The sequence below is a fragment of the Colossoma macropomum genome, unplaced genomic scaffold (assembly GCF_904425465.1).
Source record: "Colossoma macropomum unplaced genomic scaffold, Colossoma_macropomum, whole genome shotgun sequence".
Classification (NCBI taxonomy): domain Eukaryota; kingdom Metazoa; phylum Chordata; class Actinopteri; order Characiformes; family Serrasalmidae; genus Colossoma; species Colossoma macropomum.
Genome location: NW_023494798.1, coordinates 9,570,059 through 9,714,237, shown reverse-complemented (window position 1 = coordinate 9,714,237; position 144,179 = coordinate 9,570,059). Strand labels below are relative to the sequence as shown.

General features: G+C 39.7%; 3 protein-coding genes across 3 annotated transcripts; 1 reads left to right on the top strand and 2 right to left on the bottom strand.

Moving 5' to 3' along the window:
• Positions 1 to 49,064: 49,064 nt before the first annotated feature.
• On the bottom strand, positions 49,065 to 63,222 carry grk7b (G protein-coupled receptor kinase 7b). Its single transcript, XM_036585145.1, has 4 exons — positions 62,623 to 63,222; positions 58,845 to 59,282; positions 54,280 to 54,551; positions 49,065 to 49,398 (listed from the first exon to the last, which is right to left on the bottom strand). The coding sequence occupies exons 1-4, from the start codon at positions 63,220 to 63,222 to the stop codon at positions 49,065 to 49,067; spliced, it is 1,644 nt and encodes a 547-aa protein (XP_036441038.1).
• A 4,097-nt stretch (positions 63,223 to 67,319) lies between these two features.
• On the bottom strand, positions 67,320 to 71,357 carry rnf7 (ring finger protein 7). Its single transcript, XM_036585493.1, has 3 exons — positions 71,158 to 71,357; positions 68,471 to 68,518; positions 67,320 to 67,772 (listed from the first exon to the last, which is right to left on the bottom strand). Exons 1-3 carry the CDS (start codon positions 71,345 to 71,347, stop codon positions 67,654 to 67,656), a joined length of 357 nt encoding a protein of 118 aa, XP_036441386.1. The 5' UTR covers positions 71,348 to 71,357; the 3' UTR covers positions 67,320 to 67,653.
• Positions 71,358 to 80,147: 8,790 nt separating this feature from the next.
• On the top strand, positions 80,148 to 117,137 carry trpc6b (transient receptor potential cation channel, subfamily C, member 6b). The gene is made up of 12 exons (XM_036585007.1): positions 80,148 to 80,326; positions 89,487 to 90,252; positions 96,310 to 96,495; positions 96,696 to 96,860; positions 100,175 to 100,391; positions 102,406 to 102,633; positions 104,474 to 104,738; positions 107,324 to 107,519; positions 109,235 to 109,438; positions 112,712 to 112,768; positions 112,877 to 112,952; positions 116,328 to 117,137. The coding sequence occupies exons 1-12, from the start codon at positions 80,193 to 80,195 to the stop codon at positions 116,462 to 116,464; spliced, it is 2,631 nt and encodes an 876-aa protein (XP_036440900.1). The 5' UTR covers positions 80,148 to 80,192; the 3' UTR covers positions 116,465 to 117,137.
• Positions 117,138 to 144,179: the final 27,042 nt, after the last annotated feature.

Sequence of the window (144,179 nt, the reverse complement as noted above, 5' to 3'; positions counted from 1 at the left end):
ATAGTAAGTGGAGCTGATAAAATGGACAAAGAGCGTAGAAACAAGGAGGTGGTCATAATGTTATGCCTGATTGGTGTATGCAGAAGTGGGGATCTTTTATCATGATTTGAATTGGATGGAAAGTTATCACTGTGCATTCAGCAGAAAGAAACATCATCCTTTATATTTTTGCCATGTTCCTGCCATTTTTTGAGATCTAAACAAACAGAAAATGTCTGTTTGACTGTAATATAATTGATTGTGTGAATCACTATGTAATTAAATTGATTGAATAGTACAGCAAAATGAAAGTAATAACACTCAATTTCTTAAACAACTTGTTCCTTCCCCTACAAAGTTACCATTTTGTAGATGAGGGTTTTTCTTGTGATAAAGATGATAAACAGATGGGTGACGTGGGAGAAATAGCATGTTAAGCCATTATGAGCCACAAGAACAGCTTTAGTCCATCTTTGGAATAGGCTTGAACTTTACTAGAGGAATGAAAGGCTTCTTCCAGAAGATATTCCCTTGTGTTGGACCGAGATCAGCTAACTGTGAAGGCTATAGCATTTGATTTACATCATTTTTACTCTCATCAAACCATTCAGTGACCACTTGTGCCCTGCGGAAGGGCACTGACATCTTAAAAGAGACCACTCCCATCAGGACAGAAAAGTAAAAGACAAAGGTGATCAGTTAGAATAAATGTGCATTGATTTGCAGTCTTTCTAAGGGTACAAGTTGATCCAAACCATGCCAGAAGAAAGCCCCCCACAGCATATCAGAGCCATTAGACCCCGTCACTGTTGGGGTCAAGACTTCAGCTCCGTACGATTCTATTGGTTCTTATGGTGAACAGTCACTCATCAGACCATCTAGGCCTATGGTTTTTAACCATTTGTCCTTGTAATGAGGGGTTTATGCACTGCAACCACACTAAAACATCCCTCTCTGTGGAGTTGTGGATGGACTGTTCTTGCTAATATAGTCTGAGGAACCTGAGGAACTGTCGATGTTCTGTTTTTCCTTGCTTATTGCACTAATACATGAGCGTCATGGTCACTGAATGGCCACTTTTGACCACAACTTTTCCCATAGATCTAAATGCAGATGTCAGTTTAGCCACTGTTCATATTGAAACAGTGGTCAGTTGAGCAATCCTGGTGACTGAAGCTCCTGCCATCGGTGCTCCAATAATGAAGCCTCTTCCAAAGTCACTTAAAGCTTTTCCTCTTGCTATCTTGCTCTTAAATCAAAGTAAAATGGGTCTGCTTGGTATTTTTATTCATGCCACAGAGCATGGTAGAATACTAATTGTGTGATTATCTATCTTGAAGCATCTGTATGCCTTTTGTTTCTCCACCCAGTCTTTTCATTTTTTACCAGCCATCCAAGAAGTTCATGAGTGGTAAATAAGGACAGTCAAGAAAAAGCAGTGTTATCTGTAAGCTGAGGCCATCTTCTAGTCACCCCACTTGTTGTGTCATTATTTGACTGGAGTGATGGGGGAGGCTTATCTAGTGCCTGAGGTTCTGTTTTTAATCCTTCCTTTTTAGGGTAGTCTAAAACAAGAGAGCTCTGAGACCAGAGGAACCTCGCCGTCAGAACAAGCAGAGACAATGCAGACACTTTTGTTATCTAATCACTATGGAGATCTTGGAGTGTGTTGTGCTGGATTGGTTTACTGGTTTGTTTCAAGGTTGAGAGGGTGGCTCAAAAGAAACGGGACATGGAGAGAGATGAAGTGATGCAAATTATCCAGTGGCCAGATTTACGAAAGACTTCCAGAGGAAAAACTTACGAAGGCTCTTAAGTTCGTAAGATGCCATTTTTGTCAATACCTCAGAGTCCTAGGATTTAAATAGCCAAAGATCAATATATAAACCAGCATCATTCAGCATAAAGCTTGAACAAAAAACACTTACGATGTATTTAATAAAATGTTTACTTCTTTTTAACTCTCAGTTGCTGTCATATTACATAATGCTGTGTGTTACAACTCACCGTAATCCACACAGTAATTTGCAACGTTATTACAGAATGCATCGGTTGATTTCACAATAAAATGACGAATACAGTATTTTACTGTGAACAATTAGTGCTACATATTGTGACATCCTGGCAATAATTCACAGAGTGACTGATCACAGTCAGCAGAATGGATTTACAGACAAAAACAATAAAGAAATAAACTAAGAAACATTTTATTCTGCAGTTTCTGCCTGAGGGAGTCGGCCATGTTTGACAGGCCGTAAAGCCCCTGTCAACGTGGCTTCAAATGTTTACATGTTTTGATAGTAATGATATGACTCAAATAAAGAGTTAACAAGTGTTGCGCTCCAGAAATGCATATGAATTAATACAATTTAATAGTAGATAAATCCTCCAAAAGTTCCAAGCTGTGGGTGTGCCAGAAAGCATAATGACTGACAGCAGCATCTCCCTGGCAAGGTAAACAGCCCAGCGCCAGTGGAACAAGAACCCCCACACCCCCCACAGAATGCAAAATGGAGAACAAGTTGTCTGATGGTCATTTTAGAGATCTAATTACATTTTGCAGCTGATGTTGGAGAACTCAGGCTATCATCTTATGACGACTTGATCACAGACATATTGTGTCTGATATTTGAATGTTCAGCACTAACGTTATACACCGATCAGCCATAACATTATGACCACCTCCTTGTTTCTACACTCACTGTCCATTTTATCAGCTCCACTTACTATATAGGTGCACTTTGTAGTTCTACAGTTACAGACTGTAGTCCATCTGTTTCTCTGATACTTTGTTAGCCCCCTTTTACCCTGTTCTTCAGTGGTCAGGACCCCCATGGACCCTCACAGAGCAGGTACTATTTGGGTGGTGGATCATTCTCAGCACTGCAGTAACACTGACGTGGTGGTGGTGTGTTAGTGTGTGTTGCGCTGGTACGAGTGGATCAGACACAGCAGTGATACTGGAGTTTTTAAACACCTCAGTGTCACTGCTGGACTGAGAATAGTCCACCAACCAAAAATATCCAGCCAACAGCGTCCTGTGGGCAGCGTCCTGTGACCACTGATGAAGGACTAGAGGATGACCAACACAAACTGTGCAGCAGCAGATGAGCTATCGTCTCTGACTTTACATCTACAAGGTGGACCGACAAGGTAGGAGTGTCTAATAGAGTGGACAGTGAGTGGACACAGTGTTTAAAAACTCCAGCAGCACTGCTGTGTCTGATCCACTCGTACCAGCGCAATACACACTAACACACCACCACCATGTCAGTGTTACTGAGAATGATCCACCACCTCGAATAGTACCTGCTCTGTGAGGGTCCATGGGGGTCCTGACCACTGAAGAACAGGGTAAAAGTGGGCTAACAAAGTATACAGAGAAACAGATGGACTGTAGATGTAACTGTAGAACTATAAAGTGCACCTATATAGTAAGTGGAGCTGATAAAATGGACAACTAGTGTAGAAACAAGGAGGTTGTCATGATGTAATACCTGATCGGTGTACCTGTGCGGACTTTATGGAGAAATTTCTCATGTGCTTTATTGTGCACCATATTTATAGAGTACACTGGTGGGGGGAACCCTGTGAGACCTGATGTTGGGTGGCAAGGGTAGCTAATGTAACACCCTGCAAACACATCATTTCATTCCTACAGTTAAGGGGGACCATTAGCTAACGTGCTCTTGTAAAGTCAACCACTCATAATAGGATCTTTAAACAGGTGGCTGGTGCAAGTAGGAAGCAGCGTCTAGCTGCTCTTCCAACAACAGTGTAATAAACCTTCATAACAAGCACCACAAACACATTTAGAAAAGTTTTATTAACCTACTTCCTGGGAGTTTTGTCTGGGATTTGGTACTTTGGCAGATCCGACATCACCTATGCCAAATTTAGTCCCACCCAACTCAAATCAATCAGCAGAGAAAAGTGATGTCAAACATCCCTCAACACAATAGACCATCAGCATTCTTTCTCTGCCAGTTCACAGTAAAAACATCACGAAAACTATAGATAATAATTAGAAGACAGTCATTAAAAAGAGTCGACAGGGGCTTGAAAGACAGCAGTGGAGCCTGATCTAAGTCTGTCCGTGCTGAGATATGACTGGATTAGATAACAGAGGCAAGGGAGATAAATAGCACAGTGAGAGGAAACAGGTAGGACTGCCAGCGCTCCAGGAAGGAGGAGATTTACTGGAATGGATTGTTCTCGGCAATGGCTTACCACTTCCTTATAGCCAAAAAACAATCTCAGAGTCTGACAACAGTCAGCTTTTAGTGGGACGGAGCAATGAGTGGTGAGAGCTCTGTGTTAATATTGTGCCAGATCTGCTATAGAGCTGTCAAATGAACACGTCGCAGTGTTCTTTTCATTTAACCCCTTAAAATCCCAGGCTTAGCACATACTAAGGCTTATTACTCAGTTACTATAAGGACTTAAGTACAAACTGATTGAGCTATTCTTAGGTTATAGAAGCGTTTAATAAACCTTTGGGCCTGTCGGTGGACCCTGGCTTAACCCCTTCAGCTCCAGGCTTATAAGAGAGTCACTAACCTTCTGGGTCATTCTGCCATACTGTGGCAAACAAGGTATGAACGTGGATGTAACTCGTGTACAATGTTGTCTGTCACATTGTAACACCGCTGACCACTGACTGTCACGCGATTGACAAAAACTAAAGTCGGAGCTTTTTAAAAAAAGTCCACTGCCACGTTAGATTCAAAAATGACAAAAATTGCATTCATTTTGTTATTTTATTTCAATAAATATGAAAAATAAAATCCAATAATGTTAGATGGGTTACACCACTGACATTTCTTGTGATATGCCTGTATTTTAAATTTGTCAGAAAGATGAAAGGAGGTTTCTCTAACTATGGACTTCTCTGAAGAGTAAGTCTCTCGTCCTTTGAGGTAGTCATACAAGAAATAATTCAGACCCTCTTTTTTATGTTTGACAAAAAATCTTGGGACAAGATTATCAAAGTAAAATTGTATTTATATACTTATTCAATTCAATTTATACTTTAAATTTAACATAAAACAGACAATTTGAGTGCATTTTTACGATTCAGACTGGAAAACAAGCATCAAAAAAGTTGTTTCACATAAAACAGCTTGTCACACCAGTGTGATGTCACTGGTGCGACATGCTGTTTTTCTCATGCACGACTCAAAATGACTAAATTAAAATTCAAAATAAGAATTTTCAGTTTTTTATTGGTTATTTTAGGCAAAGACTAAATTATACACAAAGCTCTGTGGTTTGTTCATATTTTGAGCTCATTTTCATGGCTTGTGGGAAACCATTTGCTACCGCTATTGTAGAACGACATTCGGTAAATACTATAGAACTAACATATAGTTATGAGAGTGAATTGAAGTGTGGGCCCACATATGGACCCTTAAGGTTAAAGTCATTTTGGCTTTCATTCGTTTTGTCTGACAAGCTTATTAACACTTGTAAACAGTTTAATGAAACGTTGGCCAACACTAATCATGCTAAGCCCCCCTGGAATGACGAACCGCAGCAGCTCCACATGACGCGCTCAATCTGAGTCTGCACAGAACAATAACGTGTCAGATTCACGGCCAGAGACGAGATGTGACACAGTCCAGCTCCCTGAAGACCCACAACCCCCTGCTCTGTCAACACCCTGATCCCAACTCAATTTACAGCTTCACATCACGAATTACCAGGAACTCCCGTTTCCAACAAGGTGCTCCCAGACGAATGATTGGCGACAAGCATTAATCAACTCCTCGTGTGCCGGTTCCTGAGAGCGGACACCTCCGCAATAAAGCTCTTCGTTATGTGAGGTGTGGGGACACAAAGCAGGCATTCAGCTCAGGCCAACAGACACAGGACCTGAAGGGGAGGTAGAGGGGTGATGGTGGGTGGATGGGGGGGGTGATGTGAGGGATGCAGGAGCCACAGGCTGTTTCTTTTGTAATTGTCCCAAAGGCTGCTGCTAGTTTTCACTCAGTCCCACAGCCAAACACCCCCCTGCATCTCGTCCCAAACCACTGGAAAAAGAAGCCCGTGCTTCGACAGACCAGCCACGGCAATCATGTTTTTTTTCATCCCTTTGTTCGTTGTTTGTAAATCTGTGGCCTGAGCGCTTATCAACACGCTAATCCGAACAAAATTTCCCACCGTTTCACGGCAGAGTTGTTTTAACCCAAATATTTTTCTATAGAAGGCCTGTTTGTTTAAAGACGCATTAGTACGACTGACGCCGCACATGAAAGAAAACACTGATAAATAGCTAATTCCATCAGAGGGCCCTCTGGAGCGGCGGTGGAGATAGCAGTGCCAAACCAGACCTGCGAAACTGAACAAGTCCTTGTGCATTTTTAACAGAAACAGCTTGTTCACGGGCCAAGAATCTGAAATCTAGCGTGGACAATGGCAATTTCAATCCAGACTGAAAACCCTCTGTGTTTCTTATTTATACAGAAGCCGATTGGTCCGTTTGGCCTGGCCTTCCAGAGTTCATACACAGTGTACATAAACAGACGCAAGCCCAGGGTCCGTGATCAAAGCGCCATATTCGCACACACGAGATCAAGAAGTTGTAGCAAACGCTCTCACATTCCATGCTCCTGTGCTCTCACATACAGTCTTGTTGATTTGTTGACTTTTGCTGATTTTGTAAAGTGAAAATAGGGGTGCCATAACTTTTGCACAGGCAACATTTTTTGTTTCTTTCTTCTCCAATATGTCAGATAAACAGCAAACAAACAGCAAGTTTGCTTTGAAATGTGCTGAAGTGTGTTGTTGCTATGGAGCACTGGTTCCTGGAGGACCCCCTGTCCTGCACATTTTTGTGCTTTCCCACCAAAACACACCCACTTAAACTCAGGAAGGGCTTTTAATTAGCTCATTAGTTGGATCAGGTGTGTTGGGAGCAGGGGAAACAATAAACTTTTTTAGGGCCTGGGGTCCTACAGGACCAGGGCTGGGAACCACTGCTGTAGATCATGTGTACTTATTTTTACAAAACATCTGATTTGACCAGGGCTGCCGAAAATTTTGCATACATGCTATCAAGTTTCAGGTGCAAGTCGAAGTCAAAGTCTGATTCATCGGCGTTCAAGTCCAAGTCGAGTTGAGTCTCAGTTCATCAGATTTGTCAGTTGAGTGGTACTGTGTATAGATCATTCTACCAAACTGGTTCAAATTCAGTTCAGTTGAAAACACATTTTGGCCTTTTGGACTTAGACTTTAGACTAAAATCCTTTTGCTTTGAGTGACCCTATTCCTTAATTATGTTTATTTCATTAAAACAAATGATTCAACATTCCATTTCATCACTACCGAAACTTCACCAAATGCAATTTTCCAAGGCAATTTTCAGTAATTTTGAGCAGAACTCAAAAGCTCTAGCCAGCATGACCAGCAAACACAGCTTTGAACAGCTGTTCACACATAAATCATAATATTTTTCACTGAAACACAAAACTTGTACTTAATTGCAGAAAAATATGTTTCAGCAGTGAAGATTCTTAATGTTCCACACTGATTTTCAGATTTTGGGACACATTTACTTCAAAACAAAGGGATCTAACTGCTGACCATGTGGCCATGAGGGACAGGGATGCAGCCTCACTTCCTGCTCTAATATGCAGGGGTGTGGCTAAAATAAGGCTCCGCCCACAGACTAAAACTCTTTGTCTTTTAGTAGTGACATGAAAATGTGAGACAGGTTTAAATTAAGCTCATGATAAATGTGAATCTATCAGCTTCACTATAAATATTTAAAACAGACACCCCTTCCAATAGAAAGTTCCTTATAAATGATGATTTTGTATAAATTTAGCTTATTACTCTCTCAATTAATGCCTTGGTTTTAAATAGGTTGTGACATAATCCTTGTAAATATCTGAAGTCTGAGCACTACATTGTTTTTTTTTGGGGTCGCTGTTTGAGCTAATTTGGATGATCCATGTCCAAAAATCCACACAACTATGTAATTAATCACGCAATTGTGTAATTTCATTTAAACATTATACTAGTCTATAACAGTACATAGGAATAGTAAGCAATACTGTTAAACTATTGAGGGTTAATACCAGCGTGTGTTTCCCTGCCACTGGACCAGCATCTCATCAAATGGGGGAAAAAACGCAACACCACGAGACGGACAGTGAGAGAGTACCCACATCCCCTTACAGAATCCCCCTTCTTTAAACAAATCCATCAAATGAAACCTAAATACAAAAGTCTCTTTTATTCGGCCCAAAACCCCGATGGTGACCCCCTCTGATAGCCGGCTGGGTGCCGTCGCGGGAAATCTGTTTGTAATTACGTCCTGGCTCTGGAAAGAACAGGCCGTTTTTATGCCTCGTGTGCATGAAAGAGTTCAGGCGTGCAAAGCGCGGCCGTTTCAGGCCTGCCGCCGTTCACAAGCGCGCTCACCTCACCACAAACAGAGGGGCTGCAGAGCAACAGTGGGCGGAGGAGGGTTTGGAGAGCCCTCATCCTCTGTTCAGGAAGCAGATGGAGGAGATAGAGATTTGATAAAGGGGGTCTTTGAGAAGAATGAACATCACCCCCCCTATGTCATAGCAAGCTTTACAGGAACTAGCGCAGACCAGCTTAGCAAAATGTAACAACAGGAAAAGGGGGAGACAATAAAAGACTATGTTGAGAGAGAGGGGAGAGAGAGAGGGTCGTAGGGTATCTGACTAAACCGGAAAGGAAGTGGTGAGCAGGGAACATGCGTGCGTTACTCTGAGAGCGCAGGATAATCATCTTAACGTGTCGCATCACTGCACTTCTGAAGAGCAGCTCGGGCCGCATGCACTTCCTGCTACTCCTGTCCTTCAGATGCTAATCAGACTTCCAAATGATTCTCCCACTACAGATCAGACATACCGGCGACCTTTTCTTTGTCACCTAATTATTTATTAATAATTTCTCATTTGTGTCTCATTGAAGCTGAGAAATTCTGTTGAAAGTGCTTGTTCTAAACCTGCAGTCGATATGTCCAGTGTACATGGATAATTCTACAGAACTTCAGTAACACTTTATTTGGATGGTCCACTGTAGATTCTTTGTAAATGCTCAGTATATATTTAAGTAACATTCAACTGAAAAGTCATTAAATGCCACTGAATTTGAAGTTGAACGTTACTTAGATGGGTCACTAAAGATGCTTTGTAAATGCTCAGTCTGCCTTTCAATAACATTCAACCAAATATCCATTTAATTCAACTGAGCTTGAAGTTCAGTGTGGAAGAGTTTATTAAATCTATCCCAAACCCTAAAACCTAACCCTAAACCTAACCCTCACCTTAACCTTAAGGCAAAACCCACACCTACTCCTAACCCCAACCCTAACCATAACATTGTTGATAATCAACTGAGGATCACCAGAAAGTTTGTTAGTGATTTAAGTAGCTGTAGAGCATCTATCGGGGACCATCCAAATAAAGTGTGACCAGAACTTCTACAGACTTCAGATTAAAATCCCTCAGCTTTGAATGACCCTACCTTAATCATGTTTATTTTATTAAAACAATTGATTGAACATTCTTTTTTGTCTCTACCAAAACAATCATAGCACTACTGAAACTTGACTAAATGTTTCGGTAGTGACTGATTTGTTAGTTAACTCAAACTCTGGCCGGTAAACGACTAGCAAGCACAGCTTTAGACATACGTAAAATCATAATATTTTTCATAAACACATTTACTTCATTGCAGAAAATGTGTGATTTGTAAAGTTACACACTGACTTTCATACTTTGGGCCACATTTGCTTCAAAACAGTGGGATCTAACTGCTCACCATGTGGCCACGAGGGTGTTGCAGCCTTACTTCCTGCTCTAAAGCTGTGTTCACATATCTGTGTTGTAAAAAACAACGTCATTCCATGCTTTATAGCCCTATGTGGCGGGTGGTGGCATGAGGCCTGGTGACCACAGTGCCGGCAGCAATGGATGATTATCAGAGAAGAACTTTAGCAAAGTAGACTGTTTATTTAAGGTGGAGAGGATGTGCTATACTCATTTGTGTTTGGTGTACAATACTGACTTTGTCTGGAATCCAGCAATGTGATATTTGGTGTCCATGGCTCCCAATAAATCAACATTGGTTAATTCCACTGCTGCGGTTGATGGAAAAAGTCTGGAAGACTTGTGATGGTTCTGTTCCTTTCCATTCAGTGCTACAGTCTCCACTGCCACTTGCAGAATATGTGGTTTGCCGTTGTCTGTATACAGTAAACATGTGAACGTGGCAGGGGTGTGGCTGAAATGAGGCTCCACCTATGGACTAAAACTCTGTGTTTCGGTAGTGACATGGCAATGTGGAACAGCAAGTTTTTTTAATTAAAATCTCAAGTCGTGGTAAATATCTGAGTTTGAACCTCAGCCACCCTGCTGCTGTCCATATCTGGAAGCCCAAGAGAAGAAAAAGTCCTGGTGGGACTGCAGGATGGAAAGAGTCCCAGCAAGCAGGGGAAATGAGTAAATACGGTGTTGTTTTACTTACATGAGAAACTAGAAATGAGAGTTGACCAAGACTTTAGACTTGACTAAGAAGGTTAAGTTGGGTGAACTCTGGTTGAATTAACTCAAGAAAAGCTGTGTAATCAGTAACCACTTAAGTTAAATTAAGCTACAGTACAGTATACACATTTGTTGGGTTGGATTAATGACAGAGAAAAATGAAAACCAACAGCAGTGCAGTTTCTTTTTTTTCGAATGTGGTGGTTTCATGGTTGCCAATGACAACGAGCTGAAATCAATTCCCTTAATTTAAAATTATTTAGTAATGTTTTAGAATTTAAGTTTTAATATAGTCAGTTTTATGTGTAACAGAGTTCAGTTATATGGGTGAAAACAAAATATGGGATTGCAGAACTTAAAACATATAAATATGATTTATTAATATGTAATAACTAGGTAATTAAGCTATACTTTTGTAATTATATATATAAGATATATATATATATATATATATATATATATATATATACACACAAGAAAAGCAACAGCATAAAAAGAGAATCACATTTATATATATATATATATATATATATATATATATATATATATATATATATATATATGTATATAGAAATGTGATTCTCTTTTTATGCTGTTGCTTTTCTTGTGTTTTGAGGGACTGATATCCTACATTTTTCTTGATTTCCCCCAGCTGAGGTACACTGTTAGAAATAAAAGTTCTGTGCAGGTACATTTTTCGTTTATCAAGGTACAAACAATGTCAACCCTCCAAAGGTACAACAGTGGTTTTGGGGTCCAATTGGGTGCCTTAAATAAGTGTTTGCCAGTGCTAACCTAATGTTTTAAACAGAACCATATAAAAAACAAATACAAAGCCTGGAGATGAGACGGGGTGTGTGGAGTCAGTACAACTTAGAAAATATCATTTCAGTGGATTATGGTCCAGTTATGTTCCCTGACTAAAGGTACTGAGATGTACCTTTGAGGGTTCCACCCCAGTGACATGATGAGCACTGCCCCAGTGAGAGTTTAGTACCTTTATTTCTGAACGTGTACCAAAAACAGTTGCAGTTAACTTTTACATGACCATTTTCAAACCTCCCTTAGACATAAACAGGCCACTGTGCCTTTAAGACTGATACTTGAAAATGATCTCTGATTGGCTTCTGTATCTTGCCTTATTCTAAAACCAGTCCAAAGCTAATAACTTCACCATGAAACTATACTATACAGTCTTAGCAAGGAGGGAGCACTAAAAAGTCTCTTTGACTTGTACCAATAGTGGAACCCTTTTTGTTACTACATAGAACTGTTTTTTTTTAAATGTTGTTACAGAACCATATATAGTCAAATGCAAAAGTTTGTGCACCCCTGTATAATTACATTTTGTTGATGCACAATTACTGTTTATTTGCTGACTGTAAAAATAAAACGCAAAATGCGGCAAATGTGCAAAAGTTACAGCTCTTTATTTTTAGGTTTTCTTTTTTTCTAATGTTTTAAACCGAGGACATTAATAGAAATTATGCACTAAAATTTGCAGGAAAATATTTGTTTATAGAGGACATCACTTAGCAAATCAACAAGGTGTGTAATTGCACCAGGTGTTCAAACTTTTGCATGCAACTTTGCAACAGGTTTTCAATCATAAAGGTACTGAACTGTCACTGGGGCAGTACCCCTCTTGTCACTGGGGTGGGACCCTCAAAGGTCCATCTCAGTACCTTTAGTCAGGGAACATAACTGAACCATAATCCACTGAAATGATATGTTCTGAGCTGTACTGACTCCACACACCCCGTCTCGTCTCCAGGACTTTATTTTACAGTTCTGTTTTAAAACATTCGGTTATGAAAAGGTACAAATACGAACTTTTCACCTGGAAACACTTATTTAAGGTTCACAATCAGACCCTAAAACCACTGTTGTACTTTTGATGAATGAAAAATGTACCTGCACAGAACCTTTATTTCTGACAGTGTAGAGAAGAAGAGTTTAAAGAGAAATCAACCCACTCTTTTGTTCGATGACTGACTGGGGATACAATTTTCATGAAGATGTCGTCCATGGTTTCAGAAATAGCTCCTATCATCTATTTCAAATCAACTAATTCAGCCAGACTGTTCTGGTGGATAACCTTGTGACATGAGGCCTTGACTTGTGGGAGTCGTGGTAGAGTCAGTGACAAACTGGCAACCACAAAATTACAACGTGTAGAGCCCAACATCTAATTACCAAATTACCAAAGATTATTTTGGAAGGGCCCTGTCATTTTTCACTGAGGCCCACATTTAGATTCAGCCGACTACAAAACGAAGATGCGTATTTCTGTCAGTGTGCACTTGCGCTCTGCCTTTGTTGGACTGTGGAGTTCCAGATAAATTATGCTGCACGTAAATATTTTATGCTAACACTTCTTCTCATTTTGTGTTCCAAAATAAAAACAGCTCCGGTCAGCTGCTGTTCCTCGAGCTTAACGACCACTGATTCGGAGAAATGTGAAATAACTTCCCTTCTGAGATTTTTATTGCTTTGGCTCACAGCTACAAATTTTCTCTTATAAATCTCATCACTTTCAGACTGGATGCTCTGTCCAAGCTGTGTAGCGTAAGAGAACTCTCAGAGTAACTCCTGCAGCTGTGTGCGTGTAGAAGTCTCAGTCTAAATGAGTGCTGAGTTATGGGTCTGATTCTCAGGGCTGAGTTTTACTGTGCTATAAGGCCTCTCTCACTTCCCCGACTATTTGGGCTTCTTGCCTGGAGTGTGTGATTTACAGCCTCGCTTGGATCTGCTTCCTCGGCTCGGGAGCTGCTCCTGCCTACAGTCTGGACTGCTTCAGCCAATCGTTGTCCAGGCTGGTGCATGGCATGCTGGGAAACACAGTTCCTTGAGGGAACTTTAACCCCTTAAACTCTAAGGAGCTGTTTAAGTGCTCACGATTCAACTCTTCTCAGAACTGCATTACTCACTTATTAGTTACATAGTAATTACTGAATATTATAGCGAAAGATGATAATATGACAAAGGTGTTGACTTTCCATGGATCATAAACCTGCTTTCAGAAGACACATGCAAGCATATGTAGATAACAAGTAATGGAAGCTTAAAGTCATTGATTAGCATTGTGCAAACTGCATGCCTAAATAATCACTTGCGTGAAGCAATATCAGTTTAGCTATGTTCACATTACAAGCCTCGTTGCTCAAATCCAATTTTTTGCTCAAATCCGAGCTCTCTGACACGATGGTTCACACTCGTTTAGGTAAGTGATTCAAATCCGTCATTAATGCGATGAACCGGCGTCCTGAAACGACCCACGTGAGCTCATCCTACTCAGTAACGTCACGTGAATGAATCACGTTCATCATCAGCACAAACTAACAAGCAGAACGAGCTTCACTGAGAAGATAATTAACTCTGATCAGCTCTCAGCTTCATTATTAGAGCGAGACGAAGGAGAAAAAGGTGAGATGAGCTGCTTTTCCACCGTTTACATGCTTTAACTTCTGTTCAGCGCTGCTGCCATGGTAACGCTGAATGATGGCACAGTGGAAAAGAAAGCACATGAATTCCGATCTGAGGGTCACATTAAGGTCACATGTCCACGAATTGGATACGTATCTGATCTGGGACCACATATGAAAGTGACTCAGGCCAAATTTGAAAAGATCAGATTTGTGTCCACACAGCTCTGAAAACATCAGATCTGAGTCACATTAGGGCAAAAAATCTGATTTCTGGTAATGTGAACGCAGCCTTTGTTGCATAGTCTCAAAGTTGCTTGTGCAGTTTCTGACGCCGTGTCAATTTTGACATGAGTCAATTCATGTGAGTCAAGTCTCAAGTTTTTGCGGTGTGAGTCTTTAGTCTTTTGCAGAGACTTTAGTCTCATTATTAGCTGCAGGCATTGCACCGTACAAAAGTCAACCTGTTAGCTTCAACAGCTTCAAATAATGAGACTTTTATTATGGAAAAACCTTCGAAAAGAAAGAGGCCAAACAACTTGAAACAGGTGGTTAGTCTGTAGTTTGTATAACATGTATGCTAGCTAGCTAGCCTAATAGCTAGCCAGTTGAAGGTTTGGAAGTTTTAAAGTAATGTGATATTGAATTTTTTAAATTTAATTTTTATTTCACACTGATTTTGCAGAAAACAAAACTGAATTGAATGAGTATTACAATGCTCACTTACACATTTCTAAAAGGAAAGAAAAAATAATAAAATAAATAAATAAATAAATAAATAGACGATGTACGCCTCATAAAATGCAAACCATTCTATAAATCTTCATTTAATATTCTTGTAAAAAAAGGAAAGGATGACTTTCAGAACCTATCAGTTCTCATTTTTGGAATCTGTAGTTTGTTACTGTCTCTGACATGTAATTTACTAAAATTTCAACCAGATTAACAACTTCAACGTCAACAACTTCAGCTAAATTAGCTGCTGTGTTTCATTCTGTCCATCCAAATGAAGGGTTTTCAAAGCCATACTGAACTGTAAAGGAAATGAAAAGTTTAATTGGCTAATCTTGGTCCTAATTTAATCAGTTTTGGTTGTTTTTCTTTTCTCAGGCTTTTGCATGCCTTAAGTTTCGAGCCAAGTATCTATTGAAAGAAGCAAATTACCAAACTCTTAAGGGAAAAGTGTTCCATTGCTGTAAGAGTGATAACTGAATAACAAGCCTGCAGTAAGCCAGTAGCCCAGAAGGGGAAGTTGGATCTGTCAGACTCCATTCTGACGAGGATGGTGGTATGAAGACTAAAGTGCTCACTTGGGCTGCATTAGTTAAAGAGCAGAGAGGCATGCCTCATGTTCCTTGAGGGTTTATAAGTCAAACTGAGCTATGGAGCGTGCTCCTGTGCTCGCTACTGCATGAGTAATTTCACCTCAGCCATGAAAGATGAAATAAATAAAGATACAGATGTGCAGAGCCCTTTGGTCCATTCAGCAGTGCTGTGGTGGGACTGACCTTTGGTATGGCTAAATGCTACTTCTGCAGACGTAGATGCACTGTGCACTTGGGTTCTCCACTGTTAGCTCCTTGTCTTTAAGGCAAGAGAGGGGTTCTTAGCTGCAGTCCTGGGGACCAAATGCCTTGGTCAGTATTTATTGCCCCAACCAGTGGTGGATAGAAGTACTATGAAGCAGAAAAACATTGTTACTGCACCTTTGTGGAATATTATTTTAGGTAAATATACACTGACTGCCCACTTAATTAAGTGCATTTCCTTGTATCTACACTCTTATATATCATTCAGCATTAATGGTGCCTTCACAGATTTGCACGTCACCCATACCACTAATGACCCCCTATACCATCGTGAATACTGGATTTTGAACTGTGCACTGATAACAAGCTGAGTGGTCTTTAGCCCGGAGGACACAGTGTCCATGATTTTCAAAAAGAATTTCAAATGTTGATTTGTTGGACCACAGGACACTTTTCCACTTCCTCTCAGTCCATTTTAAATGAGCTCAGGCCCAGAGAAGGTGGCAGCATTTCTGGATCCTGTTTATATATGATTTCTTCTTTGCGTTTTAGAGCTTTAACTTCCATTTGTGGATGCAGTGATGAACTGTGTTCACAGACAGTGGTTTTCAGAAGTGTTTCTGAGCCCATGCAGTGATTTCCACTACAGAATCATGTCTGTTTTTAATGCAGTGCTGTCTGAGGGCCCAAAGATCACAGCCAGCAAATACTGGTTTTTGGCCTTGTCCCTTACATACAGAGATTTCTCCAGATTCTCTGAATCTTTTAATGATATTATGTACTGTAGATGATGAAAAGCAAAAGTTCTTTGCTGTTTTATGTTGAGAAACGTTATTCTTGAATTGTTGCACTATTTGATTGTGCAGTCTCACACAGAGTGGTGAACCGCTCCTCATCTTTACTTCTGAAAGACTCAGCCTCTCTGAGATGCTCTTTTATACCCAATCATGTTTCTGACCTGTTGCCAATCAACCACCAGGTGTTTTTAGCATTACACAACTTCACCAGCCTTTTGTTGCCCCGTCCCAACTTTTTTGGAAAGCGTTGCAGGCATCAAATTCAAAATGGGCAAATATTTTTCAAAAAACAATAAAATTTATCAGTTTCAACATTTGATATGTTGTCTTTGTACTATTTTCAAGGAAATATAGGGTTTACATGATTTGCACATCATTGCATTTTGTGTTTATTTACATTTTGCACAGTGTCTCAACTTTTTTGGAAATGGGGTTGTATATAGCAGCAAAAAGGTTTCTGCTATTGTTACAGTGTCAAGCTTGTAGCAAAAGAAGAACGCTTTTTGGTGCTATGTAGAACCATGGTCCTGGTAGTTCAGCTAGATTAGCTAGATGGTAGTTTCATAATTGGGGTGGCCTTGGCCATAAAGAAATCAGATTCGGCCATAGAAATTCATGATGGTGCACCTAGTGTTCATCACAACAGTATATGTACATGTTTCTGATAAATAACTTTAAAACATTAATAAAAACTGCACCACAGCTTATAAAAGCATTGTTGCCTGTCCCCACCGTAACTACACTTTACCCTGAATTAAAATTATTAAAATGTTTAAAAAGTCATATTATGTTTGGATAAATGTGTGAATTTATTTAACAACTTGCACCTGAAATATTTAGAATATTCCACAAGTCATATGTTCAACAGTAGATGGCATTTGGTTGGTATAGTGTAGTGTAGTGGGTAACACCTCTGCCTTCTACGCTGCAGACTGGGGTTCAGTGCCCCTGCCTGGGTAAACACCCTACACTACACCAATAAGAGTCCTTGGACAAGACTCCTAACACTACCTTCACCTCCCTGTGTGTGATAGATGTGGTTGCCACTTTGATGGTGCTGTGGTAAGTAAGTGGTCAGGAGACTCCCCATTCAACACACTTAGACGTCAGGACTCTATTCCACAGTGCTCTGAAGTTGCACACAGTTCTGATAGTTGCTTTGCACTATTAGATCTAAGCCTGTGAAGCCGCACAGACCTTCCCCAAGCATACCTGCCTTCCTCCATTGTCCCCCTTCCCTCTTAACCTGGTAGCCCCTCCCACATTAGCTCTGGGTCATACCATTATTCACAGCCTAGGGGTGACAAGAACAAACAATACACACATACATCTCATATATACCTCACCTGGATCCCCCTGGACCTCAGGTAAGTAGAAGTTTAGATTGATACAATTAAATGCCTGTCATAATAAAAGTCACCTTAGTGTCGATGGAGGAAAGAGGTGAATTGCAGTCCTGACGATGTGTAAGGGTGACCTAACATCATCACACTGTGTAAAATGATCAAATTGTAAGTCGCTCTGGATAAGAGCGTCTGCTAAATGCCATAAATGTAAATCATGCAATTTCCTGAAGATCAAGGGATGAAGTTCTCTGATTTTGTTGTTGTTGTTTATTTTCAATTACATTGTGATACTGGCCTACAAATAAGGTTCAAACCTATAACTCAATTATAGACTGAAAGTAAGTCATTAATTAAAAAATAATTATAAGTAAATTATTAGAATGTCCTTACTATCCTCTTGCCATTAGCATGGATGCTAGTTGCTAATTTGCTAATTCCGTGTTATTCAATTAAACCATAATCAGCAAAGAAACCCTGTAAAAAGAAGACGGGTTAACACATTTCTGAATGGTTAAGTCTGTGTTTTTAAAGGAAAATACTACAAGGACAACATATCAAATGTTGAAACTGAGAAATTCTATTGTTTTTTATTTATTGTTCCAAAAAAGTTGGGACAGGGGTCTGTTTACCACTGTGTTTCATCAGCTCTTCTTTTAACAACACTCTGTAAGCATTTGGGAACTGAGGGGACACTGCTGTAGTTTAGAAAGTGAAATATTTTCCCATTCTTGTTTGATACAGGATTTCAGCTACTTTGATATAGTTCAGAGACTCATTTGATGTATTTTTAATTTCATAATGCACCAAATGTTTTCACTGGTGACAGGTCTGGACTGCAGGCAGGTCAGTTTAGCACCCAGACTCAGCAAAGAAACACTATAAAAATGAGATGGGTTAACACATTTCTGAATGGTCTGTGTTTACAATGTTGAAAAATGAAAAAAAAACAATTTTTAAGAATTACATGGATTAAATGCTTCCCAAAACATAGAATCATCCAGAAAAACGAACTAGAAGTATAGCCCACACAGTTGATCCAGCTACTCCACCTCATTTCCACCTCAACTATGTTAACATGACTGTAACCGGCTCATGTGCCTTGCATGGACATCACCAGTACACCCTGCATTTCAGCCCTGGCTATCCAGCTAGGTTAGCTAGCTAATCCAGTCCACGGACGCATTGCCGTTTAGCTGTGTTAGCTGGTTCATGAGGCTAATTTAGCTAAAGGTGGTAGCTAACTAAAATGATATACACCACACTGTGTTATCATTTATATACCTACCTTTAACAAGTTTGCTCAATCACTACTGGCTGCACATGAGATGTTGCTTCTTTGTTAGCAAGCAAGCTAAGCTGATCCAGCACTTTGTGAGGCGGATCAGGTGCGTTGGCACAGGGAGTGTGTGAATCTCTGCTTTATAACTCAGGGCAGGGTGAGCTCAGGGCACTTTCTGAGGGAGCTCAGTGGTGTGAAATGTATCCATCCTTGAGTAGAAAAGAGAGATAAGGATCTAGAATGGGGAGTTTTCCGCTTCTGAAACTAAATATTCCTGCAAGCCGGAGTGAAACAGCACAGTTTTCTAACCCCAACTAGTTCCATATATATATGCTAATATATATATATATATATATATATATATATATATATATCGCTGCTGTCAGAAGAAAACCTTGTATCTCCAAAATGGTAACTTTACAGGAGAAGGGAAAAATGTACTTTAATTTTCATGTAAGTCAATGGAACCAGACTTTTTTCCAAGTCGTTTTGGGTCATTTCCTTTGGTCCATTCTTCATCAAATTTACACACAATGTAAAGGGAAAGAGGCGCCTTCACATTATGTCAAAAATTGAAAAATGGTTTGGTTTTCTTCTGACAGCAGCTATATATATACATATGAGAAGGAAAAAAAAACATAATGTACTTTTAATGTAAGTCGATGGAACCAGAATTTTTTCCAAATAATTTTGGGCCGTTTCTTTTGGTCCATTCATCATGAAATTTACATACAATGTAAAGGGCAAAAGGTATTTTCAAATTATGTCAAAAACTGAAAAACATGATATGGGTGACGTGCACATCTGTGAAGGTGCCATTAATGCTGAACAATATATACATGTTTTGGCAACATATGCTGCCATCCAGACGACATCTTTTTCAGGGAAGGCCTTGATTATTTCAGCAAGACAATGTAAAACCACATTCAGCACGTATTACAGCAGCATTGCTCGGTAATAAAAGAGTCCGGGTGCGAAACTGATCTGCCTGCAGTCCAGACCTGTCACCACTGCTAACCTTTGGCGCATTATGAAATTTAAAATACAACAAAGGAGCCCCTGAACTGATGATCAGCTGAAATCCTGTATCAAACAAGGACAGGAAAACATTCAACTTTCTAAACTACAGCCGTGTCTCCTCAGTTCCCAAACGCTTACAGAGTGTTGTTAAAGAAGAGGTGATGAAACACAGTGGTAAACAGGCCCCCGTCCCAACTTTTTTGGAACATGTTGTTGGCATCAAATTTAAAAAGGGCATATATTTAAAAAAAAAACAATAAAATTTCTCAGTTTCAACATTTGTTATGTTGTCTTTGTAGTATTTTCCTTTTAAAATATGGTTTACATGATTTGCACATCATTGCATCCTATTTTTATTTACATTCTGCACAGCGTCCCAACTTTTTTGGAAATGGGGTTGTACCTTCAAGATACATAATCAGTGAGTTTTTGTAACCCTCAAACCAAGAAATCACACTCTAGAGATGACTTTGCCACCACCGGAGGAGGCGAGTGGGTGTTTTTACAATAGATGTGGCAATTTTTGTTGGAATGTCCCTTTAATAAAATATTATTATGTGTCTTGAAAAAAATCATGTTAGTTATTACAAAGTTAGTGTTACTTTCAAACTTATCTCTTGTGGTGTGAGTAATTCAGATACCGATGCTGTCACAATATTTATTTTTACTGACAAAAAGTTTTTCACTGAAAAAACATAGTGTTACATTTAAAAATACCTCCAAAAACTATGAATCTAGTTATTTGAAAATGGCTCTAAATAGAATTAAAAAGGACCAGTTAGACTCACTTTGCAATCAAACATACAGTTGAAAAGTGTTCCTGACGATACCAACGATACAATCAGAAAAGCATATCGTGACGTAATTAACCATGATACTGATAAATATCCTCGTATTGCCCAGCCCTAATTAGAGTAACATTAGAGGAAAAACACTTAGGGTATTTTCTCAGTGCAGTCTATGGCTCTCGCTCTCCGACCTACTGCGCTAATTCATTTAGTAAATCACCTCATAGTACAGCGTTTCTCCTCATGCATTCCTAGCCTTGCTGTTGTATATCTAAGATTGAAAGAGGGTTCTGTTCCACAGTCTTCTGGGTTTTGGTGAGCACTGCCTTCTTCCCACTCCCTTCATAAAGACTATATTATATCATCAGGAGTACATGACCCCTTCCACGGGAAATACTAGTAGTGCGTGTGTGTTTATGTGTGTAAGTGTGTGCGTATGTTTAAGAAAGCCCCCTCTCATACTCCCTGACCCTCTGCGGAGTTGAGGGCACTCAGGACCAGGCTAATGAAGGGAAATATGCGCAGCAGGGCCGAGCTCCAGGACGCATAAATGCGAAATCCACCCTGAGCATCAGGAGGAACGTGGCACAAAGCTGCGTACGTTTAGGAGCAAAAGTTCAGTTAGACGGAAAGACGCTTCTAAATTTAGGAAGAGAGCCTTTCCCACCCTTTTATGCCTTCTGTGAGGCTGTTTTGCACCAATTTCAAATCCATTTCCTTGTTTAATGACTTTGCAAGACATTCTACCAATAGGGTATCCAGAGTAGTGTAGTGCCAAAGAGTACATGTACAGAATGTTTATATATTTATACATATATTAGGGCTGTCACATGATTCAGTACTGATGACCTTTTTTCATTTAGTGGTTTACATATGACTCCATTTCAAACTCATTTGACTTTGATATCACTTATGCACATGTGTATTTAACAGAAAATTATATAGAAATCTCAACAATTAAATATGATTTCTTTGTTTTTTCAGGATTTAGTGTCCATCCTTACCTTCATCACAGCTTCCATTCTTTTCAGGACACTTGCTTTCAGTTTTACAAAGAAATCTTCAGGGATGTTTTACATCACAATTATATTACGGAAAAAAATGAAATCCTGATCGTTGGTACAAAAATTCAGAGAAAGCTGCTTCATGAGAAACTTGGTGCTTCGTATGCCAAACCTGCAGTAGGTAATCTGGGTGTGATCTTAGACTCTGAGCTGTGGTTTATCTGTATGTAAACACAGTCACTAAAACAGCTTTTTATCATGTGAGAAAATCACTAAAGTTCGGCCTTTTCTCTCTCAGAGCGACGCAGAGAATCTTGTTCATGCATTTGTTCAGCAGAGTTGATCACTGTAATGATCTTCTTACTGAACTTCCTAAGAAAACTATACATCCTTTACAACTCGGACAAAATGCAGCAGCATCCTAACAAAAACTAAACACCTGCCTGTATCGTTCAGGATAGATTTTAAAGTTCTGCTACTAGTTTTTAAGGCTCTAAATGACCTTAAAGCTCTGCTGACATCACAGAGTGTCTGTCTGTTTATGATCTTAGATCTGCAGATACTGACCTACAAACACCTTCAGTTAAATACAGAAACGTGGAGAGACTCGTTCAGTTATTCTGCATCTAAACTATGGAGCTCAGTTCAGCTTTTATTAGACAGTCAAGTTCAGAGGTCACTTTTAATAAACATCTAAAAACGTGTTTCTTTAACTTAGCATTTAATTAAAACTCTACGCCTCGTGGTGTTTATCTTCTATCTTATATGATTCTTAATCAATACTTACTTGTATTACTGTTTAACTTTATTGTCTGTCTGTAAAGCGCTTTGAGCTGCCACCGGCATGAACAGTGATATATAAATAACATTTATTATTATTATTATTATTATTATTATTATTATTATGTTTTCCCACACCTCCAAAGTTTGGTCGTAGAAGTTGCATTTCTGCTTCTCACAATCCAAATAATCTCAAATACAAATGTAGAGTCTGTCCATAAAAACCTCAACCAGTTTCATTTTCTAGAGCAAATTTTCTTTGTTTTTGTCTGTATTTTTCTCAGTACTGGCTTCTTGACAGCTACACATGCTTTCAGACCCATAGAGTTGAGTTTTCTTCTCATGGATGGATGGTGATTTTTCCAGATCTGCAACAAGAAAGCTTAATTTTCTCCTAATTTTCATTCATTTTCCTTAGACTTTCCCCTTCTTTATGCAAATGAATTATATCTAATCTACTCCGAAATCTATTTTAGCCATTTTACATGCAGAGGTAATGTATATTTAAGTGGAATACAATGTAAATGAGAAATTTTTGGAAAAAGCTTTTGTTAGGAGCAACTGTAACTGGTTGCTTTTAAGATTGGAAGGATGGAAGAGTTAAAGCAGCAGTAGGTGCACAAAAGTAAAGAGTGAACAAATTAAATACTCATATGTTACATAAATATTGTCGCTGTCCAATTAAAAACATGTATCTCCATTTTTTGCGATTTTTACTTTTCTGCATCGTTTGAGCTCAGCAGCTGTGCTTTACATTGTGTGAAATTTCATGATGATTGGACCAAAAGAAATGCTCCAAAATTGCTTAGAATAGAATCTCTTTCCATTAACTTACATTGAAAGTAAAGAATGTTTTCGCCCTCTCCTGTAAAGTTACTATTTTGGAGATACTTGTTTTTCTTTGGACAGCGACGATATGTTTCCTGCTTTTTTTTGATACTGAAAACGGAAAAACTTGTATTCAATGACTAATTTGACTGGAAATTAAATAAAAGAAAAGGGTGGTCTCACATTTTTGCAGTACTGTCATTTGACGATGAAAACATAATTTTGCCTCATTCATTTATTTTAAAAGGACACTCAAACCAGACTAGGAAACCCCCCATCTGATGTTGTGTCTTGAGGAACTTGAAAAGAACTACGACTCCTTTGTAGGAAGTGCTGCAGGTCTGCGTGTGCATGCATTCACTTGTATTGCCAGATGGCTAATGTAACTGCTATGAAAGCTAGAAAGCATCCACAGATTTGTACAACCTCCCCCCAAAAACCCACCCCAAAGCAGTTGTAGTTTTTAAATAGTTCCGCCCACCTTCAAGATATGTCATCAGAAGGGCAGGTTTCCTCATCTGGCCAGAGTGTCCTTTTAAGTAACAACGATTAGACACTTAAGCTATGTCCCCATCTGTTTGCAGCTCTCGTACCAAGACACGATTACCCTACTTACCCTTATGGACACTCACGGACAGTAGACACCCACACATCTCAGTTACATGGGCAACAAGGGAGGACAGTGTAAAATGACCGTTGGAGAGGGAAATCAATAGAGCACAGAAAGAGATGTCAGGACAGGACAGATGGACAGAGAGAGATAGAAAGAAAGAGATAGCACAAGAAAGAAGAAAACGAAGGTGGTAAGGCGTTGAGCTGTTGAGCATGAAAGGATAAAATTAATGGGCGAGAGAGTAAAAGAGAGTACGGGAGAGTGGGAGAAAGAGCAGTGAGGAGAGAAACAAAGCATGCATTGTGGGCCGCGGGCGCTAATTGTTGGGCCGGACGCTGCCAGAGGCGACAGGTGAGAGCAGTTTGAGCCCTTCAGGCCTCATTAAGCCTGAACTGGGGGGTTCCAGCAGGCACATGAAACCCCCTGGGCGGGATAGACAGGCTCCAATGCACTGCCAACACAAATGCCAGAGAGAGAAAGAGAGAGTGAGAGAGAGAGGCTCAAAGTATGTGTTGAGAGTCCTTATAGGAATAGCAGCCGGGACAGTGTGGGTGTGTTTTGGGGGCTTGATGTCAAATGGACTTAATTATATGGTGTCTGACATTGTGTAACATACTGTTATCTATAAAAATGCACAAAAGCACCAACAAAATTGAGGCTATGGAAAATATTTTTGTCCATTTCTTTAGATAACAGTGTATCATATAGTGTCTGAAACCACAAAAGCACCAGGATTGGCAGTTCATACTTTGGTCTTTATGTCGTACCCGAGCCCTTGTTTGGAAAAGAAACCCACTCTTTAAGCTACACTCATGGGAATGAGTTCTTAGCTGAGCAAGCTGTTCAGTTTTGCCCAATATGAGCCTATTGGTCATAGCTGTTCTCCCAATAAACAATAGCATAAGAAACCGTGGAAGAAAAGTTAAATTTATCCATCAGTATCAGTGAACATCAATGCCATAGTTAACAAGTTGTTTGTCTGTTTCACATTTTATAGCAAAAGTCAAAGATCCGCCTTCAAAATGGTCAAAATTTCCAGTCAAACTGCCCATTAAGTGCATGTTATTCATTATCAAGGATTTCTAAGGAGTTCAAAATATTATTTAACCATATAACAGCTTCCACCCACAAGCTCTAAGGGTGTGATTCTTGCTTAGGGTGCGAGAGGTCCTGGGTTCAAATCCCAAACAAGCACTGGCATTCAATAGCATGTAGAGTGTCAGCTACGGTGGTGTGTTTCATTCTCCATTTTGGGGGCAGTCGTGGGCTGGAGGTTAGGGAATCAGCCTTGGGTCCGGAAGGTTGCTGGTTCGATCCCCTGAGCTGACAGTACGTGACGGAAGTGCCCTTGAGCAAGGCACCTATCCCCCAACTGCTCCCCGTGCGCCATGGATAGGGCTGCCCACCACTCAGGGCAAGTGTCCTCACTGCCCCCTAGTGTGTGTGTTCACTGGTGTGTATGTGGTGTTTGCACAGGTGGGTTAGAATGCGGGTTAGAATTTCCCTGTTGTGGGATTAATTAATAAGTCAGTTAACTAACTGACTAAAAAAATAGAGCTCCAAACAACCATCCAAGTCCTGGTAGACCACCAAAACGACCTCCATCATATAGACTTTCATCTTTGAGAGAGAGGAGAAATTAAGCTCTGGCTTCAAATCTAAAACATCCACCGGTGTTTCTGTCCATCCTTCCACTGTGAGAAGACGACTCAGCGCTATGGGTCTGAAAGGACGTGTAGCTGTAAAGAAGCCGTTACTGAAAAAAGGAGACTTACTGAAAAAAAAGAACATTTGCAGATCAAGCAAAGAAGCTGCTGGTGCTCTCAGAACAATGAACTGACCACCCCAGACCTCAACATCACTGAATATCTTCTATTTGAAATTTTATTTTCTTGGTCTTCCAGATCAAGCTGTCCACAGTTCCCCTTAACTGCCATTTCTTAACGACATTTTAGAAATTTTTACATATTATTTTTCCTATTTTGTGTGTGTGTTTGTATATCATTGCTGTCCAAAGAAAGATTTGTATCTCCAGAATAGTAACTTTACAGGAGAAGGCAAAAAATGTTAATGTGAAAAAATTGTATTACTAAAGTAGAGAAGTAATTTCGGAGCATTTCTAATGGTCCATTCATCATGATATTTTCATATAATATGGAGGACTGCTGTGTTTAAATGATGTAGAGAACTAAAAAATCGGAGGTAGGCTTTTTATTTGGGGGGGGGGTGCAGCGACGATATGGAGACGTGTCTGGAAAAGCTGTACAGTGGAAAAGTGGGCACAGCGGCCGTCTGTTCAGCAGAACAGGGAACACCAACCAGGCATGAACAGATAAATACACTACCGTCTCACAGAGACAAGCCAACATCTGGGTACAGTTTGTATGAGAGCATATTTGAAAATGTTATTTGCCTATAAGGCTACATTCGCATTACCAGGCTTGTAACCCAACACACACTTAACAAAATAGTGCATTGAATTTACTTGCTACAAATATGTGCATCATTTCCACACTCACTTTTGGCAATAATGATGATGATGTATTTTATACATGTGGAAATGATGTAAACACTGGATCATGTAAATCCAATGCATTACTGTTTTTCAGTTTGTAAATGCATGAATGCATGTTATAGCAGAGGAAAGACATTCGCTCATATATTTAAAACGTATAGCAGTGCTGGTTAATACAGTTGTTGCTCTGTGAGTCTGACCTTATTAAACACTTAAATGAAGCCTGACCACAATATTTTACTGTCCCCCATGAATGCTGTGTAAAAACTGGATGGATTCCATCACATTCCCCAAGGTTAGAAAGGCATGAATGGGAATATCATCATAAACTGATGTCTTTTTCTGTATGTTTAACATGACTAAAAAAAACAAACTGTAATTTCACCCTGGTGGTTCTGGAACCTTAAGGTCATTCTACAGCCAGAGACGTGGGCCAAAGCAATGTCACCACAAGCTTCAGGATGACACATATAGTAGAGAAAGCTAAAAATATGACAAACATATTGACTTTCCAAGGATTCTAAACATAGACCCCTCTCCTGGTGGCCACACGCAAGCGCAGGCATTGATAAAGAGCAGAAGGATCGGGTCTTATGATATTGGACCAGTGTGACAAAAACAAATCCAAATGTTACAAATGTTAAAGCAATATTTCAACCAAAAAATTCTAATTTACACAAGTTTTCCTTGCCACAAATGTAGTTGATCAGCCAAGACATGCTTGCTCCTCTGGTTTAGTACTGGAGCCAGGGATATAGCCAAGGGGTGGCCATAGGTGGCCAGGGCCACCATAGCATAAAGGCCTTTGGCCACCCCAGTTATGCAAAGTGAGATGGTCAGCCATCATCAATAAAGTAGTCACTAGAGAAAAGATGTCCTACCTACTCTGTGTAAACAGTTTTACGGTGAAAAGCTGGCAGTTACCATCAATCAGCAATAAAGCTGCATTTATACCACAGAGCGTATTTCGCCCAAAATGGCAATATATCCTATGGGAGGACACAGATTCTGCAGTTTCTGCTCATTCCACTGTAGAATGCATTTTCCCCATCGCAGATCGAAGGTTTTCCCGCTGTGGATTAAAGCTGAAAAATGTTGAACTTCAGCAGAAAAGCTCTGCTCAACATGGGTAACTTTTCAAGAGGTAACCAATCAAAAAAGAGGGTAAAACTGAACCAGAGAGTGAATTCAGGGCTGTAGAACAGGACTGTTTTCAATGCATTTGTGGTATAAAAACTATTGGTCACTGGCATATTTACCATCCTCTACATTATCAATGACGCTAAAAACAAAAAAATATAAACTTGATAAACAGATTATGTTCACCCCTCACTACTGCAGCTTGGTGAGTAGTTTACTTTAAAAAGTGCTTTTTCTGTCCTTTTTCTGTAATGCATGATGAATTGTTGAAGTTCCCACCTATAAGACCAAGATTAAAAATTTAATTTGCTTGTTTCTTATGTAGATAATTTCTTAAGGAATGGATAAAATACATCAACTCAGAAAAAATACATCAAATTCTTTCAGCAATAATTGTGTAGAGTAAATTTAAAGCTATTTTATTTTAATAATGTAGCACCAATATATGCACAGAAGAACGATATGAACCACTCTTTATTTCCTTTGCCACTCCAGTAAATTCACTGGGTCTAACCTGGCCACCTCATGGTGAAAGTTCTAGCTACATCCCCGACTGCAGCTAAGAGCTAACAAGAACTACAAGCTACATTGCATTTGCTTAATTGGTTTCTGACAGTGTATGACTTTTTCTAGCCATTTTATAGCTGACAATATGGCATAGAGTGTCAGTGGCGAGGAACTCTCATGATCATTATTCTGGCAACTGAAAAGTACATATCTTTTTTGGTTTACTTTTATTGAATTGAATTTAAAGTTTGCAAACATTGTAACAATTTTGGGTGGAAAACAAATAGGTTAAAATCTTGAAATGCTTAATGAAAAATTGTCCACTCAGAATTTTTTTCATCATGGTATCTAGGTAGATACAGCCAAGCTAGATGTCCCATTGGTTTGGCCTTCAGGAGCTGAACAGAAGGCCTTATACATTAAATTAACTACCAGCATAATTAGGAATGGACAGTGGAATCAACCAATCAAGTGGGACTAATTTCATAAGAACTCACTACAGGGCCCGTGAAGTTTCTCAAAGCAGGAGTGCCATCAAGGATCTGTTCCTGCCAGTATTAAAGTCACAGTAAATAAAAGAGGAATCTGAAACTAGATCAGTCCTACCCTGAGCTCTGTGAATGTGGGCCCAGGCCTTCTGGAAGTCATAGATGCATCTCTGATTGTGAACATGAGCCATAGTCTAATAAGGTTTCAGTCAGTTGTTAGAAGTGGAAACCAGCCAGGGCTCACCATAAAACATTCAGAGCAGAATGTATGTTAATATCTATTACAAGCTTTAAATAAACATGGAATGTCTTTTACAAGTTTCAAATGTCAGTGTTTAGTGTGGAACAGACAAATAATGTTAATGTTAGGCATTCGCTTAGTGCTGATATACTATTAGATATCCCATAGGGGAGCTAGCAGAAACTTGGATTGTCATAAAAGTGTTTCTTTCTTGTTTTTTGAGTTGTTTTTTAACCTTTATGGCCTGAGCCAAATGACTAGCCCTAACAGTTATGGTTTGCAACAGCTAATTCTTTGGTAGCTACACAGCTTTGCAAAACTTTGGGTATTGGCATTATGGCCACTTACATGCAACGTGACCTTTTCACAGTTTTAATATTTACACTTTTACACTAAAATATACATTTACTTTACGTTCACAGTTACAGTGTACTAAATACTAAACACAGAAGGCACTAAGAAATACTTTACCTAAGGCAGAGATACTGCAGATAACACTTCCCACATACTGGAGAAAGCAGAAGTAAAGAAAAAGGAAGGCCTGTAATTACTCTCAGTAGGTCCAATAACACTGTAAATCATCAATACCCTGTTATTACTTCCAGAAAGTGTTGAGTAAATCTTAACAGTGAGAGAAAGCAGCAGATGAAGGTGGTGTTGCTAATGGGTTTGGAAAACCTCCAGCTCCTTCTGCCATGCCAACTGTCCATCACATGACGCCACGATGTAAGAATGCTATAAGTGCTCTGTGATTAGATTATAACTTGATATACTCTATTCCACACCTGACACACTGCATTACCGGCTGTTTTGGGTGAAAATGAGACGCATGTGACAATGGGAGATGTGACGGGACCTGCTGGTGCATTTTCTTGATGTCTTTGTAGCTTTTGTCTCAGTATTTCATCATGACTTATTGGTCTATTCGACTCTTGCCAGACTGTCTGTATTTGCTAACACTTCAGTTCATCACTTTTCACTCGCTTTCTGAGATACATATGCAACAAATCCCGCAGCCAAGCCTCAAGACCACATAAGCAGAGAATTACAGTTTGCTTAAGCACATTTGCACATGAAATAATATCTTCGTGTTAGGGTTTTGGGGCTACGCTGTGTAATTATTATGTATAAAGTCCTCCAAGTATTATCATTTGTCTTTCTTTGTCCTTGGCAGAGTGGTGGAGAGATACTTTACATTGTAAAAATTGATATAACAAATGCTTTTTTCTTAATCATCTATGTGGCATTGAAGTGAGTCCAGTGTAAGAGAATCCAGTTGGTTCTTCATTGGTTCTCCATTGCGCCAGGGGAGAGTGGGGAACACATTTTGGATTTGCTTAGTAAATTTAGAAGTATTTGAGCAAGAGTAATAATTTTAACACAAGCAACCTACACATCTGTGCTACAAATGAAAATGTAAACTTTCAAGCTCATTTTGTAGACAATTCATTCAAAAGTAGAATGAGTGCAAATGTTACAACTTGCCCCATAGGAGGGGTTCATTGTAACAGTTGCTAAAAAGTCTAGTAAAATGTCCAATGGAAAATTATCCAGGTAGATAGATAATCAATCTGCCTCACCCATTGGTTAGGACTTCAGGAGCTGAAGTGAAGGCCTGATGTGTCAGATTCACCTCCAGTGTAATTAGGAAGTGACAGTGGAATCAACAATGTTTGGGTTTCCAATTCCACAATTTCCATGTTTTGATTTCCAGAAAAAATTATCACTCAATGCCTTCTGGAATTTCTACATACTTTCTCCTGATTTCTTCTCTTTTTTGCATATTTGTCACGCTTTAATGTTTCAGATCATCAAACAACATTTAATATTAGACAAAGATAACCCAATTAAACACAAAATGCTGTTTTTTAATTATGATTTCATTTATTGAAGGAAAAATGTTGTTAGCCCTACATGTTCATATGTGAAATAGTAATTGCCCCCTTAGCTACTAAATCAACCAGTTAACCAAATTCAAATTAGTTTCACCAGCGACACCCAGACATGATCACTGCCAGACCTGTTGAATCTAAACATCACTTAAATAGAACCTGTCCGGCGATGTGAAGCAGCTAGAAGGTCTCAAGAAGCAACACAGATTCCACGTTCTAAAGAGATTCAAATACAGATGTGAGACAAAGTCTTTGAAATCTACCAATCTGGATTTTTCAAAGGGTTACAAAGCCGTTGCTGAGGCTCTGGAACTCCAGCGAACCACAGTGAGAGCCGTTATCCACAAATGGCGAAAACTTAGAACAGTGGTGAACCTTCCCAGGAGTGGCTGGCTTACCAAAATTTCATCAAGACTGCATCAATGACTCATCCGGGAGGACACAAAAGAACCCAGATGGACATGGAATTGCAGACCTCACTTGCCTGTTAAGGTCAATGTACACGATTCCACAATAAGAAAGACACTGCTCTCTTATCAGAAAATCCTGAAGGAGAATATCTGCCCGTCAGTTTGTGACCTAAAGCTCAAGTGCAGTGGGGTTATACAGCAGGACAATGATCCAAACCACACAAGTAAGTCCACCTCTGAATGGCTCAAATGAAACAAAATGAAGGTTTTAGAGTGGCTGAGTCAAAGTCCTGACTTAAAATCCCATTGAGATGCTGTGACAAGACCTTCAATGGGCAGTTTCGCTCGAAAACCCTCTGATGTAGCCAAATTAAAACAATTCTGCAAAGAAGAGCGAGCCAAAATTCTTCCACAACGACATAAAAGACTCAAGTTACTGCAAATATTTGATTGCAGTTGTTACTGCCAATGGTGGCGCAACCAGTTATAAGGTTTAAGGTGGCAATTACTTTTTCACATGGGTGATATAGGTTTTGAATAAATCCTTATTGTCAATAGATGAATTGATCATTTAAAAACTATATTTTTGTTTACTCGTGTGGGATGGAAGGATGATTTGAAACATTTAAATGTGACAAATTAGCAAAAATACTTGTTTACAGCACTGTATAAGCTGCAAATGTCTATGTTTTATCTAGAATGGCCAATAAATGTTCATATGAATCACTGTTAGCTAACAACTAACATACTACTAGAATCCTGTAGGGGTGCTAGTAGAAATTACCATTACCCAGAGCAGGGAGCCCAATCTTGGTCCTAGAGATTTACAACCCTGAGTTTAGCTCCAACCCTAACCTAACACACCTGATCCAGGTATTGAAGGCTGCCAGGGGTGTCTGACTATTCGAGGCAGGTTTGTTGGATTTGGATTCTTCAGGGAGGTAGATCTCCAGGATCCTCTTACAGGCCTCTTACAGTTCATGAATCAATACAATACAGTTCTATGTTGATTAAACCAGGCAAGCATTCCAACCTAAACACATCAAAAGTATGTGCATGAGAATGAATTCGATTAGCAAAAAAAGGCTGTGACAAATTGACATATAGACAAATTTATTTTTAACCACAAAGTAGAAGAGCAAACATGAATATAATAAAACTGAAAAGATAACTGAATTTTAACTTAGTTTCTTTATGTTCTTGGAAATACTTTACTTAAAATTCCTAGTACATTTTTGATAAATCTGTGCATTAAAAATACAAAACATGATCTGTTTTGAATTTATTTGGGTGTATATGGACTTCCCTCATTGTTTACTTTGGGATGCTTTGTTATAACAGCATGTTAAAACTGACCCTGTCGTGTGGAAGCAGGACTTTAGCCTGGCTATCTCTTAGTATGAGTTATTTACATGCTTTGTAATGTGGCTATGTTACTGTCACCAAGAGGGTGGTCAAAATAATACAGCTGTGAATTCTGTAACTTATGTAAAAAAACATTCAGGAATTAAAAACTTGATAGAGAAACGTTTTCAGAGAGAGAGAGAGAGAGAGAGAGAGAGAGAGAGAGAGAGAGAGAGAGAGAGATGCGTCTTAGTCACCAAAAAACTTGAAACAGCCTTATAATGTTTAAGGTATCCATGTTTTATCACCAATGGATACGACCACAGCTCAACACACTGTGAAACCCAATGTTTAGGAAACAGAATGATTTAAGCACTGTAAAACTATAAAACCCAGAAATATAAATGATTTTGAAAATTGAGTGGAAAGGTCACATACGGTAACTGTACAGATGATGGAATTAGCAAGCTGGAGATCAGATGAACCTCAGAGTAAAAAACGTGCAAAACTGGCTGTTCAGTTTGATCGTGTAAGCGACTATTATGATAGTCTGAATGAATGCACAAATGTACGAGTGAGAGAGAGAGAGGGAGAGAGAGAGAGAGAGAGAGAGAGAGAGAGAGAGAGTCCTGCGAGAGGCACATGAGGTTAGACGTTTGTGTTTCTCTTGGACTTGGGTATGGAATTCACTTATTTGTGGAAATGTCAAGAATTCAAGCAATGGGCCCCACAAAACTGAACGTAAAAGTAAAAATAAACGCAGCGCTCAGCGGCAGAGTAAACTGATGAACACGGCTGAGCAGGAGTCACAGCAACCAGGCCTACAAATAGTGCTACTGACTCAGGACTTCAGCTTCTGTTTCTGCTCGACAGAGACTCCATCGCTCTTCTCTTCTACTGTATTCTCCTCTTCTCTTCTCTTCTGTTCTCTTCTTCTACATTCTTCTCTTCACTTCTCTTCTCTTCTTCTACATTCTTCTCTTCTCTTTTCTTCTATTCTCTTCTATTCTTCTACATTCTTCTCTTCTCTTCCCTTCTCTTCTCTTCTCTTCTACTACATTCTCCTTTTCTCTTTGCTTCTCTTCTCTTCTACTGCATTCTTCTCTTCTCTTCTACTACATTCTCCTCTTCTCTTTACTTCTCTTCTCTTCTACTGCATTCTTCTCTTCTCTTCTACTACATTCTCCTCTTCTCTTTGCTTCTCTTCTCTTCTCTTCTCTTCTACTGCATTCTTCTCTTCTCTTCTACTATATTCACCTCTTCTCTTTGTTTCTCTTCTTTTCTCTTCTCTTCTACTGCATTCTTCTCTTCTCTTCTACTACATTCTCCTCTTCTCTTCTCTTCTACTACATTCTTCTCTTCTCTTCTCTTCTACTACATTCTCCTCTTCTCTTTACTTCTCTTCTCTTCTACTGCATTCTTCTCTTCTCTTCTCTTCTATACATTCTTCTCTTCTCTTCTCTTCTACTGTATTCTTCTCTTCTCTTCTCTTCTACTACATTCTCCTCTTCTTTTCTCTTCTCTTCTACTTCTGTTCTTCTACATTCTCTTCTCTTCTCTTCTCTTCTCTTCTCTTCTCTTCTCTTCTCTTCTCTTCTCTCCCCACTACTACTCACATTTTTCTTGTGTTCTCTCCCCAGACTTCTCTTCTCTAGTTTTTTCCCTTCTCTTCTTGTCTTCTAAATTCTCCTTTTCCGTCCTCTTCTTGCCCACTTCCTCTCGTTTTCTCCTTTTTTCCTCTTCTCTGTTATCCTCTTTACTCATCTCCTCTCCTCTCTCAGTGCTGCAGACTGTGCTGATCTCCAGCCTGCAGTTAAGTAAAGCTTCTCTAAGCCCTTTAGTCACGTCTGAACACTTGCCTTTGACGTGACCTCTCATCTAAGGTAACACGGAGAGTAATTTGGGGAAACTATGGTGTTAATCTGCATGTGTCCTGAGCAGAGGGTTATTCAAAGCCCAGCTGATATTGAGGAATCCTTGTGTGACCCACCACAGGCCCTTTGGTATGACCATTAGCACGTCCAGCACATAGAGATGCAACCAAACACAACCACAAACACTGACATGCACCACATATTAACACATAAACACTCCGAGGTATATGTTCCCTCAGATTTTCTTCAATGGTTAACTGTAACTGCACAGCACTGAGACCTCAGTGTCACTGCTGGACTGAGAACAGTCCACCAACCAAAAATATCCAGCTAGCAGCGTCCTGTGGGCAGCGTCCTGTGACCACTGATGAAGGACTAGAGGATGACCAACACAAACTGTGCAGCAGCAGATGAGCTATCGTCTCTGACTTTACATCTACAAGGTAGGAGTGTCTAATAGAGTGGACAGTGAGTGGACACAGTGTTCAAAAACTCCAGCAGCACTGCTGTGTCTGATCCACTCAGACCAGCACAACACACACTAACACACCACCACCACGTCAGTGTTACTGCAGTGCTGAGAATGACCCACCACCCAAATAGTACCTGCTCTGTGAGGGTCCATGGGGTCCTGACCACTGAAGAACAGGGTAAAAGGGGGCTAACAAAGTATGCAGAGAAATAGATGGACTACAGTCTGTAACTGTAGAACTACAAAGTGCACCTATGTAGTAAGTGGAGCTGATAAAATGGACAATGAGCGTAGAAACAAGGAGGTGGTCATAATGTTATGCCTGATCAGCGTAGATGTTTAGGCTATAACAGCCTCCACTCTTCTGAGAAGGCTTTCCACAATATTTTGGAGTATTTCTGTAGGAATTTGTGCCCATTCAGTCAAAAGAGTCATTTGTGAGGTCAGGCACTGATGTTGGCTGAGAAGGTCTGGCTCACAATCAGTGTTTCAGTTCATCCCAAAGGTGTTGAAGGGGGTTGAGGTCAGAGCTTTGTACAGACCACTGGAGTTCCTCCACTCCAAACCCATCAAACTTTGTGCACAGGGGGCTCAGTCATGCTGGAACAGGAAAGGCTCTTCCCCAAACTGTTGCTACAACGTTGGAAGCATAATTGTCTAAGATGTCCTTGTATCCTGTAGCTTTAAGATTACCCTTCACTGGAACTGAGGGGCTCAAATCCCCCCTCTACCAAACCTTACTGTTGGCACTAGGCATTCCGTCAGGAGCGTTCTCCTGGCATCCGCCAAACTCAGATTCATCCATCAGACTGACAGAAGCGTGATTCATCACTCCAGAGAACACATTTCCACTGCTCCAAAGTCCAGTGGATGAGAGTGGATTTTTAATAAATGTAGCAACAACTTTCTCAACTTTTAGACTTTCTGACTTTTAGTCAACTTTATATTCATTTTACTCAATCATAACCTTAGAACTCTTCAAAACTGTGTTGTGATTTATTAATGTTGATGTACATCAATGCTAAATGATCTTATGCATGTCCTTCGGAGTTGATAAGGGTGTGGTATGGGCCCCTGAATGCCTTAACACAGCCCTGAGTGCAAGCCTGGAAATGCTGTGATACAAACACATGTTGAAAGCATGTGCAGATATGTATAACTACAAAGACGATCCAAAAGAGGAGTCTGGCTGTAAGGATCGCTGGGTGATAACATCCTGAAGATGCCCGAGCAAGATTTTTTAGTGCTGCACCGCTCTTTGAAGTGGAACCAGATCGTGTCACTCCTAAAAACACTCCTAAATTACTCTCAGCGTTGCTTTGATCTTTCAACCAACTGCCATCACTTAGAGGTAATAGTGTGTGTGTGTAAATGAGAAGTGTCCAGAGTTTTGGTGCACATGTCAGTGGATGTTTTACTTTTTTACTACCATAAATTTGTGTGTTTGGTTAATACATTTTTAAAACAAAATAAACCTGACATTGTGCAAAAAACTGAGAAAATAGGGCTAAAATAAATGGCCCTTACTTTGTGAAATGCTTTTTAAAAAGCTTTTTCTTTTGTTCTTAGAAAACTGAAAGAGGAAACATTTCTTTTTGATTGAAACTGCTGAAAAAATTCAGGTCATAGACGAAATTAATTTACTTAATCTTCCCTAAATGTCAGGCATGTGCACAGATAGACCCTGTGGGACTGTGCCCCTTTGCCCTCAGACTGTACAAGGGCCCTCTTGATTGGTGTGTATCATAATTGTATTTAATACTGCCTCCGCCATGCTTCAAGATCCGTTTCCGTTTTCAGCCTTGGGATTGGAGCTTGTGGGTTGGCTTGGATTCATTGCTCATGGGCACCCCCTCTGGTGCAGTACTGACTGCCTGGGGTTCTGCTTAGTAACTCCTACCTTTAATGCATCACTGCAGCCCTTCATATCCAAACGCTGATAAATTAGAAAGTGTCACATTTCATAATGTAGTTATTTTAAACAACAAACAAATATAGTAGTGACAAAAACCTGCTACTCTGAGTTTTCATTATTATAAAGAACAGATTAATATAAGACTCTGAGGGCTTTATAAATAGAGTTGTAACTAAATGCTATGTTGTGATGAAATTATAAAGTGTATAGTGTATAAATTAGTGAATAGTGCATAGTGTATAGATTAAGTAGTGTAGTGTATAACACCACAGCATTGCACGCTGGGGGTCAAATTCCTGCATAAGTAACAACGTAAAACTTTTAAAGCACAAAGGAATCTAAAACCATATTTTCTTTCTAATTAGTTTAGACTTGTGGGCAAGTAATATACAAGTACAATGCATGTCCATAGAATAACTTTCAAGTGTTCAATGTATTTGACCAGAATTCTCCTCTTTCAATGTAAACTAGGTGGTCCTAATGTTGGGTAGTGCTCACTTAAGAAAGTGCCCTCATTGGTCACAAGGTTTGTGTGGCTTGTCCCACCCACACAGCTTTATAAGACTGAATTAAATCACGTTTGTTGCCCTTTTCGCCCCTTGAGCCCCTACCCCCAAAATGTGTGTGCATGGGCCTGCCAAATATCCAAATTCCCTGCCTTTGTTTACAGTGTTTATACTTGAATCCCTTTTTTAATGTTTTACTTCTGTGACACCACAGAAATCACATGGCTCTAAAAGTTTCTGATAGGTCAGCGATGACTGATTATATGGAATACATGTATGACCCCACATCCTGACAGTAGAAAATGTTTAAAAACAAGCCAGAGTTTCATTGGAAGCCTTTTTCTTTTTCGTTTGAGAGCTTCGAAGGAAGGCCTGAACTGCCCGTATCATCTCCTTCTCTCTCTCTCTCCCACACACACACTCACACGTCTGGAAAAAACATGTTCGGAGACATCGTGGTGGGAGTTTAGCTGTCGTCACGTCAGCCGCAGATGTCTCCCTGGTTGTGTATTCTCCTTACCGCCCTGAGCCTCTAAGACTGAGGCTTAGGTTTCCATTAGAGCTGCTTCTCTAAGTGCTGACTCTGGTGTGAACCCCAAACTCCTGCTGTCCTTCATATACTCACAAAGATCTCTCACAGGAACTAACACACTGCAGGGCCATTCACCACTATTAACATTTCATTAACATTATCAACATTAACATTTACCGCTATTAACAGTTCATTAACAATATTAACATTAACATTTACCACTATTAACATTTCATTAACATTATCAACATTAACATTTACCGCTATTAACATTTCATTAACAATATTAACATTAACATTTACCACTATTAACATTTCATTAACATTATCAACATTAACATTCACCGCTATTAACATTTCATTAACATTATCAACATTAACATTTACCGCTATTAACATTTCATTAACATTATTAACATTAACATTCACCGCTATTAACATTTCATTAACATTATTAACATTCACCACTAATAACATTTCATTAACATTATTAACATTCACCACTATTAACATTTCATTAACATTATCAACATTAACATTTACCGCTATTAACATTTCATTAACAATATTAACATTAACATTCACCGCTATTAACATTTCATTAACATTATCAACATTAACATTTACCGCTATTAACATTTCATTAACATTATTAACATTCACCACTAATAACATTTTATTAACATTATTAACATTCACCACTATTAACATTTCATTAACATTATCAACATTAACATTTACCGCTATTAACATTTCATTAACAATATTAACATTAACATTTACCACTATTAACATTTCATTAACATTATCAACATTAACATTTACCGCTATTAACATTTCATTAACAATATTAACATTAACATTTACCACTATTAACATTTCATTAACATTATCAACATTAACATTTACCGCTATTAACATTTCATTAACAATATTAACATTAACATTCACCACTAATAACATTTCATTAACATTATCAACATTAACATTCACCGCTATTAACATTCCATTAACATTATCAACATTAACATTTACCACTATTAACATTTCATTAACATTATCAACATTAACATTCACCGCTATTAACATTTCATTAACATTATTAACATTAACATTCACCACTAATAACATTTCATTAACATTATTAACATTAACATTCACCGCTATTAACATTTCATTAACATTATTAACATTAACATTCACCACTAATAACATTTCATTAACATTATTAACATTAACATTCACCATTATTAACATTCCATTAACATTATTAACATTCACTACTATTAACATGGGACATATTAACACATAGAGATACATATGTATAATGTACATCACACTATTATTATATAACAAAAACTTACCCAGAAGCTTCAGCAACCAAATATATATCAGTATATATCAGGTTGTTCAGCATTTACTGTTTTCAGTTCTTCAAAGAAACCTGCAGGGATAGTTTTCCACATCTCCAAAGTTCAGTCTTACAAGTTGGTTTGCACGTTGTGCTTCTAATGATTCTAAACAATCATAAGACGCATTTTCAATTTTCTTCTTTCTGTCTATTCCTTCATCTCAGTGACGGCTTCTTGGCAGCTGCACATCCTTTCAGACCCATAGCGCTGAGTTGTGTGGAGTCCTAGTTTTTCTATGTCTTAATTTTTTGAACTTCCTGTTTTTTTTTTTACTTTTTTTTCTTCAACTTATTTTGCTCTTTCTTATGCAATCTCTAATTTAATATCCTCTGAAATGTCTTCTAAAATGTAATAAGCTATACTTGGCGGTTTTTACTGGAAATTAAATAAATGAATGGTGGTTTCTGACTTGTGCACAATACTGAAAAAAACTTGTGTATCAGGCCTGTCAAACGATTTAAATAATTAATTAAAATGAATTGCATCAGTTTGTGTAGCTGATTGTGTTCTTCTTTGTTCTAATTTGACCCAATAGAGAGTGAGTTCCATTTAAAAGCAGTGCATTTGTTATAGCTGTATGAATGGAAAAAACAAGCTTCACTAGAATGCATGAACTTGAAATAAGGTGAACCCAGTTTCCAGCTTTCATTACCGACTTCCAGTGAGAGCAACACTGGTTGCACGTTCCAGCTAGAGCTACCGTCCCTGTAGCTGCTGTACTGTGCCGTTAAAGAGGAATTCTTCTATATTGAATTTTTCTATATTGTTCCCAAATTCATTTGTTGAAATATAAACAAATTCATCCAGAGTGGATGTAAAATGGTTCATTTGGGAGAAACTTACAGGCTCTGATTTGCTTACAGTGGTGGTGAGGGAACCAGGAGTCATGATGCAAATATAACCATTTTATTTACTGCACAAAACCACCAGTGAACCTACGTGTGTTTTATATGTAATATAAAAATTAGTGGTAAATCTGAAAAAACAAGAGTATTTTGCATTTCAACACCCTGCATGTACGAATCCCTGTCATGAATGAATTGTAAAAATGTTTTAGGCCAAAATCTTTATATCTTTACTATTGTAAAACAATCTGTCAGGCATCAAGTAGCAGATTCTTTATTTTAGAGGCCTCAAACCTTTTAGAGGTATGGCCCCTATCACTACCACTGTGAATGAGTCCGACTTGGTCCGACTTAATCATTTCATTATACAGAAAATTTGGAATTTCCCTGTAAGTCTTGTTTTGGGGGAACTGTAGCTTTAATAAACTTTAATAAAAGTTTTTTGTTAGTTTACAGCTTTCAATATCTTCCACAAGCACTGTCCAGTGCTGAAGGCGTCTGATGGCGCTAACATTACGTATATTACTGATACTGCCAGCTTCTGCAATGTGTTTTGTTGGTAAGTGATACTTTAGACACATCATACTTTGGTGATAAACAAACTGATGACACAGCAGCAGCTGGAAATAACTTTTATGTAGAGAGCCATCAAAGGAACTCACCATTTAAATGCTGTATTGTTATGAGAGGACTACAATGAGGGAGTCTTCAACAGTCTTCAGCCTGGAGCTACGGTTCAAATGGTGAAACTAGGAAAATGTGTTAATGGGTTAAATAATAATAGTATTATTCATTTATTAAAACATTAACTTTAACAGCACTGTTATATACACCGGTCAGGCATCACATTATGACCACCTCCTTGTTTCTACGCTCATTGTCCATTTTATCAGCTCCACTTACTATATAGGTGCATTTTGTAGTTCTACAGTTACAGACTGTAGTCCATCTGTTTCTCTGCATACTTTGTTAGCCCCCTTTTACCCTGTTCCTCAGTGGTCAGGACCCCATGGACCCTCACAGAGCAGGTACTATTTGGCTGGTGGATCATTCTCAGCACTGCAGTAACACTGACGTGGTGGTGGTGTGTTAGTGTGTGTTGTGCTGATATGAGTGGATCAGACACAGCAGTGCTGCTGGAGTTTTTAAACACCTCAGTGTCACTGCTGGACTGAGAATAGTCCACCAACCAAAAATATCCAGCCAACAGCGTCCTGTGGGCAGTGTCCTGTGACCACTGATGAAGGACTAGAGGATGACCAACACAAACTGTGCAGCAGCAGATGAGCTATCATCTCTGACTTTACATCTACAAGGTGGACTGACAAGGTAGGAGTGTCTAATAGAGTGGACAGTGAGTGGACACAGTGTTTAAAAACTCCAGCAGCACTGCTGTGTCTGATCCACTCATACCAGCACAACACACACTAACACACCACCACCGCGTCATTGTTACTGCAGTGCTGAGAATGATCCACCACCCAAATAGTAACAAGGAATGTTACGCCTGATCAGTGTATATGTATATATTTAACAAATATGAGACATATTATTGTTACATACAGGTACTTAAGGGTAATAAGGGTACAGTCATATCTATAATACATGACCTCATGTCCTCTGATTATGTTAAAACAAACCTGAATGACTTTGCTATTGTAGGTGCCTCTCAAAGGACTTTGTACATTGCTTTATCATTTAACTTGGTCAAAAAACTTGTGTGTGTGTTCGTCCTGCTCGTTATACGCGCCTCTCTGAGGACATGCTGCTAAACGCTTATCCTAATCATCCAAAAACAGCACTGAGGGCTCAGGGCTGAGTGAGTAGATCCACATCTGTTTGTGTTTTAAGGATCCTGCCTTTATATACTATCATTTTAAAACACTGTGAATGATCAGGCCTTTCTGAGCATCTGTGCGTCTACATGTGCTCACCTAATTATATTAACTCCACTGAAACCCTATAAAAGCGTTAGCGGCGTGCTAAAGTGTGAGGCAGGCTGTCGGTGGTGGAGGGTTTCGTGTTAGGCCCGTGTTAGCAGCCACATGGCAGCTTGTTAAATGAGATTACAGGACACCGGCCGTGTGGCTGAGACGAAACCTAAGCCTGAAATTGCGGTGAGTCCAGATTGCGGTTTGGGTTGCACGGGGCTAAATATCCACCACCTAAACACTTACACAGAAGGAATCGGCCCAAAAAAAGCACCATCCGAAAAACGTGTCATGTTGCCCAAATATGTCCATTGTATTCAAATAGCAGAGCTGTGCCAAAAGATACACAACATTGTTTTAGCCTCCCTGTTTCGTGAGGGTTGAAACTGCCATGATCATTTTCAAGAGGAGCTGACACCACAATAAAATCCCTCAGACTAGCAACATGTGTCAATAATCCACAAGGCCTTTACCTTGAGGGCTTTAAATGAGGGAAGGACTCTCCTTTCTCCTCTGTTTCCAAAACAAGAGACTCTTATTCCTTCCCAAAACCAAGTATCACTGATTTGCAACAGCAGAACATGCTGTCCTCTTTAAAGAACCAACACGTATGTGAATGCAGGTGCTTCAGGCCTCACAAACATGCGTTTGCACATCATTGTATTATGAGTCGTGTCATAATACAATTTATAATGCAGCATAAGTGTAACCTGCATTCTGAACATTGCAGCAAAAAGGTGCTGTAGCAAAAGCAAAGCTGAGTACCTTCAGAATGTTTCAGAACAAATGATGAGTTTCTAATGGTTTTCAGGTAGTTGTTTATTAAATATATGAAAGTGAAAGTAAAAGGTAACTGTGGGGAACTGTGTTGCAGTGCATTCTGTGTAAAGAAGCAGGTTTAGCTTAATTGCTAACAGAAGTTTGAGACTTAATTAAAGTTCACGTCAAAAGACTCAAAACTTGACTCGGACTGAGACCTCAGAGACTTGAGATTTGACTCAGACTCGCACCTCAAAGAGATTTGACTCCAGCCTGCACCTAAAAGACTCAAGATCTGACTCCAACCTGCACCGCAGAGACTCAAGAACTGACTCCAACCTGCACCTCAAAGACTTGAGATTTGACTCCAACTTACACTTTAAAGACTCGAGATTTGACTCCAACCTGCACCTCAGAGACTCGAGATCTGACTCCAGTCTGCATCTCAGAGACTTGAAACCTGACTTGGATTTGTCCCTTAGAGATTCAACTTGGACTTACACTTTAGAGACCCAGACATGTACCTCAGAGACTCAAACTCATTACCTCAGAGACTCGAGATCTGACTCCAGCCTACACCTCAGAGACTCAAGATTTGACTCTAGTCTGCATCTCACAGACTCGAGATCTGACTCCAACCTGCACCTCTGAGACTTGAGATCTGACTCCAGTCTGCACCTCAAAGACTTGAGATTTGACTCCAACTTACACCTCAGAGACTCAAGATCTGACTCCAGTCTGCACCTCAAACACTTGAGATTTGACTCCAACCTGCACCTCAGAGACTGAAGATCTGACTCCAGTCTGCATCTCAGAGACTCGAGATCTGACTCCAGTCCACACCTCAGAGACTCGAGATCTGACTCCAGTCCGCACCTCAGAGACTCAACTTGGACTTACACCTTAAAGACCCAGACTTGTACCTCAGAGACTTAAACTCACGACCTCAGACTCGAGATTGACTACGGATGTGTCCTAAAACCATGTACTCAACACACTATACCAGTGAATGCACTTCTAATGGTGGTGTTTAACATACTATTTAATATGGTAGCATTAAAATAACTCTACTACGGTAACTTTATGCACATCTGAGACTTCAAAACTATATACTACCAAACTACCAATGTGCACAGTTTACAGTCCAAAGAATACTGTTTCAAACCCCGTCTACTATTTGAAAAATAACATGGTTTCCGGTACACTAATCTTTTTGGAGTGGCTACTATTTCGGCATCCAATTCAGAGTAGAAGTGTTGCATTTCTGACGTTGCCCTGGTCTCTTACTTTCTAATAGTCAGAGAAGACGAACATGAATTTGCCCATCACCTGTGGAAATTTGTATGTATCATTTTAAGCTATTTCCAAAAACATGCTGAAGTGAGGGCCGCACATGAAGGCCACTATATCTGAAGTCAGTGTGGTCCAGGCTCTCCTTTAGTACATCTAAATGAAAGTCAGAATTCAACACATTCCATTACAGGAGAAGCAATGGGGGGTGCTGAAAAAAAAATCATAAAAATATTCACCCTCGTCCTCCTAACGCAAACAGACAAGCCTTATTTTCCTAATAAACCACAAAGCTATTTCGGTTCTTGCCCTCATGGCCAAGAACACGAAATAGAAGGACAAATATCAGCTTCTTTTCCAAAACCGCAGGTTTCTCTCTCCTTTTCCCTCCTCCTGGCTCCTTCTTTCACAAAGGGGTCTTGCTTTGTTACACTAGCAAGACTTCTTTAAAACTTGAGTTATTTAAGGCACTTGGAAAACCTGAGGTGAACTTAAGGCGTTTCAAATCAAACAGCGCCCTCTGCTGGCCAAACACAGGTTCATCCCTAAAGAGGAATTCCATTTAATTTTCGGAATTTCTGCATAATTCAACGCTTAAGATGCAAACAAAGGTATTCGGAGTGGTTTGCTGTGAAATGGTTCATTGTAGAGAAACCTGCCCTCTCTGGTTTCTTTACAGTGGTGGTGACAGGAATCAGAGGACAAAATATGTTTTTATATGTAATGTTTACTGACAAAAAAAAAAAGAAAAAAAACAAACATTTCTCATCACTGCAAAGTAGTGTAAAATGTCCCGATCAATTCCTGTTCCTTTGGGGGAAAAAAGGTCAAATGCATGCAAATAAACCATACATATACTGTATTTTAACACTGTAGTTGGTGATTTACAGAAATGTAATGTATATTCACTAAAACAAATTATCGCCTTTATTTCACCAGCATTTGCATATATTTTAGTGGTTGTTATTGTTATTCTAATGGTAAAATACTGTATGTCAGAATAACTAGTTCACATCATGAAACAGTTTTCTTTACAGTTAAAGGCAGTACTTTCTAGTGCACACACACACACACACAAACACACACGCACACACACACACACACACACGCACACGCACACACACACACACACACACACACACACACACACACACACATTATCTAAGCCACTTATCCTTCTGGGTCGGGGGGTTGCTGGAGCCCATCACAGCAGGCATTGGGTAGAAAGCTGGAAACACCCTGGATAGGTCGCCAGTCCATCACAGGGCGAGTAATTCTAGCAATCTGTAATTTTACAGATTTTTACCATTGACACACTTTTACTGTTTAATTAACAGCAAGTCTTTTCTGGCTCCCCTGTTGCTGGACTTTTTGCCTTTTTTGGGATGTGTGATGATAGTAAAATTGTATTAAATGAAAACTTAATACAAATGCCCTTACAATGTCCTACATGTACCTCTCCACCATATATGGTCTGTGGGGGAGCTTTCAGATGCATTAAACTCTTCAGACGTCTGGTTCCTATCAAAACCACTGTGAACATATCTGACTCTGTAAGTTTCTCTAGAACGGAGCGTTTCACGCCAAACCACTCTGAACCACTCTGTTTACATCTTAGTCATTTAATTATGCAGCAGTTTTAAAAAATCAGTGGAACTCTCCTCTAAAACGTACAAATGTAGGGAACATTTGTGCTTTTAAACCTCTGGGCTGTGCTTTTGGACACACTGGTGCTTTTAAAAAGTAAAAAATTCCAGGGCTTTAAGCAAAAGCCGTGACTGCCAGTTTATGACAGCAGGGAGTTTGTGACCGTCAGCTCGGTCATTAACACAGGCGTAAAATATATAACTACTGTTTTTGTTTGTTTTTGACTGCCAAAATGTTTCGCACTGCATAGTGTTTTTCTGGCCTCTACAAAAAGTCCCTGACAAGATTTTTTTCTATCATTTTTTTGTCCTCTTTTAAGAACTAACTGAAGATGTGAAGCTGATCAGATCAGTTTAAACACATTACTAATACTGTAGAAAAAGAAACATTGGGTAGCTGGATGGAGGGAAGAATCATTTCTGTTGTTAGAAAGATATAAAAGATGGAACTGCTAATTAAAGGTTACTTGTTAGAGGGAAGAAGCCACTTTAAACACAATACCCACTTACTGCAAAGCTTAAATCATATCTGTACATGTACAGGATCATGATGCGTAACATTACATACAGTTAGGAGAAATAAACTGGAGCAGCAGACAGATTTTTTTCTATAGCACGAAAATCTAGTAAAGGGGCATGTATGCCCCCTGATTCAGCGTAAACATTTGAAATATTATTGGTATTATTATTATTATTACTACAGAGAAAAGAGACTTCATATTAGTGAACATCTTGATTCCAGGGCTCCAAAAACCATAAACCAAGTTCAAAATCTTGGCGATCTAATAGACTCAGATCTCACTCTGAGTCCAATTCAAAGCATCACCTAAACAGGCTTCTACCGTCTTAAACACAGAGCAAGAATCACAGGTTTGGAGTCCCAGCAACTCTGTGCACTTTGTACTTCTTTTAATTATCTGTTTAAGTTAATGCGCTTTGTATCATTTTAGCACTTAATTTTATTGTTTTTCACTTTTAAGCTGATTGTCTTTATTTTTCTTTATTGATATTCCTTTCTGATTTCATGTAAAGCATATTAAATTGCCTTGTATATGAAATGTGCTATATAATAAACTTGCTTTGACTATTTTTACTGCAGTAAATCTGAACAGTAACATTTTAAAGCACAGTTACACAGTTTTTTTAGGTTAATTCAGAGTGGTTTGGTGTGAGCATGTGTTCACAGTGGTGGTGATAGGAACCAGACATCTGAAAACTCCAAAAGCTCCTTTACAGAAAGTTAATACATGAAATGGTGGTGAACTGGTGAATGTGCTGCGTGGTGTCTGAAATGCTGTTTTACGATGGTTTTGAGATAAAGTTTTGGTCTAAACCTTATTATGTTTTAAAGCTATACATGGCAGAGAGATGATTTCAGGGTGTTGTGAGGCAAACAGGCAGATTTAAAGGCAAATTTTTCTTTTTTACCAGAATCGACAAAACCAGTAAGACTCATGTACATTCACTGGTTGTTTTGTACAGTAAATAAAATAGCTATATTTACACTGTAGTCATCGTGATCTCTGGTTCTTATTACTGTAGTAAAGATACTTTAGTCGACAAGTTTCTCTACAATGAATTTGACTAACTTTTCTTTACATTTTGAAACTTAATATGGTTTTTAAAAATTGGTGGAATTCATGATGGGATAAGAGGGAATCTAAGCCATCTATGCTTAGTTGTTACAAAACTGTAGAAGGATTCAAATGGCAGATTAAAGGCTACAGGTTCAGTATTTTAAGCTTGAATGAAAATCTAAAATATACACTGAATCAAATGATCTTAAGTCTAAAAATTCAAGGTTCAAATATTAGTGACAATCAATAACTGCAATGTGTGATAATAATATGAAAGTCATTTGGCTGCAGTAAATCAGGAAAAACTGAAATGTGGCATTTTCGCTCAAAAACTTCAGGGCCCCTCTTCAGACAACCCCTCAGTGTGTACAGCCTCAGCTCGTGAAAGGCTGAATGAGCAACTGAGAACTGGATTCGATGGTGAAAGACCATCTGGGTGAGTATTGACTGACACTGTCTGGCAGATTAGGGGTACTACAGGTCACGGCACTTAGGCTTGTGTGCAAGTACCTACCGTTTATTTGGGACTACACTAAGTAAACAGAGTCAAAACTCGATCTCAGTCACAGCTGAATCAGTATTCAACCAAGAGCTCTACAAAATTTGTTAGATTTAAAGGTGCAGTGTGTGAGATTAAGTGGGATCCCTTAGCAGAAATGAAATACAGTATACAAAACCACTGTTTTCATTAGTGTATAACCACCTGTAGCAATGAAGCATTGTGTTTTAGTAAGCTTAGAACAGGAGGGCTCAATCCTGGTCCTGGAGATCTACCACCTTGGAGAGTTCAGATCCAACACACATTTTTTTTCAGTTTTTGACATAATTTGAAAGTTGTTGTCCTTCACATTGTGTGTAACTTTCATGATGAATGGACCAAAAGAAACAGCCCCAAATTACTTGGATAAATGTCTGGTTCCATTGACTTACATTAAAAGTAAAGTATTTTTTTCCTTCTCCTATAAAGTTACCATTTTGGAAATACAAGGTTTTCTTCCGACAACAGCGACATATTCAGGTGCCCCTGAAGGCCTTGATTACCTGGATCATGTGTGATAGATTAGGGTTGGAGCTGAACTTTGCAGGGTGGTAGATCTCGTGGACCAGGATTGGGCACCCCTGGCTTAGAATGAGCCTTTCACCTGTATGTAGGAGCGGGTTCTCTTCTAACAGAGGCTGCCATGTTTCTATAGCAGCCTGGAATGGGCAAACCAAACGCCAGCACCTTGGCACTATAGCACCAGTTGGAAGACGTAAAAAGAAGAATCAGTGGTGGCTGCTGGTGCTGGCTAACCATTTTATGTTGTGAGACGTTTGAGAACCCAAATTTTGACAATTGGAGGATCATACTAATTATTTAGCACAAGAAAAAGCAAGGGAGGGTGAATCCTCGCCATCAAGGAAGCGAAAACATGAAGAAGCAAAATGAAATGGGGACAGGTTATGGCAGAAAACCTGATGGCTGCTGTACGTTCTACTACGCGTTAGGAAAGGGAGGGGTGAGGGAGGGGTATTCAGATGGTTGCAATCTGTAGCCTCAGCACTAGATGCCACTTAGACTTACACACTGCACCTTTAACCTTAAAAAGAATAATAAAAATATAGATCATGTCAAATTAAAATTAAAAAAAGCTATTTGATGGAAAACAAGTGTTCTTAGCCTTTTTCACAGCGTGACCCTTTTTTGGTGTTGGAAATATTACACGACCCCCTCGGTTGGTGTAACCAACGCAACAAACGTTGCTTCACTGACTAATTCCTTTCACACTGTACAGTGCAACCCATGCTTTTTTGAGGAGGTGGCAGGTAAGCCTGAAGCAGAGCTCTCTGCCTGCTTTTTCTCATGAACAGACTCTTTCAAAGAAGAGTGCAAGACTTTGATGGCTTCTTCTCCTTAAGTCCCCGACTTGACTCTTTCCTGTTTGGGTCATTAAGCTCGTCAAAGAGTCCGCTGTCAATCATCTCCTGTTGCCATGGAATTGGCACTGCGCCAGTGCTGAACTCTTTGAAAAACTTTTCATCATCGCCATCAAACTCGACCCCTTTGACCTCAGAGAAATCCCGGATGTCCCCCATGTCTTTGGCATAGACGACGTTGGGCTTGGGTACCCAGGGAGGCTCGATAAGCCCCGCCTCCAGACGAGGAAAGCTGATGGATTTGAAGAACGCATGCTTTCGAGGGTCGTCCCTACTGTATGCAAAAAAGGTAAATTAGGAGCTTCGTTAGGTTATTACAGACGTAGGTACTCAAGGTCAGAGCAGTTCAGCAGCTGATTCAAAGAAAAAGAGAATACTAGAAAAGTAGTAGTAGCGCCAAATCAGCTCACTTTAAGGTCAAACTGACTACAGGGAACTAATCACATCGTATAACAGTATAGACCAATCACGCTTCTGCATATCTATTCCTACTAAGGCATTTTAGATGATTTAGATGAACGGAGCTGCGGATGATTCTAAAGGGACTGAGGAAACTGTATAACATTGATAGCAACATTAATAATAAAATTAGCATTCATTCATTTATCAATCCATTCATCAATCAATCAATCAATCAATCAACCAACCTCTATTTAAACTCGGAGAACATTGAGGGTGACCATCATTTACAATGTTGCCGAGTTGATACAGGAAAAAGGATTGATAATGTGTAAGAACATAGCAAATAATAAAAGTACATTTAATAAAAAAATGACTCAAATCAGGTAAGTATAAAAAAATTAAACATTAACGATAAAAAATACATGAAAATACAGTAAAAATATAAAACAATAATTAAAACATAGCTAAAATGTAAAAGTGAATAAAATCAAATCAAAATAAAATAAAACAAAAGGAGGATTAGATCAAAAAGTAAACTAAAAATTAATTAAAATGACTAAAATAATAAAATAATCATAAAATAAGAATAAGAATATTAATAATAACAAATAAACTAACAAATAAATAATAAAAGAATGAAATTAATAGTAAAACATCATCTAATCCCAGGTGTGCTTGAGCCCATTGGGCAAAAATAAAGTTAACATTTATGATATATTTAATATTCAGAATTCTTCAGATTCTAAAAAATGACACCACAAAAAAATACTGTTCAAAGATTTAATAACTCATTGTTTACAAGATATTTTAAAATATTGAATGAAACATCTAAATAACACTTTGGTGTCTGGTTCATAATATTTACTGTGCAAAACTCATAGAACACCTTTCATTTACATAATTTCCAGTCAAAACAGTTATTATTCAGTAAGTTATTCATTTTTCAGAGTCAGGAAAAAAGACTGAAAAGGTATGTTTAACAGATGATCACCCATCAGCCTCAGCAACTAAATATAATATCAATTTAGTGTGTCCACTTTTTGCCGTTATTACAGCTTCATTCCTTTTCAGGAGACTTTCCTTCAGTTTCTCAGAGAAATCTGCAGGCAGGCAGGTTTTTCCACACCTCCAAAGTTCAGTCGTAGAAGCTGGTTGTATTTTCTGCTTCTCACAATCCAAATAATACCAAACATATTCAGTGATGCTGAGGTCTGGACTCTGGGGTGGTCAGTCCATTGTTCCTTTTTGTCTATTTCCTACACATCCTTTCAGACCCATAGCGCTGAGTTGTCTTCTCACAGGACAGAACAACTTCAGGTCCAGTGCAGGAGTGGAACTTGATTTTCTCTCAAAGATGAAAGCTTTAAATACTGTTTATCTGATGGGGGCAGTGTTGGTGTCTATCAGGTCTTTTACTGTTGTTGGGAGTCCCATTTTCTCTGTATCTCTGAATCACTGAGCTCCTGTTTGTGTTTTATTGATTTTCTTGACTTTCCCATCTGTATGCAAGTGCACTATTTTATATCTAATCTCCTGAGAAAAATCTCCTGAAAAAAGGAATAACTTCATAGCACTGTATACTGTACAAGTTATTGTTGTAAAAATAACTGATTTCAAACTTTAGTGTATGTCTAACCATACTTACACTGCATAAAGCTGAACAGGGTGTTTATATGTATCTGAATATTAGAGAAAGATGTTCTAGATTGTATTTATTTTTTTATCGTCATGTTATATATACACCAAGCCTCTCTCCAGATGTCAGAATTCTCTAATGTTAGTGAAAAAAGTACAAAATCTAAGTTCATCATAAGCAAAGCACTGAGATCTTGCTGGCTTTTACCTTTTTTTCCCATCTTAAATAAATAAGAGACTGATAAAGCTTACATCGTCACTATCGTCTCGCAGATGCTGTTAGTGTGGCAACATTTACACAGCTGCATACTGACATAGGCTGCGCAAAAAAAGGCACAGCAAGACGCTTTTTTCATGGAAAGATGCTTTTAACTTTAAAGTTTCTTCAAGGCTTCTTTAGTAAAAGGAACCATGAGTTCTATATAGAACCATTTCATGCTTAAATGGTTCTTTGCGTAGTGACAACATTCTTCAGATTGATGAAGAATGTATCGTGTGTGGTTCAGAATAGTGCCATTTCTGGAAATACTTCTTTATAACGCCAAAAAGATTACAGGCCTGACATCATAACAATAGCAGAACCCTTTTTGGTGCTATATAGAACCATTATTTATCTCCTATCTAGTCAAGCTCTCCCCTAAACCTGAACACCTCCGCCCCAGAAACGAAATTCTACACCATTGCCACAGCTGTGTAATCAAATCCAAGAAAATCTTATTGAATCAGACGGTATCTACCAGAACTGACTCAATCCAATAAACTGAATGTTTCGTTTTGAGTCTTATTCTTATTCATAACAGGACAGCATGATGTTCTCCAGATGTTACCAAGCCCCAACAGTATTAGTCATCCACTTTGCATAACATGGCCGTGACTGATGAACATGCGTATGTTCCCCACATTTCAATGAATCAGACTGTTATCAGATTATAAGGAGTAATTTACCATAACAGCAAATCTCCTGCCCAGTGAGAGCCGCAACTGAGATCATTCATCAGGTCCATTTTGCAGAAAAGTGACCTATGTTACACAGTGGCTAGGCTAACAGCCAAGTATGTATATTACCCCACCTGTCAAATCACTGCTCCTGTTTTACCCGTCCATAATTATGTACTTTTTGCTTTCATTTAATTCTTTTCCCATCCATCCAGTCTCCCATACGCTGCTATTACTGTTCCATAAACTTCATTTACCCTAATTTTATTTAATTGATCATTTAATTATTTATTTATCCACATATTCTTAGTTAAAAATACATGCTGAAACTTATATACCTTATATATATGTTCATAACAAATTATAAGAGCTCATAAGTTGTATTTGTCCGCTCTAAGTAAAGTGAAACGTACTGTACTAAAGCCTCCTCCAGTGTTAAGAGTGAGGCTTCAAGTTGAAGTATTTACTGAAGGATTTACTGAAACAGTAAAACATACACAATAAAGCACATTACAGGCTTCAAATGTCAGAGTTTAAACTAGTGCTGCCATCAGTGTTTTACCCAATGTGGGAAAGTCAATGTACACCACCGTTAGCTTGGTGCTAACTTAACACTGCATATCCAATAGAATGCTAGCAGAAATTAGCTTTACTGTAGTGTATGTAGTGATGATACACAGTGAAGGGTTCTAGTGTTTGACGTTAGAACCAGTGAGAGAACAAATTACAATGACAGCACTGTACTATCTCACCTCTCCCTCTCCAGGCCTTCACAGTGACTTCATGCTCAGTGTGATGTCAGAGGGGGTTCAGGAGAGGGGCTGATGGGTACTTGGTTTGCTGTGATGTAATGTAGTGTTTAAAGTGGGAGCTCTGGTTAAGAAAAGCACATTGTAGCAGTAATTCTAGCCTGGACAGCCTGTTTGGAGCATCTGAATATTCAGGACTGAAGATGCAGCCCTAATAGCACCAGCACTGAGAAATAAAATACTGGAAATCACAGGGTATAAATAAACTCTCCAAGCTGGGACTGACTTCTTTGGCACTGACAGTTAACACTAGTTATAATGCATTATATTAACAATTCATAATGTATAATAACCATGGCTATAAAGTGTATTTCAGTGCAACTCATTTTTATAAATATATTATAACCACGTTTATAATGCCTTATGAATGCATTATAACATGTTATAAATGTGTTTATAGATGCTTACAAACGTCACATTCATAGAAATTGTTACCAGAAAATCTTTATAAAAGTCTGTCTCGTCCAAACCCCAGCTAACAGGAAAGAAGATTCTCATACAATTTACCAAACAATACAGCCAAATGTACCTGCTGATTGCAGAATTACATTATCTGATACTGTGCCATAAATATGCGGGCTACAATATGTTAGGAGTAGGTAACAAAATACAGCTTTGAACTACCATTAATTTCTCACCTAATCACTAATATAGCCAAATATGGAGCCTAGAGCCTAAACTGAGCGGCTACTGGAACAAGGCCAAAGCATGCCAAGTTATACAGGATGCATTTTCCAATCATAATCTGTTAATTACTCTCATAAACTCTTGTGTCTTGTACAGAGCGAGAAGTCTATGGCCAATCACAGCTGTTCTGAGGTCAGCTGAGAACCAGTCACTGTTGATTGTGTAGACACAAATTTCTAAGGACCTCTGTCATTGATGGCTGCTGGCAACAAACCGAAGGCTTGAGGCAATTTTGGATAGCAATTGTAAGAAGATAAGGTGGAGCTTGGCTTAGAGCGCAATGATTTGATTACACAAATAACACAGCAACAACTCTCACAGAAAACAAATCTAATGTCACTATCTTAAAATATGCGACTTATTAAATATTATTTTCCCATTTGATTGAATAGGCCTGTGGGGGCTACGTCCCTGAGTGGGCTACCGCATTATCAGAAAAGCATTGTTTCCACATTAAATATCATGGTTGGAGATACTTGAAATACTTGAGGTTTTACTGAGGTCCTCATAGCTGGTTACCACATGCTAAGTTAACTAGACAACCTCACATTTCTGTCTGCTGAGTGGTTCACTGTTGCTGGAAATTACTGATAACAGACTCAATATTCAAATTTAGATATTGAGAGAAATGATGGAAAGTGAATTCCATCTTTTCCTCCTCAACAGTATGAAATGCTGCCACTTACTTGCAGCCTAGTCGTTCTTCAGGTTTCTTCTTCAGGAAGAGGCTGATTATGTCCTTAGTCGCAGCATCAAAGCCCTTATGATTGAACTTACATTCGTCCTCCAGGGCCCTCCGTGCTACCTCTTCCTTCTGGACCTTCTCCTTGTAGTCCTTGAAGGGCAGTCGGCCTGCAACCATCTCGTAGATGCTGCATCCCAGAGCCCACCAGTCCACTGACATACGATACGGCTCCTCCTTCAAAATCTCAGGAGCCATGTACCCACTGGTGCCAGCCTGGAGTGGATGCAGGGTTGAGGGAGTGAGTTGGAGTAAAACGAAAGTCGTGAAAAGAGTGTCTGATCAGTATCAACTATCTGATCAGCTAAATTGAAATGCCACCCTGACTGAAATGCTCCACTCTTCTAGGAAAAGATGAACACAACACAAACTGTGCCCCCTAAATTGCCCTGCTTTCAGATGGATGGATGGATGGATAGATAGATAGATAGATAGATAGATAGACAGACAGACAGACAGACAGACAGATAGATAGATAGATAGATAGATAGATAGATAGATACTTCATTTCCTGAAGGAAATTTAGCATGGATGGATGGATGGATGGATGGATAGATAGATAGATAGATAGATAGATAGATAGATAGATAGACAGACAGACAGACAGATAGATAGATAGATAGATAGATAGATAGATAGATAGATAGATACTTCATTTCCTGAAGGAAATTTAGCAAAATATTAGTGGCTATTTGCAGTCCAGGCCAAAAAGTTCCTCATAACTCCAGCATGAACGGGCAGAGCTGTAGGCCAGATCGGTGGATAAATGCAAATATGTTGGTTTTCTTGACATCACAGAATCAATGAATTCAAAACAGGCTGTCTTTCAGCTGTTTCCCCATATTGATGGTATGAACCGTGGAGGGAACAGTACTTTTTGAAACATCAACAATGTTCTATATCAAACTTTTATTTTAAAGAAGCAATGAAATTTTGGTTTTCCATGCTATTGGCCTTTTAATTTCTTTTTAATGTCATGGTGGTACACAAACATCACTGTGCTAAAAATCTGCCACAAGACCTCTGCACATCTGCACATCTGCAAAAGACCTGATATCAATATATTAACATCAAATAACATGTAGTCAACTGCAGAATTCTTGGAACTCCTCAATAAACTGCACAAAACAGTCTAACTGAAAACAGTGTAAAATAAAGTATACATATAATTATTCAAATGTTCCTCAAAATATGTGGAGAAATTTCATACCATTTATCTAATAGAAATCTTTTCTACATGAGCATTTTATTTTAAGAATAGTGCATTCTTTCAAAAACATCTAGGGCAAAATTATGGGCACCCCTAAATAATATTTTAAATGTAACCAAAGAAATTTTCATCTTTGGGAAAAAAAAAATATTCTTTTTATCGCTCCTATTCTCCAGGAGTTTGTTTGTCTTTGTTGTCTGTGACCATTTCCAGCTTTCCTGGGGTACAAATATGAGGTTATACACATGCAAAATCATTTTGTCATCCATCAACATGGGTAAAAAGGAACAGCTGTCAGTGCAAATGAGACTGATTAGGAAATGAGTATGAAAAAATAGTAATTAGTTGAAAATACAGGTAAGCACCACCAGGATGAAAAGCATGGAACAACTGAAAACAGGACAGTTCTCTTGTATGTCGTTATTAACAGTGGTTCAGGCTGCAAGAGCAACAAGAGCCTCTGTCAAGGGTCAAACTATTAAAACTGGCAGATTGACTGCACTGAGAAAAGCAGGCTCTGCTGCTGAATTCACTTGTTTGAAGTGGATCATCATAAAACTTTGTTCCCACCAGCAACAAACTGAACCAGGCATTGGAGGCAGACCGAGATCGACATCCGAATTTTTGGTGGACTGGACCACGCATCAGCTGATACCCGAGTACGAGTGGAGTGTTTACATTTATCAAAAATGGACTGGACTAAGGAAAAGGCTCTATGTATATTCATATCAAACAAGGTAGGTGAAAGCAGTCTGAGTCTCAGCTCTAATAGTCTCAACTACCACACTATTGTGAAGTCCTCTTTGAGTGGTCTGGCCCCCCGGGGTTGGGAGCCCACAATTTCGATTAAATAGTGAAGGTCAATCCAGACTCCTCTGCATCCCTCTGTGTGTATGTGCGAGTGTTTGTGTGCATTTCTTGGAAGCAGAAGGTAATATCTAATCAGCTGATGATCGATTTTAGCCACTTGAGATTACGGACGTTCAGAGATCCTAGGACTTATGTCAGGGCTCCAATCAGATTTCTGTCAAAACCATCTCCGAGTTGCCTTGACAGACTAAATCCGCTCAGTGTATGACATCAGGAACCAGTTTTGCAGAAGATAACCAATCGGGTTTTGGCTTCTGAGTTGGATTAAGTCCTGTTTCATTGGCTGATTGAGGGTTTTAATTCAATCCACATGGCAGAATCTGATCAGATAGCTTTTTGAGGCCCTGTGTGTATCAAGCATGTCAGTATAGTGCTGATAGAGGCATCTTCATAATTAAGCAACATGAGAGGGAATGCATTATCACAAATAACATCACGGAGGTGATTTAGTCGCAGGCACAAGCCAAAGCTCTGCAAAATAAAGAGTAAAGTAAAGCAAGGAAGCACCAAACATTGTGTTTTAAAAAAGTGCTTTAGTATTAGTTATTCCTGCCTGAAGACACAGGAGCCTTTGACATTACAGATATAGCAAATATCAGGTTCAGCACAGTTTTTTCAATATTTGCCAGATTAACTTTAATGGTGTTTTTTTTTCAGTCAATGGCTCGCATTTCACAGTCCATCTGTCAAAGCTGCTGACCGAAAAGCTTGTTTAGTGGCAAGGACAGGTCCAGAATTTGATGTAGATCTGCTATCACACTGACTAAACAAGCTGCAGATACAAATTTCATCTTATAGATGTTATCTAATGTTGCCATTACCATGTCATGCTCATTTTGGTAGAAAAATTTAATTGTGTTTCCATGACGTAGACTACCATGATTAGGGGCTGCATCCAAATGAGCAAGATGGAAAGATTTAACTTGGGTTTTGCTTTAAGTAGAGATATCTTTACTGTCATTTTTAAACCAGCTTTAGATTAGGCATTTCAGAATGTTGAAAGCAACCTTCAGAAAACTATACACCAAGCCATGGTGCCAATCGTTTATCACTGATGACTTGATACATCATTGTTTATTCGAAAAACCCTTGGCCCCCATTTTCGCAATATCAGCTTTAGCGATACGCTAACTTTTCCCATCTCATCCTATCTTAAAAACCCTTTGTGATATTTGGGTGTTTTTTCAAATTATGGGCTTTTCTTTGGTTTGTTTTTTTGCACATTTTCAAAATTCGCAAAAACCTGCTGTTTTCTGCTTTTGTATGTGCGAAAGCAGAAGCTTAGTTACTGTTAACTGAAGCATTAAGAATGCTAGCTATTGTGAAATAATTTTGCACAGATAACAGACAGGTAAAACACTTCTCAACCAATCAAATTGTGTGGAACTATGCAAATTGTGTGGAACCTGATGCAAAGTCAATATAGCCTTAATGTCTTTGCATATATTTCCAATTTTATATACTAAATCAATATGATTTCAAATTCGAAAATGAAGCTGTATGTGTTGTTTAAGGTGGGCGAGAGGCAGATGGTTGGTGGTGGACTCTTGTGTACAGTGACCACCGTTTTCCTACAATCCTAATATCACACAGGCTCATCTTTGAGTCGAGATGTAAACATTCACCTACATCCAAACATGCACTTATAAACTATTGTGTAATTGAAGTCCAGGGTAAAGCTTGTAAATTCTGTATGTTATTTCTATTATTTTTCCTTAATATGTATACATTACGTGTCCAAAAGTTTCCAGACACCTATTCTAATGAGTGAATTCAGCTACTTGCAGTTCCGTTGCTGACACAGGTGATCATTTGCATATACACAGTTTGTACAGTCTCTGTAGAAAAGCACTGCTAATAAAAGGGATGCCCTGGAGCAGCCGCGGACACACCTGGGGTCACCATGACCAATGCCAAACATCAGCTGAAGGGGTCTGAAGCCTCCCATTACTGGGCTGTGACCCCCAAATTTCCCCCTTTAGATAAACACTTCTTAAAGCTTTCATCGTTAAGAGACAGAAGGAAATAAAGCTTCACTCTTGCTTCAGTTTTGAAATTCTGAAAAAATTCTCCAAATATTTCTGCCCATCCTGTGAGAAGACAACTCACTGCTCTGGGCCTGAAAGGATGTGTAGTTGTCAACTAGCTATTATTATTATTATTATTATTATTATTGCGAAAAGGAAGCAGAAAAAAGAGGAACATTTGTTGTTCTCAGAACAATCGACTGGCCACCCCAGGTTCAACAGCATTTAATGTGTCTGAACTTTAAAAATGACAAAATGCAAGCAATGTCTAAGACTGAACTTTATAGGTGTGGAAAAACCTGCCTGCCTGCCCACACACCTGGACCCACCCACCTGGACCAACCCACCTGGACCAACCTGTGTCTAAGCATCCCAAACCTCATCCCTCTCCCCATTCCTCACCTTCTGGCAGATAGTTTTCCCACCGGGCAGCTCTACGGCGAGCCCAAGGTCCGACAGCCTGCACTGGCCCTGACTGTCCAGCAGCACATTCTCTGGCTTCATGTCCCGGTAGGCGATGTCCATGGCATGGAGGTGCAGGAGGCCGGCAGTGATCTGAGCCGTGTAGTAGATGACGCGGTTCAGCTCGATTCCTCGCTCGCCCAAGTTATAGATGTGATACTTTAGGTCTCCTCCGTTCATCAAACTCATGACCAGGCACAGGTGGGTCTTGGTGTCATACGCGTATGCCAGGTTGACCAGAAAACGGCTGTTCACCTTCTCCAGGATGCGCTTCTCCAGCATGGCCATCGCCCCCCCACCTTTCTTTTTCAGACGCTTTTTGTCCAGCTTCTTGCAGGCGTACATCTGGCCTGTGTTCTTAACCTGCACTGCGCAAACCTTAAGAGGAGATAATGTCATTATTGTGGAATCATTTCACTTTCAACTATGTGGCTTACATTACATCATGCAACCAGCATCATATGAACCCACAGTACACTCCACACAAAACAACGGCCTGCTGACAAAACAACGGCCCGCTGACGGATCCTAGAATTATGAAAACCACAGCAGGGGGTCGAGCTTTTTCCTACGTAGCCCCAAAATTGTGGAATCATCTCCTGACCTCTGTTCGGGACTCAGACACACTCTCTACATTTAAAACTAGACTCAAAACTTTTTGTTTGCACAATCATTTTGCTAATATCAGTTGTTGCACTATTAACTGACTAATATCTCTCCATAAACGGACCTGTCCTGTTAATCTCTCTCTCTCTCTCTCTCGCGCGCTCTCTTTCCTTTATTTGAGTCCCTGAGCGACATCTGCCTGTGTCACCACATGGGAGCCAGCAGAGCTGCTAGAGTCACCAGAGCTCATTCTCCGTTGGTTGGTCTGCACCGTTTTGACCACCATGGAGCTTCATGCTGTACAAAGCTGTGCAAACCTCACCTGCATGATCTGACCCTCCTGCTGCTGCTGCTGCATAAACTCAAACTACCTTTTTAACCATTGCTTCACCTGTTTTTCCCGTTTTGTATTCTAATATTTTATTCTAACGCTGTTTGCTGTCCGGTGTCGACCAGAGGAGGATGGGTTCCCCTTCTGAGTCTTGGTTCCTCTCAGTGTTTCTTCCTTTTGCTCTTAGGTAGTTTTTCCTTGCCACTGTCGCCATTGGCAACACTTATGGGGGCTCAGACCCGGATTTTTCTGTAAAGCTGCTTTGTGACAACACCTGTTGTAAAAAGTGCTATAAATAAACTTGACTTGACTTGACAAGCCATTGTCCAGTTCAAATTCAAACCATTGGTTCAGAATGAAAAGGTGATTGTTGACTTCCTCACCAAGATGGGATCTTCATTGTTCCCATTGTTTCAGAGGAGTCAGATGCTCTAAAATAGTATATTCACAGCAGGGCCTGGCTGGCAGGCCATGATCAATAGAGATTAATCCTCATTAAAACGAGGAAGACATTCTTCTATTATTCTGTCAGATTAAGATACTCCTTTGTGTTTCATCCATGGCTTCAGTCAGTGACCTTGTAACAGCATATCCTAATGCTGTTTGAATATGCTGTCACATACTCACAGATGAAAGCTGTGGTTGAAATGTGAAGGACTGTATTATGTTCATATAACTAAGAGATTAAAAATGGAACAGTAGCTCAGTTGTGTTGTAGAGATATAGAGTATCGTGCAAAATTCAGAGACCACCCTTCATTTATTTAATTTCTAGTTGAAACAGCCATTACTTACTCACAACTTATAAAACAATAAGTTATTGTAACGATTACACCTTCTTGAGCCATCAATTTAGCAATACTGGTTTTTGGGTAGCACTGTCGCCTCACAGCAAGAAGGGCCTGGGTTCGATTCCCGGCCAGGTGACCAGGGTTCTTTCTGTGTGGAGTTTGCATGTTCTCCCCAGGACTGCGTGGGTTTCCTCCCACAGTCCAGAGACATGCAGTCAGGCCAATTGGACATGCTGAATTGCCCCTGTGTGTGTATGTCTGTCTGTCTGCCCTGCGATGGACTGGCGACCTGTCCAGGGTGTATCCTGCCTTCTGCCCAATGACAGCTGGGATAGGCTCCAGCACCCCACCGTGACCCAGAAGGATAAGCAGTTTAGATGGTGTGTGTGTGGTTTTTAAATCAATCATATAGAATTCCAAGCACCACAGAAGAACTTGTCTCCACAGTCATGTGTAAAGGCTGAGGCCATATCTTGAGGTAAAAAAACACATTTTTCTGCAATTTTAACTGTAATAATCTATACATGACTATGGAATATATGATTTAAATGACATAAAGAAAACAAATGCCAAATAAATATTATACAATATATAATGCAGTTGTCCCCAGGAGTCGTGTCACTGGTGTTACTGCATATCAAAAAATCTCTTATTTTGAAATAAAAGCCACACTGATGCCATCACCTCGACTTATTTTCACCTGTTTTCTGAGGATCTATGAAGAAAAGCACATGGTGAGTCCACTGTGTCTTTCACTTATCAGAGATTTTCCCATTTAGCTCATGATTTCATATGAAGCTTTTAGCTGAAGTCACTGGTGTGACCGACTTTATTCTGAGGTAACAGTGAAAAAATAGAATACAAATGGATTAAATTCCATATTTTAGTGGATATTCCATGATTGACAACATGTGGTTTGATGCTCTGTAGCTGTTTTTTTGTGCTTCGTTCATTAAAAATGTCTCTGGTGTATTATGTGTAACACCAATGAGGATCAGTAACACCAGTGACTCCTATGGACAGATAGAAAAGTGGACGTTTCTGTAGAATGTACATTTCAACAACTAAACATAATAAAAGTTTTTTCAGTATTTAGTGTGTTCACTCTCTGCCTTTATTACAGCTTCAAGAAGACTTGACTTCAGTTTTTCAAAGAAATCTGCAGGGATATTTTTCCACACCCCCAAAGTTCAGTCTTAGAAGCTGGTTGCTCCTCATGATCCAGTCCATTGTTCTTAGAACACCAGCAGCTTCTTTGTTTTATTTTCTTCTTTTCTATTTATTTCCCTTTTTCTTCACAGCTACTAACTTCTCACAGTGGAATGATTGACAGAAATGCCTTTGGATTTTTTCCCTCTAGATTAAATATAGAAACTTTTTTTCTGAAGGTGACAGTTTTGGTGGTCTTGCACGGTTGTTAAGAGTCCCACTTTCAATATATCATTTTAAATGTTGAACTCCAGTTTTGGAGTCTGTTTTTCTTTTCACTTTCCGCTTCAAGTGAATTTTTAATTGGATTATTTTGTGTAATCTCCTCAGGAATACTTTCTAAAAAAATCAATAATTTGTACTTCATGGCCATTTTGACTAAAAATCAACGAAGGGTGGTCTCTGGCTTTTGTATAGTACTTTATATAATACCCCTCAGGGTATTAGTTAATCTTATTACAGTAGAATAAACCGATATTAAAGGAATTAACCGACTGCATGGTTGAGCCAAAACATGCTGGCGTCTTTACTAAACTTATTTTAGCAAAATAAGTAAAACAAGTGAAAAGTAACATTGATCTGAATATTTCTGTGCAATTTTATTAGATTTGAAGTCTTTTACAGAAACCGGCACTTTGATATAAAGACATTTTCAGATCTGTGAACGCCAATGAGGATTTCAGAGTCTGCTAGACCGAAAAATGTATGTGACAAGAAAAACTGGAGAAAGCCAAAAGCAGACACTAAAACAGAGGCGTCAAAGAAGGAGAAAGAAAACTCACCTCGCCAAACCCGCCTTTTCCCAGAGTCCTGAACTCGTAGAAGTACTTCTCTGAAATTGGCTGCTTCTCATACGCCTTCCACTGGACAAACCTGTCAAAGAACAAGCTGGTGTGGAACTCGGTGAAAGGTTTACCCTTCAGAAACTCCTTAGTGGCATCCTTCACTTTCCCCATCATGACCTCCTCAAAGTCCTTCTCCGAAACTGCCTTGCATTTATCCGCCACATCTCCGCTCAAGTAGGAGAGGAAGCTGCTGGATTCGGCTTTACAGAACTTGTTCGTAATGTTTTGCCTGGCTTTGTCCTTCGATCCCGACTCTGCCAGGTCCCACTCGTTCAGCTCATCCAGGAATTCAGCCGCAGCTGCATACTCCGGCTTGGAGGCCAGGAGGAACTGTCTGAAGAGCTTCTTCCCGATGGGCTGCCTTTCGCAAACCTGCTCAAAGTCAAGGGGAATGGATGAACGAATTGCTGCACACTGCTCAGGTCTGGGCAGGAGGAGGCTCCGCCGGCGTCTCCTCAATTCCTTGTCATCTCCGCCTTGGGCATTCAGGTAGGCCGTGTTGGCCACCAGGTTCTCAAGTCCCCCCATGTCACACATGGCTGCAGGTCAGTTTGGAGCTCCTTATGTGGAGCTACAGTGAAAATGATCGAGAACTAAAGGTACACACCGCAATGCACCAGAAAGGGTCAAGAGATTCTAAATCAAGTAGAAAAACTACTAAAGAAACCTTTAAATGAAAGAATTTTTTAAAAGATGAACCTTTTTAATGTTTAAACAACCCACATCACTCTAGACCAGTTAAAACTTTCTCCACAAACCGCATCACCAAGCCAAGAACCTTAATTTAACAGTGTACCTTTTATGTGCGCCTGTCCTGGAGTTTGAGAACAGCTTTGAGTTCCACCCAAGACTAATAGTCTGAAGCTACTCTGCATAAGAGGCAAGTCCTCTCAGTGCCACTCACGTAATTGCTCATGTAGAATTAAGACCTTGGCGAGGGATTTTCTCCTAGGTAAGTGTCTTTGTGAGCTTATTTGTTGGTTGTGGGTTTCTTTAAGAGGATTTGGGCTAAGTAAGTTTAGCCACTATTCCAAGTGCAAGTGCTGGCCAAGGTGGACACTGGAGATGTGTGCTGTCAAAATATAGTGGTGGAATATTATGGTTAAGCACAGATATGTGAAGTAAACATGTATAATGTGGTAACATTGAAATATTTAGGTTTAGTTAAAGGGGTGTAATTTAAAGACATTTTAATTACTTAATTGAGCCCCTGCAAGGAGAAAACAGTATATATATATATTATATATATATATATATATATATGTATGTATAAGCATGGCTGAGATGGACTGGCGGCCTGTCCAGGGTGTTTCCTGCCTTTTGCCCAATGACGGCTCCAGCACCCCCTGCGACAAAGCAGGATAAGCAGCTTAGAAGATGGATGAATGTATAAGCATGGTATGGCATTGTTTGATCCCCTGTATTTAAAATGAGGGCGGCACTAAAATGTAAATGAAGCATAGCTTTTATTTTTTCACGTAAAATGTTGTACAAAATAAAAAACAAGATAGCTGATAATCTACAACCCCATTTCCAAAAAAGTTGGGATGCTGTGCAAAATGTAAATAAAAACAAAATGCAATGATGTTCAAATCATATATTTCATTGAAAATAGTACAAAAACAAAATATTAACTGTTGAAACTGAGAAATTTTATTGTTTTTTGAAAAATATTTGCCCATTTTGAATTTGAGCCAACACCATGTTTCAAAAAAGTTGGGACGAGGGCAACAAAAGGCTGGTAAAGTTATGTAATGCTAAAAAGCACCTGCTGGTTGACTGGCAACAGGTCAGTAACATGATTGGATAGGTTCACCACTCTGTGAAAGACTGCACCATCAAATAGTGCAACAATTCAAGAATAACGTTTCTCAATATAAAGTAGCAAAGGACTTCTGCTTCTCATCATCTACAGTACATAATAGAAATCTCTGTATGTAAGGGACAAGACCAAAAACCAGTATTTGCTGGCTGTGATCTTTTGGTCTTTGGGTCCTGCACAGCATCCCAACTTTTCTGGAAATGGGGTTGTAAAAGAATGTACTTACTAACTAACTATTAATGTTGTTTTTTTTTGTGGGTGTATTACATAGGTGATGAATGAGAAACGATGTGGTCTTAAGGTCTGATTTCATCAAAGAAAACAAAATGTCAGTAGTTATAGAACTAGCCTACAGATAAATGGGAAAATTTATAATATATAGCTCTTAAAAACTGGTTGTTAATATATTTTTTGTTTAACATTTGTAAACCTTTTAATATTTTCTGAATACATGGCTGTACTTTGAATAACTTTCTTGTGACATGGTCAGAAATTTGGACATGGTCTCCTGAATACCCCCCAAGTCAAGGGTATTAATAGCTGCCCACCCTTTTGCTGCAATAACAGCCTCTACTCCTCTGGGAAGGCTTTAGACTAGATGTTGGAACATTGCTGTGAGAATGTGATTGTACAAAGGTATTGGATGGAGCTCCATCACTCCAGAGAACGCCGTTCCAGTGCTGGGTGGCTTTATACTCTCATTAGCTTTGCTCATGGCGACCTTAGACGCATGCAGCTGCTCCAGAGCATAACATTCTACTGGCAGTGCTTTCCTAAGGAGATTAAGCAAGCTGGGTGTGCGCAATTGAACACCTGTGTCAGCAATGAGTGCAGCCTGAAATAACCCAATTCACTAATTACAAGGGGTGTCTGGACACTTTCGGACATACAGTGTATTTCGGTGCGTACAGTTCTTTAGAAAGTAAAGGCTGTATGATTGATTGTAATAAGACTAGCCCATCCTTCATAGCTCAAGTGTTCACTAAATGCCAGTCAGGGTCAAAATGACCTCTTTATTCCCATATTATTTATCATTGTACTTGATATTAGATGATATTAGAAGTTTTATGTAAATTGTTGTTGATTTAGTACACAGCAACCAAGAGGGATGTTTTTATTTCAAGCTGAACCACCAGACCATCTTATTTATTGTTAAGAAAAACACAGCATACCAAGCATAATATAGCTGCAAAAACTTTATTAGCGTCCACAGTAAAGAAAAAGCAGATTTAAGACAATTAAAGATTAAGATAAGCAGGTCTGATCTACTGTGATTTCTTTCACTTAGTTATTTCAAACATTCCTGCTAAATTATTTGTTGATCACTAGCTTCTCCGTCTGTCTTACAAAAATGTGTATTCCTATTCAGATTTGTTGTTGGTGCAAAATTACCCTTTCAATTGTGGACTGCTGTTTAAAAGGCAGTATTTTTTCAACATGTTAATTGACAAATGAATAGTGATATATATATATATATATATATACCATAACATCACGGTTTTTTCACAAACACTGTATCACTCTGCTGAGACACTTTGACAGCTGTAGGAGACGCTGAAGCCATTTGAACGTTTTTACTTCTTACTTTGCCACAAACAGAAAATGGACACTTTTAAGATCACATTTGACCGACAGCCGATTTGGTCAGACTCTGAAGATGAGACGACACTAAATTCCCAAACTGTCAGTTGGTCTGTGTGGAGCTGGAGAACGAACTGCCGGCTGTGCAGCGAGTGGGCGGAGTTCATTACTCTGACGTAGCAACAAGCTGCTTGTTAAGGAACTATAATAGGTGAAGGAACTGCAAACATTAAAACATATTAAACGCCGCGTTCACAGTTTATTCATGTATTACTTTATTTATTTAACTGTTGTATAAAAGCAATAGAACACTCGAGGAGTGTGTTATCGCCAATAACATACATACATATAATAATCCCTGCTGTCGGAAGAACACCTTGTATCTCCATTTTTGTCATTTTTCAGTTTTTCACATAATCTGAACATGTCTGTTGGCCTTTACATTGCGTGTAAATTTCATGATGAAGGGACCAATAGAAACGGCCCAAAATGACTTGGAAGTCTGGTTCCATTGACTTCCATTAAAAGTAAAGTAGGTTTTTTTCCTTCTCCTGTAAAGTTACCATTCTGGAGACACAAGGTTTTCTTCCGACAACAGCGAAATGAAATAAATCATGAGAAGTCTTCAGGACAGTGATGTACAATTAAATGAAATGCTCCATTATACAGAAACCTGCCACATCAGAACTGTTTGCAGTGGTGCTGATAGGAACCAGACATCCAAAGAGTTTAATGCCTCTTAAAGCACCCCCCCCCCAAAAGAAAGCTTTTACACGAAATGTTATGAATACAGTGCCTACTGACTGAGCTGTTTTTATATTTAATTTTAAAAATACATTCATAGTAAAGAGGCGTGTGCACACGCCCCCCAGATTTACCATTACTGCAGCACATTAATCATTTTGGATAGAACATAAAATCACTGATTTGCATTGGAGACACTGAGACCTTCTCTAAGTTTCATATTAAACCACTCTGAATGCCTGCTGATGTATCTCAGTCACTGAATTATACTAAAACTTTGAAAAATTTGGTGGAAGGAAAATTCTACGGGACTACTGGGTGTGTCAGACATGAGCAGGGCCAAAATAATGAGATTTTCCATGTCCTCTGATATCAAACCCAGCACTAGTCCTGGGACAGTCATCAGGGTGTGTTGCAAATTCCTGAAGCTTCAGGAACCAATAAAGAAATAATCTACAAAACAGTGAACCAACAGAACGACAGAAAAGACGGACCTAACCTATTTTAATGTTTATTTGTTTAGATTATAACATACTTTAAAGACACATTCACAGCACCATCCATGCTCCCATCCACACTCCCAAGGACACCGTAGTGTTGCTCCACAGTGCTTCTTAGTCTCGTGCTTTTTACTGGCAGACAGGGAGACAGGCAGCCAGCATCACCTGGAGTCCTGGTGAAGTCCATGGGTTCTGTTTGACAGTCACAAACATGCACACAGCTGTCACATCGGGCAGCTAACAAGTGTTCTCTGTCCAGTGTCCCGAAGCCAGGTGGGGCCCAGAGCGGACAAAGAATTCAGTGTATAGTCATCGGTGACCTCACTTCCCAATCCTCTGAACAACCCAGTCTTGTTGGCATAGTGGGCATCGGTTGTTCTGCTTCACCCACAGAGACATGCAGCAGTTATGGAAAGAATGGTTGCACTCTCCCCACACGACTGAAAAAACAGGAAGACATTATTACCCTACATATACAACACCGCACACAAGTTAGAGACCACCTTTATTTATTTAATCTCCAGTCAAAACGGCCATTAAGTACAAGTTATTCACTTTCCAAGAGATACTTCTGAGGAGATTAGACATAAAACAGCCCACTTGCATATCATCGCTGTCCAATGAAAAGCAAGTATCTCCATTTTTTGTGATTTTACTTTGCTGCATCGTTTGAGCTCAGCTGTCCTGTACAATGGATGTGTCCCAATTCAGGGGCTGTGTTCTTCGGAGGCCGCATTATATATATATATATATATATATATATATATATATATATATATATATATATATATATATATATATATATATATATATATATAATAAAAATTTTATTATCTCATGCAGTTACTGAATAATCTGCCTTACGGATTTAGGCATGTAAATTCAGATGGAAAAATGAGGGGTGGTTTCTGGCTCTTGCACAGTACCACATTTCTGAGTTAGCTGTGTGACTGAAAGACACAAATTGGTGCTGCTTACAGCTCAAACAGTTCCAAGTCAGTGTAAACACAGTTAGCCACACCAGCTGAGTCATAAAGACATCATCATGTTAGTTACAACCACACCGCAGCTGATAATCAGTCAATCTGTGTCTCACTGTAGCTGTTCTGCTGCATGCTAGATTAACTGTGGTACTTACCAACACAGTCCTCTTGCTTATTCTCCGCCTGACATCTCAGACATGCATCTGAAAGATAGAGAGAGTTAATGTAACTACACAAATATTAATGCCAGAGGTTATGGAGCCAAGCCAGCAATACATATTCACATGAAATTGGCTTTGAATATGCTGCCCAATGTCTCATACACTGTTTTACAATATTTTGCCATATTTTTTAAAACTATTGATGACAAAGGTACATTAAAAGGTGTCATGAAGACAAAATAGAACCCCCACTTGCTTCACTCACCCTTTTGGGTAATAAATAAAATGGCTACATTTGCATGACAGACACTGCTACCCCTGGTTCCTATCATCGCCACTGTGAGGAAATGAGTCAGTACATTTCTCTACAATGCACCATTTTACCTGAAATGACTGAAATATGGAGAAATTTAGGAATATCAGTGGAGTTCCCCTTCATACACAGCACACATCTACTATGCATTTGTGTCACGTATATTAAGTTGTTGTTTTCAGTTACTTCTGTACAATGACAGGCAATGAAATAGTGTTGAATTGGCAAAGACAAGCTTCCTGAAAGGCAAATGGCTGAAATTATACACTTATAAAAGATGGTTCTTTAAGGGTTCTTTAGTAAAGGAAATAAGTCTATTTAGAGCCATGACTTCTATATAGGACAATTTCATGCTTAAATTTCATGGAGAAATGTTTCTTCGGAGCTTGACATTGTAACAGTAGTGACGACATCAAGCTTGTAACAACCAGTGGTGGATAGTAACAAAGTAACAGTAATTCATTACTGTACTTAAGTAGTTTTTCGTGTATCTGTACTTTACTGAAGTATTTCCATTTTGGGCGACTTTTTACTTTCACTCCACTACATTACAAAGCCAAATATCTCACTTTTTACTCCACCACATTATGAGAAATCTGTCGTTCCTTTTTGGTTTATGTGTGTATAAAAACGTAACGTCAAAACGAAAGAAGCATGAAGGAAGAACACCAATCAGGGCACAGAGTGCACTTTGTTTTGAGCTTGTTTTGACCTGTTGGTCATACCGACCCAGTGCAGCACACAGTTCAACATCAGTGCAGCAGTGTAAAATTTTGGGAGAGTCTATTCAACATAAATGATGAACTAACCTAACTTTGTGTAAATAGACCACAATATAGAAAGATATACACATATGCAGTTGTGACTGACGTGTCTTTTTTCTGAATTTATACAAACACTTTCATTTTACCTTGGGTATCTCTACTTTAACTGAAGTACATGGTTTGTGTAGAAGAACCCTTTTTGGTGCTATATAGAACCGTTTTCAAAAAGGGTCTAACGTTATATAGAACCATATGGCTACCACACATTCTCCATCAATCTGAAGAACCGGTTCACCATGCAAAAACAATGCATTTATGCACAAAATTGTTCTATGTAGAACAATTACCTTTATAAAGAACCCTTGAAGAATGGAGCCCCTAAGGGGCTGTGGTTTAATAAATAAATAAATAAATAAATAAATAAATTAAAAAAAAAAAGTTAATGACATTGCATTCCCTCGCAAATGTTTTGCGTTCCCTTGCAAATAAAATACATTCCCTCGCAAATGTTTTGCGTTCCCTTGCAAATAAAATACATTCCCTCGCAAATGTTTTGCGTTCCCCTGCAAATAAAATACATTCCCTCGCAAATGTTTTGTGTCTGTTATCCGGTGTCGACCAGAGGAGGATGGGTTCCCCTTTTGAGTCTGGTTCCTCTCAAGGTTTCTTCCTCCTGTTGAGGGAGTTTTTTCCTTGCCACTGTCGCCAAGGCTTGCTCACTGGGGACCGGACCCGGATTCTCTGTAAAGCTGCTTTGTGACAACATCTGTTGTAAAAGGCGCTAAAGAAATAAACTTGACTTTTGCGCTCCCTCGCAAATGTTTTGCATTCGCTTGCAAAAGCTGTGCTTTGCTTAAGCTCAGACATGAAGCAGCTCGTTGAATTTTACGTTGATCTTGGATTGAAATATAAAAACACAGTGTAGCTTCTCAGAATCAAACATGATTCTGCTATCAGTGAGCGTAAAGACTGAGGTCGAGGGTCCTCATACAGTAAAAGCTACATTTACAGACACTGCAGAGAACAACAGCTGAATAAACTCAGCACAGACTGGCCAAACTGGGAAACCAGCGTTTAACGTTAAATATACTAAAAACAAAGCTCTGATGTAGGTGATGTCGTTGGGCACCTCTGGTCCCACGTTTGCTTGCTGTCCGACAAGCATATATTTGGCGAGGCAACGCAATGTCATTAACTTTTTGTTTTGTTTTTATCCACGGCCCCTGAGGGGCTCCGTATTTAGGGGCTCCGTGTTGAAGACCCATCTTTTTCGCTATGTGTGTAGGAGACGTAGGTTAGCTAACAGGCTCTCACGGCTGCACTAGCTCTACTAACTTCAGAGCTGCAGTAATAGCCAGTACTGTGGTCAGCTCGGTCAGTCATTTCGGTAAGACAATATCTTCTCTGAAACACAGTCCTGCCAGAAATAGCAGCCAGCTCGTCAGCTATGCGAACAGCTACGCTGGCCAGCTAGACGGGAGCCAGCCGGCCTCCGCGGCTAACGCTCCCTAAGTAAGCGGCTGTGTGGTCAGCAGGCTAACTAGTGGTATTAGGCGCGTTAGCTGGTTAGCCACGCAGCTAACCGGCTAAAGAGCGGTACCTACCCATTACTTGGACCCTGCAAATGGCGCAAGTGTCACATTCGACGTCCCAGCTCCACATGGCCACAGCGTTCCACTTCTTCAGAGAGAACATCTTGTCTGCCCCCGACTTGGACCCCGACGAGCCGCCCTGCGTATGGACCGAGCCCGGCTCGTCTCCGTCATCCATCTCCGCCATGGCGTAAAAGGGCATGCACAAAATGGCCGACTTCTGTAGCGCGGCCACCTCCCCCGCAGCTGATCCGGGATCAGCGGCCCCGAACCAAACCGGACCATTAAACGCCGAAGGAGGAGCGCCGGACTGATCGCAGGTCAGCGTCAAAAGGCGGCATCCGCCCAAATCTCCGGCTGCGGAAAGAGACGAAGAGGCACAGTGAACGACACGGGCTTTTTTTCTTACAGATCAGCAGATTCGTCGATTTTCTACGGTACTGAAAATACGGAGCCCCGCTGGTGACATCCTGTGTAAATAAAAAATAATGCGTGGCCAGAACTTAGTAAGGCATGGGAATGAGATGATTAAGTCGTGGCCATGACTTAGTAATGCGTGGGAACGAGGCCACGCATTAGGATCTCATTCGCACGCCTTACTAAGTCGTGGCCACGCATTATTTTTATTTATACAGGTGTCACCAGCGGTGCTCCGTACAGAAATATGCGTTCCTTCGCAAAATATATGCTCGTCAGACAGCAAGCAAACGTAGGACCAGAGGTGCCCAACGACACTGCCTACATCAGAGCTTTGTTTTTAGTATATTTAAGGTTAAAAGCTGTTTTCCCAGTTTGGCCAGTCTGTGCTGAGTTTATTCAGCTGTTGTTCTCTGTAGCTTTTACTGTACGAGGACCCTCGACTTCAGTCTCAGTTTGAGTCACTAATAACAGAATCATGGTTGATTCTGAGAAGCTACATTATGTTCTTATATTTCAATCCAAGATCAACGTAAAATTCAACAAGCTGCTTCATGTCTGAACTTAAGCAAAGCACAGGTTTTGCAAGCGAATGCAAACCGCTGCATCATAATGCAAAACATTTGCAAGGGAACGAATTTTATTTGCAAGGGAACGCAAAACATTTGCGAGGGAACTCATTAACTACCACGGCCCCTTAGGGGCTCCGTAATTTTCCAGTTTATTATTAAATTACTGCTGCATGATGTGTGTGTGACACGATCAGCGAGTAGAGAGCTGGACAGCCTTTATTCTGAATTAGGCCGTAAAAGGATTTGATTAATGAGCCCAGACTGGATTAGTGTGTATTTTTCTTTCTTTTTTTCTGTTTATGTATTTATTTTATATCCCGACACTTACGTTGATGTGCTTATTTAGTTAGCATACTGTTTTGATATATTTATTTTACATGTAATGTATACTGTACTCTGCCAAGTTTTAGGCATCTTTTTTAAAAACTAATTTCTCAGATAAAAATAATGTTATTAGAATTAATACAAACAACATTAATATACTAGTGATTTATCTTTTATCAGTGAGCTTCTTTAACCATTTCCAAACACATATATACATATATATATATATATATATATATATATATATATATATATATATATATATATATATATATACACATATATATGTATGTATATATATATGTATATATATAGGCATTTTATTTACTATCCAAAACCACCAGTGAATCTCCTGAGTTTTTATGTGATGATAATGGTAAAATGAACAAAAAATCTTATCACAAAAACAATATCTCAGGCATCAGGCAGTGTATTTGTCATGCTATGACTTTGTAAGGTAGCTTTTAGCATCATTAAATGCTCCGGATGTTCGGTTCCTGTCAACACCACTGACTCTGATGTAGCCAGTTGCCCTTTGAAAATGTATACACTGAGTTCTGAATGAAAGAACATGTAGCAATGTACAATATGAGTATTATTGGACAAATATATTAGATAAACGCATTCATAATCACTGATAAGCCATAATATTAAAACCACTTCCTTGTTTACCTACACTCATTGTCCATTTCATCAGCTCCACTGACCATATAGTTTACTTTGTAGTTCTACAATTACAGACTGTAGTCCATCTGTTTCTCTGCATACTTTGTTAGCCCCCTTTTACCATGTTCTTCAGTGGTCAGGACCCCCATGGACACTCACAGAGCAGTTACTATTTGGGTGATGGATCATTCTCAGCACTGCAGTGACACTGACATGGTGGTGATGTGTTAGTGTGTGTTGCGCTGGTCTGAGTGGATCAGACACAGCAGTGCTGCTGGAGTTTTTAAACACCTCAGTGTCACTGCTGGACTGAGAATAGTCCACCAACAAAAATATCCAGCCAACAGCGTCCTGTGGGCAGCGTCCTGTGACCACTGATGAAGGACTAGAGGATGACCAACACAAACTGTGCAGCAGCAGATGAGCTATCGTCTCTGACTTTACATCTACAAGGTGGACCAACAAAGTAGGAGTGTCTAATAGAGTGGACAGTGAGTGGACACAGTGTTTAAAAACTCCAGCAGCACTGCTGTGTTTGATCCACTCAGACCAGAGCAACACACACTAAAACTGCTGAGAATGATCCACCACTCAAATAATACCTGCTCTGTGAGGGTCCTGTGGGGGTCCTGACCACTGAAGAACAGGGTAAAAGGGGGCTAACAAAGTATGCAGAGAAACAGATGGACTACAGTCTGTAACTGTAGAACTACAAAGTGCACCTATATAGTAAGTGAAGCTGATAAAATAGACAGTGAGTGTAGAAACAAGGAGATGGTTTTAATATATAAACGTTCTCAAACATTTATATCTAATACTCTAGGTTTGTGGCACAGGGAGTGTTTATGAGAACTGCTCATAATTCTCTTATTCACTGTTTGTTTGCAAGGACATTCTCAAACACTAGTCCAATATCTGTGCTCGTATTGTCTGATCCTCTCCTGGAAGTGGCTGGAGCTTGTATGGCACACAAAATATGAATGAAAGGTACCCAGCAGGTGTGCTCAGATTCAGGCCACTTGAAGGAATCTGCTCATCCACTTGGGTCCATAAACTTAACCTTCACATCCTCCTGCTGCTGAGACTTCTCCAATGTGTAGCCAACCCACCAGCTGCTATCATACACACAAGCAATGTACTGCCCTAAATGGACATCCTGCTATTGGGCTTGGGCTTGATCTGTATACACTGTGAAGCATGTGTCATCACCCACCACCCTGCTTTGCCTCACAGTGTTGTCAATGCAAAGTGGTTGTTGTCCCTAGTGCCATGGATGGTCTTGGCTGCCTCGTAGAATGACTGTAGCTGCTTTCTCGTGGCCTTTACACAGAAGAATTTTGTGTTCTACATGTTGGTGTCACACCAGTTGAAAAGCTGGACAGCCAACAAAAGTTGAGGACCCTCTGGGCTCTGTACGCTTTCCCTAGCAGCTACACGCTTGACACCAATGCCATCACTGGTGCTCTTGCCAAGAGTAATGTCAAAATAATTTACCAGCAGTATTTGTTAGTGTTGGAGAACATTTCCAGTATGTATAGCCTATACATAAGATCTTATCGCTGTTGTCGGAAGAAAACCTTGTTTTTCAGTTTTTGACATAATTTGAAAATGCCTGTTGTCCTTTACATTGTATGTAAATTTCATGATGATTGGACCAACAGAAATGGCCAAAGGTTACTTGGAAAAAACTCTGGTTCCACTTACTTACATTAAAAGTAAGGTAGGTTTTTTTCTTCTCCTGTAAAGTTACCCTTTTGGAGATACAATGTTTTCTTCTGACAACAGCGATATACTTAGCTTATACTGATAGCTTGGAGCTTATACATAACATGTTTATTTTTTTTATTTGAATGAATGTAGCAGCTTACACCGATCAGCCATAACATTAAAACCATCTCCTTGCATCTACACCCATTACCCATTAGTTTCACTCACCATATAGGAGAAGATTGTGTGTAACCCCTCTAAATATCCACAGGATGCACATTTCTCTTTTACATAACAATTAGAGTTAAACATTTATCATGCATAGTTCTTGCAACAGTAGTACAGGTTATTTGGCCACAAATCTGACCCTCAACAAACCCAGACATTAACAGATATACACTATATGGTCAAAAGTATGTGGACGCCTGATCATAACACCTGTATGAGGTTGCTGGATATTCCATTCCAAAACCATGGGCATTAATATGGAGTTGGTCCCCCCTTTGTGGCTATAACAGCTTCTACTCTTCTATGAAGGCTTTCCACAAGATTTTGGAGTGTGTCTGTGGGATTTTGTGTCCATGCAGTCAAAAGAGCATTTGTGAGGTCAGCAGTCAGGATTCCCTGAATAGCTCTGTCCAATTCATAGTATTCAATGACATCGCCATGTTGGTAGGCAAGCAGTCTGACTGACAGAGATCTTGTCACCGTTACTGCAGTTACAACCATGCAGGCTTGCAATCAGCGTTCCAATCAATATTCCAATTAATCTCAGAGGTGATCAGTGGGGTTGCGTTCAGGGTTCAGTGCTGGCCACTAGAGTTCCTCCACACCAAAAAGTGAGGCCATTAACATTACCCTTCAGGGGAACCAAGGGGCCTATAGCTCTACATGCTTCAGGACTTGGCATAGTCTACATCTTCATGGCTGAGCTGTTGTTACTCCTAGATGCTTCCACTTCACAATATTAGCACTTACATTTAATCAGGGCAGATCTAGCAGGGCAAAGGTGGCATCCTGTGACAGTGCCATCACAGATTTGTGGCAAAGGTGGATTGATTTTTAGATAACCCCAGATAATCAGAACCAAATGCTTGCATAAAAAAAATACATGTCTATCCATTTATAGTGGTGACTGCGGTTAGTATGCTGCCATTGTGGTGCTGCCTCCTGTAACTTACTGTGATATCATAAATTGCCTGACCACCAAAAACAAGAGCCAGGTAGGGTCCCCCAAACATTTGTGCTCAGTGGCCCATAAATTCATGATCTGAGCCTGTTGGTTCTGATTGCAGGTTGAGCTTCTACCTGCAAAATCATGCAGTTACAACAGGTGGAACATGACCAGTAATACAGAAACCAGGCTGACATGGATGTCCAGACGTCCACACAGAGTCCGTGCTGGATAAGTCTGGCAGTCATTCCGAACTCACAGAACCGCAGTTAAATTCATAACTAGCATTGGCGCAGTGGAGGATGAATACCAATCAAATCCAAAGCCAAGTCAGTTCCATGGAAGCCGATTTAACACACTTTACTTTTTGTAAACACAATGTACTTATTGAGGGGATAAACTCTTAGGAAGAAATGCCATAGCCACTGGGTCACTGTGTGATGCCAGAGCCAGAGACTCCACTGCAGGCATAGTGGGTTCCAGTAAGACTGCATGATATGGACATAAAATGCAATATCCGATAAAGCTGTTGGATATCATGATGACTAGATGACTAGCGGTAAATTATTATTAAAACACTGTGCCTCTGAGTGGATGTGCCACAAGTACAGGCTTTTTTTTTTGCTGTGTAAACAGAAATCTACCTAACCTGTGCTTTAAGCTAATTGCAAAAATACATTTATATGCCAAATTACAAAGTCGCCTTTTACTATTGTGCAAAATAAAAATATTAAAATGCTAATAGCTAGAAATGCAAGGATATTTTTTTATTTGACTGCACCTGAAAAAAAAAAAGAATTCCTTGCAATTCATGGTTTATGCTGGTCTGGTGCTGGTTTAGCTGGTCACCCAGCACGGTCAAACCAGCATCCAAAACACAACATATGCTGGTTTTGCTGGTGATCAGTTTTTATTGCTGCTGACCAACATACCAGCATCCAAAACACAACAGGGAATGGTGCCTCCTTGTGGAGAATTTGTAGTCTGCTGAATGTGAGTGAGTTCCATGAGGCACTTTGGTCTAAAAACAGTCAGGATTCCCCAAACAGTTTTTTCTATTTCATAGTATTTGATTAAATCACTTGGACACGTGTAGTTAAAGCTCAGTGCTACCTTTATGTTAATCCTTTAAATGTAACTATTTTTGCATGTATAGTGCAGTGTCTGTGTTTCCTAACTACTCTGTAACGTCTCTGAAAATATTAATTAAAAAATAAAAACCTTATTCGGCCTGAACAGTCACTACAAATGTCACAAAGCTCCACATGATTGAAGACCGTTTCGTTTCTGTTACTGTTTGTGTAAAATCAGTGTTAAAATGTAATGTAAAATGCAGGCAGGTGAGGTATGTGTACATGTGTGTGGTTGGAAGAGACCTGCAAAAGTTCATGCTGAAAGTACTTGGATTTTTTATTGGGAATTCCACAAATTCTTAAATTTCCTGCAGAATTCATTCACTGAGGGTGGTTTGATGTGAAGTGTGGTGTAGAGAATTCAGATTTTTTTTACAATAGTGGCAAACGAACCAGGAGTCATATTGTTTACAACGCAGACATTGCCATTTTATTTGCTATCTAAAATAACCAGTGAACATACTGTGGCGTCCACCACAGGCCCCGCTGCTGCTAGTGTTAATGCCTTTACGTGCTATGGTTTTTGGGTCTTCTTCTATGCTGACACCACAGTGGTGTTGGAAGTGGGACATCGAGAAGTGGAGTGGCGCATCAACAAACTCAAAAGCAGATGGCGAAGAAGCCTGGTGGAAGGGGTTACCGAGCGCTATGCCTGCCACCTCCGAATGGGTTCAGCCAGCCGAGAGCAAGACAGCTGGCTCAGGAAGACGGTGAAGGAAACAGCACAGCAAGCTGGAGCCTGGGGAGGGGGAGCTGGATCCGCTTAGTATGCTTTGCTGACAAAGGTGCCTGGGAGCCATACTCTGCACAGCTGCAAGTGGTCACCCAGCATACACTGAGTGATTAGGCAATTATCATGCATCATGGCTGGATCACCGCAGCGCAGCTGTATTTGCCACTGGAGGGGAAAGCACTACAGGTGCCTGTGGATCTGCCACCGGAATGAGCGGCGCTGACCGTGACCCTCCAGCAACACTTTGCTCCTGGAGAGGCAGACGCCAAAGGGAGAACGAATAAGTGTGCTAGCAGTGGAGCTGAGCACAACAGTTCAACAGGCATACCCGGCATTCGAAAAGGCAGTGCAGGAGGAGTTGGCACTTCCTGAATGCGCTACTGCCAGAGGAGCTAGGATGGCACATGCAGCTCACTGCACCGGTGAGCCTTCAAGCCACCACCGAGGTAGAGAGGACTGAATTTATTCTTGGGGTACAAATGCCACGGTGAGCAACACAGCACTGCGCAGCAGAGGAGGTCAAGGGAGAGACAGAATGCCGAGTGGCCTCCAAGCAAGTGGCGTTGGAGCAACTGGTATGCTTCTGATGCAGGAAGAGGGGTCAGTCAATGCCACAAACCTAAGCTGGCAGGGAAACAGAAGCCAGTCGGGAAGATCAGCTGCTGCCGCAGACTTTGGGTTGAGTGCGGCATAGATGGGAAACAGCTCACCTTATACAGGACAAGTGAAGCTGGTCATGGCGGCTAGCGGCGGAGCCGAAGCAGAGTGTTGACGCACCGTGGCAGTGTGGTATTTGTTCCCTACGTGGGGAGCCGCCGGCTCGGAATGAGCTGACCATGCCATGTCAGAGCCGGGTGGTGGATCACTGTGGGCAGGGCATGTTGTTAGGTCAGGGGCACCATGGTTTTCATGGGTGAAGCTGCCAATGCTGGAGGAACTGAACATGCAGCACTAGCACTGGTGGATAGATCCCCAAGGAGATAGGCGGCACACATGAGTAGGACCTTTGCTGGCATTGACGACGCAGTGGACGATGGAGAGCACCCTGGTAGCACTGGACTTGATGCTGCGAGCTGGGAAGTGTTCCACTGCATCCAAGAGGAGGGTGCGGAGCTCGGTCTCTCTGCTCTGGTGCACCGATGAAGAGGACAATTGCAAAGCTGGTGTTCGACTGCCCGACAGGACCAGAGCAGGACGGCATACCTGGAGCAGGGTACGCCATGGAGCCGCTGTGTCATAGACACGGCCCCGAGAGAGGACTGGGGGCACCCGCTGCCAACAGTGAAACAGTGGTAAACTAGAAAAAATAAACTTTCTTGAGAGATATTTTACACTACAACTCCATGCATTATTTTAAAAATACCTTATGTTTTAGGCCACAGCCTTATCTTAAAATTACCATAAATAACATGTCAGGCATCAGGCAGCATATCGCTGCTGTCGGAACAAAACCTTGTATATCCATTTTTGTTGTTTTTCAGTTTTTGACATAATTTGAAAATACCTGTTGCTCTTTACACTGTGTGTGAATTTCATGATGAATGGACCAAAAGAAACGGCCCAAAAGGACTTGGAAAAAAAATCTGGTTCCATTGACTTACATTAAAAACAAAGTATGTTTTTTGCTTCTCCTGTAAAGTTACCATTTTGGAAATACGAGGTTTTGCTCCGACAGCAGCGAATATATAAAACCATTTTATTGAACTTTGTGTCAAGTAGCTTTCAGAGGCATTGAACACTTAAGACGTCTGGTTCCTCTCATCAACACTGTGAGCAATTCTGACTCAAATTTCACTAGCTGATTGGGTATTGCAGAAATTTTGAAAAATCCCCTGTAATCTGTCCCTGTCAAAAGCTTTTACACATGATTGTTTCCCAGTCCTTCCTCATCAAAACAATTAGGGATGAGTTCACTGCAGTTTGGTCTGTCAGCCGCCCAGAGCCAGTAACCAGAGTAAACCAGAGTAAATTTGATCAGCAAGCAAAGAAATTGTTCTTATTTGCTGCGAGTCTTCATATAAAAATGAGAAAGAAAGGGAAAAATCTTTCAATCGCTTACACGTGCGCACCTGGACGGCTGTATTCGTATTTACGCTGTGCGTTAATTTTCCCACCCGTTTTCCGGAAAATCCCGCCTCCTGTGCTATGATTGGCCGGCATGTCAGGCTCACGATTGGTGGACAGCGTGTCAATATGAACTCCCAGCCAGTCCTGACACAGGAGCTGCCGGTCCTCGCGCAGGAGGCGGGATTTGTCCGAATGCGGGTGGAGGAAACAGTAACGCGGCTGGATGAGCTCTAACTGAAGGTGATCTCCAAGTCATGAGGAGACAGGTCTGCACTGACCACGTCCCCTCAGAAACTTCTGCCCGAACAAGCAGCGTGAATGAAGACCACCAACCAATGAACACCGAATGTGAGGAGGGAAACTCAGTTTACCAAGGGTACTACCTGAGGTAAGTTATTTTCCCTCACTGAGTATTATTTCCTCAGTCTAGTCTAGTTAGATATGGGAGGATTCATAATAACGGCTATTTTTGGCCACAATTAATGATATCATTAAAACCGTGTCCTGTATTTGATGTCACACGTCTGTCCATACGAATCTGTAGAAGTCAGCTCCGTACTCCCCAGCTTCTTGTTCGAATTGTCCCGTTCCACCTTAAATGGTGCGGCAGTTACATTGGAACTGAGGCGCCAGAATGTAACTGCTGCACCATTTAAGGTAGAACGGGGAAATTCGGAAAACAAAGCTGGCGAATAGGAAGCCAACTTCAGCCTCATTGTGTCCATCCATCGTGGCTGTTGTGGAGAGCTCAGCCCCTCACCCCCCTCACCCCCCTCACACTAATAGACATGAGTCTGTTTTTCTGAGAGCAATAAACTACATTTAAGGAACACAGCGGCTCCCAACTGTCAGAGAACCGACTGTAACTTGTTAAAATAATCAGTACATACAGTCCATAGTGGGTCAAAGCATTCAGGAATGCTAGTCCCTTCAACAGTGCCTGGTCATCTTAATAAGGATGAATTTAATCGAGAATACGCACAAGGCTTTCGTCTTCTGAATCAATGCTTTTTAAAACCGAAGAGTATGATGAGGCCAATCTGTTGCCATATTGGGCTTATATTTGTTTATTGTGGCTCTTTCTGTACTCATTGTAGAGATTTACACTAATGAAGAATGGTCATTAGTGAAAAGGCCAGATGGAGATGTTGCTGCTCATTTACACGGCTGTCTTGTGTAAACCCAGTTGTCTGGCCTATGTGTGGGCCACATCCTTGGGTTTGTTCTGGCTATATATGGCTATAAATGGCTGGGTCCTCGGCCCAGATCTGGCCCACGCACTGTTAATGAATAGACCTAATGGATGTGGTCCAGATCTGGCCCAAATACTGTGAAGTGAGTAGACCAAACAGATGTGGTCCAGATCTGGCCCATATACTGTGAAGTGAGTAGACCTAATGGATGTGGTCCAGATCTGGCCCATATACTGTGAAGTGAGTAGACCAAACAGATGTGGTCCAGATCTGGCCCATATACTGTGAAGTGAGTAGACTTAATGGATGGTCAACTGGCCCATATACTGTGAAGTGAGTAGACCTAATGGATGTGGTCCAGATCTGGCCCATATACTGTGAAGTGAGTAGACCGAACAGATGTGGTCCAGATCTGGCCCATATACTGTGAAGTGAGTTGACCTAATGGATGTGGTCCAGATCTGGCCCATATACTGTGAAGTGAGTAGACCTAACGGATGTGGTCCAGATCTGGCCCATATACTGTGAAGTGGGTAGACCTAATGGATGTGGTCCAGATCTGGCCCATATACTGTGAAGTGAGTAGACCTAATGGATGTGGTCCAGATCTGGCCCATATACTGTGAAGTAAGTAGACCTAACAGATGTGGTCCAGATCTGGCCCTTATACTGTGAAGTGAGTAGACCTAATGGATGTGTAAATACAACTAACGGATGTGGCCTAGCTCTGGCCTATATACTGTAAAGTGAGTAGGACTAGCTGCTGTGGTCTAGATCTGCCCCATATATGTAAAATGAGTAGGATTAACGGTTGTGGTCCAGATTTGGCCCAAACGCTGTAAAGTGGGCATATTTAAAAGGTGTGGGTCAGATCTGGCTTATATATGGCACGCAGTTACAGCTGAGTGCTCACCTTGGTCCCCACCCCAGATGTGGCCCTGAGGATGACACACTCATTTACTGAACATGGAAAATATTACTAATACTAATATTTCTTCTTTACAGTCAATATGTGTCAAAAGCTAGTTCAGAATAAAAACTCCATTTTGATTCTGGTTAAATAAATAATAGATAGATCATTGTCTGCAATCTTTGTGTACATCTTCACGCAGTGGGCCAGACCACACCTGCCTTTTCCACAATCATATATGCACTTTTTACAATTACCTTCTTGAATTATATCTTTGTTTAATCAGAGATGTAGATTATTCTATGTCCAGACTAAATTTAACATATAAAATTAGTCGTTTTATGTAATAAACTATGGGCCAGTTTCATGGACATGGATTAAGCCTAGTTTTGAACTAAAGTGTAATGTGTTTTACAGTGGTTTTTTATTTTTATTTATTTATTTTTATTTTATTTATTTTATTTACTAGGCTGCTAAGATCCAGTAGGGGCTTAATTAGTGTCTGAAAAAACTGGCCCTTAATCAATTAAATGTGCTAAGTCTCTTCTAATGATTTAGAATTCTTAATAATTGCATCAAGAATACTGAGCAAAAGTCAAAAATCGAAAAAAATGTAGCATCTTTACAGAATGTATTATTTACTCCGCTTACATAAGACGCTGCACAGCAGATATTCAGCATGAATTGTTCAATTTTAGGGTTGGAAAAGTCACACATCTAAGTAACAGTGGCAACACGAAATAAAGCTGACATTTATTGCCACAGAAATGAAAACCAATTTGTAGACGTGGACCTAAACCTTATTGCTTCGTTAGCTGTCCGCGAGGGAATCAATAGCATGAAATGTAGCATCTTTAGCAGGGAAGTGCGTGTGTATGTGTGTGTGAATAGACCACCAGTGACCTTTCCTTTTTTTACGAGGATGTGGTAGATTTTTTATGATGTGCTTTCATGCACTGCCTGGATTTGTTATGTTAAGACAGGGGTGTCAAACTCAACCGCTAAACAGGCCATATTAAAATCTCTCAAGAAATCTGTGGGCCAGAGAAAAGAAATGGTCTTATTTCATTTTTATTTAATGTTGTTATAACCTAAACTGGCCATTGTTCATGCAAAATACGCTCAAACTTCAATAGTAAAACACAGACACTTATAATAGACCTTGAAATATTACATGAATATTTGAAATATTCAATATTTAAACATCCACAGGAGCTCAGTCTTTTAAACCTACCTATCTGCTTGAATTAGACACCTGACATCTTTTCTTTGCTGCAAGTTTATAAATACTTGGGCTCAATTTCTGAGCAGCTGAGCTGACGTTAGGTGTTTATCGCCTTTGTCGGAAGAAAACCTTGTATCTCCAAAATGGTAACTTTACAGGAGAAGTAAAAAACCTACTTTACTTTTAATGTAAGTCAGTGGAACCAGAATTTTTGCCAAGTCAGTTTGATCCATTTCTTTTGGTCCATTCATCATGAAATTTTATTTTATTTTGAAATTACATCAAAAACTGAAAAACGGCAAAAATGGAGATACGAGGTTTTGTTCCAACAGCAGTGATATGCTGGTCGAACTGCAGCTGAAATGCAGTGCATTTAGTGATGTGACTGGTGTAGAACTGTGTAGGACTGAGGTGTAACCACTGTCCCATAGACTGTTGTTGGGGTAGGAGAGTCAGAGCGCACATTACGTTGCAGTGCATGCTGGGGACTGTAGTGCAGCTTATTGTAAAACGTGCTAATAATAATAGAAAATTAAAATACTTTTGCGGGGGCCAGATAGGTTTGTGTCGTGGGCCTGATCTGGCCAGCGGGCCTTGTGTTTGACACATGGGTGTTCAGAGTGCAAACGTATATGGGATTTCCAAGGACCGTAAAAGGGAAATAGAGGGAAACAAATGCACCACAGGCCTCGTCATCTGTAGGGATAGCATCTCTTTTCCTACCCATCCCAAACTATGTTAAGGTTTGTGAACTATGTTCTCAAAAGGCAGCATGATGACAAGGAGGTATGTTGTTTTTTTGTTTTTCTGTTCTCTCATTTCTTCGTCTCAGAGCTGACTGAGCTTCCCAAGCTCTGTTTTTCCCAATTAGGCGCTCACTTCAGCCAGGCCTGCCCAGTATGTGCCAACTGTCATTATATAGCCATGGTTTCTGTCTTCTGCAGTTCTGGTGAAAAGCACTCTCACCATCGCTTAGCTTGTTTATTTGCTTCATGCTCAGTGAGATGTGGTAGCCATCAACCTCACCTCATTCAGCACCCCATGTCATTTTCTGTTTGTTGTAGTGCCGCTACACTGACTTGTTTTAAAGTTTCAGTCTGTAGACGTGAGAGGCCGTGTTTCTGTAGTCGCCATCATGCCTGTGTTAAGAACTCGCGATCTGAGCCGATCTTTTATGAGGAAAATGACTGCTGCTGTTGTGGCTCGTGGAAAACAAACGTTCCAAACCCCACACGGTTTGCCTTAGTGAACTTTTTCCTCCGAATGTTGCTCGATCCTGTGAATTGTGAAATTCCTAAAACTACTGCACTCTGAACTGACATCAGATGACTGGCAGCTTCACCAAAATACCCCACAGAAACCAGCAAGCTTTGCCAAATGTGGTAAGTTGCTTTGGCAGTAGTAGCCTACAGTTTGAGTGGGTGGAGTTATATGATAGTCTTTAATAGTAGACCTACTTTTGTCCAGCTTTATTTCAGTGTGCAGGAGTGGTAGCTTGCTTGTAGCATGTATGTAGCATTATTTGTACTGTAATTGCTAAACAACCTCCTAATTCAGATGATCCAGGCACATTCTAGGGAAAAAATCATATGTATGACAAAATGCATCTGATTTTCTAAAAGGTAATTCATCTTTCCCACTGACAAATTTATACCGCAAAAAAATGGCATCTTGTCAAGTAAAATGATCTTCAATCTAGTCAGTAAATCTAATATTTCTCGTGTTAAGACTGTTGTAGGCTTAGTTAAAGATTATTTTAACTTTATTAAATTTTTTTTACTTGTTTTAAGTGATTTTAATTAGATTTAAATCTATCTCTCTATATTGGCAGATTATTTTGCTTGCTTTAAGAAATGTGCCTGAAATTATCTGCCAGTATAGTGAGATCGTTTTACTTGATAAAATTACTTAAAACAGGTAAAAAATGTCTAGAAATGAGCTAGAGAATCTTATAATAAGTGCACAACCAACTCAGAATAAGAAGTATTAGATCAACTAGAATTAAGATGATTTCATTTGACAAGATACTATTTTTTGCAGTGTACTTAAATTCTCAGTTCCTATTTATAGGCATGAATACAGAATGACGCATGACATCAGAGGGTCTGTTGTATCTATTCCATTTCATTTTACCGCTGAAGCTGATATCTCACTTCTGCAGTCAATACACTGTAACCAAGACATTTGGGAAAAATATATTTAAATGCTTTTCCCCTCACCCAGCCAAAACAGGTTTGGAGCTTTAAGTTTGCTTTAACTTGCTTATGTGGTTTCTGGCACTGAGTGACATTTAAAAATGGCAAAATAGCTACTTGGTTAAAGCATAAGCCTGAATTATGTCCATACTTTTGTACCTTTTTATAGATAACATTATTATTCTACTGGAGTCAGACAGTAATCCGATTTTTGCTTTGCAACCAGCCAATAAACTCACAGAAGAAGGCGCGATGTAAATGTAACGTAAAACTCAAACTTCACACCTTGGCTTTTTTTAAACATCACGCCACTTTACCTGAAAATATGAACATACTAAATATTAAAGAATATTTAAATCCTTCGTTTTATGTTTGGGTTCAGTGCCGCTCCATCAGTTTCTCGCGACATGCACCGTCTGTTCTCGCGCATGCGCGGACTGAGAAATCCGAGTAAGAGTTTACATGCACTGAGAAATCTGATTACTGAGCTAAAATCCAGCTCTCTTTATCGGATTTCTTAATCGGATCTCTAGATCGAAGTATGGTGTTTACATGACTATTTGAATAATTGGATAACTGCAGAAATCCGATTATGATCAGATTATTGAGTGCATGTATACGCACTCGAAGTCAGAAACCACATAAGCACATCTGTTTAAGATTACGTAACACCTCGATGCAGTGTGAAGCATGTGTGATGATTGGGGCAAGCAGTTTGCACAATGCTAATGGTAGCACTGAGCGTCTAGCCAAGCCAGTCAGTTCATAAAGGAACGGGTGAAAAGTAAACAGAACTCGAGCTCAAACAACATATGTGTTGATATGCTTTTATGGTAGAAAATAAAATAGGAAAATCTGGTCACAGCAAGGATGCATTTTAGAGAAAAATGTAAATGGAAGTTATAATACAGAAGTGAAACGTATGACAATGTAATGTATAAATGTAAACAACCTCATAATGTGCCTTAACTGTGGTTGGTGTTTGGAGCAGTTGTCAGGAATGCTTTTCATCAACAAGGACAGCATTTGAGTAGGAGGACCAATCAATCAGCTTCATGACTGCAGGACTGACAGAAGCAGTAGTAACACCTCCTTCTGTCAATCTAAATAAGGTCATTCCAGTGTTTGGCCACATGTCCTTCAGCTATTCTGTTTTTGACGCAAGCATGTACTGTATTTTTTTAGTGGCTTAAACGATTCACAGAATCATTTTTCCATTCATAAATGATTCAGTCTCACAGGCACTTCGATTCAGCGTCCTTTGGTGTAAATAACACGTACGAATATTTTTATTTTTATGGTTTCTAGATTATTTCTTTTTATGTTTGTGTTCTGTGCTTTTATGCCTGCCTCAACATGTCCTTCAGGCATAGTTAAAGTTGAATGAAAATTATATCTTGCATCAGATTTGAATTGAATAGATCCTTCATTCTATCGAGGAATAAAAGCATTCAGCGAACAGTGTTGTTGCCAGTTGGAGGTGGGTGTGTGAGCTTCTCATATACATGCTGCATATGGAAGGTTTTGGGAAATCAAACCCCCCGCTGGGAATACTACAGAAAAGAGATGCAGCACTTCTGACACAGTGATGGAAGGATGAACATTTGTGGCATCATTTGGACCCAGAATGCTCGTGGATAATTGGACACAGGGCAGGTTATTAGCAGTGACTCAACCAGCAGGAGCGTTTCCCTTCTGCGCCAACAGCCTCTGAAATCTGTGGACACTGAGTCACTGTCCTTCACCATGCTGTCTCTTCTGTGTGCATGACATGAACCAAGAAGGAACCAGTTCTGAGAAAAGATCCATACCTCCCGGCAACATACTTCAGTTTTTTGTTTTCGTTTCATAAGAACGGTCTGTAATGATAAACTACTGCAGATGCGCCAGATTCAGCTAAAAGATGAATTCTCGTCCATTAGTGCTGTTGCCTTAAAAGCATCAGGTAGTTCTGATATTAAAGCCAACCTGAAATCAAAATGGACCTTTTTTCCTTGTTTATGTTCATATCCTTGGTCATATTAAGCACAATTCATCATATTATTTAAAATACTAAATTTCTTGGTTTCTCTGTAATCTTCCAACAAAATATAATGACTTTTTTGACTGGCTAAAAATGTTGACTGATGTTTGGCTATGTCATTGTGCCTCAGTGGGCGGGTAAAATAATGTAGTGTTTCACCTCCCCCTCCAACCAGCTTATCACCTATCATCGAGCAAAAACATTCAGCGAGCTCAAAAACCCCCTCTTTTACCACGTTTCACTCAGAAATCAAGTACTCTACCACCCTTAATTTGTTTAATTCATAATCAAAGCGGCCATTAGGTACATTATTGATATTATTGTGGAGGTAATATACATTAGATATACATTAAATAATCCTTGCATATCGCTGCTGTCAGAAGAAACCCTTGTATCTCCATTTTTGTCGTTTTTCAGTTTTTGACAGTCTGAAAAGGCCTGTTTTTTACATTGTGTGTAAATTTCATGAAGAATGGACCAAAAGAAACGACCCAAAATTATTTGGAAAAAGTCTGGTTCCATTGACTTACATTAAAAAAAAAGTAGGTTTTTTCCTTCTCCTGTAAAGTTACCATTTTGGAGATATGAGGTTTTGTTCTGACAACAGCGATAAGGAAGGTGAAAGTAAGTGAAGAATAATAAAAAAAAAAAAAAACAAATGCTGAAGGTCTCTGATACAGAGAAAATCTGGAGTCCTGACAACTGTAAATATTTAAATCCTTCATTTTGTGTTTGGTTTCAGCTCCTCTCCATCAGTGTCTCGCGACATCCACCGTCTGTTCTTGCGCATACACAGACTGAGAAATCTGAAAGAAATCAGAGTAAGAATTTACATGCACTGAGAAATCTGATTACTGAGCTAAAATCCAGCCTCTTTCCAGACTCCTGACAACTGTGCAAGACCTGGTGGACCAGCAAAACTGTCACCATCAGATAAACAGTGCTTCATCTTTGAGAGACTGGAGAAAATCAAAAGCCACTCTTTTTTCAGATCTCACAAAATCCACAGGTGTTTCTGTCCATCCTTCCACTGTGAGAAAACAACTCGACTCTATGGGTCTGAAAGGACACACAGCTGTCAAGAAGCTGTAACTGAGAAAAGGAAATGGACAAAAAAGTAGAAGCTACAAAGAAGCTGCTGGTGTTTTTAGAATAATAGACTGGCCACCCCTGAGTCCAGCCTTTAACATCATGGACTGGATCATGTGAAACAGAAAATGTAACCAATTGTATTAATAAACTTTAGAGGTGTAGGGAAATATCCCAGCAGATTTCTTAGAAAAATTGCAAGCAAGTCTCTTGAAAAGAATGGAAGCTGTAATAAGGGAAGAGGGAAGACACACTAAATAATAATACAGAAAGAACTGTGTTTAGTTGTTTATGCTTATTATGAATGTAAAACTCTACTTTTAAATATAAGGGTTCCTAATTGTTTGGATTGTTCATGAGATTTTTTAGTGAAAACATTTATACATTTACAAAATTTTACAATATGCCTTTAACAAACTTTTCTAATCTACAGAAAAGATTCATCAGGGACCCACAGAATGTCCATACATTTGCTTGAACCCAACTGGCGGCCAGCTTGAGAATCATTGCTTTAAAATACCATCCATTTAACAGTTTGTTTGGGAACCAAAGTAGTTATTCTGTGGCATCGTTCCAAAGAACGCTTTATGGGCATTTTTATATGAGTAGAAGCAAAAGTAGCTTGTACCTTAGACATGAAACATGAATGGCCGATTAACTACGTTTGGAATAAAGGAGAAATTGTGTAAATTTGATTTTCGGCCATTGCATTTAAGTCAGTACTATCTGAACAGTTATCACAAGTAAATTGAGACATCTTGGAGGCAGTTGAACTTTAGCAGCCCAGACAGTTATTGCAGTCATTAATTTACTCTGTCAAAGTGACGACTGCCCTGACTTAAATAATGGGACTGATTTGAACTGTGACCTTTGTTACAATTGATCCACTGGCTTTTTTTCTCTGTCCTAACAGGAGGAGCAATGTTGACAGACGGGTCTTCCAGAGGCAGGCGTTGGCTAAAAGCCGTCGCCTGGCCATGCGGGGACCAGCTTATATGTTCAGCGCTCGTTGCAACAGCCTGTCCCTTACCGAAGAGCGCTTTCTTGAGGCAGCCGAGTATGGGAACATCCCTGTTGTCCGTAGGATGCTGGAGGAGCTGCCTGAGCTTAATGTCAACTGTGTGGACTACATGGGCCAGAATGCGTTGCAGCTGGCAGTCGCCAGTGAGCACTTGGAGGTCACAGAGCTTTTGCTGAAGAAGGAGAACCTGGCCCGGATAGGGGATGCTCTGCTTCTGGCCATCAGCAAAGGCTACATCCGAATAGTGGAAGCCATATTGGCGCACCAGGCCTTTGCTGATGCCTCTAAACTAACCAACAGCCCCCTCCAAACAGAAACAAGCGATGACTTCTTTGCCTACGACGAGGATGGCACACGTTTTTCCCATGACATTACACCCATCATCCTGGCCTCTCACTGCCACGAGTATGAGATTGTACACATCCTGCTACGGAAGGGAGCTCGCATTGAGCGGCCCCACGACTACTTCTGCAAATGCAACACCTGCGTCTACCACCAGAGACACGACTCCTTCAGCCACTCCCGTTCCCGCATCAATGCCTATAAAGGGCTGGCTAGCCCGGCCTACCTGTCACTGTCCAGTGAAGATCCTGTATTGACTGCCCTGGAGCTAAGCAATGAGCTGGCTGTGCTGGCCAATATAGAGAAAGAATTTAAGGTAAGGACCTAAAAGAAGTCATTTGAGGACTATACAATCTTGGGTACTGAGTCGACTCAGGAAAGTGGTACAGATTTAAAGAAGAAGCTGTAACGGGAGAAATAATGTGACATCCATAAATAAAATTAAAACTGCTGGTTATTTAGCTCATGTTAGGTAGATAAGCCAGTGAACTCTGTGAAAACCAGAACATTCATATTAGATAACTTTTATGAGATAATATTTGACCTGCAGCCAATTTGGTCAAATTCTGAAGAAGTGTGGGACAGCAAATATCCAATTCTGAACCTATCATTGACCCTAAGCAAACTTTTCAGTCAGCAGCTGTGACAACAGAACTGAATACAATTCAGCAAACAAGATGGGCAACATCTTTAGCTTTACAGACTGGCTGGAACAAAATGGCATTGAGGTTAATCTGGCAAATATGGAAAAAAAAGAGCTAATCTGATACTGTGACACTTTTATGGCCCCATCTGTAATGCAAAATACTGTTACTTCTTTGGCAGAAGGAATCGCAAACATTAAAGCACACTTGATGCAGCGTTTGGTGCTTCTATGCTTTGTTTTTCAAAGCTGTTGTATAAAAAGTAATAGAACATGCGAGTAACATTGACTGTGATGATCTGCAGCACTTGACCCAGTCACAGCTGTGATGTTATTAGCAGTAGCACAAGTCCTCTCGTGTTCTGATGCTTACATACCATCTGGTTTCAGTACTAAAAGAATTTGGTGAAATTAAGGGGTGAGTTAAAAATAAGGAATTTGGCTGAAGCAAAATCCCTGAGTTATTATTTATACCTATATCTTGTACCTACACTCATTTACTGTTTTACCAGGTGCATCTTTGTAGGTATACAATTACTGAGTGTAGCTGAGTCACGCTTCCCTCTGTTTATCACACGCACCACGGGGGTGGATCATGGTGGACTATCCTCATAGCAGGGAAAACATTGCAGTAGTGGCAGTATTTATGAATAAGAATGTGGAAAAAGTCCTTTTTTATAATGTCTGATGTTAAAATGATGTGCATGTGCTGAAGTAGATATAGTTTACATAGAAGTAGTAGAAATAGTAATGGTTAGCTGCAGCATAAAGCAAATATTTACTTAGCAGCCCATTGCTTAGTGGAATAATATGAATCAGATTGAGCTTACTGTTATAATAAACTATTTTGGACTTGGACACCACAGCAGTCCCTATAAAATAACTTAAAGAATGACACAGTAGCCACGTTTACATGCAGCCTACTAATCCGTTAATAATCCGACTAATAGTTCAATCAGAATAGAACACGTCCATGTAAACACCTCGATCGGAATAGTCTAGTCTGATTGAGGCCATTCGGAATACAGTTTCTATCTGATTGATCGAGGTGGGTAATCCTGTAAATAATCCGTTAAATAGAAGAATAATATCCATGTAAACTCCTGAATCTGATTACATTCCCTATCGGAAAGTTTAAGTCCGTTCTGATCATGTGTGTCACGTCATAGTGAAAGTTTATACTGTTCAACATGGCGGAGCAGAAACTGGTCTGCAGAGGAGACGAAGTTTATGCTCTGATCTTTAAAAGACGGCGGTGGGACGGACGTCCAGCTTATGTGTCTCAGAACACGACGTCTTCCTCTCGGCCTTCTTTAATAAGGACATGTGACGGACGTTTTCCTGAGTCTGACTTCATTTTAAAGCGATTAAAAACACAAGCACTGCTCACTGCTGCCCATCTCACTCTGACTGGACTCACGTGACGCTGGTTGTCGTGGTCGCATCTACAATAAGTGGTTCTCTATGCATGTGCGTTATTTTGGATCTGGTTACTTGTAGTGAGCATGTAAATGGAGCTTTTCATCAGATTGTTGAGTAGAGCGAGCATAAACAGTCGGAATGTGTTCAATCAAATTGGCAAAAATCTCTGCATGTAAACACAGACAATGGTACCTATTCTATCCTCAGATTAGGGGAATTTCAGGAATGCTATGAACCATCTACAGATAGCTACTAGAAGTTTGGACCAGTGGTGTTCTTGATAATGTGCATAGAACCAGGTTTGTTACCTGTTGTTACTGTTGCTATGGTGGAGATAACAGTCAACAGTTAAGCCCTTGAAACTGTGCAGGTAAGTTTGGAAGTTGTTGCAGCGGGAAGAGCATGAAGTGGTGTGGGTGTATGCAACCTTGCCCAGTATTTAGCTAGTCTGTAGCCTTTGACCAAATGTGGGTGGTGCAGCTTTCAATTCTGAATGCACAGCAGAATTTTAGTGCAGTTTGTTTCATAAACAGATGGTAGGAGGCTTTTTGCCATGCTGAATTCTCTAAGGTTATTAATTTGAAGTGCCATGCTGATTATCACATGAAATCGCAGTGTATTCGCATCCCATGCTGTGGAATTATAATGGGTGAAAATCTTTGTTATAAATACAGTTCTGCTTCCATACTGTTAAGTGCTAAAACTCTTTATTCAGATGCTCAATGTGATCTGATGCAAACAGCTAGCCTACCCATTTTCATCAGTCGCAAATCCTTGGCAATAAAAGTTGCAATAGAGCTTGTAGTTCACTTGGCCCTTTACGAGTTGAGTGGAAGCTTTGACATCGCTTGCTCAATGGTCCTCTGGTTGGCAGCAACTATAATCGGGCGGAAAACGGTTGAAAACGTAATATGGTTTCTCATATTTGGCGTTTCCAAAATATTTTAGTTTAGTGTGACACAACTTGCATATAGTGTGACTCTTGTCCAGGTTCTTTTTCCCTTCAAAGTGCTTCCATACGCTTCCTCAGGGGTCGGCAACATATGGCTGTTTTACTGCCCTGTTACGGCTCCACTGCAGAATTAGATTAGTAGGTAAAAATAAAATAATCCTCCTTTGCAGTAAAATAAAGCTCTGCTGATCGTTCAACACAGTTTAACAGTAAATGGTCTTAAACTCTGCTAATTCACCACCCTAAAACCCTGAAGGTTGGCGCAGAGACTGCAGGTCACTCAGCAACATGGACAACAATCTCGCCTAGCTAGTAGCTAACGACAAGACAAAGAGATTTAAGACAAATATCGGTGATTTAAAATGGGTATAAAATGTTGTGGTGCTTAAGGTAGTTTGATTTTTGTTGAAAGGACAAAATGACTCTTGGGTTGTGACCCCTGCTCTAGCTTTTAATGCAGAGGGATTTCTCTCTCACCCATTTGTGTTTTTGTTGTGTGGTGCCGCAGTCTGTCTGGGCGCTGCACGTCCGCACTCCCAAGTTCTGCATTTAGCGTTGCGTCAACATTACATTATCAGTTAAAATGTAGAAAATCGATTTTTAACATTTGTGAATCGTGCACGTCTGCATCATGATGCATCTAAGAATCGATTTCCGTCCCCACCCCTAGTTCCTAACTTCATAATTTTATCCTCACTCCAGCAAATAGTATTACAGAAGTGTCTTAACTAGACAAAATGAATACTGTCCAAACTTTAGCACAAACCCAGTGGTGTCCCAGCTTCTGTTTTAACTTTCCGTTTCAGCACAGCACTTTAACTGGCACAGTAAAGTTGCATTTATTCAGATTGCAAAGCGCCGGTTTCACATATGAGAGTGATGCTTTTTTCCCCCCTAAATCTGCATCCCAAAAAATCCTGGACCTGGAGACATTCCCTCCATTCCCTCTTCTTACCTGCGTGTGTGAATGTCGGTGAATACACTGTAAAACACTGCAACGTGGGGGTCAATAATGAGGACACAGTCCAATATTTTGTTGTTTAGTAGAAAAACTCGCAGCCCAGCTAAACCTTTTGGGAATAGCTGTTTAGCTACTTAACTTGCATTTTTACATTACTTTGATTATGTGTTTCAGTTGTGAGCGTATCGCCAGTTGCTTGGTATGAGACGTACAGATTATCGACTTGACTGAGTTTAGGATTTCCTAACTTCAGATAAGATGCTGTAAGATGAGATATTAATCCTAAATTAAGATTTGTTTCTTATCTTGACCGTGTCGGATCTTAAATTAGGACGTTTCTGTAACAGCCTCTGGTATAGAGTTGCTGACGGTTTTCCATTTCTAAAACTGACTGAAACCTGGCTAGACTACCTTTTGTATTTGCAGTCAGTGACATATCTAGAAGACCTAGGGTGACTTTTCGTCACAAGAAATTGGTCATCGATCGTAAGTTAAGTTATAAATGGTAGATTCCAATTACTTTCTGATTATGGCAGAAATTTGCTGCCTTTAGGTGCATATTGGGTGGTAGTTTTCTCTGGAAGGAACTTCACCTAACACGCATGTTCATGTGGTTTATGTGGGTAGTGAACAAAACTTACAAAGTGGTTGCTGTGGTTTATTACTGAGCCAGCATCTACAGTTTTTGGCCTCTTTTAGAGGTGTTCTTGAACTCAAATGTATTAGCATTAATATATTGGATTTATTTATTAATATGTTTAAAATTTATTTTACTCTTACAGTTTTCTACACTTGTACAGTGTTATCTCATTGCTTTTCGTAGGTGAACTGTTTGCTTCTTTTCTTGGCAGTTGCGAAACATCATCATTTGGCCTGTACATTCCACATAAAAATTTCTGATGTTCCCAACTTTATTACTTTTAAGGGTGTTCATGTGAGGCCTCCTGTTTGTTTGACAAAAGCGAGACAACTTGAAGGCAGCAATAATCTATTACAGGGGTATTTAATTAAAATTCAATAAGGTCCAGTTAGAGAAAATATTCTCAAGCGAAGGTCCGGAACATCATAATGTCTAACTTGCATCATGATTCAGTGCCATATACTGTTTACTGAAGTAGCCTAGTAGGTATATCAACATCTTATACAGTCAACAACTGAATGTCAAATCAAATAAAGTACAATTCAGTCATATTTCAACAATATTTATTTTCAGTTTTCTCTTTTTAGAGAACGACGTGTGAAATAACTTCCCTCTGACTCACTTTCTTCTCCGACTGCTGTTTCTCGCCTCGTCCCTCCCCTGTGTGTGCGTCACTCACTCGAGTCTCAGTGCTTAACGTAATGCACAGATCTGATACAAGTAGCCTCACGTGTGATATTTACAATGCATGTGATTGGTCTGCGAGTCTCTCGGGCCACTAAAGCTACCATAAAGGCTAGAAAAGTTACTGCAATTAAAATAGAACCGAATTAAATAATTCTCCATAGTTTATCGGTTACAGGTCCAGGTCTGCATAGGACAGTGTCTGGGTCTGGACTCGGACCGTGGTCTGCCTATTAGTGACCTCTGATCTAATGCATAAGGCCTTCTGTTCAGCTCCTGAGGTCCTAAACAATGGGGGAGCTTGCTTGGCTGTATCTGCCCAGATACCACGGCAAAGAAATCTTGATTGGCAGATTCAAGATTTTAACCCTTTGGTTTCCAAACAGAACTTAACTTTTGTAGTAATACTCTTTTTTCAGAGTTTAAATATAATAGGAGTGATAATTTTGTTTAAAAAATAAACTAAAAATTAGACGTTTTTTTTGTTCCTAGAATTGATTAGGCCTTCTTTGAAGGCCTAGAAGGCCCTAAGCATTTCCCACTGTTATCAAGATTAACAAAAGGGTATGACTAAATGTATGCAGCCCCATTGTACAATTAACTGATTTTTAATTTGTTTTTCTCCTGCTAGTTCAGCTTTATTGCAGCTCTTGGACATATTCACCTGATTCTTCAGTTGCTCCTCAAGGCCTGATTAACTGAACTAAATTATGAGTTTATAAATGGGCCAGCGTAAGGGCCTGTAATCAACAATGAGGGTGAAGGGTTTTTTTACATAAAATACATGAGTAAGATTACACACTCATTGTTGATTACAGTCCCCAATGAGGGTGAAGGGTTTTCACATATAATACATTAGAGTAAGAGTGCACACTATATCCCCAACATAATCCCTTTTTTTTTTTTTTAATTGATTAAACTGGATGCCAGTAAACATGCATTGGCTTTTGACAAATTGACTTTATTGTGAAACATTTTTAAAATGAAAAAAGTTTGACTGCTTGCTTATGTTCAGTTGGTCTAAATGCCGTCTAAACGTTTTAATGTTATGCTCTTTGTTTTCATTCACAGAATGATTATAAGAAGCTCTCTATGCAATGCAAGGACTTCGTGGTTGGGCTTTTGGACTTGTGTCGGAACACAGAAGAGGTGGAAGCCATTCTGAATGGAGACACAGAATCAAACGACAACTTTGACTCGACAGGCAGGCCGAGTCTTATTCGCTTAAAGCTGGCCATCAAATACGAGCTTAAAAAGGTGAGGCAAATATATGGCGGAGCAATCATGTTAATGGATGCTGTGCTTAGGTACCTTCGGGCTGAAAGCTGTTTTATGAATGCATTCATTTGGTTTAACTAGACAAATAAAAACCAAACAATGGTGTAGCCATTTTTCCATGGATTGTACTGAACTCTTTCTCTGATGGCGGTCTGTCTGTTCCAATGCTTCCCACACAGTTTGTAGCCCATCCAAACTGTCAGCAGCAGCTCCTCTCCATTTGGTATGAAAATCTGTCAGGGCTCCGGCAACAGACTACAGCCGTGAAGTTGTTAGTGGTGTTCGGCGTGGCCGTTGGACTGCCCATCCTGGCCCTGCTGTACTGGATAGCACCCTCAAGCAAGGTCAGTCTGTGGTAGCGTAGACCAGCCGTTTTCCAGCTGTGAGTGTACAAGGGTCGAGTCAGTCACGAGGAAGAAAACCTCATATTTCCAAAATTCTAACTTTTCAGGAGATGGAAAAAAACCTCCTTTACTTTCAATGTAAGTCAATGGAACCAGACTTTTTTCCAAGCCATTTTGGGTCATTTCTGTTGGTCCATTCGTCATGAAATTTACACATACTGTATAGGACCACAGGTATTTTATAGAGGACCACAGGTATTTTCAAATAATTTCAAAAACTGAAAAAGTCCAAAATGGAGATACTAGGTTTTCTTCCGACAATAGCGATATACAGTATTGTGCAAAAGTCTTAAGCACCTAAGTCAGGGGTGTCCAAAGTCCGGCCCCAGGGCCAAATGCGGCCCACGGACAGAGTTTAACTGGCCTCCGGCTTCTGTTTTACAGTGTATTGTAAGTGGCCCGCCAGCCAGTTCGTTGCAGTTCTTCCTTTCACCTGATGGTGGCGGCTGACCAGACCTGCAGCTTCATTTACTGAATGACATTTAGTCAAAGCTACAGACATAAAGCTCAAACTAAACACTGAAAACTGACTATTTTGGCAAGATGGAAAACTTCTTATCAGAGCTATGCTGCATTTATTTGATATGTAAAGAACATTACCTAACAAAACCAAACATTTATAGATTTTTGGTGAGTTTATCTCACAAAGTATATTTTTTCAACAAGTAAAAGCATGAATAGGAATATGATTAATACATTAGACACGTTGTATTGTTACTCTTAAACAGTTTAATTATTGATTATAAGCACTTATCGATCCAAACTGTTCTGAATGAACAATCGAACAATAAAAGAAGCCTCGTGCATCTTTAATACAGTGATAGGAAACACAGGTTCTTACAGAAAGCTCAGATTCTGTGCGCTGATATTTTAAAAACTTAATATTTTGAATCATTTGTGAATAATAGTTCGGCCCTCAGGTATTTTGACACAGTACGATCTGGCCCTCTTTGAAAAAAGTTTGGACACTCCTGACCTAAGAACATTATTTAAAATGATTTCTCTTGGCTGTAAGTGCGTTTGTTTGTCGAAACATGCTATACCATTAGAACAGATGCAAAAAACATAAATAGTATAAGACAATAATAAAGTATAAAAAACAAGAAATTTATTATTTTATTTTTTTGGGGAAAATTACAGCTGATTTCATGAGCTAGTTTTATAGATCACCTTGCGTGTTTAAGGTGGTGACTAATTTTTTGTCCAGGGAGCTTGTGAATTAAAATTGCTTCACTTCTCGGCAAAAATTGCTTCTAGAAGTGAACACAGGTCCTTCACAACCAACTTCTAAATGAACACTTTACAGGGAAGCGATTTTTATTTACAAGTCGTGAAACACGCTGTCTGTCAGTTTCGTCTTTCAGCCACAATTCTGACAAGAATTTCCTGTACTGGGATTTTGGCCACTGCTGTTCGACCCGTATGACCGCACACACACACACAGTGTGGTCCAAAAGTCTGAGAGCACTACTGAAAGTGCTTCTATTTCTATTTTGCACTTTTGTAATTTATAATTTATTAAATTTTTAATGGCAAATTATATTATCAGCATAACAATTTGAGTGAAACATCCATTTTAAACATTTTTTAATAAAAAAAAAATTTAAGCTGGCATGGACTTCATAAGTTTGGCACTTAAGCTGGCATGGACTCCATAAGTTCATGCCAAAGCCTCCAATGAGAACATCTAATTTACCTGAGGGTCGTCTGAACACGAATAGAATAGAATAAAAAAATCTGACCTTATTGTACAAAGGCCTTATCATGGTCAATGTCACAAATTTGCTGAAATTTGAATACTGAACTAGAAAAAGTGCAGAATCTTGCATAGTTCTTGAATATTTGGAGTATTTTCTTCATTTTACTTGTAACTTTGTTTTAAATGGCTTGAAATTAGAAAATGTTGATGTTTGTTTTTCAGGTTTACATGAAAAAAATCTCAGATTGTCAACCTGGGTTCAGATTGACGCCCCTGTATTTCACTCTGAACTCTCAGCCAGTTATGCTGATTTAAAATTATGATGTTTGAAAATTCAGAAATGGCCTAAAGCAGCTGCCTTGAAATATAATCTTTAAGAATAAACTGTAAATCTTACGGAACTTTTCCTGAATGAAAATCAAGTCTAGCCTGTATAGATAGATTTGGTGCTCTCTCCTTTAGAGATCTTTATCATATTCACTTGGTTTTATATTCAGCAATTTCATATCAGTGTGATTAACTAGTGAGCATTTGCATAATTCATAACAGATTATACAGAAATGTTCAATTTATTAATATGTTCAGGATTAGGAGTAGATTTAGGTTTAGGGTTAAGGTTAGGTTTAGGAGTAGGGTTAGGTTTAGAATTGGGGTTAATGTTAAGGGTGTGGTGAGTGATTATAGGGGTAGTGAAAGGTTAAGGTGAATTTAATAGATACTTCTGAATACTGAGTAATTCAGTATTTCAGTCATCCAGGGGTGGAAGATAATTTAAGAACTGTCACTTGTTACCATACTCAGGTGTTGTTTTGGAAGATTTTTACTTCACTTTTTTGAAATACTTGTACTTTTACTTAATTACTTTTACTGGAAAAAATATTTTTGACTCACTTATGTACATTTTTGGATCCGTACTTCCACATTTAATTGAGTACGATTTTAACACAGTGCCCATACTTTTACTAAAAGGGGAATTCCACTGATTTTTGAAAACTGTGTAGTTCAATCAATGAAATATAAAAAGAATTTTTTGATGTGAAGTGGTTTGTTGTAGAGGAATTTATGGACTTCTTTACAGTGATGGTGATTGGAGCATACACCCATTTTATTTAACATCCAGACTGACCAGTGAACCTATGTCTACCTTTTGAGTTGATAATAAAATAGTGATACATCTGGAAAAACTAACTTTAATGGCCTGCATGTATCTCTCCTCCACGAAGACATTATAGAATATACGTTTTATGCCAAAAGCTTCTCATCAAACAATGTCTCAATGTCTCAGGCAGCATTTTCATAACCATTTCATGTAAAAACTTTCTGTGAGGGAGCTTTAAGAGGCAATAAATGTTGTCTGGTATCACCTTCACTGCACAATTCTGATTCTGCAGTTTTCTGTAGAGCGGAGCCTCTGTGAATGACTTTGTTTGCGTCTTAACTATTTAAATATGCTGAAATTTTTTTAATTCCCTATGTCCTTTTTCCACCACTGCAGTCATCAGTAAACATGTGATTCTATGTGAATGATTTTTATCTCTGTATGTGTGCTTTGCAGTTAGGGAAGATCATTCGTGGCCCGTTCCTAAAGTTTGTGGCCCATGCAGCTTCGTTTACCATCTTTCTGGGTCTCCTGGTCATGAATGCAGCTGACCGCTTTGAGGGGACGACTCTCCTTCCAAACATGACTGTCCACGACCACCCCGCCCAGCTGTTCCGGATGAAGACCACTCCATTCACCTGGATGGAGATGCTGATCATTTCGTGGGTCATAGGTCAGAAATAATTTCTAAATTGCCCAATCTAAATCTCCAGACACCAGCCTCGTGACCTCACCGTATTTGAGCCTATGTTCTGTGACGTCCGCTGAAGTGCTCGACATAATCACGTCTAATCTGCGAGACTTCATGGCTGCAAGCATATAAAAAGCAATAAGTCTCCTTGAACTCCTCTATGATTGATACTGACACTTTTGCCCATGTATTACTTTGTCTATAATTTTTTATTTTTATATATTATTTTTTGTAACATATCTAAAACACATTATTTGCATTTTGCTATTTAGCTAAAACATGCAATTCCATCAAATTTCTTGCCTGCAAAGTTCAGGTAGAATGAAAATAGTTGACACTGTCAAAAAGTCGACGCATTAAGCTTAAACTCACATTTCAGACGTTTGCAAATGCGCAGTGTACATATAAACAGTGTTTACATTCTGAATGCTGTTAAGAATCGTTTTAGTCTGAGTAATTACGTTGTCAGTGATCTATCCAACAGGCTGTACACACAGAGGAATAACTTACATTTATAAACCTTTTATTTTTATTAAACAAACTGCCTCGGTCGTGTGAAAGAGAAGAGAAATCGGTTAGTTCTGTGGGGTTAACTCAGTCAGAGGCAGTCATCATCTTCTATGCGAGGTAATATTATTTTCTTCTCACTAAATGATGTGGAAAAATATTGGCTTGTCAAGGTAACACTGATAACAGACAACTACCTTCGCTAACTTCAGAGAGCCTTGGCAGACTCATTCAGACTTCTCAGTCATGTCTGTGACATGTTAAGACACTCGTGTTTCATAGTGCACTTAGCAGAGTAAAGTAATATACAGACCTCCTATTGATTGGTCTTTTGAGCTACTAAATGCATCTACTAAATGCTTTAAATAATATATTGCTAGGCTAATCATTGAGATGTAACTGTTATACTGTGGAACAAATGCTTGTACAAATTAAATGGCCATCGGCCAGTGGGAAAAAATGAGCATTTTATGCTCTTGAGCTGTCTAGGAATGAATGAAACTCTGGTGGACTTTTTGGGTTTATGTGGATACCATAGCAATGGTCAAGCAACATCTTAGCAACCACCTGGGACACAATAACAAAGGCTTGGTAATGTCTTTGCAACCACCTGAGATACCATATCAGTGGCTTAGCAACTATAGTGTGTCTTAAAAATGAAAATAATTGAAAAAATTTTAGCCACAGTATACAAGCACATATTCAACTTAAGAGATACAGATTTCTGTCTTTTTCATAAAAGTTGTGAGATGAAACGGTTTTCTTCATTTAAATTCAAATGAAGCATTAAAATGTAAGAGACAGAAGACAGCTGACGCCAGCCTGTCTTGATCATCCAACGGGTCACCCCTCCGTAACCTTTCTGTCTGCCGCCACAGCCTGCTTTCCTAGAGGACAGTTCCCACACTGTTGGACTTAAATAACTTTTGACTGTCTCAAGGTCAAGGACAGTGCAAATCATAGAGGAGCCATAACTCTTCAAACCTTCTAACATCTGTTATACCAGCAGGCTCCATGAAAAGCCTTGCCTAAAAGCACAGAGGGCAGCAGAGGCTCTTAGATTTTAGAAATTCATTACATCATAAATGTTTCAATTCCCTTAATGGTGCAAGCAATTTGCAAAGATGGGAGAAGGTCAGGAATCTAATAGGTAATATTTCATGTATTGCTTTTCTTGGAATTGTGCGCTTTGTGTGATTTGTACAATTGCAATAAATTGCAGTTACATTTCATTATAGCCGTATAAGAAGCATAGACATTTTTGAATGAGGGTAAATTAGATTTACCAGCCCTCCACTGTCTTGAGAATCTCAAACTCCATTTATTGCATTTCATCCCAATGTCTAAATTGACATTTCTCTTTGATGAGCAGCTGTTTGTGTGTGTGTGTTTTTTTTCTAAACCTCTTTGCACAGTGACCTTGGATATGTTCAAAGGCTGTAATCATTGTTGTCATTCTTCTTCTGTGCCATGTTTATCCACCTCACAGGAATGATCTGGGCTGAATGCAAGGAAATCTGGTCTCAAGGCCCTCGAGAATATCTGCTGGAACCTTGGAACCTGCTGGACTTCGGAATGCTGGCCATATTTGTGACCTCATTCATAGCGCGATTCATGGCCTTCTGGCATGCGTACGCCGCTCAAAGCTACGTGGACGAGCGATACACGGACCTCTCGAACATAACATTGCCCTTCGAGATTGAGTATTACCGCCTGGGTAAGTTTGACCACACTGAGGAACAGTGCACAAAAACATTTGACACCCGCTGCACTCCTGCTGTGACACACCTGTTTCAGTTCATTAGAGGCAATGAATTAGCTGAGAAATTGAATCTGGGCCCTGAAAGTGGATTTGAGAGCCATTGCACAAGAGCAGGAGGAAGAAAACTGCAGTGTTGTGGCCCAATGGGACTGGAGATTAAAGGTCATAATCAAGCAGAGTTACACAAGAGCAACCATGAAAAGGAAAAATAATAGGTGTACTTTAAAAAAAAAATGTGTGTATATATAGGCAAAAACAGGTAAGTCAAAATACAGAACATCAGTCAAAAACGGAAAACACAATACAGGAAAACCGGAAAACACAATACAGGAAATAAACACTCAGTAGCCCGGGCTTTATACTAAAGCTAATGAGAGGTCAACAGGTGTTACAGATCAGTATTCAGGAGAGAGAGAGATCCGTGATTGGAGGTTGCTGGAGGGTCTCTAGAAGATTCTGGGAGTCCCAGGAAACCTCTGAGCCATAGGGATGCATTAGGCTATATATATATATATATATATAAAAGATAGATAGAGCCCTGCGATGGACTGCCGACCTGTATCCTGCCTTCCGCCCAATGACAGCTGGGATAGGCTCCAGCACCCCACCGCGACCCAGAAGGATAAGCGGTTTAGATGATGGATGGATGGATAGATAGATAGATTGATGGATGAAGGTCATTTTTTGCCCCCTTTCACCCTGTTCTTCAACGGTCGGGAACCTCACGGGACCACACAGCAGGTATTATTCTCACCACTGCAGTGACACTGACGTGGTGGAGGCGTGTTAGTGTGTGTTGTCCAAAAGGTGTTCAGTGGGGTTGAGGTCAGGGCTCTGTGCAGACCACTGGAAAAAAGCTCACTCATCAAAGCTCACTTTGTCCACTGGGGCTCAGTCATGCTGGAACAGGAAAGAGCCTTTTCTAACCTGTTGCCACAAAGTTGGAAGCATGTAATTGTGTAAAATGACTTTGTGTGCTGTAACATTAACATCACCCTTTACTAAAACTAAGGGGTTTTAGTAAAATCCTGAAAAACAGCCCCAGTCCATTATCCCTCCTCCACCAAACTTTGCTGCTGGCACTGTGCTTTCCGGTAAGTAGCATTCTCCTGGCACCTGCCAAACCCAGATTTATCCATTAAATCACTAGATAGTGATATTGATATCTCGGCCATGGAAACCCATTTCCTGAAGCTCCGGACGCACAGTTCTTGTACTGATCATGCTTGTAGTTGGGAACTCTGTAGTGAGTGATAAAACAGAGAATAAGAGATTTTTTAGAGATTTGGCAGCCCAGCTCTGTGAGTTTTGTGGTCTACCGCTTCGTGGCTTATCTGTTGTTGCTCCTGAACCTTCACATTTCACAATTATCACACTTATAGTTGACTGGGGCAGCTCTAACAGGGCATAAATTTCACAAACCGACTTGTGGCGCATCATGGAGCTCTTCAGTACGACCCATTCTACTGCCAGTGTTTGTCTATGGAGATAGCAAAGATATGTGTGTTGATTTTATATACCTGCAACCAATGGGTGTGGCTGATGCGCCTCAATTCAGTGATTAGGAGGAGTGTATATACTTTTGGTCATGTAATGTATATGTCAGTATATTCCCCATACTACGTTACAACATTTAATCATAAATTATGAGAAATAATATATGAGAAATCAATGTAATGGCTTCAGCTGAACTTCATATATATATATATATATATATTATATGTATCCTCTCTTGCTTCACTTGATCCTCTGCACTGATCACATTTGACTTACCAGAGTCTTGTTTGTCATTTAGCACGTGTCTACTGGGTGCCTTCTGACCCCCAGCTGATTTCAGAGGGTCTCTATGCCATTGCTGTGGTGCTGAGCTTCTCCCGGATTGCATACATCCTGCCAGCCAATGAAAGTTTTGGCCCATTGCAGATTTCCCTGGGCAGGACTGTTAAAGACATATTCAAGTTCATGGTGATCTTCATCATGGTGTTCGTGGCCTTCATGATCGGCATGTTCAACCTCTATTCCTACTATCTTGGAGCGAAGCAGAACAATGCCTTCACAACGTAAGTAGGCAGAGGAATTTTCTTTATTTAGCAGTCAGATTATCCTATTTATCATCACTGAAATGTTCATGTATTTAACTAATCATTAAAATAACTGATATGACAGTCATAAGTTTACATACCCTTGTATCATGGGTCTTCAGTTGTCCATGTTTAATCTACAACCGCCAAATAATGTTCATGTGTACCAGCTTTAGCTTAGTGCTAACGTACAGGTGCTGTGGGATTAATATCACTGTTAGTCAGAGATTAACATCATCATAAAGGTAATCTTTGCGTTTTGTTTCTCAATTTTTTTATAAACACACAAAAAAGTTGGGACAATAGGTGAAATGTAAATACACACACACACACACACATTTTCTAAACCGCTTATCCTTCTGGGTCACATGGGGGGGGGGCGGGGGTTGCTGGAGCCTATCCCAGCTGTTAGGATAGAAATAATTGAGTTCTCTGGGCCAAAAAAGACAAGGAACATCCATATTGTTACTAGCATAAAAGCCAGTGTCTGTCAAAATGATGTCAAGCAGTGGAAAACATGCTCCTGTCCCCAAGATTTTTGGAACGTGTTGCACACATGAAATTTGGAATAAGCTTCTTTTTACATCAAACAATAAAGTTCACAAGGTAAAACATCAACTATTGTGTTTGTAATACAGGTTAAACAGAGTTTACTACTCCTTTCTGTTATTATTAGCATTTACATACTTTTTTGTAAGTCTGTTTGTCATATTTACATTTTAAACTAAAGGCCTGGCACTAATAGTCATGATTCAGCACTGATATACGGGTGCCAACTGGAGGCTCCTTTACATCTAAACTGAACTATAACCAGTTTCTATGGATAAACATGATAATCTACCTGGGTCATTCTACACAAACGTCCATTTATGTAGCATTTACCAATATATTACACGTAAAAAACGTTAGGGTTACAATTTATTTAGATTTTAAAATAAAACAAGTTATTTTAACAATTACACCTTCTTCAGCCTCAATTTAGCAATATTGTTTTTTAAATCAATTATCTAGAATTCCAGTCACCACAGAAGAGCTCGTCCTCACAGTCATGTGTAAAGGCTGAGGTCATGTTTTTCTGCAATTTTAACTACAATAATCTATACATGACTATGAAATATATGATTTAAATGACAAAGAAAACAAATACCAAATAAATATTATAAAATATATAATGAAAGTTAGCTCATGATTTCATATGAAGCTTTTAGCTGAAGTCACTGGTGTGACCGACTTTATTCTGAGGTAACTGTGAAAAAATGGAACACAAATGGATTAAATTCCATATTTTAGTGGATATTCCATGATTGACAACATGTGGTTTGATGCTCTGTAGCAGCCGTTTAGTAAAATGCATTCTTCATTAAAAATGTCTCTGGTGTTTCCTTTATTATGTGTAACACCAATGAGGATCAGTAACACCAGTGACTCCTATGGAGAGACAGAAAAGTGGACATTTCTGTAGAATGACACCTATATATATATATATATATATATATATATATATATATATACATATATATATATATGTATATATATATATGTGTGTGTGTGTGTGTGTGTGTGTGTGTGTGTGTGTTTGTTTACGTATGCATAGAAATAGTGAAAAAGTTGACATCGAATAAAATTGCCCAAACAAAAAGCATGTACTGAAAATCGTTTGGTCTAAAGGTGGTTTGGACAAATGAAGGGTTTGAGCGCTGATACAAGGAGATAAATGTGTGGGATTTCTTGTTATTCTCGAGACAGTACTTTTGTCAGTTGTTCCTTAGGTTTTGCCAAAAAATAGTAAGACATGTTAAGCTATTGCAAACTAACAATTAAAACATGCTCAATTATTAAACACATTTTGAAAAGGTAGTTGTCCCCAAACCTTTGACAGGTAATGTACATGTTTGTTTCAACCCCTTAAACACCTATCAAATGATGACTGAAGGCTGAGGAAGACACTCAGCCAGTTGCTGGTATTTTCAAGTACCAAGACTTTGATGAATGTTTTCAGACATTTCCCTGGTGATTTCCTAGCATGGTCATGCCTTAGTTTGTCACACAGACGCACACATCAGAAAGTCATTGGCAGTGAGACACAAAGACATACTGCCAGTGGGCGTCTGGCAAATTGAATGACTCACAATGAGTGGACTGGAGACACGAGACTGGATATGTAATGGCACAGTAGACAGAAGTTTACAAAAGTTTTACAGATACATTTTTGGCATTTTAACGTCCTGCAAATCCTCATTAACCATTTCAGATAATCGAGTGACTCTGCTGTTGTAAAATCCCTGATAGTGACTTTAAAACACAGGCTGTGGTACGTCTGCATGCAGCTTTAATGATGGATAAAGGTCCCACATTCCAAGGTGTTTTATTAATAACTAGAATCTTATTCCTTGAGAGAGATAAGCAGCAGAATCCTGTTTAGGTGTCCTGTGAAGTGACCTGTTTACTTTTGTTTGACCTTCTTCAAGCTAGCAAGCACAGTTAATGACCCAAGTGTTTGGTTTTATAGGGTTTACTCTTTTGAAGGCACACGCAATATATGACTCTTGGTTTTCTCTCGCCAGTGTCGAAGAGAGCTTTAAAACGTTATTCTGGGCTATTTTTGGACTTTCTGAGGTCAAATCTGTGGTCATTAACAACGGGCACAAGTTCATCGAAAACATTGGCTACGTCCTGTATGGAGTGTACAACGTTACCATGGTGATTGTCCTCCTCAACATGCTCATTGCTATGATCAACAGCTCGTTTCAGGAAATTGAGGTAATCAGGACTGTGCACACACACACACACACACACACACACACACACTTACACACTATCCAACTCATTAAATCCTTAAAACCCAGCAAGACTGAAGGTTCCTGGTAAACATCAGTCAGTAACTTATGATCCCTCTCAAGCAGTTCCACTACATTCCTAAAAATAAAGGTTCCTAATTCGTCACTGTCTTAAAGAAAGAAAAAAGTAAAAACATCTCTTCTCCATCTCCATCTTTTTGGCAATTTTTAGTTTTCTGCAAAATTTGAGCTCAGTAGCTGTCCTTTATATTGGCTGAGCAAAAAATTCATGATGATTGGACCAATAGAAATTGTCCAAAATTGCATTTAATAAAATCTCCTTACTTTCAATGTAAGTTAATGTAAAATAAAGAAAGTTTTGCCCTTCCTGTAAAGTCATCATTTAAGAGAGGGCTGTTTTTCTTTGGACAGTGACAAAATGTTTTTTGGCTACTTAATTTATGTATAATTCTTGAAAACACTGGTAAACGTTTATTATTAAAACAAAAATGTAAACATTTTAAACCATGTTGGCCTTTAAAAAGGTTTGGTCAGAGAACTTGTAGAGAGTAGAATTACCAGTCTGCAATGTCTTCCGGTTTTCTCAGACGCTAGAGGGCGCTCCCGAGCGAGTCCAAAATGAATGGGTTGATAGGGAGCATTTGAGCAAAATTCTAGTTTAGAAATGCTGAAACATTTTTAATATTAAAGAATACATTCATTTCCTGAACACAGAGCAGCATAAAACATTTTAACACCGCTGTTATATTTTTAAGAGCTTTTAAACTCGAGTTATAGGAGTTTAAAATGGCGCCTCATGTACGTTCATGACGTCTGTGAGCGCAAACAGCCAATGAGCTGCTCCGCTTACCAACCAATCAGCAGTCAATAGCAGTAATGCCAACGTTCTGCTGCCCAAAACCCGTTTAGAAAAAAGGAAACATACAGGTGAGATTTCTTTGCTTTTGTAGTGAAATCCATCCTTCTACTTTCTAAAGTTAAAGGAAAGTTCTGGGCGAGTGATTAGAGGCTATTTTAGGTTGAGCTCCATTCACTCCCATTCATTGAGGTCTCCCTCGCGGGCACCCTCTGCTGTTCAGCAGTCCTGTTTTTGATATAACGGGAGAAATAGGAAGTGGCCAGACTCCTCATAAACCGGCTCGGGTTTGGTAACACATTCTATGAAGCCTGCACTTATAAACCACTATAAATGCGCTTGTAACTCTTTGCAACTTGGTAGCAATGCATTGTGAGCATATTTATAAACTCCAAAAATGCTTCAGAAAGCTGTACTTATGATCTACAGCTAGGTTTTTTGTTACTTATCAGCATACCGTAGTACCACTAATGTCACCATTCATTACGATGCCTTTTAAATAAATAGATAATGAGCTGTGCATAATTATAATGCACTTACACCAATCAGGCATAACATTATGACCCCCTCCTTGTTTCTACGCTCATTGTCCATTTTATCAGCTCCACTTACTATATAGGTGCACTTTGTAGTTCTACAGTTACAGACTGTAGTCCATCTGTTTCTCTGCATACTTTGTTAGCCCCTTTTACCCTGTTATTCAGTGGTCATGACCCCCATGGACCCTCACAGAGCAGGTACTATTTGGGTGGTGGATCATTCTCAGCACTGCACACATTGCAGACCACATCTCTAACCTAGTCCTCCGTTTTGGCTGGCAGGATGATGCAGATGTGGAGTGGAAGTTTGCCAGAGCAAAGCTATGGTTCTCATACTTCGAGGAAGGTGGGACTTTGCCTGTGCCTTTTAACCTCGTTCCCAGCCCCAAGTCTGTGGTCAGCCTGGCCGTGAAGATCAAGCAGGCCCTTCTGATGCCTCTGCACGGACACAAGGATGGAGGAAAGGAGGACACCGAGCTCAATGAAGTGAGACAGAGGCAAACCAGACTGAGCCTGGGCTTTAAAACCAGAAGAATTGTTTGAATATTTCTCTGTTATAGAGAAATTATCAAGTCAGAATAATTCACAGCAGGGGTAACAGGAACCTGCAGAGCCCCGGAGGGGACGGAGATTAAAAAAACAAAATTGTTAATTTAAGTGAACGTTTTGCACGTTTTCTTTTATTCATGGTCACAATTTCTTAAATCATTCCCCCGTTTTCTTTTAATAGTGTGCATGTTTTCTTTACTTCGTGTGTATGTTTTTTTTTAATTCACAATCACGATTTTCCAATTCGATCTCGTTTTCTTTTAATCAAGATCTTGTTTTATTTTTAATTGAACGCACATTGTTTTTTTTGTTTTTTTTATTCGTGCGCAAAATAAATGTAGTAGCTACAGGCTCTGTTATTTGTCCTGTGCAGAAGTAACTAACAGCTCTCTGAGACTGTCTGACGGGTTTTGATATGTTAGATTGATAAGATAATGGACAGAGATGCTCATCAGGTCTGGGGGGTTATGAGGAAACTGCAGCTCCTTTTCACAGCAAACGGCCCACAGACTCATCAGTGCAGCTGCAGTTTGGTGGAGAAATGAAGAAAGACAATAAACTACAACCACAATCTTCACTAAACTGCACTTTCTAATGATTATTTAGCGGAGATATAGATGCAGCGCAGCCGCTTAGCCCTGTTTCTGCTCCTAGGGTTAGGGTTAGCTACGGTGTTAGAGATCATCACACAATTACAGGAAGAAACGATCAGTGTCAACGTTTCAACAAACTCAAATTAAACACACACAGGTTAGATGTAGATATACACTGACCAGACATAACATTATGACCACCTCCTTGTTTCGACGCTCAGTGAGTCATAATGTTATGCATGATCGGTGTATTAATGTGAGGATGTTGAAATGCTGATCATTTCTTCCTGTGATTGTGTGATGGTCTCTAACACTGACGCAGGAGCAGAAACATTGAGGGCCGTTCGCTGTGAAGAGGAACTGCAGTTTCCTCATAACCCCCCAAATCAAAATCAGACCTAATGAGCGTCTCTGTCCATTATCTCATCAATCTAACACATCAAAACAGTGTCAGGGAGCTGTTAGCAGCCTGTATCTACTACATTTATGTTGTTTGTGCACAAATCAAAAAAACTAACAATGTGCGTTTAGTTAAAAATAAAACATGACCATGATTAAAAGAAAAGGAGAGAACGATTTAAGAAATTGTGACCATATATAAAAGAAAACATGCATATGAACTGCAAAATGTGCACTTGAATTAATGATTTTTTTTTACCCACATCCCCTCTGGGGCTCCGTGGGAACCAGACGTCTGAAACACTCATACATTTCCACACATCTTTTGTTTTTGACCTAATACATTTTTTAAAATACATTCTTCCTAGAACCTTTACATTACTTTAAAAAGGTTCAACACACTCACACTTATTACTTATACAAATGTCTCTCTAAAGCACAAACCATCCACTGAAACGTTCTTTAGGGAACCAAAAGTGGTCTGTCTATGGCAGCAGCCCTTTCTGGCGCCTCCATTTCCCCAAAGAAAATGTATTTTTTCAGTTTTACCACAATTTTACTGTTATCAGCAATATCAATTTGGATAGTAAATGAATGCCTATATTTGCATTTAGACACCATGACCCCTGGTTCTCATCACCACTGTGGGCCGAGAAAAAAACACAACAACATTGAACCACTCTGGACTGGGTTTCCCAGTGAGCATCACAGTGAACACTCTCTCTACCAGTTAAGATCATCTTAGCACTAAATTGCTTCTGAGAAACTGTGCTCTGAATAACTTTGATTACATCTTAATGATTCAGTTGTGCAGAAATATTGAACTTGAACCAGCCTTGTGACCAGAAGGTCTCCGGTTCAATCCCCTGATCTGGCAGTATGTGACTGAAGTGCCCTTGAGCAAGACACCTAACCCCCAACCGCTCCCTTGGCGCTGAGGATAGGGCTGCCCACTGCTCTGGGCAAGTGTGCTCACTGCCCCCTAGTGTGTGTGTTCACTAGTGTGTATGTGGTGTTTCACTGCACGGATGGGTTTAAATGCAGAAGTGAAATTTACCCGTTGTGGGACTAATAAGGGTCACTTAATCTTAATCTTAATAGAGGTTTATGTAATACGAGTCAACTGTATTAAACTCCCATGCACAAGCTAACTGGATGAGACTAAAGATGACTTCCTATAAGTTTTCCATTCTGCCTTTAATCCTTAATTTGTCTCATTACAAAGAAAAAAACGACAGCAAATACACTCAGGGCTATTCTCGAGCAGCAGATCAGCATAAACTGAATGCCAAGTGTTTATAGGCTTGTAACTTCACTATTCCGCCAGACAAACGAGACATAGGAGTTTACCGTTCGCTCTGGCCAAATCCGGAGGTGAATTTCCCATTGTGGGACTAATAAGGGTCACTTAACTTTTTCTCCCTGCTTTTATTTTTCTACATCATTTGAACAGATGAATGACCCAATAGAAATGCTCAAAAATGACTTGGAATGAAATCACTTTACATTAACAACCACTAAAATTTAAGAACACCTCATTCACCCGTATATTCCTAATTTTTTTCTTAAAATGGTTCTTGAAAAAGGTCCGAAGGAAAAGTCTACGTCAGATTCATGATGCAGTCTTAAAGCGCAGGACTGTTCACACCTTCGTGCTCTTGAGTGTGTAGATTCTGTTCTTATCTAAGAACAAATCTCAGATAAGAGAACATTGCTGAGTCAGAATCTTAGTCAAAACTGTGTAAGTGGGTTTTAGGAAGAAATTTCTTCTTAAGAACGGTTTGAGGGTCATTTTAACCTTCTACTGTAAAGTTACAGTTTTGGAGATACTTGGTATTTTTTTTGGACAGTGACGATATGTCAGACGTTTTAGCAGATGCTGCTGTAAGGTTGATATTCTAAAATCCAAAAATTAGTCCACCAGTCGCCGTGGCTCCTAAAGGGTACATAAGACTATACAATTGCTTTTAGACCTTGTTTGAGAATTTGTTCCACCCTCAAATCAGAAGCTGTGTACACTGTGACTCATCAGTGTAAGAAAGGACTCATATAATCACTTCTACCACTTAAACAAACAGAGCACTGGTCTGTGATCTCACATTGCCACTGACTGTGGGTAAATGGCGCCCCATAGTGGCTTGTTAATGTTATAACAAGGAAAGTCGCTGACAGCGGATTCATATTGATATACCTACAACATGTGTTGCTTTAATTTCAGATGGGCAAACAAAAAGGTTCAAATTACAGAGGATCACCCCGATCAAGTCGTTATCGGGTAAATATTCTTGATGAAAATATCCCTATTTAAACCAGGCCTTGTAAAATGCAGTCATTATTGCATAATGTAAACCTTTGACATTATTTGCGTCTGTTTCCTCAACAGAGGATCATGAAACGACTCATCAAAAGATACATCATCAAAGCACAGATGGACAAAGAGAGTGATGAAGTCAATGAAGGTATGGTGTGTTTTATGTTGTATTGGAATACATCCATAATGCTCTTTATGCTATACTTCTCTCCTTTCACCCAGTTTCAAGCCGAATTTCAAAAATAGCTGCCCATAAAATGTATATAATCAGTGGAACAGAGTCGCAGCTTTTTTTGTTTTATTTTTGTGTAACTTTTGCAGATGTAACCAGGCCTAGACTTATATATTCAGTTGATTTTAAAGGAGCTACATGTAAGATAAAAAAGTCTTTCCTTTAGATTCTTCTTGTAAGACCTGGGTTTCTAACAGTTTCTTTAAAGAGGTGGTTTGGCAAAAATCGAATGTAATGTTTTCCACGTACCGCAGATGTAATTTGAGTAATTTGAGTTCAAACTTTGCTTATTTGTAGCTGGAGTTAAGAGACTGACATTGCTAGTAAACACTAGTAGTCACCCAAATCTTTTCTTTAAATACATCCCCAAAAGTCCCCTTGACTCCACTCAAACCATGTCCAGGTCTTCACTGATGTCGCACAGACTTGATGTGTTTTAGGACACACAACGTCTCCATGTAGCTGAACGCTGTGGGCGCTCACTTTGCACAGCCAAATTCCGAATTTCCCTCACAGAATCCGACTCCCTATATACATTAAACTGTAATGTAATGGAAATGTAAATGGACACTAGATTAGATTCGTAATTTCTGTTGTTTCAAAAATTCAAGGTTAACAGTGTTTTATAGACAGAAACTACAAACACTGCAGATGTAATGTGTAGCATCCATAAGCCTACGTGACATGCATGCACACAAAGGGAAGAGGGAATCTGGCACAACACCCGTGTAGTTTAAAGCCCCGTCCCAAATGGCACATTAAGCCCTGTAGTCCTCTTCACAGTCCACAGTTTAAAGACCTAAACAACATGCACATCTGTAGAGCCGGAAAATTTTGAGGGTTAAGTTTAAACCTTTGCATTTGGGACAGTGTCTGTGATGTGCAAGCTCTTTATGTGTATCGTCATTGGTGTATCAGTCAATTTTAATAAAGTTTAATAGCACTAAAAGCTCACAGAAGGCTATTAAATTAAGTGGTTATGAAAACCCTGCCTGATATATCACAGTTTTCAGGTTAGATTTTGACATAAAATGTATTTAAAATGTATTTAATGTATTTAAAGTAGTACTTAAAGAATTTATTTTTTGGAATTGATCACCGACAACTATCTACATTGTATATCGCTGTTGTCGGAAGAAAACCTCATCCAACAAAAATCTCCATTTTTGTTGTTTTTGAGTTTTTGACATATTTTGAAAATACTTGTTGCTCTTTGCATTGTGTGTGAATTTGGTTCCATTGACTTACATTAAAAGGAAAGTAGGTTTTTCTCTCTCCTGTAAAGTTACCATTTTGGAGATACAAGGTTTTCTTCCGACAACAGGGATATAAAAAGTCAGAAGATACATGTGGGTGGTCAAATCTTTGAGCAAATAAAATTACTTTACTTGTGTTGTAGTGATCACAATTCCTGGATCCTATTTTCTCCAGCTTTAAAATTCTCCACTTTGAGTGGGTTGAGATGTTTTGAGGATGTATTTACAGAATAGATGTGGGTGACCTTTGACTATCTTTGACTATTAGTATATGTTAGCAATGTTAACCTCATAGTTTCGGTTTGAATCAAACAGGGTAAGAGGAAAACAATGTGTTTTTGATTTTTTGTGTATAGAGTTTTATTTGCCAAAACATTCCTCTAAGCCATTGGTCATCCTTTGGGCCACAGCCCCCCAGTGTACTGCAGTGGGACTGCTAGTGGTACCCTTTTTTAACCAGAAATATTATTTAAATATGACAAACTTTTTGTCCAAAATATGTAGGTCGACCTCATTCATGATAAAATGCTAGCTGTGTTTACATTATTAGTGCAAGACAAAGTACAATGTTTCTCTTTTTGTTCATCTGGAATTCATCAGTCATGGATAAATGGTTACAAACAGGGTAATTCCAAAAGAAATATCCTGAGGCTGGAGCACTTACAGGCATAACAGCCACCGTATACTGAGTACCAAGCCTTATCTCACCACCGCAAAAACAAACAAATGGGCAGAATATGTTCGTGACAAAGGCCTCGTTTGCTCCTCGTGAAATGGGTACATAATGACAGTGAATGGACTTTTCCAGAATGGAAATGAGAGGAGCAGAGTGTTTCACCACCTCATTACAGAGCTGGAACTTTGAGAGCTTTCGAAAACATTTCAGATGTTTGATACTTTTTACTTTTACTTTTTTGCTTTTGTACTTTTATTTCTTTACTTTTTATCAGTGTTTTTATTCTTTTATTAGTATTCTTTTTATTTATTTTATTATTGTCAGTTTATTGTTTTACATCCATTTCTTTTATTTCATTAATTTGTTTTTATTTATTTTATCCTTATCTGCTGTTACTTGATAAATTACTGTATTGTAATTTTAATAATTTATTGATTTAACAGTTTATTGGTACCTTCTTATTAAATTTTACTTTTTTTAAATTATTTAATCATAGTATTTGATTTATTTTTTTTCCTGTACAATTCTCAATCCCTGATTCCTGTATTACTCGGCTACATTGTAAATGAGGGTCTCCCTCAATGTGTTCCGAGTTTAAATAAAGGTTGATTGATTGATTGACTCAGTTTGGGCTCCGTTTGAGCTGATTTTGGAGATCCTAACACAGTCAGTGAGAAAGCAGAAGGCAAATGTCATCAGCGGAAGTTCACATATATCAGAGGGTGTGAATAAAATTGTCGCATTTCGGCCATTCGAAAAATCATGTTGTGCAAAATATCATTAGTAATATATGTGATCGAATGAAGTCAATGACATCCAAATATGCCACATAAATAGACTCTCACTCTGTGAATGAATGAGAACAGAAAACGAGTCACTACCACTCTGTGCTGTATGCTCAGGTCTTTATTTATATAAAGCTTTGATGCCAAATAAATTATGCCATAAATTGGAGGCTAAACAAATATGAACCTGAACTGAGCTAGACATTGGGGGAACTTAAATTTCCTCAGCATGTCATCTGGCAGCTGCCAAACATCAGCTAACTCATAAGGTGGCATAGAAAATGTTTTTTGCATTTATTACATTGTGTTAAATTATAAAATCAAGCAAAACTGACAGGCTGCAATGATTTTTGTATTATTTGTTTGCACGTTAAATGGTCTGATTGGATAAATCTTGTGGGCCCAAGAAGCTTTTATGGTCAGGTTTGTGGGCCACAAGTTAGAAAAGGTTGGGAAACTCAGTTCTAAGCTATCTAGGGATTCTTTTAAACCATGACATGACATTGAGAATGTGTGGAATGTGTGTTACACAGAATCTCTATAACAGTCACCAACAGTTTGCTTCTCTTCACAGGGGAACTGAAGGAAATAAAGCAGGACATCTCAAGTTTACGTTACGAGCTCTTGGAGGAGAAGTCTCATGAGACCGAGCAGTTTGCGGAGCTGATGAAGAGACTGGGGGAAGCACTGAGCAGGCAACAGAACCATTAGTCAGGCCCAGTCAGGGGGTCATGGCTGAATGCTGCAACTGGCAGGCCAGTTTGTGGGACTGAAACAGCAGAGGGTTTAGGAGTTGCACAGATTAGATAATCGGAAATGCTAAATCTTTGATAACAGGGACATGAGCTATTTTTATAGCTGTAAATAACTGCAGAGAATCATTTACAGAGTCACAGAAAGAAACCTCTATAACCTCAGTGTTTACGCTCTGTGGCTGTTCGAACCACTGAATTCATGAGTTTAAATTCAGGTTGATTGATTTCATTGAGTTGGGGTGAATAATTTTAGGTTTAATCACTTACAGGGGTGGAAAGAGTACTGAAAATTCCTACTTAAAGGGGAACTCCACTTTGTTCTAAAGAAACTTAGCCACAGAGTCAGAATTGTTCACAGTGGTGGTGATAGGAACCAGACGTCCACCTCTAAAAGCTCCCTCACAGAAAGTACGTGAGACATGTTTTACATACAAGTCTGAGACACTGTTTTACTTCAGACTCGAGGTAAAGGTTTGGCCTAAAAAGTATCATTTTAAAAACCATTCATGGCGTAACTGTACATATAAGGCATTGTGGGGCAAAATAAATCCCGTAACCTTTTCAGCTCCTTGGGACCACCGGTGGTTCCAAAACGCACTTCGTCATATTCTTCATAACTTTCATATTTCATAAGCTACATTCAAAAGGTGGGGGTCGTATGAGAGCTGTAACTGTCTTCTTTACAGTCAAATAGATGGGTTATGTCATTTTAAACCCTTATAATAAAAGAAGCTGAACTCACAATTTTTTTTTCTACTGAAAGTCGACCCATTTTTTCACAAATCTGGGCTATAATCTATAAACTGTTCAGTGATCTGCTCTGTAAAAATTATTTTTATAAAAAAATACAGAGCGTCTAAGATTTTTGGCTTTCAGCAGTAAATTGTGAGCATATAGCAATATGTGTAGGATCATAAAACACGTCCTGTTAATCTGAGGTGAGCTTTTACAAAAAATAAATAAATAAAATAAAAATGTACATTTATTTCATGCAGTTACTGAATAATTTGCCTTACAATTTGGTCATGTAAATTCAGATGGACAAACCAAAATATACCCTGTAGAATAAGAGGTTAAGAAAATATTTTTCCAGATTTATCCCTATTTTACCATCATCAACATTACATTAAAACCTCTGAAGACGAGTAAGTTCACTGGTTATGGCTATATTCATGTTGTAGACAACACAACCACTGGTTCATATCACCACCACTGTAAAGACACCTAATCAGCAAGTTTCTCTTGAATCATTTCCCATCAAATCGCTCTGAATGACAGTTTACATCTTAACGACTTAAATATGTAGAGATTTTAATTCCTCTTTATATAAAAAGACTGTGTTTACTTGAGTACAAGTAAAGTATTAATAAAGGGAATTACTTAAGTAAAAATAAATAAGTAGTTTATTGTAAAACTACTTGAGAATTTAATTACTTTTCTGTATATGTGCAAACAAAAGTCAATGAAACTAGAAAAAAGGGGAAAAAATTGAGAGACTGAATAGTCTGAACTGTGTAAGCAAAAGATTTGCATAAATCTACATGCATTTCCTGATTAGGTGATTATATACCCAAAGTTTATCTGTTTCCAATAAAGTAATAATAAAATAAAAAATAATCCTGAGATAATAGCAGAACCCTTTTTGGTGCTATATAGAACCGTTTTCAGAAATGTTTTGTATAGAACCATATGAAACACATTCTCCATCAGTCTGAAGAACCATGCAAAGAACCCTTTAATCATGCAAATGGTTCTTTAATTGTTCATGGTTCTATATAGAACCAAAAAAGAACCCTTGCAGAACCATCTTTTTTCAAGAGTGTACAGAAACGAGAGTAAGCATAATTTGGTACTTTCTACTTCTGCACTTAACTTACCAGCTATGTACAACACTTCACACTTGAAATACAACTGCTAGAAAAACATACATTTTTTTCAGGTTTATACTGAAAATCATATCTTTGCTGAATCAGGTTCACATTCATTTATTTATTATTTATTATTTATCTTTGATTGTGTTGCCCTTATCATAAACCAGCCCTTAACATGTACCAACAGAGAGGAGCTCTGCACAGTGTGCTGCTGTATTTAAATGAGTATGTTTAGCTGCATCAGTGTATCAAATGTTTATCAGGGTCCACAACAAATGCTGAAATTGACCTTTACTTACGCTTCAGGACATGGAATTATGAAAATAAACTTCTATGCTGCAAACTCTGGACATGTAGTTGTCATCCAAGTGTCTTTCCAGAACAGAAAACATGTATTACCAACAGCTATATAGCTAAAAATTTGGATTTTTTTTCCCCAATTTTCTCCTCAATTTAGTCGTCTCTGATTACACCCACTAGTTAGGACTCCCCCAATTACACGATACTACCAGCGCTAGGAGGGCGAAGGCTAGCACAGGCTTCCTCCGAGACCTACGACGCTCACACAACGTCATTGGAAAGTACCAACCGTCAGTTCTGTTACGTCAACACTGACTAGCATTGCGTTGAGGGATGGGGGAAGAAGGGGGCCATTCTACCCACCCAGAGAGCGAGGCCAACTGTGCTCTCTTGGACTCCTGGCCACAGACAGCTGTAGCCCCAGATCTCTTAATTCTTCAAAATGTCTGCATAATTCAATCACTGAGATCTTTACACGTTTATTGTAGAGAAATTCACAGACTTAGAGGTCTTTAAGGTGGCGGTAATAGGAACCAGAGTCCGCAATGCATATACAGCCATTTTATTTACTATCCAAAATGACCAGGGAACCTAACATGTAGTCTGAGTTTTCATATGTAATGTTTCTAATGTTAAAATAGTGCTAAATCTGGCTATTTTACCTATCCTGTACCACTCTGCCATGAATGCCTGCAGTCAAAGCTGCAGACAGCTGCATTTCAAATACACTCACTGTGCAAGTTCAGCTCGAGTACATTGGGTGAAGTTCTTGTATGCAGGCCTTACAACATCCAAAATTATATCTGTTTTAAGTCTTTACATTAGGTACCTACACTAATTGGCCATCACCCTTTTACACTCTTTTACTGTCCTGTTGTGGCCCTACAGCAGAATTAGATTAGTAGGTAAAAATAAAATAATCCTCCTTTACAGTAAAATAAAGCTCTGCTGATCGTTCAACACAGTTTAACAGTAAATGGTCTTAAACTCTGGAGTTATTGTAGAACTGCTAATTCACCCTTTAACCCTGAAGACCTGCTGCTGCTCACCATAGCAATGCAGACAACAGTCTTGACTAGCAAGTAGCTAACGAAACGGCAAAGAGAGAGATTTAAGACGAGCAATAATTCTGAAAATTTGGAGACGAATGGACTGATTTGCATTTATAAATCACTCCAGCTGGTTTCCTGATACGTTCAATCTGCAATTCAAACACTAAAAAGTTGCGAAGCTGCAGTCAGCTTCTCGTTCAAATATGACCAGGGAACCTAACATGTAGTCTGAGTTTTTATATGTAACGTCGATAATGGTAAGTCCTTGGGTGCTCTTTTGCCTTAAATGCCTATCCTGTACCACTCTGCCATGAATGGATGTAAAAAATACATTATAGGCCATATCAAAACACTCATGAAACAATATTTGAGGTATTAGGCTTGTACATCAGAAACCTATTACTTATGTCAAATCCTAAACCCACTTGAATGTCCATGTACAGTTTGATCTGACCTTCCTGGTTTCTCACAATAAAAAACATGTATACTCGTGGGCTGGGGTCAAAGTTTAATGATTGCTTTCAAAGACACTGACTCATTTCACATCAAAGCTCCATTTCTGATACGCCCACTCAGCTCAAGTGCCTCATAGTTCTCGTACGCCGGCCTTGCAACATTCAAAATGAAATGTTTTATGATTTTACTTCACCAAGCTGACAGTTCATTAGGAACATTGTACCTACACTAGTTAGTCATCACCTACACCTACTATATACGGTGCTGTGCAAAAGTCAGAGACCACCCTTCATTTATTTCATTTTAAGTTAAACGTCTACTAACCAAGTTATTCATTTTTCATGTCAGGAGAAGAAAAACATATTTATCAGAAAATTACACAACAACTAAGCATAATGTGACATTTTTAGTACTAATTAAGTCCACTGTTTGCCTTTATTACAGCTTCCATTATTTTTGGGCGACTTGCTTTCGATTTTACAAAAAATCTTCAGGGTCTTTTTTCCACAGCTCCAAAGTTTAATCTTAGAAGTTGGTTGCATTGGTTGCATTTTATGTGTTTCATGATCCGACTAACTTAAACACATTCAATGATATTGGGGTCTGGACACTGGGGTGGCCAGTCCATTGTTCTGAGAACACCAGCAGCTTCTTTGTCTGGTTTCCACTTTTTTTGTGTGTCTAACATCCTTTCAGACTCAGAGCATCGAGTTGTCTTCTTTCAATGTGAGGATGGACGGAAACACCTGTGCTTTTTTTCCAGATCTGAAACAGGAGTACAGTTTGATTGTCGCCCATCTCTCAAAGATGAAAGCACTGTTTTATCTGTGGTGACAGTTTTGATGGTCTAGCTCTACCAGCTCTTGTATGGTTGTTAGGACTGTCTTATATGTCGTCTCCTCAGGAATATCTCCTTAAAAATAAATAACTTGGCAACTACTTCAACAAGTTCAAATGTGTCAACTATACCTGCTTCATCATGTAAAGCAATGGTTTTCAAACTGGTCCTCAGGGACCCTCAGACAGGCCACATTTTTGCTCCAACCCAACTCACACCACGTAAAGCAAAAATGTGGACCGTCTGGGGGTCCCTGAGAACTGCCACTGCTGCAAAGCACCATAGCACCATGCCTGTACCATTTCCTGTAGACCTATGAAGTTGTGTCGTCAGTGTAGTGGGCACTGAACTGACATCATTAGATTGGCAACTTCATCAAAATACCCCACGCAAACCACCAAGCTTTGTCAAATGTGATTAGAGCTCTGGCAGTAGTAGCCTATATTTGATTTTTGGTAAATAATAGTGTCTAATAGTAGATTTTCAAGTCACGTCATTTCAGTGAACAGGAGTGTTAGCCTGCTGGTAGCACAAATGTAACTTCAAATTTCAACCCCTTATTGACCTCATATTTCAGAAGATCCGGAGGGAAAAATGTGCACAGGAAACATTTATTAGGTTGGAAACATTTTGGTTTCCTACAGGGAATGAGGTGCAATGAGGTCTCGACACTAAAAAAAATAAATAAATAAATAAATAAATAAAATCTCTGGTTATTATGAAAGGGATTCCCATTCCCACATGACACATGATAAGCCTTCCCTACCTCTTAAACAAGGGAACTGAGAATCCCATTCCCATATGACCCCTTCACATCTGTAACCACTATCTTTAAACACAGCTGAGAATGAGTAATACTTCCGGAAATGCTTACTAGACACTTTCACATGCTTATTTATGCCCTCGTGGGGTTTCTTTGGTTCCGAGCACTGATCTCACGGAGTTGACTTTTTTTGTTAAAAGTAGTTTTGAAAATAGATCCTCTGAGTTATCAAACCACAGTACGGTATACTGTACCATCAACACACACATCAGTGGATGATTGCAGTGATGTCAGCTCTTTTCAATACAGCCTGATTTCTTTGCTCAGACACAGTTGATTTACAACTATAACAAGCCTTTAATACTGACCCATCAGACCCCACCGTGCATCAGTCCATTTCAGATGAGCCTGAGTTCAGAGAAGTCGGCGGCGTTTCTGGACGCTCTTGTTATATGACAATGAGGGGATCGAAGGTCACGGGCAATAAGTTGTGGTTTTCTCCGGATATTACTCCAGATTCCCTGATGCTTTTTTGGCAAAGCGGCGAAGCCTCAACCATCCTTGCTCACAAAGGACCAAGCCTTTCCTGGATATTTGTTTTATTCCCGAGGGTGATTGCATCACATGTTAAAGATGATGATTTATTTTTAGCATTTCACAATGCTTATATTGTTAAATTGCATCTGTCTCAATGTTTTTGGAACATGCTGCCGGCATCAGTTTCAGAATGAGCATATATTAAATAAGTTGATATAAATAAAACATTAAATATCTTGTGTTTGTATTGTTTTCATTCAAATACAGATGGAAGTAGATTTACAAATCGCTGCTTTCTGGTAGAATTTAAGCACCAAAGCAACACTGAGTGTGGACAGCAGCAATGGAGCACTGGGTAGATCACTACGAGTACAGAACTTTCTGATAGACATTCAGCTGTAGGAGGCAGATGTACAAAAAATGACAAGTGATAAGACAACAAAAATGTATTAAGTGACAAATGAGGCAGAAAAAATCCAAAAGATATACAGTGGTGTGTAGAAGTGTTTGCCCCCTTCCTGATTTCTTATTCTTTTACATGTTTGTCACGCTTAAATGTTTCAGATCACCAAACAAATTTAAATATTAGACAAAGATAACACAAGTAAACACAAAATGCAGTTTATAAATGAAGGTCTTTATTATTAAGGGAAAAAAGAAATCTACAGGGCCCTGTGTGAAAAAGTGATTGCCTGACAAAGTGAAGTAGACCAAACGATCCTCAAAAGCTAGACATCATGCTGCGATCCAAAGAAATTAAGGAACAAATGAGAAACAAAGTGATTGAGATCTATCAGTCTGGAAAAGGTTATAAAGCCATTTCTAAAGCTTTGGGACTCCAGAGAACCACAGTGAGAGCCATTATCCACAAATGGCAAAAACATGGAACAGTGCTGAACCTTCCCAGGAGTGGCCGGCCGACCAAAATTACCCCAAGAGCACAGCGACGACTCATCCAAGAGGGCACAAAAGACCCACAAGAACATCCAAAGAACTGCAGGCCTCACTTGCCTCAGTTAAGGTCAGTGTTCATGACTCCACCATAAGAAAGAGACTGGGCAAAAATGGTTCCAAGATGAAAACCACTGCTGAGCAAAAATAACATAAAGGCTCATCTCAGTTTTGCCAAGAAAAAATCTTGATGATCCCCAAGACTTTTGGGAGAATACTCTGTGGACTGACGAGACAAAAGTTGAACTTTTTGGAAGGTGCATGTCCCATTACATCTGGCGTAGAAGTAACTCAGCATTTCAGAAAAGGAGCATCATACAAACAGTAAAATATGGTGGTGGTAGTGTGATGGTCTGGGGCTGTTTTGCTGCTTCAGGACCTGGAAGACTTGCTGTGGTAAATGGAACCATGAATTCTGCTGTCTACCAAAAAATCCTGAAGGAGAATGTCCAGTCATCTGTTCGTGACCTCAAGCTGAAGCGCACTTGCATTCTGCAGCAGGACCATGATCCAAAACACACCAGCAAGTCCACCTCTGAATGGCTTAAGAAAAACAAAATGAAGACTTTGGAGTGGCCTAGTCAAAGTCCTGACCTGAATCTGATTGAGATGCTGTGGCATGACATTAAAAAGGTGGTTCATGCTCGGAAACCCTCCAATGTGGCTGAATTACAACAATTCTGCAAAGATGAGTGGCCAAAATTCCTCCACAGTGCTGTAAAAGACGCATTGCCAGTTATTGCAAATGCTTGATTGCAGTTGTTGCTGCTAAGGGTGGCCCAACCAGTTATTGTTTAGGGGGCAATCACTTTTTCACACAGGGACCCTGTAGGTTTGGATTTCTTTTTCCCTTAATAATAAAGATCTTCATTTATAAACTGCTTTTTTGTGTTTAATTTACTTTGTCTAATATGTAAATTTATTTGGTGATCTGAAACATTTAAGTGTGACAAACATGCAAAAGAATAAGAAATCAGGAAGGGGGCAAACACTTTTTCACACCACTATATATATATATATATATATATATATATATATATATATATATATATATATATATCAGTTTAAAATAAACCACTTTAGTTTTCAATTTACATATTTTTTATCATCATTTTTTATCAAAGAATATTTATTTCCTCCCTCCTACATAAACCACGCTGGTGATGAGCATGGTTTGTATTTTGTTAAACACTGTTTTCTATTCAGTTTTCTATTCACACGCATGTTTATTGACTCTATTTTTAATTCATGTGCTAATGCTTTTTAGCCTCAGTGTTCCAGTCTCACTAATCTAATGCAGGTGTTTCCTGTCTTAAAAATCACTTTGATACCGATTTATCACACTTTCGCCTTAAGTCTCTTTTATGTCATCCATCATAAAACAGTGTCCTGCTTTCTCTTCTTTTTCCTCTTTTCACACAATGCACATCGTATTCCACCTCTAGCTGGTGTTTCCTGAGGAATTTGACTTGTTATTTCTGGTGCAGGGTCTCTGTTATAACTCTTGATTTATTCAGGAAAGCTTTTAATCTCGCTGCAGTGATGTAATAGCATTAGTAGTGATGAGATAAAAGGTTAAGACTCATATCCTTTAAGGGAAATGAAGTCATTCGCAGAAAATATAAAAATAAAAAATCCACAAGAAATAAAAATTCTCTTACATTATGCCTGAATAGCACAGACTACTAGAGTGGTCATCAAAAATGATTTAATGAGTGGACACTGATGAGGTAATTAACTAGCCAAAATGTTTTTTGTATGTATAGAATAATATTTGATCAAGATGATGAAAATGCATAAATGCATGTAAAGTTGTAATTATGAACTGATTTAAATCTAAAAATCATTTTCCTTCTGTAAAGGCCCAGCCTGCGCTGCCGGCTGTTAGCAGAGGCAAGATGCCACAAGCACAGGGAACTCCAATTCCCAGAAGCCCTTGGGCTGATTAGGCCCAACATGGCACACCTGTGGACTCCTCTACTTAAGGCTGGGCAAAAAAGCAGCCCTTTGTCACACCTTTGTAGAGGGGTGACCAGTAGGGTTCTTAGCCCAGGTGGGTATTTAAACAAAAAGAAAAGGAAAGAGAGCTGGAAAAACAAGTGTTTGTTCCACAAAGAAAAAACAGGTGAAACATAAAGTCGACCTTCCTCTTGTCACAGAGGAAGGGTTTTTGTTTTCTGATTATCTTTTATTTCACGTTTCTAGTTCAGCCTTTGTTTGAGCACACCGCTTTCAGCGTCCCCTTTGTTTGCCTTTTTCCCGACGTTTTTTATTTCACATTCGTTGAGGTGTTTTTCCCGTTTGTGCCCGTGCTTCCCGGTGGCACAGCGGTAACTCTGTCAATCAGTACATCGGTGATTCGAGTCTGGCTCTGAGCTACCTCAACTCCAACATGTGCAACCACCAAATCATTCTCTACACTTGGGTCCGCCTCCCTGCCATTCCGTAACACCTTCTGAGTAATGTTTAAGTCTTTTTCACGTCTCATTCATTGTTTAACTCAAGCACTTTGTCTTCTGCCTCTCATGGCTAAATGTCAATCGAAAATTTCTGCCCACCTCAGTGGTGCAGTTAGTATGTAGGGCAACTTTACTCAGGGGCGGATTTAGTGATTCTGGGGTTCTAGGCAAAAGACAGGAACGGGACCCCCGGAAACATTTTTAAATGAGTGGGCTCCTGAGTGGAGCAAGTGTAATGCCAACTGACATAAACCTACATAAACATGTATAAAGGCTTATTCCAAAAGCAGTAGCTGTCAAGTTTTTTTTTTTTTTGTTAACTTCAGTGTCGGTTGTTGTAACACTTTCTGGGGTGAAATGACTGAATGTTACGACAGCTGACTTTGCAATGTATTTATGTAAAACATATAATGGTGATTGTTTCAGATCTTGACAAGTGAGGCTGGCGGCAAAACAAAGATGTTTTGGCACCAGTGCTGTAGGCAGAAATAGATTTTTTATGTAGGCCGGTGAAAAAGTGGATGGGCGAGTCAGTTCCCAATTGTGCTAATGGCTCATACTGTCTTCACATTAGGCTATAGCCAGTTCCACAGTCATCACCCTGTCTACTTAAATGCTTCAGCCTTATGATAATACACCCACATCCTTGCAATCAACCAGAATGCCAGATGTACATAAACACAACAAACACTGTAGCTGTGACATCAGATCTGCGCCAGAAGTCTTTGTACATCACCTACATACTGATAAATACTTTAGTACTGCTGAACAATTGAGTAGTGCCTCAATAATCATTAACTAATGATAGTAATGATAAACAGTGTGCTAGTGTTGATCTTATTAAGTAGTTTATTAATGTGACAGTACGTGCTGAGCATTAAAAGACATTTTCTTGCAGTCTATGATAATGTTAGTCTTAATTAATACCTTATATCTCATTCACCAAAGAATAAACGATTAGGACAAACATAAGAATTAAACCATTATACTGAATGTTCTTCAACACTTCATTGTACTGCCTCCATATAAAAAGCATTGACAATAGAACAGGATGGTCTGGAGCAGCCACACATGGCCTAAGGTCACTATGTCCAATGTTAAGCCTAGGCCAGAGGGGTATGAAGCTCCCCAGCACTGAGCTGTGAAGCAGTGGAATCGCATTCTTTAGAATGATGGAGCTCAAACCTTTGGGATGAGTTGGAGGGGTGTTTGTGATCCAGAACTAATTATCCAGCATCAATACCTGATCTCACTAGTGCTCCTGCAGCTGAATGCAATCAAATCCTCACTGCAATATTCCAGCACTAAGTTAAAAGCCTTCCCCAAAGACTAAAGTTGTTGTCCCCAGGAGTTGTGTCACTGGTGTGACTGCAAAACAAAAAATCTCGTTTTGAAAAAAAAAATAAAAAATTACACCGATGACATCACCTGACTTCCTTTTACCTGTTTTCTGAGGATCAGTCAGTGGTGTTAGTCATTGGGCAACAGTATGGCGCAGTGGCCTCATAGCTAGAAGGGTCTGCGTTCGAATCCCCGGCCAGGTGACCAGCGTTCTTTCTGTGGGGGTTGTGCATGTTCTCCCAGTGTCTGTGTGCGTTTCTTCCCACAGTCCAGAGACATGCAGTCAGGCCGATTGGACACACTAAAGTGCCCCTAGATGTGAGTGTGATTGTGTATGTCTGTGTATCTGCCCTGTGATGGACTGGTGACCTGTCCAGGGTATTTCCTGCCTTCTGTCCATTGACTGCTGGGATAGGCTCCAGCTCCCCCCCATGACCCAGAAGGATAAGTGGTTTAGAAAGTGTCTCTGTGTGTTAAAGTAATTGTATTAATATTTCATTAATAGGAGCTACATGCAATCTTTTAGACTTGGTTCCAGTGCTAAACGCAAAAAGGTCAGCTCTGTAATGCTATGAGTGCAGGGAAGAGAATGACGGTGGGTAGTTTTCTCTTGTGACACTTTGACATTGCACTACTCTGTCAGGTTCCACATTTCTGCTGTCTTCCTTTTTACTCTCTCCTAAGATCCGTGTCAGTGGGTGGTGGGTTAATGGGAAGCTGACACATTTGTACATGTTATGTTTTGCTATGAAATGTAAAAATGTACCATTTAGCACCTTTCTAGAGGGTGAATCTAAATGGTATAGAGAACCAAAACTAGGTGTTAACTGTGTTTCTTTGATGTTTATTTAAATTGAGAGGATTTATGTCCATCAGGTTGGATAGTCAGTTTTGTAAGTGTTGTAAATGAATGTGTTTTTGTCTAATGTAGTTGCTCTACACACCCCTGTAATGGTTAATGCTATGCTCCGTTAAGTGAAAAGCTACTGAATGGGTCACAAGGTGGTTTTTTTCTGTTGCATGAGACCACTGGGTGGGGAACCTCTATGAATGTCTTATGAATTTTTGGGCCAAAAAGTAATCGCAAACTTCCTTTCTGACCTCCTTAAAAAGAAACTCATTGAAAATTTTGGCTTCCTGCCTCTTTGCCTCTGCTTAGTCACCTTCACATGCAGTAACAAAATCATTTACAGGACTGAATACAACTATATATTAAAAAGAATTGAGGTATGAATCAGCAAACATGTGAATGTAATGGTGGATGGCTCGCCAGACTGAGGACGTGAACCCAGGCTGTTATATTGCAGGGCCTACCAGGTGAGCCCCCACAGGTTTTAGGGACACAGGACTCAAGTGCCAAGCTTATGTACAGCAGATGGATGAGCTGAACTAAAGAACTTCAGCACCTGATGAGTCCAGGGATCGAACCCGGGCCCTATTGGTGCTGCGCGAGCGCTCTACTGCTAAAGCTGTCCGAATTTGTAAACCCACCCGTTTTTGTTAGGTGGGAAAAAGAACAAAGGACGCCAGGGGACTGGTTTTCTCGGAAGTCGAGAGAAAATGAAGTAACTGAAAAAAGACAAATGACTTCCCCAACAGAAACGGAACCAAAACAGAACAGAAAGAAGTGTTTTTTTTTTTTCTCCAAAGAGCAGAGAAGGAAATCTCGAGAGGAGGCTGGAGAAACTCAAAAAGTGAGGGGAGTGCAAAACTCTCAGCCCTCTTACCCAAATTACTGGCCATTTCTTTTGGCTCATGATGAGACAGAGACACAGCAATGTGTGTCTTCTTCTCTGCGCTTATAAAGCCCTCTGCCCAGGTGTAGGACGTTGGGCTTGATTGGACCTGGGAGGTGTGCGTCGTCTCCCTCTGGTGGCTTAGAGCGCCGCAGCCCTGGAACCAGCCCTTACACTGAAATGGATCTCTGCAGGATCAACTCAGAATTTTCACAAAGTAGTAGCTTATTTCCATTTGAGTGTCAGCACGTTCAGTCCCTCACCTACTGCCCACCTGCTAGAACCGATCCTCCTGCTCTCCAAGAGGATGTTTTGGTGGAAATGGTCCGTGATAAGCACTTTGGGAATTACAAAAAGAAACTGTCTGTGGGAGCCCCACTGTCACGCCAGGTTACAGCTGGCCTTTGAAAAGATATAGTTCTGTGTAAGAGCCAATCATTTTCATATTACAGCAGGATATATAGAGAGCACTTTTCCTATGACACGTAGAGGACTGAACGGTACTGCCCATGTGCTGAAAGGCAAGGCAGTCCTTTATTCACAAATACATTCAAAGTGGCATCTATTTCAAGTGGAACAGATGCTCCTCAGATATTAGGATAGAGAAAAATGAGATCAGGGAAATATTTGCAGATGTTACAGAGGATGTGGAAGAACAGGAACAGGATGAAGGGAACAGGATCCACCTGAAGATGTACAATTCTCTCGAATGGTGCAGTATATCATCAAAAACCAGAAACTTCCTGCAGTTCTCAGGTCCTACCTCTGATCGCTATCAGTTTGTTAATATAAAAGGTGAATCATCTGCCCTCGCAAAAGTAAAGTATGGTGTTCCACAAGGCTCTGTTTTAGGACCTGTATTATTCACATTATATATGCTACCACTGGGCACCATTATCAGTAAACACGGCATAAATTTCCACTGATATGCCGATGACACTCAGTTATATTTAGCAAGCGACCCAGTTGATAAAATTAAAGTTGGCAAGATTGAGGACTGTATAAAAGACATAAAGGACTGGATGTCGAGTAACTTTCTCCTTCTAAACTCAGATAAAACAGAGGTTCTGCTTCCTGGTCCAAAAGCAGCTAGAAACAGATTGTCTAACTGACACTTAAACTTAACAATAATATATATATATATATACACGCACACACACAAATTAATGTTGTCAATGGAAAGATTCGAGATGTTTGAATACACTTTTTATTGGTTAATCACTATGTTTACCTTCAATAATGGGAAGTGTTGATGTGTTGGAGGTCCGACTCCACCTTCCCTCAGGCTGCTGTCAGAGGCTTCTCCCCAGTGCTCTGAAGAGCGCTAGCAGGCCAGCCCCTCCTGTTTCAACTCCTGGTACAGCCTCTCCTGACTCTGGTCATTAGTGTGTTTATACCCCTTTGCCTCCATTGTTCTCTGGCCAGCACTGCTGTTCTCTGTTGCCCAGCTTTTGTGGTTTGTATATTATTCCCTTGTTTTACAGCTCATTTTTTTCTGTATCTTGTGTTTCATGTTTAGTGTTTAGTCTCATGTTTTCTATGGATTCTATTGAAAATAAGTCGGAGCTTGGCGGATTTGATTGGCAATAATACAGCGACAGCGCTCCAAGAAAACAAATCAAATTTCGTTATCATGAATAATGCGGCGTAATAAATACTTGTTACCCACTTAGGTAGGTCTGTGACACTGTGGCTGCGGCATAAGGGCGCTGTTTTTACATTTAATTTATATATTACATGAAAGGAGAAAAATGAAAAAAAAAATCCTTCTGAAACTACCGAGGTCCGGACTTCTGTGTCCTCATAGCTAGTTATGGCCATGCTTGTATCCTGTCTCCTCGTCTGCCTTGCAAGGCCCGTTGTACACTGTTTTAAAGACCCCCTTATCGCTCCCGAGTGGTACAACCGTCTAAGCCTTGGCCCTATCATCAGGAGATCGCGAGTTCGATTCCTGGTGATGCTACAGCCATCCGTAGCCGGGAGTCCGCGAGAGCACAATTGGCCTCACTCTCTCTGGGTGGGTGGGATGGCCCTTCCTTCTCCCCCCATCACTTAACGCGATGCTAGTCAGCGCAGGCGTCTGTTAGCTGACGTAACAGATCTGGCGGTTGGCGCTTTCCTCCGAGCGTGTTCAGCTGTCCGGTGACGTTGCGTGAGTGGCAGTTCGAAAAGAAGTGGTGGTTGGCTTCACAGGTCTCGGAGGAAGCCTGTGTTAGCCTTCGCCCTCCTAGTGTTGATAGTATTGTGTGATTGGGGGAGTCCTAACTAGTGGGTGGAATTGGAGACGACTAAATTGGGGAGATAATTGGGTAAAAATTAAAAAAAAAAAAAATCTCAAAAACATGGCTTTTGAATGGTTAACTCGTCTTGGATGGCTTATTATTATGACTATTTAGATTAGTATTTATGTCAATTATGTTACCACAGTTTTCCATTGACAGCACAGATTTTCTCCAGTTTATCCAAAAAAAGATACTAAAATATGTTAGAGAGGTTTACAACATGTCAATTGGAAATAGCTTAAAAAATAAGGGCTGTCAACTTCAGTAACTAAAGAGAGTTTTTTATATGGAGCTGGAGTGAGATTGCAGTGAGATTGTCACAACCCCCCACACCCCTCACACGCCCCACCTCTCCCGGGCCTGCGCAGTAGTGTACGCTGCCTTTTGTTTGCTTTTATTTCACGCACAGCCCACATCACACACAACTGCAGCCCGTTCTCGGAACTAATTACCTCCCACATATACTGCATATCTATGCTGTTTGTGGGGTCTCTGCTTGTCAGCGGTACTTTGAGCAGCAATCCATGGCGCATGTGGGCAAACGAGATTTAGTTAAGACAGCTCTTAAAGGCTCATCAAAGGACTGGGATAAGATTGTTCAGGAAGATGAGCGAGCAGATACAGCAGCCGCTCCTACTGTTCACTAAGTTTGATCCTCTTCCTGGAGGGAAGGCCTGCTTATCTACTCCTGCCCTGCTGCCTGTGGTCCCGTCTGCTCCTGCCCAGCAGCCTACAGCTGAAGGCCCAGCCACTTAAGTGACAGCTTCATACAGAGCTGCAGTTAAGGCGAATTCACACACACACACACACACACACACACATTGTCTAAGCTGCTTATACTTCTGGGTCACAGAATGCTGTAGGTTGAACTGTACCACCACTCTAGATCCCCTCCTGTGCTTGGCTCCCATTACATCACCGCAGATAACTCCAAAGTGGGCTTGATGGAATGCTCCAGGACAGTCCTGTGCCAAATCTTGGAGTCTAGGCGGTCTCCTGCACCTACGATGGTGGCAGTACTCCAGAGAGCACCACTGAGATGGTGGCAGGTGCCACAGTGCTGCCCAGTGCACTGGAGAGCAGCAGTAAGCCTGGGGCTTCCAATCCTCCTCCTATGCTGGCTTCTAGACCTGTTTCTCTGGTTCTGGGTTCCTGTCCTCTTCCAGTGCTGCTTCCCTGTTCCAGCTTTTCCAGCTCCACTCACTCCATTACACACTTGGGGGGGTTCTTATAGAACTTATAGTTCTATAAGATAAAATGTGTGTTACTACTGTGGTACTATATTTAATATTTCATAAGGAACAAATTGTGGGGCCAGATAAGATTTGACAGGAGGGACATTTGACAGTACTGCTTTTGAAAAAATAGCATACGACTAAAAAGCCAATTATAAATGCTTTGTGATTTTCAGTTATACTTTAATTACTATTATTATTATTATTATTATTATTTTTTAGCAGATATGTTTCTGACGTCATGTGAACATCATGCTTCCTCTTGCTGGTCCTGGATGCTTGTGAAATATCAGAGGATAAGTAGTACTGCTGAACATTACTGAGTGTGTGGGGGAATCGCAGTCATCACAATGTCACAATCAGAATTACAATCAAAACTCTGAGTATGTATCTCCGGGAGGATTAGGAGAGTCAAGACGTTTCCTATCAGTGGAAGAAGTTCAGTTCTGTGAGTCGCACAGTGTGTGGAATTTGTAAATCTGTAATCTTTTATAGAACTTTATACTATAAACTTCAAGTGTTATGTTAAAGTATTGAATATTATGTATTTTAAGTACTATTCACCTGCTTAAAACAAACTAAACAACATCAGTGACTGTTTTAAATCATATTTTCAGTTTTTTTTCTCTGCTGTTTTAAGCTGATACATCTGATGTATCTGCACTCGACTATCCAGGCAGCTTAAATAGGCTTAAAAATGCTGTCAGTGATGTATGCAGTTTGAGTGTTAGCTGGGTAAATTAAGATAAATTAAGCAACTCATTGCAGCTCTGCAGCTCATTCTCTGAATTAATCTCTTCCCACATTTAGACCTGTGTTTGTAGCATCTTTTTAAGGTATTTGTTTTGTTCTTTAGTTCTTTTTTTAGTTTTTTTTTTCCATGGTATTTAGCGTCATGTACCCGCCTACATGTTTATTGAGCTGGCATTCCTACGCTAAGGCTGACTCTCAGCAGCCCTACATTAAAACATTCTCACACATGCATCCTGCCTTACTTCTTACATTACAGAGCTTTTCAAATGAGACTGGAGTGAGATTTTGAATTTTGTGGGTTTAAAGAAGTGAGTCTTAACCTTCCTCTTAAATATGCCAAAATCTTCCACAGCCCTCATGTCATCAGTTCCAAAGATCAGGGCCAGAATGGGAGCAGGCCACCTTACCACTTTTATGCTGAATGCCAAGAACTGCCAGCATGTTCCTGTGGGCTGATCTGTGGGCTTTTGAGGGGACACACCTAATAACCATGTTACTAAGGTATTGTGGAGCGTGAAGACATTTAAAAATCAGTAAAAGAATCTTAAAATCGATTCTAAATGACCAATAACCAATGTAGCTGTTTGAGGACATTTGTGATATGACCCCACCTTTTCGTGCATGTCAGGATTATTGCTGCAGCGCTTTGCACCCTCTGCAGCTGGAAATAGAGCTCTTTGGGGGGTAAAGAGCCCAAGCACTCCAAAACGTAGTAGTTGAAATTTCAGCACCAATGCTTCCTGCTTAAAAAACAGTGCATAATTCCATGCTGGCCTCAGCTGGTCTGATACTGGTTCAGTTGGTCACCCAGCATGGTCCTGCTGGCTGACCAGCGCACCAGTTTAATGTTGATCCAACCCAGCTCTGCTAGAACAGCATAGACCAGTATGACTGGTCACCAGCAAAACCAGCCTATGTTGTGTTTTGGATGCTGGGTGATCAGCTAAACCAGCATCAGACCAGCTGAGACCAGCATGGAATTGTGTGCTGTTTTTTATCAGGAAGCACTGCTGTTGAAATTTCAACCCAAACCAAAATGATTCTGATGAAAAATCAATAATGGATCGATGTCACTCTGCTATCTGGGTTCTCACGTTGGCATATTTCAGTTTCTTTTATCTCATCCATCATTTTTTGCTTGCTGCTCTTTGTTTTCCTTTCTAAACATTACACCCTGTATTTTTTTTTATTATTTCTTACCTCAAACCGTAATTGATAGGCTTCAGGATCACATGGACGTGTCCACCTGTCAAAAAACACCTGTGTGCTCGTGGGATTTCAGCCAGAGTGGCAAAACGTGACAGACGAAGCAGATGAGCCCAGCTGAGCTTTGTGCATTGAACGTCATTGTGTAGAAAATGGTGAAGCGAAAAGTATGAGATTTTTCTCACAAAGTCTACGTCTCGGTCAGTCCGTAAAAGGTCATCTGCTCCAGTCCGAGCCCTGTAATAGCTTTAAGGAGTCTCTCTGAATTCAGACGAATGTCTGAATTATCTGTGACCAGAAAGGGATCTGACTCATGTCTCTCAGGGAGGCAAAGTATTTCACAGGGACAAAAGGCCAGTATTTGGTGGGCACCTTCCGAGCAACCTTTTTTTGGTTGTTCAGAAAAAGCTGCATAGTCTGAGGCTTGTGGTGTCCAAAACCTAAGACATAAACCTGAATGAAATATTTCTCTTAAGTATGAGAGCCAAAATTTTAATTAGGAACTAAAGAAGGAACCGTGTTGACTTATGCTAGCTGCATATAAGCTTAAGCTGAGGTTAGGGTTAGTCCTCTGGCCCTGTTTTGGCCCAGATATGGCCCATGTAAGGTGAGCGTATGGTAAATTTGTTTGGCCCAGGTTTGGTCCACAACACACCTGACATCTGGCCCGTATAAGGTGAATGTGAGGTTAAGTCTTTTGGTCCTGATTTGGTCCAGGCACGGCCCATGTAAGGTGAGCGTATGATAAATTTATTTGGCCCAAATATAACCATTCACTGAAGAGTCTATGGGTTCAAAATACCAGTAAAATAGACCAAAACTTATATATACCAGCAAGCTAATAACCTCTTCAACTCCTTGAGACCACCGGTGGTTCCAAAACATCATTCTTCATAACTTTCATATTTCATAAGCTACATTCTAAAGGTGGGGGTCGTATGAGAGCTGTAACTGTCTTCTTTCCAGTTAAATAGATGGGTGATGTAATTTTAAACCCTTATAATAAAAGAAGCTGAACTCAGTCGACCCATTTTCCCACAAATCTGGGCTATAAACTATAAACAGATGGCGTCTCTTCAGTGATCTGCTCTGTAAAAATTATCTTTATAAAATAATACAAAGAGCATCTAAGATTTTTGGCTTTCAGCAGTAAATTGTAAGCATGTAGCAATATGTGTATCATAAAACACATTTTCTGTTAATTTGAGGGGAGCTTTAAAAAAAAATTATTTCTTGCGGTTACTGAATAATTTGCCTTACAATTTGGTCATGTAAATTCAGATGGACAAACCAAAATATACCCTGGTCAATAAGAGGATAAACAGCCATTTCACAACCTCAGTATCTCTTTATCCTTCACAAAAAACACTTGAATGCACACAATAGGGTAGTGAGTTCCTCCTCGTGCAAAACTATTGCCTCACTTACACTTGAAAGCAGCATTATAATGTACTATATATACTTTGGTGCAAAAAAAAAAAAAGTCACATTTAAATTCTGTTGTAATGGCTGTAAAGTGTGACTGCAATTCTGCAATGAAACACTAGAGGCGTACTTGTAAGGAGCTGATAGTGTTGGTCTGAAAATGAGGGTCTGAAATTGCAGTACTGTGAGTCTGCAGTTGGATACTACTGGGATAACTAGCTGCATTAGCGTTAGCATCGCCCAGCAGGGTGCCCACAGAACTATTTTATTTTTGACGCCCTACTTGTGCGTCGAAGTATCGCTTGTTTTTGTTTGGTATCTGCTGGAAGCGCATGAAGTTTAGTCTTAAACTCCTGTAGAGTGTGGATTTGAGAGCTTTTCCTTTGCTCAAGGCTTAAATTCAGACTTCTTCAAGAGGAAAGTCGTGACAGAGAGCTTGTAGAGAGGAGAATTTCCACTCCGTAATGTCTTCTGGGTTTCTCAAACGCTAGAGGGTCCTGAGCGCTCCCGAGCGAGTCCAAAATGAATGGGTTAATACAGAGCATTTGAGCAAAATTCTAGTTTAAAAAATCTTAATCATTTTTATTGTAATAAAAAAAAATCATATCCTGAACACAGAACAGCATAAAACATTAACACTGCTGTTATATTTTTAAGAGCTTTTAAACTCGAGTTATAGGAGTTTAAAAAGGCGCCTCGTGTATATTCATGAAGTCAGTGAGCGCAAACTGCTAATGAGCTCCTCCGCTCGCCAACCAATCAGCACTCAGTAGCAGTAATGTCAGCGTTCTGCTGCCCAAAACCTGTTTGCTGTAGAAAAAGGAAACATACAGGTGAGTTTTCTTTGCTTTTTTAGTGAAATCTATCCTTCTGCTTTCTAAAGTTAAAGGAAAGTTCTGGGCGAGTGATTAGAAACTATTTTAACTTTTCGATTTTAGCCGTTTAGCTCCATTTACTCCCATTCGGGGAGGACTTGCTCGCCGGCGCCCTCTAGCATTTTGCAGCCATGTTTTTGATGTAATGGGGGAAATAGGAAGTGGCCAGACTCCTCATAAACCGGCTTTGGTTGTGACCCTGGGGCAAGGAGGGTGGAGTTGCGCAGCACTTTGAACTCTTCATATGTCTGAGGATTGAGCAGTGCTTGTGTTCGGTATCTATGTGCTGTGAGGAGTTCTTAGATGAGGTGTGCTGTAGTATATATGGATTAGTAATATGCTGAGCAGCTCTGGAGGTCCAGCATTAAGCTTTAGAATGTGTGGCAGTTACCAGGCGGTGTGAGCTGGACACATAGTGGGAATTCGGCTGTCTAGTGTCAGTTTGGGACTCCAGTATTAAGCCGGCTAACACTGCTGCTGTTACTGTGCTGAGACAACTGTACCTGTCATGACAGGGTAATAGATGATTATTAAGCTGGGTGCCCAATCCTTTAATGTATGTTGCAGCGCTATTAATGATAAAATCCCTAAATTTTGAGAGGTGGTACAGAACACCCATGCCCTTTAACTGCAGGCTGCATAGGCCTTTAGTAGACCTCCCAACTAGGCCATATTTTTGCTGCGACAAAGCTGTTTTCCCAGTTTGGCCAGTCTGTGCTGAGTTTATTCAGCAATTATTCTCTGCAGGTCTCTGTAAACATAGCTTTTACTGTACAAGAACCCTCGATCTCATGTTTGATTCTAAGAAGCGACACTGTCTTTATATTTCAATCCAAGATCAACATAAAATTCAATGAGCTGCTTCGTGTCTGAGCTTAAGCAAAGCACAGCTTTTGCAGTGCAAAATATTTGTGAGGAAATGCATATTTTTTGTGAGGGACCCGCAATGTCATTTGTTATTTTGTGTTTATACATTTATTTATCTTTCTTTTCTGTAGTCTGACTGCATGCAGCCAGTTTATAATGGGGTGTCGTTACTCTAAAGGTTTTTGGTTTATGTTCCCTTGAGCTCAGCATATAGTGAGTGCTTTGTTCTTAGGATGTGGTGTCTGATTTGCTTCTATTTGCTTTGTGCTTTGACAAGAAGCCTTAGCAACTTTAGAAGGTCCATTTTATTGAATGTATTTCATCTTCTAACGGAAGTTATTTTTAAATCAGTAAATATGAATTACCCATCAATGGTCTTGTTTAAGAGACCGGCTGTTTTGGTTGTTTAAGCCTTTGAGTACATAAAATCTTCCTGTTGCATCAGCTTCAATATGTTTCTGTATGAAATAAGAGCACTGAGTAACGACATGATGAGGTCCACAGCTGTTTGGTGTTTCACGCTGGAAACAGCAGAAGTGGCAGAGAAGCTGGGATTGGTGAGTGTGGTTTGTCTAGTGGAGAGTGAGGCTTTACTTTGCTGTGTTATTTATCACTGTTGACTGACTGCCTGTCTGAGATCTGTTGCTCAAGAAGTCTAGACCCCAGTTACCAAGAGATGACTACAACGACACTGTCTGCTCAAAGGTCAATTACTGGTTTGTTGATGATGAGCTAGCTCCTGTAAAGAGTCTGTCTTAGAAACAAAGCCTAATATTAGCTGGTATGCTAAAAGTTTATCTTTGCTGAACCGTCCAAGATGCTGTTCACCTAAAATGGGTATTAATGTAAAATATTGCTGTTTTTCTTGTTTGCTAATGAAAACTGAGATCTGTCCTTTCACAGATGTGATAGACTTTTAACATGCCAGCTAATATTAGGCTTTGTTTGAAACAATTAACAGATCTCACAGAAAAAAAACACAAAACTTCCCTGGATGACTGTAAAGGAAGGGGCTTGTAGACAGGCCACATGTGCAGAGTAGCAGTCCAGACCTCACAGGCAGGGGTCTCATTGTCAATTGTTGTAGTGGAACTTTACTTCCCTGAAAATTCCCCCCCATCCACCAAAACCAGTGAGCATTGACTGTTCACTGTGCTCCCTGATTGAAATTAGCATCACGTCTCCAGCTTGACTTGAGCAAAGCTTTAAAATGAAAGACATAAACTGTTCATAACCTCACCTGGAAAAAAGCATCAAAAGGTACATTTATTTACAAAACTGTATCACAGTTTTTCATTCATGATCAATTTTCCTTGAACTGAAACGTTTATAGCACCTCTGAAGCTACTTAGCTAACCAGTAGCATTGGTCCCTGATTTAACTGATATGCTTTGCAATTAATGTTGACCATTAACCACCTATAAAACACATCTTATTTAGTGTAATACCACAGTAGAGCATGCTGTATTTCAAAATGTTGACCTTCATTTCATGAACGAAATTATATAAAAGTGGGCTTGCTAACAGGATCATAGCTAACAGGCTAATTAGGCCCATTCAGAAATATTCAGTTACAGACAGTAAGTTAACTTTTTTACTGATATAATAACTGAATGTCTATTTAGTCATCCGTTGCATGATTTAGCTACAACTGCTATGAACACAGTTTTAGCTTAAAACTGTGACTGATACTCATGAAATACCTGTAATATTCATCCAAAAAATGACAGTATGCCGAAGGAATGTGGGAGGCGTGCAATGCTGCCATTGAAGAGGCTCTCAGGAAGCGCCGCACTCGTGGTAGGAGAGACATTATTGTAGATACATTGTTAGCCTAACACGTGCAGCAGTGTTGGGTATGTTATGCGTCCTGTGGGAAGCATCCTGTGACCACTGATGAAGGACTAGATGATGACCGACACAAACTGTGCAGCAGCAGATAAGCTATTGTCTCTGACTGTACATCCACAAGGTGGACTGACAAGGTAGGAGTGTCTGATAGAGTGGACAGTGAGTGGACACAGTGTTTAAAGACTCCAGCAGCACTGCTGTGTTTGATCCACTCAGACCAGCACAACACACATTAACACACCACCACGTCAGTGTTACTGCAGTGCTGCGAATGATCCACCACCCAAATAGTACCAGCTCTGTGAGGGTCCATGGGGGTCCTGACCACTGAAGAACAGGGTAAAAGGGGGCTAACAAAGTATGCAGAGAAACAGATGGACTACAGTCTGTAACTGTAGAACTACAAAATGCACCTATATAGTAAGTGGAGCTGACAAAATGGACAATGAGCGTAGAAACAAGGAGGTGGTCTTAATGTTATGCCTGATCGGCGTACATTAATTTGCCAGATTTTTATGCTGAAGTGAGCTAACATTATAAAACACTTCCAAAAAGAAAGCTCAGTATCATAAGCAGCAAACAGAACACAGATGATGCTCAGTCAGAGTTTTTAGAATGGCCTCGATTTATAATTAGCCTATTGCAGGGATTAAAGCAAATAATAATAATAATAATAATAAGGCCAAGTCATATTCCCCATCTACAATTTGTAAAACAAGTAACAGAAGAGGCCCCCACATTAGGGCGTGTACACAATGTCCGGCTTTTAAGATGTATTTGAAAAGCTTTTCTATTGCCAGTTTGTTTTTATGTCATTTCAATGCTGTTTTTAATCTACGAAATAAACCTGATGAGCCACTTATGTCAAAAAAAGACAAAAAAAAAAGGTGGTGGAGGAGGCAGCTGTAGCAGTTGCAGTGGCTCTGACTCCAGGAATCGAGGATGATGATGATGACAACGTGTAGGAGGAGGAGGAAGAGGAGGAGGCAGCTGTAGCAGGTGCAGTGGTTCTGACTCCAGGAGTCGAGGATGAGAATGATGATGATGATGATGATGTGTAGGAGGAGGAGGCAGCTGCAGCAAGTGCAGTGGCTCTGACTCCAGGAGTCGAGGATGAGAATGAGGAGGAAGAGGCAGCTGTAGCAGATGCAATGGCTCGCTTCAGGAGTGGAGGATAATGAGGAAGAGGAGGCTCTAAAAGGTGCAGTGACTCTGACTCCAGCAGTCGAGGATGAGAATGAGGAGGAGGAGGCAGCTCTAGCAGGTGCACAAGCCCTATAATGTCCCATAATGTTCTATAATGTTCCATTATGGTACATAACAGGGCTTGTGATAATAACAAATGCTGCAAAACCCACAGTGCACTAAAGGAATACAACCACAAATTAAATAACCAAAACAGTTCAACAGACATCTGTGAAGAGGCTGCAGTCATAACCGTACCAGAGGATGTCCGGTGATGTAATTGGTATGTGATTTGACTGGCTGATTCATACCGGGTAAAGGATCTGTGTAATCTCCCCAAATTACCTCAAATAGCCCGGATCATAGACAACACAACTTAAACAGTTGTGTTGTCTTTGATCCGGGCTATTTGTCTGGATTACGCAACAGGCACAAACATGATGTGCAGCTAAATGGCATATAGACTAGCATTAGGCTAGTCAAGTGGGTCCATTCAACACCAAATGCTGGCCATCAGGACAGAAATCGCATAACCTTGTGAGAGAAGCTTTTAAGATATTAATTTTTCTTCTTGTAATTCGGCCATCACCAAAGATAAGGTGTATTTCAGTAGTCTTCTCATGGACTTGAGGATTGAGGAATTGGGTCAGATCAAGCTTCATTTTATCAATTAGCCTTTTCTTCAGGTTACAAAAAAAGGGGAGGGGGTGCCGTTTTCGAATTATCCAGTTTTGTTATTACATTATTGTGATGTCGATTTGAATAGGACTACAATTAATGAGGGAGCGCAGAGTTTGGCAAAGTATAAAAGGTAATTTGCTCTGAATTATTACTTAGCGTAATTATGAACTAAAATTACAGATCTCATTTGTAATCACTCAAATTACAGCACCTCCCCAAGATACTACTAATGGTACTGTAATCATGCATTACAAGGCCATTTTCTTTGCATTAATGCTACCATTAAAGTTGGTATAGCTCCAGTGTTGGGGTAATTATTAAAAAAGTATTCCATTCCATTACTTCTCTCAAACTGTAATGGGATTACATTACTTATTACTTCCTGAAAAAAGTAATAAGCGAATCTGTGCCAAATTACCTCGCTACATCGGCAGATAATGTTGCTTGTTTCAAACATTATTTCTTGCAATGGGCAAAATTTGGCCAGCATAGTGAGAAAATTTCACTAATTACAAATACTTCAGTAAAAATGTCTCGAAATAAATTCTTACAATATTTCTACAACAATCTTAAAATGAGAATTATTAGATGTATTGACTAGATTTTGCTTTCTTTTATTTGCACTGTAGACCACTTAGTATTTAGAGCATTAACTAATTTAAAACTGTGCATCCAAGGGGTCCCTTTCCTGTCTTTTGCCTAGAGCCCGCTAAATATGCCCTAGTTGGATCCTTCTTCTATACTCTGTCACGGACAAGCCATGATTGAAGACATGATCTATAACTTTTCCCCGAATTTTGCTGTAAATTTTTAGTTTAGTTATGGTGTGAATGCCAAGGCCGCCTGTTTTAGAACCTCTGAAAGTCTGTCATTAAATAGGCCTGGAGTTTGGTTCATCAGTGCATCATTTGGTGTAACGTTGCACTTTAACGCTCCCAAATTTGTTACAAGTGTATAGAGAAAAGAAACAAGCAGGAAAAATGTTTTTCCTTTGACCACTGGGTGAGCTTTTTTCTTTTGTAGGTATGTGGGGTAAAAATACATTGTGGAAAAGAATAGAATCCATTATGGGATATTCCTGCACTTTAGCACATTCTAAAAGTGTTTACAGTAAAGCATCACCAGATAGCACCTCATAGCCATTTAGCATTAATGTGGGCTAAATAGGCCTAAATTGAAGCCTGTATTTAGTGTTTCTGTGAGTGTTTAGTGAGTGATTTAAAGGAATGAGTGGATGGTTTACGTGATCGGTTGCATATTATTAAGTAGTTTAGAGCTTTTTAAAAATGCATGCAACCGATCACAAACAGGGCTACAGAACCAGCTGAGCAATTAGACAGTCAGACGTTCACAACTGTGAAAAGTGCTCTTAATAACGTATGACAAAGTCATGTCTGACGTATGGCAGTCATTTTCAGTCATGACTAATGCAGATGGAAGCCAGCTATACACATCTGTGGGCAGAAGCCAGACAAAAATGCTTAGGTTGTGGTCGGAAGCAGGACTGATAGTCCACATTTTCTACAGAAGCAGGTGGAAGGGTAAAATTGGCAAATTCTTTCCCATGTAGCACTAGCAAACACTACCCCACACCCCATGAAGTGAAACTTACGAAGATTAGTGGCACAGAGCAACCACAGGGGACCTGTGCAGGAAATGACTTACTTTCTGGCACTGAAAGATTCATAATGACCTGCAATATTCACCACAGGCACTGTAGTCACTAGCAGAGACAATGCAGTCATCCCTCCCTTTCCTCATATGAAAATACCCCTTACAGTGGTGTGAAAAAGTGTTTGCCCCTTCCTGATTTCTTATTCTTTTGCATGTTTGTCACACTTAAATGTTTCAGATCACCAAACAAATTTAAGTATTAGACAAAGATAACACAAGTAAACACAAAACACAGTTTATAAATGAAGGTCTTTATTATCAAGGGAAAAAGAAATCCAAACCTACAGGACCCTGTGTGAAGAAGTGATTGCCCCCTAAACCTGATAACTGGTTGGGCCACCCTTAGCAGCAACAACTGCAATCAAGCATTTGCGATAACTGGCAATGAGTCTTTTACAGCACTGTGGAGGAATTTTGGCCACTCATCTTTGCAGAATTGTTGTAATTCAGCCACATTGGAGGGTTTTCAAGCATGAACTGCCTTTTTAAGGTCGTGCCACAGCATCTCAATCGGATTCAGGTCAGGACTTTGACTAGGCCACTCCAAAGTCTTCATTTTGTTTTTCTTAAGCCATTCAGAGGTGGACTTGCTGGTGTGTTTTGGATCATGGTCCTGCTGCAGAATGCAAGTGCGCTTCAGCTTGAGGTCACTAACAGATGGCCGGACATTCTCCTTCAGGATTTTTTGGTAGACAGCAGAATTCATGGTTCAAGCAGTGGTTTTCATCTTGGAACTCTGCCATGCAGGCCATTTTTGCCCAGTCTCTTTCTTATGGTGGAGTCATGAACACTGACCTTAACTGAGGCAAGTGAGGCCTGCAGTTCTTTGGACGTTGTTGTGGGGTCTTTTGTGACCTCTTGGATGAGTCTTCGCTGCGCTCTTGAGGTAATTTTGGTCGGTCGGCCACTCCTGGGAAGGTTCACCACTGTTCCATGTTTTCGCCATTTGTGGATAATGGCTCTCATTGTGGTTTGCTGGAGTCCCAAAGTGTTAGAAATGGCTTTATAACCTTTTCCAGACTGATAGATCTCAATCACTTTGTTTCTCATTTGTTCCTTAATTTCTTTGGATCACAGCACGATGTCTAGCTTTTGAGGATCTTTTGGTCTACTTCACTTTGTCAGGCAGGTCCTATTTAAGTGATTTCTTGATTGAGAACAGGTGTGGCAGTAATCAGGCCTGGATGTGGCTAGGGAAATTGAACTCAGCTTTCCAAAGATGTGATAAACCACAGTTAATTTATGTTCTATTTGGGGGGGTGGGCAATCACTTTTTCACACAGGGCCCTGTAGGTTTGGATTTCTTTTTCCCTTAATAATAAAGATCTTGATT

Coding starts and splice junctions, on each gene's coding strand:
- grk7b (XM_036585145.1), bottom strand. CDS start 63,222: ATGTGTGACATGGGGGGACTTGAGAACCTGGTGGCCAACACGGCCTAC. Junction 59,283..62,622: donor GAAAAGGCGGGTTTGGCGAG/GTGAGTTTTCTT, acceptor TCTCCTCTTAAG/GTTTGCGCAGTGCAGGTTAA. Junction 49,399..54,279: donor GAAGAACGACTAGGCTGCAA/GTAAGTGGCAGC, acceptor TTTTGCATACAG/TAGGGACGACCCTCGAAAGC.
- rnf7 (XM_036585493.1), bottom strand. CDS start 71,347: ATGCCCTTTTACGCCATGGCGGAGATGGATGACGGAGACGAGCCGGGC. Junction 68,519..71,157: donor TTGCAGGGTCCAAGTAATGG/GTAGGTACCGCT, acceptor TCTATCTTTCAG/ATGCATGTCTGAGATGTCAG. Junction 67,773..68,470: donor TAAGCAAGAGGACTGTGTTG/GTAAGTACCACA, acceptor CTGTTTTTTCAG/TCGTGTGGGGAGAGTGCAAC.
- trpc6b (XM_036585007.1), top strand. CDS start 80,193: ATGAGGAGACAGGTCTGCACTGACCACGTCCCCTCAGAAACTTCTGCC. Junction 90,253..96,309: donor ATATAGAGAAAGAATTTAAG/GTAAGGACCTAA, acceptor TTTCATTCACAG/AATGATTATAAGAAGCTCTC. Junction 96,861..100,174: donor GGATAGCACCCTCAAGCAAG/GTCAGTCTGTGG, acceptor TGTGCTTTGCAG/TTAGGGAAGATCATTCGTGG.